This window comes from Zingiber officinale, chromosome 5B (genome assembly GCF_018446385.1).
Source record: "Zingiber officinale cultivar Zhangliang chromosome 5B, Zo_v1.1, whole genome shotgun sequence".
Lineage (NCBI taxonomy): Eukaryota > Viridiplantae > Streptophyta > Magnoliopsida > Zingiberales > Zingiberaceae > Zingiber > Zingiber officinale.
In genome coordinates, this window is record NC_055995.1 from 104,020,243 (window position 1) to 104,164,421 (window position 144,179).

At 40.2% G+C, this 144,179-nt stretch overlaps 2 protein-coding genes and 3 non-coding genes across 10 annotated transcripts; 2 read left to right on the top strand and 3 right to left on the bottom strand.

Moving 5' to 3' along the window:
• Positions 1–36,683: 36,683 nt before the first annotated feature.
• On the top strand, positions 36,684–46,114 carry LOC121985256 (gamma-tubulin complex component 3-like). Of its 5 annotated transcripts, none has more exons than XM_042538586.1 (5): positions 36,684–39,005; positions 39,089–39,435; positions 39,543–39,584; positions 39,692–39,798; positions 45,685–46,114. In XM_042538586.1, the coding sequence occupies exons 1-2, from the start codon at positions 36,757–36,759 to the stop codon at positions 39,342–39,344; spliced, it is 2,505 nt and encodes an 834-aa protein (XP_042394520.1). In that variant the 5' UTR covers positions 36,684–36,756; the 3' UTR covers positions 39,345–39,435; positions 39,543–39,584; positions 39,692–39,798; positions 45,685–46,114. The 5 variants fall into 5 exon arrangements, with proteins under 5 accessions (XP_042394520.1, XP_042394521.1, XP_042394519.1 ...); XM_042538587.1 differs by having other exon boundaries at positions 39,712–39,798; XM_042538585.1 differs by lacking the exon at positions 39,692–39,798.
• Positions 46,115–58,831: 12,717 nt separating this feature from the next.
• LOC121988078 lies at positions 58,832–58,937 on the bottom strand. The gene has a single exon (XR_006113840.1). It is a non-coding gene; the product is annotated as a small nucleolar RNA R71 (small nucleolar RNA).
• Positions 58,938–77,224: 18,287 nt separating this feature from the next.
• Positions 77,225–90,803, top strand: LOC121987706. 2 transcript variants are annotated; one of them, XM_042541443.1, is made up of 5 exons: positions 77,225–77,419; positions 77,513–77,676; positions 77,763–77,829; positions 77,926–78,027; positions 90,619–90,803. In XM_042541443.1, exons 1-5 carry the CDS (start codon positions 77,314–77,316, stop codon positions 90,786–90,788), a joined length of 609 nt encoding a protein of 202 aa, XP_042397377.1. In that variant the 5' UTR covers positions 77,225–77,313; the 3' UTR covers positions 90,789–90,803. The 2 variants fall into 2 exon arrangements, with proteins under 2 accessions (XP_042397377.1, XP_042397376.1); XM_042541442.1 differs by lacking the exon at positions 90,619–90,803 and adding an exon at positions 78,113–78,539.
• Positions 90,804–118,610: 27,807 nt separating this feature from the next.
• LOC121988212 lies at positions 118,611–118,716 on the bottom strand. Its single transcript, XR_006113947.1, has one exon. It is a non-coding gene; the product is annotated as a small nucleolar RNA R71 (small nucleolar RNA).
• Positions 118,717–126,199: 7,483 nt separating this feature from the next.
• LOC121988184 lies at positions 126,200–126,305 on the bottom strand. The gene has a single exon (XR_006113923.1). It is a non-coding gene; the product is annotated as a small nucleolar RNA R71 (small nucleolar RNA).
• Positions 126,306–144,179: the final 17,874 nt, after the last annotated feature.

The following is a 144,179-nucleotide window of genomic DNA, read 5'->3' on the forward strand; positions in this document are numbered from 1 at the left end:
AGAGACTGTATGAATATAAAAACGAGTAACTCAAAGGTTTTGAGTGGAAGTATCAAGCATAGGAAAAATTACGAGTGGAGTCAAGGTAAAGCAATTCTTATCCAAAATAGCTCATACACTAAGTTCGAAGAACTAAAGAATCAAAGTAAGAAGTACCCGCCTTTATTAAGAAGCTCGTGCCAAACCAACCCAATGTCAAATCACCCGTATCGAATCAAAATCCTGCAAACATATGATGCATATTATAGCTATGTCAAACATGAACTAGTTCACTAAACCCATCATGAATTAGGTGGCTAACCCATAACCGAATCTGATTAGGGAAAACCCTAATTTACTAAAAAAAATAGAATCGCGTATCACCATTTAGTTGTGGTGTCCTAGACATATCCTAGCTAGCATACCACAAAACCTCCAATTCACAGTCAACTACTTCAACTGAGAACACCAACAACAATCTTCGAACGACCATAAATCCATCAAAAATTCCAAATAAACACCCAATGGATCCAGCGAAGCAGGTAACGCCACCAAATCCTCTAAAACTGAGAGCAATCGGTAGAGCTCAGTAATGACAAAGGCATCAACATAAAACACATGAAACCTCCATCGATTAAGGAATCTGAACATATGAAAGATCCAGAAGCGAAAAAGGAGAGATCTCAAATTAGAAACTCGATTCAAGAGACATATCAGAACCGCCTTGCAATCAACCTTCAATTACCCAAAACCAAAACCATTTGTAATCCCTATAACACACTAAATCACTGAAATCCACAGTTATACGGAATAATAGATCAACCTCAACAAGAAATCCATGTATCCAAATTTATCTAGTGTCTTCGTAATAATAAGGAACAACATGGCATTACACTTCAACGCGTAAAGCACCTACAACATGTCCTAAAGCTTTCGGCAGCACCAAGAGAAACCAAACACCACCGCAATCTTCCGAAACCACCAAGAACATAATCCCTACCTCAAATCATCAAAAGGAACCGAATAAAGCAAGTTATTCATGTCCTAGACCCAAATCCATTGTGAAAATCTGAGAGAAGAACCCGCGATAAAACAAAAACAAGCAAGAACAACACCCAAAACCTAAATCAACCAAAATTAAGGATCTTACCTCAACTCACCCCGCACAAACTAGGGCTTTGCTGCCGAAAAGGGTTAGCTCTATCGATAGCTACCAAGAATGCTTCTGCTGCGGTGATGAATCTGAGTAGAGGGCAACGACGATGGAAGGCTGGCTGGCTGTCGGTGTTGGCCGTGGCCACCGAGGCGACGCGAGCAGAAAGAGGAAAAAGGAATCGATGTCAAGAACAACTAGGGCACCGGTGAGGGGTTGGTGCGAGAAGGCGTTCGGTGTGGTAGCGTCCCGCGGCAAAGAGGGGCGTCGTCTGCTCCTATCGCGTGAGAAGAAGAGGTAAAGGAGAGGGTCGGAAGTAGAGGAGAAGGAAAGGGGTTTCGGGTAGGGGTAGAGGGGCTCAACGGCGTTGTGAGGTGAGGCTCGGGGAAGAGGATTCGGCATGAGAAGAATTGGTCGTGTGAGGGGTTTTTGAGGAGGAAGGGTTCGGTCGGGGAAAATTTATAACTTAGGGATCTTCCATCAAACCCTAGACCAATTCCTCAATCAATTCCCATCTTCGGGTATTCCAAACAGGCTTTTCTTAAACCCATTAATGCGCCCTCTCTGATTAAATTCATACGAGCTCCAAATAAATCCCAGAAAATTTCTAAAAATTTCTAAAAATTCAAATAAGATTATTTGTCTATTAAACCTTATTTTTAAAATTATTATTTTGTTGTTGTATTTTACACTTGTGCTCTTCTGCAAGCCGCTCACGCTATGATTTACTACTATTGTCGGTATATATTTATTTTAATACTGCACTTAATCTCTGTAAGATAGTAGGAGTATTACTATCTTACATATTTGTACTTGTATTATTCACTTCTTTCCGAGGATTTTGAAAAGAAGGATTATAGTACTTTGCCCATCGGTGCGGTCAAGGACTGCGGGCCTTCGAGTAGGATTCGAGCTAGGCTCCGAACGAAGTAAACGCTTTTGTCTCTCTTTATTTTCCGCTGCTTAATTCTGACTTTAAAAGATAAAGAATAGTTTTAAAAAGACGCGATATTCACCCCCCCCCCTTCTATCGCACTACTCGATCTATCAATTACTTGTTGCCTAACAAGATTGAATGAGCTTGCAGAAAAGTCCTAAGTGTGCTTAGGCAAAAGTCCTAGTGGATTCTAGGCAGGTGGAAAATCCTAGGGGGGTGATAAGTAGCATTTTTATGTGATATTTTAGCTTTTATACTTAGCATTTTTATCCTTTCATTCATTTAAATTTTGCTTTATATCATGATTCATGAGTTAGGATATATTTGTGAGCTTATTATAATCTCTCCCTAATTTTGGTATTATTTCATGATTTTGTAGGGGATTAAAGAGACGCCATAGGCATGAGCTGAGCCAAATTAATTGGACCCAAAGCTAATGTTGAGCCTTGGTTCATTTCATTTCAAAGAGAAAAGCTCAATCCTCAAGCCCACTTCTAAAGCCCAATCTTGAAGCCCAATTTCATAACCCAATTTTCCTTTTCATATCGGATTCAGATCGGATCCCTTTCCTTACCCAAACCCGAACCCCATTAAGAAACTTACCTCTTCACTCACGCAGATGAACAGATCCAATCATCTTCTTCTCGTGACAAAGCTAGGGCTCACGAAGCTTCCCCCGCGCAGATGGAGCAGCGAAAGATCCAAAAGAAAGCTGGAGCTATTTATACGCTACAGGTGGAGGGCGCTCTCCATGAGGCATAGGAGGCACCCTCCATAAGGTATGGGAGGCGCCCTCCATGCTTTTGGAGGGCGCCCTCAACCCTGTCTTTGTAGTCGTTTGGTAGCAAATAATGCTTTATCCGCTGCCTCACTAGAGACGCCCTCCAAGCCCCTTGGAGGCGCCCTCAAGCAGTAGATAAGATTTTCCAGGGGCTATAGAAAGAGTCCTGGACCTAGGAAAGATACAACAACTTTAGAACAACTACTGTAATCATTTCCTAGAGATTTTTCTGAGCTTTTCAAAGAGTGTAAGAGGCTTCTCCGCCTATAGAGAAGGAGATTTTTCTAGTAGAGCTTTACAATTACCTTGGATTAACAACCACCTAAGTTGTAACCAAGTTAAATCTGTTTGCCTCCTTTCTTTTTAATTAGTTGTTCATTTCGGTTTATTTTAATTGTGATATTGCTACTAATCTTGGTTCGAAAGAACGGAAATGTTTTATTTTTGTTTTCAAACGTTGAGCCCTCTCACCGGCCCCGTCGTTGTGCCAACAGACGGGTCATGGAGTAGACGTTCAGCATGAAGTCCTAAAGTCTCGGACGCTGAGTAAAAGTCCAGACGGTCTGGAGGACCGATCTGGAAAAAGGTAATTTCTCCTGAGAGGAGTAGGTGAGGATGCATTCTCCGAAGAGGGAACAGTAGGCATCGGTTTAACCTAAAATTTTTGTGAAATCTGAAAGTCAAAACCGGATAGTTTGGAGACTGTCAAAGTTACATTTTATGCTATTTGCCTATTTCTCTAACTCTATTTTGCAGAAAACTAATACTTTGCAGGTTGAAGTTTGTGGCCTTGATCGGTCGACCGAACCTCCAGATCGGTCGACCGAACCCTAGAGATCATATCAGCTTGCGATTAAGGTTCCACCAAGGGATCAGTTGACCGAACCTTGGGTTCAGTCGACTAAACGGTGGATAAGTGCTGACTCAATTGGGCTGGGTTGATCGGACCAAATAAGCCAGCGAGGAAAGTGAGATCGGTTGATCGAAATACGGGATCGGTCGACTGAACAAAGATCCTATTCAAAGCAGCAGCATCTGGAGGAGAAGCTGGGCAGGTTCAAAGGTTCAGTCGATCGATCAAGGGGATCGATCAACTGATCAACATCGAGTCAAATAGTAATCTCGAGATCAGTGGATCTGAATCAAGTTCGACTCGATTATAAAAGGGGGCCTCGACCAGCACTTTGGGATAACTGAAACAGAACAACGAACTCAAACAATCATTAGCTTTCGTGCACTGCTCCGAGAACCTCTATGACGCCCGAACTCTGCTCCGATGATGGAAAGCTCAACCTTTCATATCCTTAGAAGTCGTCAGTGTTGGTGCGGGAAGCATCAGATGATCGAACCTGAGTTTTGATAATGGCAAAGGATTCAAAGTTAAGGTTATTTGTCGTCTAATGAGTTTGAATGAGATTGCAGGAAAGTCCTAAGTGTACTTAGGTAAAAGTCCTAGCTACGGTTAGGTAGGTGGAAAACCCTAGGAGGTGGTAACCCTATGTCCTAGGAGGTGGTAACCCTAGGCAGAAAGTCTTGGCGAGTCGAGAGCTTCGGGCAAAATCCTAGAGTCGGGGACTCTAGGTTGAAATTCTGGTGTCGTGAACCGGGTGGAAGTCTGGACAGGTCATGGAATGGACATCCAGTATGAAGACCAGAAGCTTCGAACGCTGAGTAAAAGTCCAGTTGATCTGGAGGATCAATCTGGCAATAAGTAAACTCTCATGAGAGGAATAGGTAAGGACGTGTTCCTCGTAGAGGAAACAGTATGCGTCGGTTTGACCTAGGGTTTTCGAGAAATTCGAAGTCAGAATCGGGTAGTCCGATGACTGTCAAATATTTATATTATTTGTATTTTATTGTGCTAACTTGGATTTATAGGGTATACTTTATTTGTAGACTAATATGCCTTATAGGAATGAAGTTACCAAGAGAAGCCTCGGATGAACAGTACCCGAGGCGCCCTCCATGGAGCTTAGAGGCGCCTCGAGTGCCTTAGATGAAAGCCTCACGCAGCAAGGAGCGAAGGCGCCTTCCAGGGAGATGGGAGGCGCGTTGGACGCTGGGCAGAGGGCGCCTTCCAAGGCTGCTGAAAGCGCCTTCAGTGCTGGATGGGAGGCTCCCTCCATGGAGCTTGGAGGCACCTTTGGGTGGATAAGCAGCGAACACCGCAGATCTTATTAACGCGGCTGACTCGGGGCTATAGGTGCCTCCTATGGAGGTTGGAGGCGCCCTCAATGGGCTATTTAAGCCTGGTTCAAGTCACAGCAGAGTATAACAACAATTCTACAAGCAATCTTCGAAGTTGCGCTCTACGCCGAAACAACTCAACGACGCTCAGCTTCTATTCCGACAATCGACGACTACTTTCATATTCTTTTATTGTCGGTATAATCTTTTTAAGTTCAGTACTTGTAATTAATCTTGTAAAGATTCTCGAGCTTATAGTGATTGCCTACCGAAAGCGATCAACAATCGCGGACCTTGGAATAGGAGTCGACACAGACTTGGAACCAAGTAACCAAAATTGTTAGTGATTGCTTTTAGTTTACTTCTATATTCCGCTGCGTATTTACGAAACTAACGAATTAGCCACGAGCGCTATTCACCCCCCTAATGCTTTTCGATCCTACAATTGGTATTAGAGTGGGGTCACTTCGAATCGGTGAAACCACCATTCAAGCAATTTTTTCGTGGTATTTTTTTCAGATTCAGTTGAAATTGGTACAATTGTCGTATTCCGATCTTTTTATCACAATCAAAATTTTCTCTAGAAGCTGGTACAACACCAGTCGAGTTTGTGTATTTAATTTCTTAATCTCGCACTACTAATCCAAGACCAAGTCTTGGAACAAGTTTTCTCATTTTTTGTGTGATAGATCTTTAATGGCCTACCAAGAGGGATATAGCACTGCTCGCCCACCCCTCTTCATAGGCGACGACTTTGGATACTGGAAGAGCCGAATGGAATACCACCTTAAGATGCAAGTCGAGATGTGGATAATTATCTAGACGAGCTTCTCTTATCCAACCGAAGATGGAGTCCTCACCCCATGCGACAAATGGGATGCACCAACAGGAAAAGAATCAAGCCTGATGCAAAAGCTACCCAGACTCTACAATACGGGCTGACAAAAGAAGAACTGAACTGAGTCGGCCCTTTCTCAAGCACGAAAGAACTATGGGAAAAGTTGATTAAGCTACACGAGGGAACTTCCGACACGAAGGTAAGCAAGCATGACTTGATTTTAAATAAATTATATAACATAAAAATATAGGAAGGTGAGTCGGCTAGCCAACTTCACGCGCGAATTCAGGACCTGCTGAACGGTCTTCATGTAATCGTTCAAAAGGTAGAAACTGTGATATAATCAGGTATGCACTCAATGCCATTCTGAGGAATACTTTGTGGGCATTCATGGTAGATGCTTACAAAGTATCCAAGGATCTTTCATTAATTAAATTAGATGAACTATTTTCAGAATTTGAGTTACATGACAGATTAATGCATGCTCGGTCGAGAAAAGTATTGTGTTGGTTGCAGGTACAAGAAAGACAAAGGAAACCAGAACGAAGTATCAAATCAAACCCAAGTCTAAAGATGAATCGGATTCAGAAGATAATGACGATGAGATCACAGCCGAGCTGATAAATCTAGTACAAAAACTCTACAAGAAGAAGAAAGGATTCATCAAGAAGGACATCAAGAAAGTGATTCAGTCCAAGACGGTGCAATCAAGTCTAAAAGTGAAGTCCGAAGTAACCTACTATGGCTGTAACGAGAAGGGGCACATCAAAGCTAACTGTCCGACCAAAAGGAAACAAAGAAGCAAAGGAAGAAGAAAGCACTACATGAGACATGAGATGAGTCTTCTTCAAAAGATTCTGATGAAGAGCTCGAATAGACAAGCTTCCTTGCGCTTACGGCTTGGGAGCAAGTCGATGAATCTGAAACCGAGAGAGAGTCAGAAACAGAATTCGAGAGAAGCCACGGATCCGTATCCATTTCCGAAGGGCCTAACGCCACTGTAAGAATCTCTCAATTAAATAAATTGCATAATTTAGTTAACTATCTCATGCGCAAGTTAGCTAAATCTAACATCCGGGTCAAGTCACTTCAAAACGAAATAACAACCCTTAAAGAAGTGACTAACCCAAGCTCCTTGACTGACTTCATTCAGACTGGCACTTCAACTCAAGTCCAAAAGCTTGAGGAAGAAGATTTCAGCCTTAAAAGTCAAGTCAAGAAACTAAAGAATACGTTCGAATGGTTCACCTCGGGTTCCAAGAGTCTTGATCTGATTCTTGGAAAACAAAGAGTCATATACAACAGATCTGAACTTGGATTTAAGGCTAAACGAAAATACAGATCTTACTTATCACTTGTAAATAGAGCAAATAGAAAAATAGTCCAAGAATGGGTCCCCAAGTCGAACTTGATTAATCAAGTTGGACTTGGTCAATATTGGATCCCCAAGGATCAAATCCACTACCTTGATAGACCCTATCGATGTTATGATCTAGGGGGAGATAATAGAAAAATCATCTTTATCGATAAATAAATTTATTTGATGCTTGCATTACTGTCCTTATTATGCATGCTTAGACTAGGCTAGATAAGGATCTAGGCTTGATTTACACTTGACTAGTTAGACCTAGGAATTACTGTAAGGAAATTAAATATTCAATTTCTTTGAAAGGCTTTGTTTAGAAGTGGTGGATGATTTCATACCCAAGAAGGCTTAGTGTCTCGCCACAGTCTGGAAGCTAATCATCGAAATAAATATTTAATTAACTAACTGTAAAACCTGAGTCTAACTTAAATGTAAACTAATCCTTAGATTATAATTTAAATTGAAGATGAAATTAACCATCTCACAAAAATAACTATAAGATTTCTTGATTGAAAATTTAGAAAAGGGTGACATGGACTTAAGAAAAATTTAGTCTTAAATCTTACTCAATTAATAATTACTTAATTAAATATTACTTAATTAAATTTTAATCAAATAAATTAATCAATTAATTAATTTAATCAAATAAATTGATCAATTAAAAATCTTAATCAAACAATAAATCTTAATCAAATAAATCAATTAATAAATCATAAGCAAATAAATTAAATCTAATCAATCTAATCAATTCATAACATAACTTAACTTAATAATTCTAATTAACTTCATAAGTCCTAAGCAATTCAATTAAACACAAAACTCAATCAACCATCTCACAGTCACCCATAGGAATAACATGATTGAAAACCTAGATTGGGTGAGATGAAAAATAGAGGGTTGAACCCAATCTAATCTATCATACAATCCTTTAAAATTGGATCCAAATCAATACTTTATGTATAGGAACATAATGATTTAAACCAATGGATGTTGGATAGTGGATGCGCCAGACACATGACTGGAGACTAATTGAAGTTCATCAAGATAAAATTCAAAAATCTAGGGTCAGTTGCATTCGGCAACGACGGAACACTTAAGGTAATTGGAACATGTAATATCAAACTGAGTTCTGATTTTTATATTCGAAAAGTTTTATTGGTTGATCAATTGAATTTTAACTTACTTAGCATTAGGCAGTTATGTGACTCTGGGTACGTAGTCACATTTTCAAACTCTGAGTGTTTAATTAAAAATGTTAAAAATCCTGAAATAACATTTAAGGGAATTAGGAAAAAGAACATCTATACAATTGACCTATCAACCTCCTCACTAAAGTGTCTCCTAACACAATAAGAGGAAACTAAGTTATGGCATAGAAGACTGGGTCACACTCATATCAGACTCATTTTAAAAAAGAGTCAAAATGGCCTAGTTAGAAGTTTACCCAAGTTAAAGAATCTAGAAAATACAATATGTAATGTTTGCCAACGGGATAAACAAACTAAGTTAACCCACAAGTTAACCAACCTAAATAGAACTAATTCAATACTTGAGCTCCTACACTTAGACCTATTTGATTCACATGGAGCTAAGTCACTAAGCAAAAATCAATATTGCTTAGTTATAATTGATGATTACTCAAGATTTACTTGAGTAAACTTTTTGAAAACAAAATATAAAACTTACAAAATCTTTAAATATTTTTGCAAATTAATAGAAAATGAAAAAGATACTAAAATTAAAAGAATTAGAAGTGACCATAGAGGAGAATTTGACAATCATAGATTTAATGAATTTTGCCGATCAAATGGCTACAATCATGAATTTTCATGTCATAGAACCCCCCCCCCCCCCCCCCCCCAACAAAATGGTCTAGTAGAATAAAAAAATAGAATACTTCAAGAAGCCGCTAGAACTATGTTAAATGAATACAACCTAAATAATCAATTCTGGGCAGAAGCAATAAATACTACATGTTACATTCAAAATAGAATATTAATCAATAAATTTTAAAATAAAACTCCATATGAAATATATTATAATAAAATCCCTAGCCTGAATTATTTAAAAGTGTTTGGATGTAAAGTCCACATTCTAAACACTATGGACTACTTAGGAAAATTTACATCAAAATCAATAACAGGAATCCTTTTAGGGTACTCCACAACCAATAGGACTTATAGAATTTATAACAAGAATACCCTAAAAGTTGAAGAAACAACTAATATGATTTTTGATGAAGAAAATAACTTACCTAATTCAATAAATGAAATTATTAATCAACATACAGAAAATATTAATCAAAATACAAGAAACACAAATCTAATAGAAGATGATGAAGATATTAAAATTAAACCTAAAGAATCACAAGAACCAATTGTTAATCCTGACGTAAGACCTTCAAGAGTAAGTTCCAACCATCCATCTAACCAAATTTTGGATGACCCAACCCTAGGAGTTCGAACTAGATCATCCTATAGAAACCTAAGTCAAATAACCCTTATTTCTAAAATTGAACCCAAGACTATAGAAGAAGCCTTACCTAACCCAAACTGGACACTAGCAATGCAAGATGAGTTAGCCCAATTTGAAAGAAACCAAGTCTAGGAACTTATACCTAAACCCAGAAGTAAAACCATAGTTGACACTAAATGGGTATTTAGAAATAAATTAGATGATAAGGGTGAAATAGTAAGAAATAAAGCTAGACTAGTAGCAAAAGGGTTCGGCCAAGTAGAAGGGTTAGACTATGATGAAACTTATGCACCCGTAGCCAGACTTGAATCCATAAGGATGCTGCTAGCCTATGCAGCACATAAAGGATTCAAGTTATACCAAATGGATGTAAAATCTGCATTCTTAAATGGGTTCATCAAGGAAGATGTGTATGTAAGTCAACCCTCAGGATTTGAGGATTTGGACCACCCAAACCATGTCTTTAGGTTAAAGAAAACTCTATATGGACTAAAGCAAGCACTTAGGGCTTGGTATGAACGCCTATCAACTTATCTAATATCTAAGGGGTTTAAATCAGGTCAAATAGATCAAATTTTATTTGTAAAAATCTTAGAAAAAGACATCTTTATAGCCCAAATTTACGTAGATGATATAATTTTTTGCTCAACCAACACTAAGTTTTTAAAAGATTTTACTAAATTAATGGAAAGTGAATTTAAAATGAGCTTAGTAGGAAAACTTAACTTTTTCTTAGGCTTACAAAATAAACAAACCAAAGATAAAATATATATTTTTCAAACAAACTATGCTAAGGAATTAATAAACAAGTTTGGCATGGAAAATTCTAAAATATAAATACCCCAATGGCAACTAATGTTAAAAATCAACTCTGATTTAGAAGAAAAACCAATAGACTTAAATATTATCGAAGTGCTATAGGGAGTCTACTATACCTAACTACAAGTCGGCCTGATATTGTATTTGCAGTAGGTATGTGTGCTAGGTACCAATCTTGTGCAAAAGAATCACACCTAACAAATGTTAAAAGAATATTTAGATATATTAAGGGAACCCTAAATGTAGGACTTTTGTACCCTAAGACTAGCACATTTGACCTAGTTGGCTATTCTGACTTAAACTATGCTCGGTGTAAATTAGATAGAAAAAGCACAAGTGGAAGCTGTCAATTTCTAGGTCAGTGCCTAGTAAGTTGGTCAAGCAGAAAGCAATACTATGTTGCTTTATCCGCTACTGAAACAGAGTATATAGTCATGGGGGAATGTGCATCTCAACTATTATGGATGATGCATACCTTAAAGGACTATCAATTAGAATATAAAAATACAAAAATTTCAATTGATAATATAAGTTCAATTAACTTAACTAAAAATCCAATCCAACACTCAAGGACTAAACACATAGAAGTGAAGCATCACTTTGTAAGGGATCATGTAGCTAAGGATGACATTGTACTTAACTATGTTGAGTCCATGTCAAACCTGACTGACATTTTCACAAAATCCTTACCTGAACTTGAGTTCAGTGCACTTAGAAGACAAATAGGGATGTGCTTAGTAGAATAGACTTTACTTTCAAAAATATTCCTATTTCAAAAGTTATAATTTTTTTCTTGTTTTCAAAATTCTAGGAAAAATATTTTTAAAATTCTAATTTTATTATATTTTCAAAAGATTGGACTTAGCCTAGGTATCTACCCCCTAGAAAACATATTCCCCTAGGTCTCAGCCAGTGCATCTCACAAGCACACTAGGTTTACCTTGCTTGTGTATAAAAAACACTTAGAATGGTGTGAGATGCATAGGGTACTGCCTAGACTTCAGAGTGCTTATGTTTGTGCATCAACGTAAGTCTATGCAATAAATATCAAAATCAAATTAATCAAGTTAAGTTATCCATGCTTAGTCAAGCTAATTGGAATACTTAATTTGACTAACAAAGTGAAAGTTACTACCTCATGGTAAACAACTAGTAGTTAAAGGTTAGACATTTATTTATAAGTAGATTTTTAAGTTTAAAAATATGTTGTTACTCATGCTTGGACTCTAGGACTCTAAAACTTTTAAAAAAAAAAATTTTTTTTTGACATTAATCAAGGAGGAGTGAAAGAAGTCAAGTTAAATATCTTTGAAAGTTAAAATATTCTTTTTCAAAATTTCAAAGCTAAAAAAATGGGGACAGTTTTTTTTTTATTTAGGCAAAATTATTTTTAAGCTAAGTGTTTAAGGAAAATTATTTTTAAGCTAAATATTTAAGCAAAATCATTTTTAAGCTAAGTGTTTAAATTATTTTTAAGCTAAATGTTTAAGCAAAATCATTTTTAAGCTAAGTGTTTAAATTATTTTTAAGCTAAGTGTTTAAGTAAAATTATTTTTAAGCTAAGTGTTTAAACAAAATTATCTTAAACCTAAGTGTTTATCAAAATCCTTTCAAAACTTAAATTTTAACTAAGTGTTTATTGAAAAAGCTAAGAATTTTCAAAAGCATTTAGCTAAGTGTTTTTCAAAACAATTATTTTTCAAAACTAAGTTTAATTGAATTGTTTGGTGAAAAAGATAAGTAATAAATTTAAATATGTTTAAAGGCTAACCTTTAATTACAATACTTTTTAAGCTAAGTACTTAAGCTACATTTGTTTAAAACTAAATTTTTATTAGGGATTAAAAAAAATTTTAACTATGAGTTTTCTCAAATTTTTAACTTAACATTTTTCAAAAATTCAATCTGTTCAATTTATTTCAACTATTTTTTGGTATATGGCAAAGGGGGAGAGAAAAGTGAAGTTAAGTAATTAAAGAAAAGTGAAAGTTAAGTGATTAAGGGGGAGTTATAACTTAAGTGATTAAGTGTAATCTAGATATTGCATCTTTTTATAGTATTGCATCTTTTTAACTTGTGTGCATTTATGTTCTACAAATTGCCTTTCTTTTTACAATCAAGTTATGTTTTACTTAACTTTAAATTTTGTTGCTATAATAAAAAGAGAGAGAGATTATTAGTGCGGAAAGTATCAGACGATCAAACCTGAGTTTTGATAATGGTAAAGGGTTCAAAGTTAAGGTTATTTGTGGTCTAACAAGTTTGAATGAGATTGCAGGAAAGTCCTAAGTGTACTTAGGCAAAAGTCCTAACTGCGGTTAGGCAGGTGACAAATCCTAGGGGGTGGTAACCCTAAGCAGAAAGTTTTGATGGGTCGAGAACTTCGGGCAAAATCCTAGAGTCGGGAACTCTAGGTTAAAATTCTAGTGTCGTGAACCGGGTGGAAGTCTGGATGGGTCATGAAGTGGACGTCCAGCATGAAGACCAGAAGCTTCGAACGCTAAGTAAAAGTCCAGTTGGTGTGGAGGATCAATATGGTAACAGGTAAACTCTCCTGAGAGGAGTAGGTGAGGGTGCGTTCCTCAAAGAAGGAACAGTAGGCGTCAGTTCGACGTAGGATTTCTGGGAAATCTGAAGTCAGAATCGGACAATCGGATGACTGTCAAATACTTATATTATTTGTATTTTATTGTGTTAACTTGGATTTGTAGAATATACTTTGTTTGTGGACTAATATGTCTTGCAATAATGAAGTTGCCCAAGAGAAGCCTCAGATGAACAGTACTCGAGGCGCCCTCCATGAAGCTTGGAGGCGCCTCGGGTGCCTTGGATGAAAGTCTCGCACAGCAAGGAGCGAAGGCGCCTTCCAAGGAGATGGAAGGTGCCTTGGACGTTGGGCAGAGGGCGCCCTCCAAGGCTACTGAAGGCGCCTTCAATGTTGGATGGGAGGCGCCCTCCATGGAACTTGGAGGCGCCTTCGGGTGGATAAGTAGCGAATGTCGCGGAGCTTATCAACGTGGCTGACTCAGGGCTGGAGGCGCCTTCTATGGAGGTTGGAGGCACCCTCAACAAGCTATTTAAGCCTGGTTCGAGTAGCAGCAGAGTATAACAACAATTCTACAAGCAATCTTCGAAGCTGTACTTTATGCCGAAACGACTCAACGACGCTCAGTTGATGTTCTGACAATCGACGACTACTTCCATAATCTTTTATTATCGGTATAATCTTTTTAAGTTCACTACTTGTAATTAATCTTGTAAAGATTCTCGAGCTTATAGTGTTGTCCACCGAAGCAATCAATGATCGCGGGCCTTGGAATAGGAGTCGACATAGGCTCTGAACCAAGTAACTAAAAGTGTTAGCGATTGCTTTTAGTTTACTTCTATATTTTGCTGCATATTTACGAAACGAACGAATTAGCCACGAGCGCTATTCAACCCCCCCCCTCCGCCGATCCTACAGTCAGTATAATTTTATTAAGAGTACTATAATTGTGTTATTCTTGTACTTTATATCTATATTTGTAATTTCTGAATTGATAATGAATTGCCCAACAAACGCGATCAACGATCGTGGGCCTTGGAGTAGGAGTCATCAAAGGCTCCGAACCAAGTAACCAAAAGTGTTAGTGCTTGTTTTATTCTATCTTCTTTTCCGCTGTGTTTTATTCTATGTTTTATGAAAACGTGAACAAACCACGAGTGTTATTCAACCCCCTAGCGTACTTCAATCCTACATTTCCGCTGCTATTATGTTCCAGATTAAATATGTTTTTTTATTAACAACAAAATTAAAGACGGAATTATAACAAAAATATCTAAAGTAAATGGATTATATTTTATTTTTCAGGAACTCAAGATAAATCATCTGTCTCTAGTTAAAGACGGAACTTCAAATATGTCTCAAATTAGAGATAGAATTGGCATTCTGTCTCTAATATAGAGATGAAAATATATTTCCGTCTCTAATTTCGTCACTAAAATCCGATTTTTTTTTTTTAGTGTTAAAAGATAACCTAAATGAACCAATCTGCATGATTTAGGGTTGCAGGGAGGGATGGGCTCGGGCTCGAGCTGGCTAGCGGATTGAGAAGGAAAAAAATTTATACAACTCAAAACAAGTAAGTCTTTAAGTCAGAGTTTATTTATGAAATGATCAAATTTAATCAATTGTAAGGTTTTTTCTATTTTTATTTTATTTTTTGATTGGTGGGCTCACCTATCCCAACTCAATTTATTTTAGATTGGACTAAATTGGAATTTTTCTAGCCCATCAAGATAGCGGACGAGACTGCTCTATCCAACCGTGCCAGATAACGGATTTTTGATAGACGGACCCTCTCCACCCTGGGTCAATTACAACTCTATTCGATTATCCCAAGTTAATGCGCACACATGCTCATTATTCACAGGATGCCTATTTGCTATATACATTCAATTAAAACTGACGGTTAGGATTTTTATTTGTCAAACGTCTGATAAATCTCACTTTAGTTGTTAAGTATTTGATGAATTTTGATATGTAAGAGCTTCTTTTATTACATCTGTCCGAGCTTCCTCTAATATCCCTACAGAAATTACCATCAAATGTTTTTTACTTGACACCTGACATAAATCATAAATACATGTCGTAAGTTGTCTTGGGACGATACAATGATTAAAATATAAAATATTATCATATTAAATTATGATGTTAAAATTTGACGCGTCTAAGTATATATTTTTTTTATATCTTGATCATTATATTAATAATTAATAATCATCTATAATTTAATTATTTTATATTTACCTAAAAACGAATTAACAAAGGTATTAAAATGAACAAATCAATTTTTGTTATATAAATACGTAGGTAAACCTTTATCAAAACATCAAAATTAATAGCACTTATATATATTTCCGATGTAAAAATATTAGCCTTTGATATAGATGAGATGATAGTCATGGTACACCGAATCCCAATAAAAATCATGAATATATCCTTTGCATGGGGATTTTGTATGACGCTCGGAATAAGGAAAATTTTTAAAATAGATCTAAATAGTAAAGTTATTATAAAAATAGGTAAAATTAAAATTTTTTACAAATCTAGATGAGATGAATTCATATCCGGAATTTAAATCTCGGTACTTATTATTTTTTATTTATTTCTTTATATTCCGGGATTTAAATCCTGGATATGAATTAATTACCGGGATTTAAATCCCGGCAACTTTTTTTAAAAATTTTTTTACAAATTATTTTATTTTTCATTTGCTTAAGTTTTATTTTTTTAAAAAAAATAATTATAATTATTGATTTTGTATTGAGCCGCTATGGTCCCATTAATTATTATTACAAAGATAAAGTTTTCTCGACGCGGCTCCATGCAAAATGAAATCAAATGGAATCTTAATTAATTTGCAGCGGAAATTTCGCTGACATGCAGCGAGCAGAAATCACGCTGACATACAGACATGTCACGGGAATCCTGCTGATATATAATGGGCAGGAATCCCGCTGACATGTCGAATTGATTAATTGAGCAACAGTCATTAATTAACATGTACAGCGCATCAATTCTCTATATAAATGTGTAATGAATTAATTGTGAGAAGTGAGGCTCTGAAGGGAAAGCGTTCAAAGCAATTGAGGCTGCGAACGAGCTAGGAAGAGCAAAATTGTGATAAAACAGGTATTTTTTTTATCTCAAGAGCATTTCTATGAGTAGATTAAAGATTTATTTATCTTCCGGTATCGTTACTTAAATTTCAAATAAATGAATTAAACAATTCAAATAGATATGATCAAGTTTCTTTCAAGTTAGTTTTATTTTTTAAAAAAATAAGTAATTATAATTATTGATTTTGTTACCGCTTGAAAACTTGTTAATTACATGAAATAATATGATCAGTCTATTTTTTCGTATTGTGATTAGAAAAATCACTCTGTATTATTTCTCTGACATGATTACAAACTAAATATTCAACTTACTTTTACCGTTTGAAATTAGAATTAACAATAATTAAAAAATAATAATTAGTAAGTAAATTTTTTAATTTTATTATTATGCAGGTATTATTAAGCATAATGTAATTAGTGAATTTAGTTTATTATTAAATAAAATTTTGATGTGTTTAAAATAACCTTATCTTGACAATAAATTTGAATTTTAAACTAATGAAAAATATTAATTTAAGAGATGTGAAAATAAAAAATAATTTATTTCATTAGTTTAATTAAAAAACGTGTTATGAAATTTTATTTGTTGAGAATTTCTTTTTTTTACAAATTATAGTTTATTTAAAATTTGGTGTACCATTACTTATTTATTGTAGAATGACTTCAAGAATAAAAGTCCTTGTTAGCTATGGAGGTAGGATCGTTGAGGGTGAGCACGGTGCAAATTATGAAGGAGGGTCGCATCGGGTAGTGTTTTTGCAAGAGAGCTTTGAGTATAGTGACCTTGTTGAATCCATAAGCCAGAAATTGGAGCTCCGATCAGATGATATTATATCTGATATAATATATAGATTGTCTTGTATGTCAAATGGAGTCATCCATTATTATTGTATGGAGGTCAAAGATGGTGATGATATACGTGCCCTTGTTGATAGTATTGCTATTGTTGAAAGTACAAGTTATCCTCAGCTATATGTGAAAACTAGAAAATATCGAGGAAAGGGTAGGAGAAGTGTATGTACTCAGGAGGCAGAGCTGGGTGGTAGACGAAGTTTTTGTGATCGTAGTTTGGGTCTTTTGCATGAACCTGTTATGCAAAGTGGTAGGCATAGTGTATATGCTCCTACTTCAGAGCTAATTGGTGATCCTTTTATACTGCCTAGTCGTCACAGTGTATGTGCTCCAAGTTCTCAACCGTTTGGTGATTCAACTCTACAATGTGATCGACGAAGTGTGTATGTTCCGAATCAGGCATTGTCTGAAGCTCCATTCGAACCAAGTCTCGGCGCAAGTATTTATGATGAGGCTGGTCCATCACATGAAGTTATGGAGTCTTTTCATGTATTGAGCCATTCAGATGTCCCACTACTTGAGAGCATTGACATACCGATAGCAACAAATGATTGTCAGTCCAACCCTTCAGAAGAGGAAGATAGTGATGGGTTACTCGGTCAAGACGATTGTGAGGAAGAGGCAATGATCGAAGTGCCTGAAGCATTTCAGTTTACTATAGGAGCCAACTACCCTGTTTCAGCAGATTGGATCGGATCAATGGGTAACATAGTTGGAATGGTAGTTGGTACAGAATTTGATACAATATTGGAGTTTCAAGAGAAGGAAAATGTAATTAATACAATTAAACAATATTCCTTGAATTACAGTCGAGAATATGAAGTTGCTAAGTCAAGTTCGCGTGTTTGGTCAGTCGTATGTAGGAACACTAAATATGGGTGTAGTTGGCAGTTACGTGCAGCAAGGCTAAAGAAACTTGGTGGAGGATGGGGCATAACACGATATAAAGGTCCACACACATGTATTGCGAGGGCTATATCACTTGATCACAGACAATTGGACTCAAACTTTATATGCAACTGCATATTGGAAGGGGTGAAGAAAGATCCATCCAAGTCAGTTGGAAGTATTATCGTTGAAATTCACAATTGGTTGCATTTCAAACCCTCCTATAGGAAAGAATGGGAGGCTAAACAGAAGGCTATTGCCAGAATTTGGGGTGATTGGGATGAATCATACCAACGTCTACCACATTTCTTTGCAGCTCTGCAACAGACAAATCCTGGAAGTGTTGTATGGTGGGCATTCGATGATCACACTCATGTCAGGCATCGTGCAGTTGAATTCAACAAAAAAATTTTACGTCGACTATTTTGGTCATTCAAACCAGCTATCGACAGTATCGAGTTCACAAAGCCAGTGATCCAAATTGATGAAACTTTCCTTTATGGTAAGTAAAAACATTCACTCCTAATTGCAACAACCATTGATGGAGAAAACTCTGTGATTCCACTGGCTTATGCGTTGGTAGAGTCCGAGAATGTGGACAGTTGGGGATGGTTCATGGCGCTCCTTCGAACGCATGTAGTAAGGTGTGATGGTATATGTGTCATTTCCGATAAACATATTGGAATTATGCAAACAATGAATAACCAATATCTTGGTTGCGATGAAACTCATGCAAAACATCGCTATTGCCTCCGTCATGTTGCCAGCAATTTTAACACACGCTTCAAAAATGTTGGACTCAAGAATTTACTCATAAAGGTCGGTACGGTTACAAAACTTCACAATGCTATTAATACTTATGCATACATGTTTTATATACAACATCTAACTGATGTCACATTATAGGGAGGACGTGTTAAGTAAGAAAGTGTGAGCGAGTTTTGGAGCGGGTAAAAGAGAGGAATGATGAGGCATGGAACTGGATTACATCGCTCACAATAGAAAAATGGTCAATGTTCCATGATGGGGGTCACAGATATGGGCATGCGAATACAAATTTAGCTGAGTGTGTCAATTCAGTTTTGAAAGATGCACGTCGTTTACCTGTTGCTGCCCTTATCGAACACACATTTTATAACATAGTCAAGTACTTTGATAACAGAAGAAATGTGTACTCTGATCAGATGGCCAATGACAAAGTGTACACTTCGCAGTGCCTCAATTGCTTGATAGACGTTTGAAAGTTGCGTACACCCATCAGGTAACCTCTTTCAATCATGAAGATGGAGTTTTTGAAGTGAAGACTGGATACTCCCGTGAAATGAGAAAAGGAGGTAATAAGCAAATGGTACATCTTCGTCTTCAACATTGTAGTTATGGAAAATTTCAGGGGATGAAGATACCTTGTTCGCATGCAATAGCAGCATGTATGGCAACTGGAAGAGATTATTTTATCTATATAGATTTTGTGTATTTATTATCAACTACGATCAAATGCTATAGAAGTAGTTTTCATCCCCTGGGTAATGAGGCCTATTGGCCAATTATGGAAGGTGATGATGGTCGATGCCTAATACCTGACCCAGACACGAAGAGAAAAAAGGGTAAGCCAACGGGAAGAAGGAGAAATGAGATGGACGTTGGACCATCCACAAGCGGAGTGCAACATTGTCGACGGTGTGGGCAACCTGGACATAATAGAAAAACTTGTCCACATGTTTAATTCTTTTTGTTCGTTTGTAACTTCAAATATTTTATAACTTTGTAAGACGTGTGTTTTTTAATTAACTTTGTAAGACATTATTGATATTATGTATGACGTACTTATATTGACAAAGATTATGTGCGTAAGTATGATATAATATTTGATATACATATATTCATTTGTATCTGTGTATAGATATGGACCGCAGGCCTGGACGTGCCGATTACCTTAGACATCCAAGTCCAGTTGATGGTGAGTTATTACATCTACAGACGTCGCATAGATCTAAAACAGTATGGGATAATGTGGTAATAAAATAAATTGTGTCGTTAATTTCTTTGTCATTGTATTTGTGCACATATGTTATGGTTATGATAAAATTAATTTGTTGTACAATGTTTCTTCAGGTTAGAGCAAGTCGCGGTGAGTCATATAACGCCAGTTACCTTGAACCTTTGCTTGTGAAGCGAATCAGTCTACATCAAAATGAGTATAATATTCAAAATGATCGTTTTATTTATTGGATGAGCGTAGCGGGATTCTTAGGGGTTTTCCAGGTTGGATATCGTCGTATTGATGGAGCACTTATTACTGCTCTTCTTGAGAGATGGAGGCCGGAAACACATTCATTTCACATTCCCGAAGGAGAGATGACAGTAACTTTGCAAGATGTTGCAGTTATGTTGGGTCTACCTATTCATGGGTCAGCGACATCTGGTAGAGCGAATGTTGACATATATGACTTTTGTTTAAGGTTCCTTGATCAAGTTCTACACCCCTCTAATATGAAGCCGAGACGTCTTTCAATTGGGTGGCTGGCTAAAACCTTTGATCTAACGAAACTTCCCACCAAAGCAACCGACGAAACTATACAATGTTATGTTCGTGCCACTATATTGCGAATAATAGGTGGTGATATGATGGGCTCTAAAACAGAGGGTTATGTACACGGCATGTTCTTTCAATTTGTTGAGGATTTACATCGCATGCAAGAGTATAGTTAGGGTAGTGCATGCCTTGCATACTTATACCGCAATTTGTGTAATGTCGTTGACCCATATATTAGTCAGATATCGGGTCCCTTATTACTTTTGCAACTATGGGCATGAGAGCGATTCACTCAATGTCGTCCTATTATTAAGGGTGGGATAGAACACACACCCATGCTTCCGCTCGGAACTAGGTGCAATAGTTATTTGTTCATATTATTTCAGATTAAAGTATTATATGCTCATTCACTTGATAAAATTATGATTTCAGGTGGGCAGGTAAGAAAGAAGCCCGACAATCACCGGGATTCACTTTGTAGGGATGGAGATATGAATTCGACGTTCAAACACACCACCAAGTAAGATCTTTGTTATTTTAACTTTTGTCGTTTACAATGTTAGCTATATTAATGTAAAGACTAATTGTTATGACCTTATGTAGATCTCTTGGGAGCCATATGCTCAATTTATTCACTAGTTAGATCCGATTTGTCTATCCGGGCAGGACATTTGGACGGCTCGAGTATCCTTGATATGCTTCAATGTCGTCGAATGGTATTATCCAAATAGGGTACAACGGTAATTCTGTTGGCTCCAGTTTATCCCTGTTCCTCCTTTTCGTCATTGTGGTTATCATTAAGCTAGTCAAAAGGGAAAGTATGAGGTTGATTGGAGAGTTGAATGGGCAAAAGAGATTAACATTTGGAATAACCGCCAACAATTTGTGGTTCACATTAATACCAGTTTATTGACCCAACACTATCATAGTCAATATGGAGACTGGTACAGGTGAGTAACGCGAAGATTTATGACAATCAAGGGGGCCACTCATGTAGGAAGTGTAAGATATCACCAATTTTCTAATTGTTTTATAAATTAATATTCAATTGCACTTTAATAACCATTATATTTATTTTTTTCTTCTTCTGCTAGATTGATACTCACGAGAGAGCATGGATCTCATCATGCTCAGATAATGCTCCGATCAGACGACAGTATAACCAGATGGCTGGGGCTATTCTTGGAGCTTTTAGAGAGCAGCGAAGATACATGGACTACCCAAGTGAATATATCATTCAGGATGATATGCATATTCCTGATTATGGGTTCACTCCTACCGCTAATGCACCATCAGGTAGAGGTCCGGGAACTCGTCAACCAAGGCAAAGGTATGTCGATCCTCCTCGTATGAGCTATGATACTATTTCTGAACCGCCAGTCTGGAGAGATCTATCAATGCAAGTTGGCTCATCTTCATTCACACAAGCCCGAACAAGTTTTGGTGGTTATCCCACATCAGGTGGGTTTGGCCAATATTCCGATCCCCAATCATCTTCACAGCCATTTCCAGGTCCATCATCGTTGCCAACCGATAGAGATTTTGGCCACCCGACCACTTTAGAATTTTCAATGTTTGAATCATGCTCTCATTTTCAGGGTAGTTTGGGACCTGATTATTTTACTCCTTCTACAAATATTTTTGCTCCATTTCAAATGGAACGCATGTCCACAATGTCTAACCTTCAATCAGTAGATATATCTAGTATGCGTTCCCATTTATCTGAAGCTAATGATGATGATCCACAAGAGGGAAATCATGGGGATGACGAAGAGGCTGGAAATGATGCACATAACGACGCTATAGTCCAACAATCACATAAGCGGAATACGGGTGGTAGAATTCCTTTTCTCAAACGATTCCTTCCACACCGAAATCGTCGACGTCCGAGATGTGGTACCGATTGAATATAATTTGTAGCATATTGGATAAATGTTTTTATATTTAGACGTGATAATCTTTCTACCAATAATATAAATATCGATTTTCCTTATATTTAGATGTGATAATCTTAAATATATTTACTAAATCTCAGAATATCTTTTATTTTCAGTTTATTGAAATTATTTTCTAATATAACTTATAATATATTTAATAAATATAATTATAATTTATTATTATTATTTAATAAAACAAATTAGCTTTGTAAAAGACATTATAAAAAATTATTACGAATTTAAATTATTTTTTAAAAAATAAAACTTATGTCATACAGAAAACAATTTGTGCGGATGTTCGCTGTCTCATTTGGCAAGAGAATACGTGAAGAAAATAATTTGTCATACAGAAAACAATTTGGCAAGAGAAAGCGGTGGCCGAACTTTGTTAAAAAATAAAACTTAAGCAAATGAAAATGAAAATGAAAATGAAACAATTGGTAACAAAAATTAAAAAAAAAAGTTACCGGGATTTAAATCCCTTAGAAGGTTCCGGGATTTAAATCCCGGAATATAAGAAAATAAATAAATAATAATAAGTATCGGGATTTAAATCCCGGATACGAATTCATCTCATCTAGATTTGTAAAAAGTTTTAATTTTACCTATTTTTGTAATAACTTTACTATTTAGACCTATTTTAAAAATTTTCCCCGGAATCAACCTATGATCTTTTGTTACATTGATATAAAAATATTAGTAATAGACAAAAATGATAACTCCCCGTAAAATTTGATATTATGGATCCCACTTTAATGGAACAACTTTATCTATCTTAATCATTTTCTCCCTCTGTCATACATAAAATAAATATTATATCATTGGTGTGTATACAAATGAATTGATACATTTATCTTTCCCTTCCCCTTGATTTAAGCTTTTATATGAATTTTAGAATGCACCAACAATTTTATATATTATTTTTTTTCTGTATATAATGTTTTAGAGATTGATCATGATTAAAGAAGTGAAACTTTTCAATGTCTATTAGTTGATTGACATATAGTTAACTGAGGTTCTAAAATCATTTTATACTCAAAATTTGAAAAAAAAAAAATAAAAATTTAAATATTAATGTGATTTCGTATACACATTTCTTTTATGATCATGTGCAAGGAAAAATTGATTTTTCGTATGAATTCATTATTTTTTATGTGATTTGGCATATTGATATACAAAAAGCAACAAATTCTTTAGTAAGTTGCCTGAGTTTTGTATCGGTTGAATAAGTAAATGGAGAATAAATAAAAAAGAAAAGAGGCTCCATTGTAAATAGGATTTTAGTCCCGCATTGAAAGTTTCAAAGTAATTTTATTGATTTATATTGATTCATATACATTGAGATTGTGAACAAATGTATGGGGAAAGACTCCTCAAGTATTAGATTATAGATCCTCTAGTGATTTGTCATTTTCATGATTAATATAAAAATTAATGATATTTGATTCAAATGTATATATGTATGTACTAAAGTGGTCATGTCTAACCAGATTGCTCTAGTGTGTTTAGCTGATGAAGGGTGACATTATATTATAAATTTTGATACGATATTATATTATACTGAATTTTTTAATATGAGAATTAGTATCGATATTCTGTATATACGATACTAAAATTTTAATATAAACTGTGTTAATTTATGTCATATCTAAAATTCAATATATTAAAATTTTAATATACCAAAATTTTAATATACCAAAGTTTTAATACAATATCGGTATAATTTTTTTTATATTGACTTGGTGTACCAAACCACCCCTATTTACAAGGGTATTAGTCTAGAGGAATCATCACTAACTTGATTCAGCCCACTAGGGATGAATCGCTACTAGTTGGATTAGTTGAATAGTGCTTGATGAACACAAATATTTTACATTATTGATAGTAGATTGAACTAGGTTCCTATTACAGTACACTTGACCAATTGTCCTTAAATAAAATATCTCCATAATTTATCTATTTATATCTAATTTGAGCTGACAAACGTGTGAGGTGAACATTACCTTTTGTTCTAATAATATATTATTCATAATATTTTTATTATTTTAAAAATACATAATATATTTATTAAAAATAAAAAAGTATATGATAAAATTAATAATAATTTTGTTTTTAAAGTAAAAAAGGCGCTCTTAATTGTCAAAAGAGCAATCATGTGTTTATTTTTTATAAAACAATTAAAATAATGCTTTATCATATTTTTTATTATACGAAATATATTTTTATTTCAACGTCTGTAACAGTAATTAATTAGTTACAGATGTAATATGTTAAAAGTATATAAGTTGATTTAATTTTATCAAAAATATTATGCATAAACTATTTTTTATAACTTAATCAAATTTATTTACAAATATTTAAACTTAATTAAAACCAATTATAATAATTTAGCATTTCGGATGCACTCCAAAGTTAATTTCCTCCATAAGACAGTCTTAGAATATTAGTTACTAAGCGATGACCTATTTCGTGCTTTTTGATTTAGTGATCGGTATTTCTATAAAATTTTGATACCTAGATTAAAAAAAATTTATAATAATTTAGTAATTATTAAATAACTACTACAATAATTTAGTACCTATGCTATTGCAATTTAGTAGTTTAGAGGTGTAATTGAACCGAACCTAGCTAAATAATAAGAGGTTCGAGCTTGGTTCAGTTAGTTTTTCCTTAAGCTCGAGCTCAGTTCGTAATAAAACTAAATAATTCACGAACAATTAAACTCCATTTGAAAATAACTTATTTAAAAGTTAAACAAGTTTAGTTCAAACTCTATTCACTAATATATCATTTTCAGATCATTAAACAAGCTCGAGTTCTAGCTCGTTAGACACATAATCAAGCTTGAGTTAACAATATTTTTTTATTTTTAAGTTTTAATTATTGAGATATTATTATATTTATAATTCATGATATGCATATACACACAATCCCCTAAATGAATATATTCGCGAGCTTATGAATCAAATACTGTTAAGCTCGAGCTCGGCATGATAATATTTTCAAGCTTGAAATCAAGTTTGAGCTCACTCATTAACTTAATTAAACTTTTTTACTAATTAAGACTCGAATAACTCGCGAGCAACTTGACTCATTTACATCCTAAATAGTTACAATAATTTGGGTTGCATTTGGTTAGGAGTAATGTAATCAGGTTTGTAATATAATTAAATTTGTAATGTAATGTAATCAGGATTACATTGTTATGTGTCGTGAAATAGTTATATGTATGTATGTAATAATAATGAGTGATTACATTCTTTTATTTGATATACAGCCCAACCACGAAAATAAGTGGCAAGGTATTGAATAATGACAATAACCAGAATATACAAAACAAATGACGATGAGCAACAACCTACAAACAAAATTGAATTACAGGCGAAGTAACAATAATCATTATATCTACAATCCAAATTATATCTAATCCGGCAGTAAGGACGGGGGACCCCCTGTGTGGGGAGCCAATGACACGTAGAGGTCAAAAGTCAAAAGGGTCAGCATGAGGTCCGGCTGATCGGAGAAGGGTTGGGTCGACCGGCCGAACGCATCCGAGCGGAATCAAAGACAACCCGACGGGGAGTCGGGTTTCCGACGCTCATGGTTAAAAGGGTCCCCGGGCCGAGCGGGTAGTCCGCTCGGCCGAGGCATAGAGCAACATGGGCAGGAACAATATCAGCCGAGCACGCGAACGGGAATCCCCCTGGTCGGGCCAACACCTACGCCAGGTCGGAAGTGATGTGCCTGTCGAGCGGCTGGACGCTCAGCGCGGGGAAAAAGGAGACAAGGACAAGGGGACATTTGGGAACATCATCTTCTGACAACAGGCATGTTCGACGACCAGGCCATACGCAGAATCCTACGACGGAATGTTCTGCTGTCCCATCAGAGAGGTGCTTGGACTGTAACAGTATGGTGTCAGACATGCTCCTCTGGTAAGCCCATACTGAGGTATGGTAAAGGACACGTGTACACCTCGACAGGTGTGCACAAGCCTCCCTAGAGCTCTATATAAGAGCCCACAAACTTCACCGGATGTATGCAATCTCTGATTCTCAACACCACTTTTTCGCTTGCCTCTTGCCTGACTTGAGCGTCGGAGGGTCGTCGCCGAGAAACTCCTCCCGGCCCGACTTCTTTGCAGGTAGCGGCGGAGATCCACATCACCAACCGGATACAGCGAAGAGAGCCACGTTCCCAGCGTCCATCCACTCATCACTCGGACAGGATCAATATCACATAATTATTTTGAGATCAAGCAATAATAATGATAAAATGAAGCAATATATGTTGGCTATTTATGACTGAAATGCAAACAAACTTAACTATTAATCCAGGATGAACTAGTTAATCATCAAATATGAGTTGCTTCCTTATCATTGGACGTTAAAACGAAAGTGTATTCCAAAAATGAATGCATATTATATATATATATATATATATATATATATATATATATATATATATATATATATATATATATATATATATTAAACAAGATTAAATTAAACGAAACTAAATTTAATCGAATGGAGTAAAACTAAACTAAACTAAATCAAATTAAATTTTACTAAATCGAACAAAATTAACCATCAAATTTACATAAAAAACAAAGTTTAACCTATCTAGAAAATTACAAGTTTAACTTGTCCAAAGAAATGACAGCAAAGCTTACAAGTCTACCCCTCAAATATCTCCACTCAATAATGTCTTCATCCAAACTTTTGTTTCATCATTTGGTAAGGTGAAAAAAATATTTATAGTCTCACGATCACAACCAACTTTTCTTGTCACTTTGCGTTGCTCCAACATGCTAAGTCCAGGTAACTTTGTTAAAACCTCATTGGCTTTCATTCTTTTTTCAGTGCTTTCGTTATATTCCAATGCTTTACTAATTAATCGGTTACTTGCATTGTTAAGTTCTTCCCGAAGAAGAGTTGTCGCCTCTCTAATAACTTGAGATAAATCTTTAGTGCTCTCGGTTTTTCTCCTTTTTGGCTTAGAACTTTCTTCATTTTATCCAAATATAAAATCTTGGGCATATGAAGCATACTCTCCATCAACACCTATACTTTTATGATTTTCAACTGCAACTGTGTCTAATTTTTCTACAATATTAGTAGGAACATGAGCATCTTTCACATATGCACGGTCTCTACCAAAGATAACATAAAGTTTTTCATAGTAAGCCAATGACTTGTATCTATATTGTTTTGCATTTCCACAAGTTTATAAAATAAATTTTATATTACTAATTAAACAAAAGAAAATAAAAATAAAACATTTGAATAACATTTAAAAAACCAATTCACTATATTTAAGATCTACAATTAATACATTAATACAACAACTAGTTTACTTTTTCTTATTATATTCCTGGCCTTTAAACTAAGATGAGTTATGACTGCAAAATAAATAAGACCAATAAATGAAAAGGTTGAGTGCTGATTTTGATAAAAACATATAACAAGTTTTGAAAGTAACATTACTTATAACTAAAAAAAACATGCATTTAAGGTGTTGGTGGTTGATCCGGTCCGGAAGCTGAGTCGGATGAACCGCGGGGTGAGGTGGATGGAATGTTGACGAAGTCGCGACGTCCCGGAGGGGGGGTGTGCTGAGATGGCTTCCGTGTTGACCAAGTCTTCAGAAATCCTCTGGTCAACGCTACCTGCAGCCAGTGACCGGGTTAACCCGGCCCTCGGTACCCCGATGCTCGAGGCAGATCCAACGAATATATGAGTACAAGACTAAGTCATGAAATAATGAAAATGCATATGGAATATGAACGAGGAACGTACCCTGGCCTAGGGGGCGCCCTAGGAGGGGACACGACTCGAGTTATCGTGACCCGGAAGAGTAGATGAATTTGATCAGGCTAGAGAGCTGGCTCTGACGACGCGAAACCGAACGCGACATGAAGTCGGAAGACGAGTTGCAGGTCAGGAGATAATAGCGGCACGCAGGCCTGGAACTAATATCGGCACACAAGTCTAGAAACGAGATCAGCACGTAGGCCGGGAAACGACATCGGCACGCAGGCCGGGATATCAGACTGGCACGCAGGCCGGGAAACGGGATCGGCACGCAGGCCGGGATATCAGACCGACACGCAGGCCGGGAAACGGGATCGACACGCAGGCCGGGATATCAGACCGGCACGTAGGCCGGGGCACAACATTAGCACACATGCTTGAATACAACATAAACATACAATTTGAAATATAACGACTGCACGACGAACGAAATACGATGATGGCTCGAAAACCAGATCAATGCCGAAAGCGCACAACGGCGTGGATTGGATGCCGGCTGGACGTCGGAACTGTACGGCAGCACGGATCGGAGCATGGCAATAGCTGGGCTGCCAGCGACGTCGTGGATCGGCCGACGGCTGCTGATGGTGTGCTATGGGAAATGGATAAAGGCGGCGACCCGAGCCCACTGCGGTTGCTCAGAGTCGATGGTCGCCGAGCGAAGACGCGGGAGAGGACAACGGAGGGAAGGCAACGCCGAGTCGGTTCCGACGAGGAGAGCGTGAGAGAGAGGGAGAACAAAAGGAAGAGGAGAGGTCGTCGTGATCGCTTGAGGACTCGTGAGTGCGGCATGGGTGGTCCAGCGAGCAGTGAAGCCAACGGCGGCAGCCTTCTGTGCGTGAGGTGGCGGAGAAGACCTCTATTGGTGTTGACGTCGATGACGCCGGTGACGGGGAAGAAGGAGGTGATGGTGACGACGTGAGGGAGCAAGGAGTTGGCGGCGGAGGAGAAGTAGAACGTCCTGCTGGAAGAAATGGAAGGAGCAGCCGATGACCGGCATCCTCGTCGATGGCAGCGGTGGAAAGGAAGAAGACAACCTCCCTCTTTGCGGCGGCGGCGACATGCGGTGAAGAGAAGGGCGAAGTGGCGACCAACGGCGCCTACCGGTGGGAGGAGGGGGAGAGTTGAGGAGAGGACAGGAGAAACCGGCGTCGGCGGGGAGAGGCCCGCTAGCCCCCTGGCGGCGGAAGCCACCTCACGAGCCCCCCTCCCCCTTCCATGCATGCTACAGTGTCTCCTTAAAGCCCTAGCCTGTCAAAAGACCAAAATGCCCTCCTATCTCCACATAATTACCCCTTTACCACATATCCATATCACAAGCCTCCCCCTCAAATCTAGTCGAAGGAGGCGCAAGTCCGACTGACTAGACCCCTCCGAATGAAACACATAACCGCTACCGAACGCGGAGTCATCGTGAGTCTGTCATGTGACGTAGAATGAGTAACTGTGGCGTGGCGATGCCGAGCTACACAAGGGCGGGAAAGCCGAGTAGGCGACCGAGCAAATGCCGACCGAGCGAGTGCCGACCGAGCGGCGAATGAAGCGATGAATGCCGACCGAGCAATAGAAGTGAGCGGAACGTGGGAGCTGAGTGCCGGGCAGAGCGGGGAGTAAAGCGATGAATGCCGACCGAGCGACAGAAGTGAGCGGAACGTGGGAGCTGAGTGCCGGGCAGAGCGGCGAGTAAAGCGATGAATGCCGACCGAGCAACAGAAGTGAGCGGAACGTGGGAGCTGAGTGCCGGGCAGAGCGGCGAGTAAAGCGAGCATGACGAGTGTCATGCAGAGCTGCGAGTGAGTGACGAGCGCCGACCGGGCAATAGAGAAACGCGAATGATAAGTGCCGAGCAGAACGACGAGTGAAGCGGTGAGCGCCGACCGGGCAACAGCGAAACGCGAATGATAAGTGCCGAGCAGAACGGCGAGTGAAGCGGTGAGCGCCGACCGGGCAACAGCAATGAGCGAAAACATGAGCTGAGAGTGCCGGGGCAAAGTGGCAAGTGAATCAAGTGGGATGCGTGTCGGGCAGAGCGGCGCATGAGCAGTGAGTGCCATCCGAGCAACAGTGGTGAGCGAAACGCGAAGGATGAGCGCCGAGCAGAGCGGCGAGTGAAGCAAGTGTGATGGGTGTTGGGCTGATCAGCAAGTGAGTAGAGTGATGAGTGCCGACCAGGAAGGTCGTTGGGTGTGAGAGCAGAACTCACTTATAACTCGCACTGGGGCGAGAGTCTGGAAGCGTGAGAGCATAGTTCACTTATAACTCGTACCGGGGCGAGAGTTAGGGACCCCGACCGGGAGGTGCTCTAGAGGCCTGACCAGTACTCGATCTAGAGACTTAACCCAGAAACAATCTGAGGGTCTGACAAGGAAGCAATTTGGAGGCCTGACCAGGAATTGATCTGAAGGTCTGACCAGAACTTGGTCTAGAAGACTGACTGGGAATTGGTCTGACCGCCTGACCGAGAGATCGTTAATGATACTCTGATCCGAGACTGGTGGTAATACTCTGGTCCGATACTGGTGGTAATAGCTCAACCCCGAACGGGTGAGGATAAGCCTTGAAGCCCATAGAAACGAAACCTGTAACAATATAAGGGGACAGAACCTTTATCGTACCTGATCACAAAGTGATGTCAACCGACTGAGGACCCGTCTCGATCCCTCAACTCCTAAATACCCGGGGAGCAAGGGGAGAAGAGAATAATCTGAGTCATGACCGTCATAAGTCTGGGACTACCGACCTGAGAGGTCGTTGGGCGTGAGAACAGAGCTCACTTTTAATTCTCACATGGGAGCCGACCTGAAATGTCGTTGGGCGTGAGAGCAGAGCTCACTTATAACTCGCACTGAGGCGAGAGTCTGGGACAACCGACCTGAAAGGTCGTTGGGCGTGGGCACAGGGCTCACTTTTGATTCTCACATGGGAGCCGACCTGAAAGGTCATTGTGCTTGAGAACAGAGCTCACTTATAACTCGCACTGAGGCGAGAGTCTGGGGCAACCGACCTGAAAGGTCGTTGGGCGTGAGAACAGAGCTCACTTTTAATTCTCGCATGGGAGCTGACCTGAAAGGTCGTTGGGCGTGAGAGCAGAGCTCACTTATAACTTGCACTGAGGCGAGAGTCTGGGGCAACCGACCTGAAAGGTCGTTGGGCGTGAGAATAGAGCTCACTTTTAATTCTCGCATGGGAGCCGACCTGAAAGGTCGTTGGGCGTGAGAGCAGAGCTCACTTATAACTCGCACTGAGGCGAGAGTCTGGGACAACCGACCTAAAAGGTCGTTGGGCGTGAGCACAGGGCTCACTTTTGATTCTCGCATGGGAGCCGACCTGAAAGGTCGTTGGGCGTGAGAACAGAGCTCACTTATAACTCGCACTGAGGCGAGAGTCTGGGGCAACCGACCTGAAAGGTCGTTGGGCGTGAGAACAGAGCTCACTTTTAACTCGCACTGAGGCGAAAGTCTGGGGCAACCGACCTAAAAAGTCGTTGGGCGTGAGAACAGAGCTCACTTTTAATTCTCGCATGGGAGCCGACCTGAAAGGTCGTTGGGCGTGAGAGCATAACTCACTTATAACTCGCACTGAGGCGAGAGTCTGGGGCAACCGACCTGAAAGGTTGTTGGGCGTGAGAACAGAGCTCACTTTTAATTCTCTCATGGGAACGACCTGAAAGGTTGTTGGGCGTGAGAGCAGAGCTCACTTATAACTCGCACTGAGGCGAGAGTCTGGGCGCTGGTCCGAGACCAGTAATGATACTCCGGTCCGAGACCGGTGGCGATGGCGCTGGTCCGAGACCAGTAATGATACTCCGGTCCGAGACCGGTGGCGATGGCGCTGGTCCGAGACCGGTGGCGATGGCGCTGGTCCGAGACCAGTAATGATACTCCGGTCCGAGACCGGTGGCGATGGCGCTGGTCCGAGACCAGTAATGATACTCCAGTCCGAGACCGGTGTCAAAAACTCGACCCCGAATGGGGGAGATAAGAAATCCAATAAGCTGGTCTGAGACCAATGACAATCGCTCGACCCCGAACGGGGGAGATATGAAATCCGATAAGCTGGTCTAAGACCAGCGAAGACCGCTCAACCCCGAACGGGGGAGGATAAGAAATCCAATAAGCTGATCTGAGACCAATGACAATCGCTCGATCCCGAACGGGGGAGATATGAAATCCAATAAGCTGGTCTGAGACCAATGACAATCGCTCGACCCCGAACGGGGGAGATATGAAATCCGATAAGCTGGTCCAAGACCAGCAAAGACCGCTCAACCTCGAACGAGGGAGGATAAGCCCTGAAGCCCATAGAAGCGAAGCCTGTAGCAATATAAGGGAATAAAGCATTTATCATACTTGATCACGGAGTGGTGTCACCTGACTGATGATCTATCTCGGTCCCTCAACTCCCGAATACCTATGGAGCGAGGGGAGAGGATGATAATATGAACCCTGACCGTCAGAGGGGGTGAAGTCCTTAGCCACACAAGGGAGCAGAGTCTGTAGCAATAGGAATAGAGCACCGTGAATGTGGGGAGCAAAACCTGTAGGCGGAAGATGCTACAAAAACAGGTGAAGGCAGAGCATATACTAATGATAGAGTAAAGTGCCTATGGCAGTAAGAGGGGATTGAGCCCCATGATGAAGGGTGCAAAGCCTGTAGTAGTAAGAGGATGCAGAGCCTTATGGTGAAGGGTGCAGAGCCTATAGCACACCTGATCGAGGAGCTGGGCCCTGGTCTCTGATCGGAGAGTAAGACTCCCAGCCTGTAATCAAAGAGCGAGGCCCGTAGATCCTGATCGGGAAGTGGTATTGCAAGTTTATGATCGGGGAGCTGTGTCCCAAGTGTATGAGTGGGGAGTTGTGCCCCTAGAGTATGAGCGGGGAGCTGGACCCCCAGTGTCCGATCAGAAATTGAAGGCTCTAGTCTTTGATCAAGGAACTAGGCTCTTACTCTTTTATCAGGGAAATATAACAGTTCCTATAATCGTAAAAAGAGAGCAGAGCTCGTAGCGTACCTGATCAGGAAGTCGTGCCAACCAGCTAAGGGTCTGTCTCGGTCCCTTAACTCCCAAATACCCATGGAGTCAGGGAAAAAACATAACCGAAAAACTAACCTGTCAGCCAGCTGAAGCTCCACTCGATCCCTCGACTCCCGAATACCGGTGGAGTGAGGATAAAATATAATATATGCGTCGAAATCCTCCGGAATTGTGATAATGGCAGAGAACCTCCCGACGTCGTCCATCTTCACATTCCGGAATAGGTTGTTGTGTTCCCACAGACGGCGCCAAATTGATCCGGTCCGGAAGCTGAGTCGGATGAACCGCCGGGTGAGGTGGATGGAATGTTGACGAAGTCGCGACGTCCCAGAGGGGGGGTGTGCTGAGATGGCTTCCGTGTTGACCAAGTCTTCAGAAATCCTCTGGTTAATGCTACCTGCAGCCAGTGACCGGGTTAACCCGGCCCCCGATACCCCAATGCTCGAGGCAGATCCAACGAATATATGAGTACAAGACTAAGCCATGAAATAATGAAAATGCATATGGAATATGAACGAGGAACGTACCCTGGCCCAGGGGGGCGCCCTCGGAGGGGACGCGGCTCGAGTTATCGCGACCCGTGAGAGTAGATGAATTTGATCAGGCTGGAGAGCTGGCTCTGACGACGCAAAACCGAACGCGGCATGAAGTCGGAAGACGAGTTGTAGGTCGGGAGATAATAGCGGCACGCAGGCCTGGAACTAATATCGGCACACAAGCCGGGAAATGAGATCAGCACGTAGACCGGGAAACGGGATCAGCACGCAGGCCGGGATATCAAACCGGCACATAGGCCGGGAAACGGGATCGACACGCAGGCCGAGATATCAGATCGGCACGCAGGCCGGGGCACAACATTAGCACACATGCTCGAATACAACATAAACATACAATTTGAAATATAACGACTGCACGACGAACGAAATACGATGATGGCTCGAAAACCAGATCAATGCCGAAAGCGCACAACGGCGTGGATTGGATGCCGGCTGGACGTCGGAACTGTACGGCAGCACGGATCGGAGCATGGCAATAGCTGGGCTGCCAGCGACGTCGTGGATCGGCCGACGGCTGCTGATGGTGTGCTATGGGAAATGGATGAAGGCGGTAACCCGAGCCCACTGCGGTTGCTCAGAGTCGATGGTCGCCGAGCGAAGACGCGGGAGAGGACAACGGAGGGAAGGCAACGCCGAGTCGGTTCCGACGAGGAGAGCGTGAGAGAGAGGGAGAACAGAAGGAAGAGGAGAGGTCGTCGTGCTCGCTTGAGGACTCGTGAGTGCGGCATGGGTGGTCCAGCGAGCAGTGAAGCCAACGGCGGCAGCCTTCTGTGCGTGAGGTGGTGGAGAAGACCTCTATTGGTGTTGACGTCGATGACGCCGGCGACGGGGAAGAAGGAGGTGATGGTGATGACGTGAGGGAGCAAGGAGTTGGCGGCGGAGGAGAAGTAGAACGTCCTGCTGGAAGAAATGGAAGGAGCAGCCGATGACCGGCATCCTCGTCGATGGCAGCGGTGGAAAGGAAGAAGACAACCTCCCTCTTTGCGGCGGCGGCGACATGCGGTGAAGAGAAGGGCGAAGTGGCGACCAACGGCGCCTACCGGTGGGAGGAGGGGGAGAGTTGAGGAGAGGACAGGAGAAACCGGCGTCGGCGGGGAGAGGCCCGCTAGCCCCCTGGCGGCGGAAGCCACCTCACGAGCCCCCCTCCCCCTTCCATGCATGCTACAGTGTCTCCTTAAAGCCCTAGCCTGCCAAAAGACTAAAATATCCTCCTATCTCCACATAATTACCCCTTTGCTACATATCCATATCAGTGGTATACACAGAATGATCATTGTAACTTTTTTTCCTCCCTTTTTGTGTTTGACATTGATAACCTCAAATCATGAGTTGTTTATACCTATTTAGTCAATCTCACATCTATATTAGTACCCACTGATTGTTGTATTCGTTTAATGATGTTGCATTGATTCTAATGTTTACTCACATGGATGTCAATACCCACACAACAAGTACTTTGCAGTATTTGTTTTAGCAATGATAATTTTCATTGCCACACTGCATTTCGCTTGCTACTTTTAACTTATCTCTAGTTTCAAGATTGCTATGGACTGGCTCGAAGTCATCCATTCTAATTTAATGAAAACTAAGAAAAAGACAGGATATTTTAGAGGGGAAATAAAATCATGTTTACTTTAGGAGGAAAAAAATACATGCCAAGTTGATGTTGAGCGCCAATGCTGATGGAGGCAGTGGATCAAAGTCTTGGCGAGGCTTTAATGGGAAGTAGAGGCGAGGGAGGTGCTGTCGGCGTTGTTGATGGAGGTAGCGGTGGATCAAAGCCTTAGCAAAACTTTAATAGGAAGCAAAGACAAGGGTGGTGTCGACGTCGATTTTGGTGTCAGCACCAATGTTGGTGTCAACACCAATGTTGGTGTCGGTGTCGATGATGATGGAGGGGTTGGATGGAGGTGGTGTCGGCGCTGATGCTGGTGTTGGCGCTGGATGGAGGTGGTGTCAGCATTGATGTCGATGGAGGCGTTGGATGAGTGCGCAAGGTGAGAGAGAGGTGGTGTCGGTGTAGTTGGTGATGGAGGCGTTGGGATGAGTATGCAAGGTGAGAGAGAGGTGGTGTCGGTGTCGTTGCTAATGGAAGTACTGGGATAAGCGAGTGAGGCGATAGAGAGGTGTGTTGGCGAATTTGTTGAGGAATTGATTTGATAAGATGAGATTAAGGTTAGATTTGGTATAAAATTTTTTTTGGCCGTAATATAATTAATTTATATGCTGTTAAGCTTTTAATGTGGATTAAAAAAATTATTACCTTTTATAATTCAGATTACATTAATTGTACCAAATAAAATAACCTTATTGTACCAAATAAAATAATTAACCTTAATATAATCATGATTACATTAAAATCTAATTACCTCTCATCAAACATAGCCTTAATAGTTATTATAATAGTACTTTTTATTAAATTTAAATATTTTTAATATAAAAATATTTTTTTTTCAAATTAAAAATTGTTAATATAAAAGTTATGTATGTATAGTATTTTTGATAACTTGAATTAAAAATTTATTTTGATAAGTTTAGTTGGAATAAGAATATTTTAATATGAAAAATCAGGTAGAATGTATTTTTTTTTTGTCTTTTTTTAATATGTTAATTATGACGCCCTTTTAATTTTTACTTATTTTATTCAGTATAGTATTTGATAAATCAATTAGGAAAAGACTATGACATAACGATGATCGCCCTTCTTAGAAACGTAAAACCGACAGTAGCTTCTCTAATCGATTCTAACTATTGGTGGTACGCGTAGGGGTATATTTCTACTGCTCGATCACTTCGCCCTTTTCGAAAAGATTCCTCTCCCCGCCCAAACGAATAAAATGAATGCGTTGAATTAGAAAACTCTAAATAAAAATACAAAACGACACTAATTAAAAAAAAACACATATAAACCCTAGGGCCTCCAGGTGCCTTCGCCGGCGGCCATGGACGATCCCCAAATCCTCGATCTTATCAAGGAGCTCGTCGTTCGCCTCCTCTCTCCTACAGGTTCCCCCTCTCGAATCGCTGCTGATGAGCTGCCCCGCGCTCTCCGTTTCGCCCATCGCTTGCTCTCCAGCTGCATGGCACCTTCCATCGCCCCTGACGAGCTCGCCATGGCCGAGTCTATCAAGCGCCAAATGGCTTCGTCCGGTCGCTCTTCGGAAGCTCTTGCCTTCGCGGACCTCCACACCAAGCTCTCCGCCCGATCCGCCGCCCCCGGCGCAATCCGCAACCGTTGGGCACTCCTATATCTCCTCAAATCTCTCTCTGACTCCCGCCGGCGCGAAACACTTCCTACTTCGCCGGCTAACATCGGCCTCCCTGCTCTCCCACTTGATCCGCAGCCCAGCCACCAATCGCCTACTGCTGCCAAGAAATTTCTACCTCCTTCTGGAGGTATTCTCCTTGTATCCAAAGATCCTGAGAACATTCGCGAGATCGCACTCAGAGAATATGCAGATCTGGTCATGGACGAATCTGAGGCGACTGAGTCTGCCATCGTGAGGGACATCCTCTTTGTTTGCCAGGGGATTGACGGCCGATACGTGAGATTTGACAAGATGGCAAACTGTTATGATTTACCTGAGTCGTTGAAGCTTCCAAGAGCCATGAAAACAATGGTCCGCAAGCTCTGTGAACTTGGATGGCTCTTCAGAAAGGTAAGGGGTTTCATTACTGAAAGTATGAGTTGCTTTCCTGCTGAGGAGATTGGCACTGTTGGTCAGGCTTTCTGCTCCGCTCTTCAGGATGAGCTTTCAGACTATTACAAACTCTTGGCTGTGCTTGAATCCCACTCTTCAAATCCAATTCCAACTCCAGGATCCATTTCTGGAGTGCCAGGTAACTACTTATCTATGCGGCGGCTTCAAGTCTGGCTTGCTGAACCAACTGTGAGGATGAGATTGATGGCAGTTCTGGTCGATGGCTGTCGAGCTCTGAGAGGTGGGGCAATGGCTGGAGCAATACATGAGCAGGCACACCATGGGGATCCTTTAGTGCAGGATTTCATGGGTCGTCTATTGCTGAGGGCATGCTCACCTCTGTTTGAGATGGTCCGGAGTTGGGTTTTGGAGGGTGAATTGGAGGACATGTTCTCTGAGTTCTTCATACAGAGCCAAGCGGTTAAGGCGGAGGCTTTATGGCAAGAAGGCTACCAAATCCAGGCAGCAATGCTGCCTTCTTTTATTTCTCCTTCTTTAGCACAGAGGATCTTGAGGACAGGGAAGTCCATTAACTTCCTCAAAGTTTGCTGTGAAGACACTGGTTGGGCTGCTGCTGCCTCAGAAGCAGCAGCTCATGTTGGGAAAACAACTAGAAGGGGTGGGATTGTATATGGGGAGACAGATGCTTTAGAAGCACTTGTTGTTGAGGCAGCTAAACGGATTGATAGCCACTTGCTGAATGTGATTCATAAGCATTATCGGTTCAAAGATCATTGTCTTGCAATCAAAAGGTATTTACTTCTTGGCCAGGGTGACTTTGTGCAGTACTTGATGGATATTGTTGGTCCAGAGCTCTCTGAGCCAGCCAACACTATAAGCTCATTCCAGTTGGCTGGTTTGCTAGAGACTGCAATCCGTGCATCCAATGCACAGTATGATGATCATGATATTTTAGACCGTCTGAAGGTAAAAATGATGGAGCATAGTGATGGTGATAGAGGATGGGATGTTTTCTCTTTGGAGTATGATGCAAGGGTGCCTCTAGACACAGTATTTACAGCAATTGTCATGAAGAAATACTTGAAAATTTTCAATTTTTTATGGAAACTCAGAAGGGTTGAGCATGCATTGCTTGGGGTATGGAAGATGATGAAGCCAAATTCCATAATTTCTTGTATATTCACCAAAGAAGGTGCATCTGTCAAGACTCAGTTTGTCTCCATTCTTCGAAGATGCCAAGTACTATGGAATGAGATGAATCATTTTGTGACAAACTTTCAATACTATATCATGTTTGAGGTTCTAGAGGTTTCATGGGCACACTTTTCAGAAGAAATGGATGCTGCAAGAGATTTGGATGATCTTCTTGCTGCTCACGATAAGTATCTCAATTCAATTGTTGAGAAGTCTCTTTTGGGGGAACGATCGCTAGGCGTTTTTAAGATCCTCTTTGATCTGTTTGATCTTATTTTGCGTTTTCGAAGCCATGCAGAGAGGTGGTTTGAAAGTATATTTGAACTGCAACAAAGGTAACATTTGAATGTTTTTTCTCATGAAATTGTGAAGAGTCATTATTTTTGTTATTATTAGTATTTGATTTAATATCTTTCAGAGGGAGAGGCAAATCAAGGACAAAAAATAAGGAACATGGTTCTTGGCTTGATGGTGGTAGGAAAGCCATCATGCAACAAGCTGGACAATTTCTTAAGTTAATGAGTGAAGATCTGGACAAAATAGCTAAAGAATATTCAGCGTCACTTGATGCTTTTATTTATCAGTTACCAATGCAACAACATGTTGATTTGAAGTTCCTTCTCTTTCGTTTAGACTTTACTGAATACTACACTCGGCTTTCACCTAGTAAGTAGAGTGCACTGTACCCTGGAAGAAGCAAGTTGTAGCAGAAGTTCGTTGGCATTTTGGAGTGTTGTTTGTTTCAATTTTTATAGGGACATAAAGGTGAATTACTATTGCTTTATACTATAGTACTTTGTTTAAGTTTTAGACTCTTATTAAAATTTTCATTTCAAATGGGATATTTATTATTATTTTTTCTTGGTATGCAGATATCTAGCGTTTTTGCTCCACGGGAATTTAGTGTGTTTAAGGTAAGTTTTTGTCAATGGAGTGTATTTCAATGTGTTCTTGTACATGTGACGTATTTGATGTTTTTTTTCTTGGGATTTATTGAATGATATGAACATTTCTTCTCAAGCTTGTACTTTCTGTTCAAAGGCATGATTCTTTAGTAAAAGATGGAATCTACCTCCTGCTTCACCCTTTACCATCATCTCGCATATTTTCTTTCCAATTGTGGCTCAGGTGTGGACTTCTTGATGCCATTACCTTTATTTGCTGCTTTCTCTGTTCTGTTTTTTTTTAATAAATATTTTATATTATATATTTGATATATTTATATTTATCATTTTTTTTTCTCACTTGAAGTATCATTTTCTGTAACATAGTGGATTGCATTGAAGTACAAACTCATGAAATATATTATTACTCATTTTGTTTTTTTTTTGTGTCAAATATTACCTCAATGATGTTCAAAGTTCGATAAAGCTTAATTTTACCAGTTGACCAATATTATTTCAGATGGGTTTGAGAGTGCTTTTCCAATTTTCAAACACTTGAGGTTCAAACTATGTAAGGTTTTAATAAGATGTTTGATCAACTTATGCTCGGAATCCTTTTACTCGAAGAACTACATCCGTAAAGCTACTTTTTCAATGCAGATAGGAGAGTGCTTTTGGAAAGGTGCTTTCCCAGTAGAGATATTCGGTTTATATGGTCATTGGTGTAGTAGTGTTAGTTCCACATTAATATTTTTAACTCTAAGATTTCTAAATTGAAGGTTTCTCTCTCTCTCTATATATTTATATAGCCTTTTACAACATATGTAATACTATTTTCTTTTCCCAAATTTAACATGCTATCATAGCTATCCTTTTAGTGTTAGAGTTTTCCAAAGAGGCATTCTGCAGAGGTCTCCTATTATCCACTTCTCTTTGTGCATGAGCCTGACTCGTTCCACTCACTTGTTACTTCTGTCCAACCAGACAATAGTCTCTCATTCTCAATCAAGTTCGTGATATCACTAGGAAATCAAATTTTTTGCCTCATGGCTTAGAGACCTTTGTGCGTATGCGGCTCCTAACAACATTAATTTGAGCCTCTTCTAGGCTATGCATCTCTACAAGAAATCTCTAGTTTGAAGAGCATCTATGGCCCATTGATTTTCTCTCCGTCACAAGTTGATCCCTCATGTTGCTTTTGTTGTTCATGAACCTTCACCATTTGCATCCACCAAGAGTTGTTGAACTTTGATTTTCTATGCTTGTAATCTGATTGTATGCTGCCACTCGCTATAATCCCTCTTGCACAAAATAAAATTCATGTGTGAGCCTTTCATGTGAATCTCCTATCTTGTTCTAGAGTCATGAGGCCATCTAGGTGAGCCATCATTATCACTAGCATAAATCCATCTTCCACTATTGGTACTATAGCCACTAACGACAACTAGAAGGCACTGCTCTACTGGGCCCAACTTCTAACTAGATTTGATGCTCTTGAAGCCACCAAATTAATCTATTGTGTTTTCGAGGTCACACTTGTTGGAATTGCTTGTAGAGAGATCTTCATCCGGGCAACTTATTCCACTACATTGATAGTTGTTGCAACTCTCGCTTGCCACTTGTGAGGATCATCACTATCCTTCTTGTAGGATTGCCTTTTCATTGCTGCTCTTTGTTTGACTCGTCTACTCTAGTCTCTCACATGACACAATGGGCTTTTTCACCTTACGCCCTCAGCATTTTCTCTGTTACCATTCACCACACAACTTACTACTTGTTTGTAAATATGCATCCTCTTTTTTCTTCCTCTTGGGTGCCCTGCATCTTATTTGTGAAATTTGCTAAATTTGCTTCAACTCTAGCCATATGAGTGGTCTCCCAAAATTTAGTGGTGACACTAGGATGATAAGATCCAAGTCCTTTTTCTTTTCTCTTATATTTTCTTTTTCTAGGTTTCTTCACAAACCAATAAGCTCTCTTCATCTATATTGTCTGGTAATTGGATTCATGTCCTTTGATGATTGTTCTATAGATTTCTTATTTTGGTTGCATTTTCTTTGTTTCCTCTATCCTTTTTTTGTTAATGTGCTAATTTAAAGTCAAAGACATCGTTTGTTGTGTGCTGATTCGAAGTTGAAGAGACGTTTAGGTGTGTGCTTTATATGAGCTGACTCATGTTTTTACACAATCATGATCTTGGTTTGTGTTATCCTTATATTTATATTAAAACCTTTTATAGTTTATGGACCAAGTTGGATATATAGTATCTATGCTCCAACATGAGAAAGTGCTAGAGATATTAGATTAATAGCGGTTTTGGTGTTCTTGGTTTATCTCACACTAATAATTTAATTTAGATTTTGAGAAAATTTTATTTTGCCCTCATAATTTTCCAACTTTTCAATTTACCCTTATAGTTTAGGATGGTACAATTTATCTTTCATAATTTGCAACATAAAAACTATTGGTGCAATCAAACTCGGATCAAGGTTGACCAAGTTGACTAAGTTTGGATTGACTCGAGCTTGAGTTTCGATGTTTGATTAGTTCAAGTGGGTTAAAGGTTGACTGAAAGTCCAACGAGAAGGTTGGTAAGAGGAAAGTCCAAGTGGGTCAAAGGTTGAATAAACACTTGGTGACTGAAAGTTCAACGGGAAAGTTGACTAGAGGAAAGTCCAATCGAAAGTTCAACGGGAAGGTTGACAAGAGGAAAGTTCAAGTGGGTCAAAGGTTGACAGACACTTGGTGATCGAAAGTCCAACGGGAAGGTTGGCAACAGAAAATCCAAGTGGGTCAAGGTGGATCGAACATTTGGTGAAGAAGCCTTGGCAAGTCAAGGTCTACCAGATGTTAGGCAACGAGAAGTCTCAACAAGTCACGGTGATTGGATGTTGGGCAAAGGAAGTCTTGGTGGGTTGAAATCAATCGGATACTAGGCAAGACACAAATTCAACCTTGAAAAGGTTGAATTTAGAGTTGCCAATTGATTGGTGAGAGGTAGCAATCGATTGGTGAATCCTAAACTCGAATTCAGAGTTAAGGGTTGGGCAATCGATTGTTGTAATCGATTGGCCTAAAGCAATCGATTGAGAGCTTATTTTGAGAGCACAATAAGGTTCGGAATTGATTGACGCAATCGATTGAGACAATCAATTGAAGTAATCGATTGAGACAATCAATTGAAGTAATCGATTGAGGCAATCAATTGGTAGAAGTTTTGCGAGGAAATAGAAGTCTGCCGAATCGATTGACCTAATCGATTGATAGTGCTTTCTCGAGAGAACAAAAAGCTTCAGAATTGATTGAGACAATTGATTGGAAGCCAATAATCGATTGGTATGACTCACTAATTGATTGGTTAAGCCAAAAAGAGCCGTTCTGCAGGTTTGAATGGTCGAATTTGACATGACAATTAATTGTGGTAAGGCCAATTGATTGGGAGACGTCTGTTAGCCTGAAAGCAATCCTAGAAAAGGGGGTTTCATGGAGATTTCAAGCTGCCATTTCTTGAGAGGTTAGAGGTGAAGTGCTGCTGTATTTCTAACCATCAAGAGGCCACCCAAAGCAACAAGCAAGCATTCAAAGCAAAGATCTCATATGTAAAATTTGTTTACTTTCATTTGCTTGTGTATTTTGTCCTTCTTGTTGTATTCTTGTGCTCAAGCTTGTAAGAGGTTTCTCCACCTCCAGAAAGTTTCCGTGAAAGAGGAAGTTCTTAGTGGAAGTGAGCGAGGAGTGGACTCTTTGATTAATCACTTTAAGGAGGTGGATACCAAGTAAAATCAAAATGTAGTGCATGTGGTATCCAAGTTGATTGAAGTTTCTTCTGCGCATTCAATGAGGAACACAAAGCGAAGCCGAGAAGCGATTGAAGCTATTCACCCTCCTATAGCTCGCACGAGTCCTAACAAAAACAAAATACCCTTGACCTTAATGTTGTGTATTCTCCCATGCAAATAATGATTCTCCATTGCATAAACGGCATCTGGGACAATAAGCTTGGGGTACTTTTAAAAAGTTAAAATTTAAATGGTTAAATTAATAGATACAATAAGATTAGAGTTTTGTTTAATAGAAATCTTGTTCCTTTATCTAGCGTCTTGCATTTTCATCCTATGATAAGTGAGGTGCTTACAACGTTTGCGATAGTCAATTGAATATGCAGCAAAAAGTACCAACAGTCAAATCATATGATAATAAGAAGAAAAATGAGAAAAAAGAAGAGATAAGACAATTCTTGTAGATATACCTTGGTGTGGGGAACAAAGCCTTTGTTAGATTAGCATGCTGAGCAATTCAATAAATGAATATAAGGTGAATCATAATTTTTTTCTTCCAAATTTGTGTTAAACTTGTGGATGAATACCGTCATCTTTGTTATGGTATTTTACTTTTGTTTTGCAAATTAAGGAGAATAAATTGTAATATTCTAAATTGTGAAGGACAATGATAAAGTAGACAAGCTATAGGTGGCAAAATGAAATTCTTAGGTTTTCTATATTGAGTTCTACATATACAGTTTATGTAGTTGATGCCTTACAACATATGCAACACATATTCTCTTAGGTTGTCATATGCATGTTTATCAATTTATTATTTAATATGTTAATAACATTTGATTCATATTTAAAAAGTAAAATAATAATTTATTGACTAATTTACATTGTAAAATGATAATAATAATTGTAAAATGACTATTTCACACACTGCACTTTACCACAAGGTGCATTTTCTAAATGCACTTGTGAAGTGCAAATGTATTGCCAAACTTAACCCCTCATCCTGCAGATTTTTGTTTACAAGACCTCCCATTATGTCTACAATGAATCAGGACTATTTATTCCAGTTACCAATGCTCCTATTTTTGTTTATCCTTTTGATTTCAATTTTGAAGAGCTTTCCTGTTCTTATTTATCCTTATAATGTGAAAGAGAGTCCTGCTATACATTTCAATTTGACATTTTCAGTTTCTCATTAGTTAAAAAACATACAATATTTCATAAATGATAATTGGATCACAATGGTTATGATATGCGTAGATAGTCTTACTAAAAGGAAGGCAAAAGCTTATTATTGTTAATTATATTTTTACATTTATGTGTGAATATACAAATAATAAATGCTGAGGTTCCAGGCAGTTGATAGATATGTTACCTGCACAATATGAACCTAGGTTTTCTAAAATTTGGAGTTTCAGAAATACTTGGTATCTTCATTGAGGTATTATGACTACTCTTCTTGCAAGATGGCTTTTGGACTTGTATGCTTTGCTCTGCTGTAATGAAAAATCTTCCTCCAATTCATGCCGTATTTTAGGGCTGAACCTTTTCTACAAAGGTATCATGCATTGGTTTTAAACTTCAATTTTTTTTTCTAGAATTGGCTGATAAATTGTTGGAAGTGTCATTTTGCTATAGATTGACGGAGTTCATTTGAAAATCTAACTTTTAGAGCGATCAGGTAGTTTTTTCTTAATCATTCTTAAGCTTAAAAGGTAAGAATTTTCATGATTGATTTGTTTGCTCGTGCAAAAATTGGACCAGGCAGCGGTACAAGCAAAGTCATTGGTGAGACCATCAGTCAGTGTTTGATGTTTCATCAGAATTTTCAATTAAATATTATATGAGAATTTTAAATGCATAAAAAAATGAAAAATTCAAGAATATTTTGACACTTGGATAAAGCAACTGAGGTGCTAATTAAAAGATCCAAAGGCCATTTATTATGTAATAGCTGATTGATTCTAAAGGATTGTAATATCTTAGCCTGTGAGCACTAAAATGGGAAAGGATATTTAGCTATGTTTTTAGATATTCAAAGATGCTCAAGGTGAGATTGGACAGGTATTGGTTTTGACTTGGATTCATTTCAGTATATGTTTCTGATAGTTTGATCTAATACCCAAAATTAACAGGCTAGGTCTTGAAGTCTGTCTTCCTTTCAGATTGTTTGGTATGAGTGAATAACTATTTTTGCTAGTTGGTTGATAAGCTTGTGCTCTTAGATTCACCATCGTTTAGTATGCTAATATGCTAAAAGCTTGCCAATATATGCTGTGCTTGCTTCCTTATTTAATGTTAGTGTTGTGTTGCACAAGATTTATTTAATCAGTATGGCTCGTGCAAACCAGGTGACACATGCAGAAATTATGCAAGTTCCTGAACTACTAGTGTAGAGAAGCTTTCTCTTGGACTTTTTAAAAATCAATTTCTTTCAATCATTTTTGATTCTCTGGCACTTGCATCTTGAGAGCCTCATTATGAGCCAAAAAGTGGCCATTGATATTGGAGTACCGAGAGGAATGAAAGAAAAGAAAAATAGCAGATTGGGGCGCCACACTTTGGATGAGCTTAATGAAAAAGAGTGGCCATGCCAAACAACTATGTATTGAGCCTCTCCGCTATCATTGGGAAGGTTACACTATCCACCAGAGGTTAGAATGGTGGCATTGTTAATGGGGATAAAATATATATCATGAAGCCATTTGGGAAAGACATGTTTTATGTAATTATTGTACTAAATTGATTAATTCATAATCTGATGATTATTGGAATTATTTATATTACCTACTATATGGATGGATCACTGTGTAGGTTGCCCATGATTTTGAGTACTATGTTGAACTGATCAAATTTTCTTGAAGTTCTGGTTCGACATCAGGTAACAAAGGATTCAAGGCTATTTGAAGCAAACGGATCTTATTTTCTGTGCATTGGCAGAGTTTCCCACACTTTGTTTACTATAACTTTTATTAAACAATGTTTCTGCATGTCTATCTTTGGCTATGTTGTGTCTCGGGTTGAAGCTATATCAAGTGGACTTGTTTATTCTTGTGCACATTGTTTTTTTCCAATGGCTAAATATTTTGATGTGCTTAGGTGCTAGGCTCCTTCTTTAGGAAAAATCATTATAATAGATTTGTTATCCGTTTGGGTTTTGCATCAATTTCTGCTAAGTGTTTGTATATTTAATTAGAGAAATAATTTTAGAAAAAAAACAATACTAAAGCAATCCTAATTCTTAAATTATCCTTACGCATTTCTTATTCTATTTTAAGGAATAATGGCTTCTCTCATATTTTTATTAATATATACTTTTATTTTATTCAATTTTTAAAGGAGGGATGCCCTGCTGGTTTAAATTGAATCATATCAAAGTTTTATGCTAAAGGTGATTAAAAAGAAGATGCCTGATAGAGCTGAAGTAGAGAGCAGAGGTGTAAGTGAAGATGCAGAGGTTTGTTGACAAGGTGGATACTGAAGTAGAGGTATAGTTTGACCTGCACAACATGATCTGTTCTATGTATGCTAGAGCAAATGTCAAAGAGCGTTAAAAGTTATCTTAAATTACAAAGGGTGTAATGAATAGTAAAGGGTGAAAAAGTGAGAGGTAGATGAGATTCCTCGATACTTGAATATTTATAGCTATAAGGTTGAGAGATATCGATGGAGACTTTAGCTATGATCTTTAAAAAAATAAGGAACCATTTAGTCATTTCCATTATTATTTTTGACTTGATAACCATTAATCTTGTTGCGATTAATGTTTTTCAAATGTTATTGCTCATTAATTTTGAAAATGAGGAATTATGGGTCACGTGGCCAATTATGGTACAAGTTGTATGGGTGACTTGAAGATGGGCCAAGGATACGACCTACCATGTTTGAAGCAGAGAGCTCAAGGAACTGAGCTCGGAGAGCTTAGAGAGATGAGCTCAGACGGGAGAGCTCATGGAATTGAGCTTGGAGATTTTGGAGAGCTAAGCTTGGAGGGGAGATCTTGGGGAGCTAAGTTGGGAGGGAAGAGCTCGAGGTACTAAGCTCATCCTCAGCTTGGACGATGTTGTCTACTCGTAAGACTCCAGAGAGGTGCCAACATACCAACTTGGTCCTAGAGGTTGATCCTCCAATGTGTCGACATGTCGACTTGGTCCGAGAAGTTGACCCTTAGAGGTGACAACGTTCCAACCTGATCCGAAAGGTCAACCTTTTAGCTCGAGATCTAAGTGATATGCTGATTTACAGTAGGTATGTATGGTCTGCTAATTTAGAGTAGGCAAGTATGGTCTGTTGACCTGAAGTGAGATTGTTATCATATGGTATTAAAAAGGTTAAAGTAGCAGGTGAATGAGATAATCTTGTGATAAAAGATGATTCGTTTGTCCCTAGCATTTTTATTAATCTGTCTTTAGGTTAATATGAAGGAAGTAAATCATGGATGGTTACTAACCATTAGTGCAGATGATAAGACATGGGAGGAGACATGATCAGACACGCTGAGTTTTGATCTCAAGACCTCATATGACAACACTCCATACTTTAACTACCATACTGCCTTGAGGAGACGGTGGGTCAAACATATGAGTTGAGTGGGGAGGCTAGAAGAGCCAATGGAAAAACTGATGGTGATGGAGCACCACATTGAATCTAAGTTTTGATGTAATGAGTAAGTTTAAAGTTAATTTAGTTGAGATCTAATAAAGTTATGTTAAGTGTGCAGGTATATGTTATTTGTCAGTTAGTAAAGTTTTAATTGGGAACCAAACATTAACTAAGGGCTAATGAGACTAGACAACTTAAGTCTTGATTGGGAATCTAAGTCCTAGCAGGGCTAGGTGGTACAAATTTTGGTCGGGAATCAAGCAAGCAAAACTTAGTTGGGAATTAGGTGGATCAAGTTCAAGTGGAGTCAGTTAAGATCTAAAGTCAAGTCCAAGTGAAGTTAGATAGGAATTGAATATGGGAAACTCACACTTGATGGGTAGCTGAACATCTAGTTAAGATAAGTACGAGTAACTTTAATTTACTATATCATACTCATTAAGTGTAACGAATGTAGGGAAGCATTTTTTTGACGGTACCGAATGATTGAAAGGAAGTTTGAGTGATTGACTGGGATAACCTTCGACTGACAGAGTCAGTTCTAGATGACTAGAGTGAGGAGGGGAGCGATCATAGATGACTTCTAGGCAACTGGTAGTGACGAGATTTTATGATCCGGGTGATTCGGTCAAGATGGGATTTGACCAAGCTCCAAGCGACCGAAGGATGTCTAGTCGACCAAAGATCGCGGATGATATTATCTATTAGATAGAATTGTTCATTCAATATCAAATGGTCAAGTTTGATGGAGTGGTCTTGATGTTTTTAACAAGGAGTTTAAGTTAGGTTAATATTGTGTTTACTAATTTATTTATCAAATTTATAAGTCTAAAAGACTTGAGAGATTACTGCTAATGTAGTGGTTGAAAAGTTAGACTAGATCAAGATGAATTAATACTTAGCTGATAAATAAATTTAACAAGTTTTGACATATCATGAAGTCTAATATGTATCAATAGAGGAACCATAATCAAAGTTGACAGACAGAGAAGTCTAAGAGCATCCACAATTGTTGTACCTTTTGGAGAACTCCTTCACTATCACATCCGCATCATATCAAAAATAAAAAACCTCACATATCTTTCCACTATCAAAAAATCTTTCAACAACTCTTTCACGGATCCCATACTTTTTAAACCTTCACACCATATATATCTCTTTCCTAAATAAAAAAACATCTCTAATATTATATTTAAATTAAAAAACTTATTTTAATTAAAAAATTTAAAAAAGGTGAAGGAGCGGTTTCATATGTATGAAGCCGCTCCTTGCCAAATGGGGACGAAATTCGGGATGGTTAACCCTAATTAGAGTTTTCAAATGCCCAAGTGATCTAGCGTGCTTGTACGAGGTTGTGGCAAGGTTTCTCCACCCATAAGGAGCTACGCGAGCTAGCCGAAAGTTCTCCGAAGAATCATCCACCGACGGATCGGGATCGTCTACCTTACGCATAGCCGTAGAGTAGGAGCTTTATCTCCGAACCACGTTAAATCAATGTGTTAGGTTTGTTTTCTATTGCTAGTATTTGTTTTTGTATTCCGCTGTGCGTACTAACCATTGTAGGAAGTGACGTTTTGGGTGACACGCTATTCACCCCCCTCTAGCGGGCGTCAAGGTCCCAATAGTTTGGTCCATCAATCGATTTTTCCTAAAATCGACTTTAAAAAAAAGGAAGCAAATCAGTCGACTGATTTAAAACATCAATCGACTGATTTGCTTAAAATTCAGCATTTTGGTACAGAACAAAATCGATTCGATTGATCAAAAATATTAGTCGACTGATAGGGGTAAAATGAAAAATAGGTACATAATTTAGTAATTTTGAAACTACCCTATGCTATTTAGTAATTTTGAAAACTTATCTACGTGGTTCGGTAAAAAGTCAAAAATTATAATCTTGAACACTATAACCTAAGAGGAAAGGCTGAATTCTAGAGAGAAAATCTTATTGACTCAAACTCATTATAACTCAACTCCTAAATCCTAAAATCTTGAACCTTAAATACATATAATATACCCCCAAACAATAAATAACAAAACCTTATGGGTCATCATAGTCGCACGCCGTATGGTCCACAACATAGCAAACTCGTGTGTGTGTGTATATATATATATATATATACACATGAGTTTGCTATGTATATATATACCCGACTTGAGGCACCTCCAATGCATTTGAGGTGCTTTGCCAATTTTTTTTTAAATAGGGTTGAGGCGCCTAGATCAAATCCAGGCGTCTTAATTCATTTTTTTTAAATCAAAATTTCCTTAAAGATGAACACTATACCCCATGAACATCTAAAATTTTTAATCTTGAACACTATAACCAAAGAGGGAAGTCTGAACCCTAGAGAGAAAATCTCATTAGCTTAAACGCATTATAACCCAACCCCTAAATCCTAAAATCTTAAATCCTAAATCCATAGAATATATCCTGTGAGCATTTAAAATTTTTAATCTTGAACACTATAACCAAAGAAGGAAGCTTAAACCCTAGAGGGAAAATCTTATTGGCTCAAACCCATTATAACCCAACTCCTAAAATCTTGAACCCTAAATACATATAATATACCTCAAAAATAAACAAAAAAAAAAAATTTAGGTGGCATATTTGATCGAGGTGCCTCAATGATATTTTTTTTAAAAAAATCTCAAGGCACCTCTAATGCATTGGAGGAGCCTAGGGCGCGCATGAATCCGTAAGTATGGTCCGCATCATATTCTTGGTGTAGTTGGCACCAATGGTAAAATATGAGTTTTGATGAATGACAAATGGATTAAAGTTAGGTGTTGTGTGATCTAACATTTCTACCAAGTATACAGGACTTAACTGGTCTAACACCATGCTGAAATTCAACTAGGTCTGAAGGACCTGATAGTTGGTGTGAAAACCTTGCCAAAACAATTGCCTTTGTCTGGACTTCAGATTCTTAAATTAGTGCATCAAAATAAGTTTGGAAGAAAAACATAAAAATACAGTGATCAAGTTAAGTTGTCTTTTTTCACTAAATATCTAACTGGACAATATTACTTAACTTGACTAACCAAGTAAAAGCTACTATCTTCTGGTAGTTAGTTAGTAACTAAAGGTTAGATATCTAAAAATAATTTTTAGATGAATATTATGTTTAAAGTAATATCAGGTTAAGGGGGAGGATATACTTAAAAATGTTTTGAAATTCACTTTGAAAAACCTTCTTTGAAAAGATTTTTAAAAATTCATGCAAAAGCTTTATGTTTTGAAAATAACTTATACATTTTTGAAAAATATCCTTGAAATTACTTGAAACTTTTATTCAAAACTTGCTTTAATCATTACTTTGAAAAACCCTTGCAAAATGTTGTGTCACGACTTTTAACTTTGTCAAACTTTGTTTGAAACATATTTTTGAAAATGCTTCACATAGCTATTTTGCTTAATTTCTTTGAACATGTGGTGTGATGTGTATAGAATATATTTATTTTTATGCATATTTTAAAACATATTCACTTGCTTATGTTCGATGCATTTTCACCCCTATTTGTCATATTTTCAGCATTATTACACTCTTTATTAGAGATCTACTTTTGTTTCATTTTCTGGCAATAGGACACATTTTTGGAGCAAAAACGGTGTGAAACGCGCTTTGGAGAGACAAAATAAGCAAAGCAGAGTTTTGGTTGTGTGAAACTACACTACCGTATCCCTTCTCTCGTGGTCAAACAACACACGACCATGCCATTGGTCCAGAGAAGAGGAAGCACACGACCATGCTAAAAGGCATGACTATGCAATTTATCTCGATAGGAGGAAGAACCTGGCCATGCTAAAAGGCATGGCCATGTCCAGTAACTAGAGAAGAAGAAGACCATGGCTGTGCCAAAAGCCACGGTCGTGCCTCTTCAAGCATAACGACAGCAGAGTCTAGACATGCCAATGAGGCACGACCATGGCACGGGTCATACCCAGGCCTGTGTCATGCTCTATTTAATGGGAGTTCTTCCCCTTCTTCAAGGGAGAAAGGTTCTCTTGGGAGACCATCTTGGTTCCGATCTACACCCTCTTCGCATTATGTTCGATGAGCCAAAGTTGTTTTCATCATTTCCTATACTTCAGAAGCAAAGGATTAGATCTGAAGATCACTCGACGTATCAGATAAACTTCTTCTCCCTTCTTCTTCTAGATTGGGTTTTGTGCTTTCAATTTCATTGTCTTTGGATTCTTTCTTTCTTGGTATGGAGTAGATCGCATTGTTCTAGAATTAAAGGAGTAATTGTGATGTGGGATTGATGTTAACTCTTGAATTTGCCAATTTCTTTCTATATGACATTTCTTATGCATTGTAATCATTCGATTAAATGTGTGTGTGATGTGTTTGTACTTAATTCTCATATTTAATTGAGTGATTGTGTTGATTTGTTCACCTCGTAGAGGGGATGCTTTAGATCTATGATTAGGGGCTCTAGTGACAAGGGTAACCCTTTAACCGAACATCTAGAGTATCGCCTTGAAAGGGGGAGCAATTCTCTACAAGGAGGTGTAGAATTAGGCTTATTGGGTTGCTTCTATGTTCATACTATCTAGTGTTTAGTGCATTCTTGTGGATGTATGACCAGGGGGCCTATAAGAAAAAAGCTGATAGACAATGCTTTAAAAGCGTTGGCTATGTGGCTGAAAAAACGTTGTTAAAAGCACTGTTGTTAAAAGTCTTTTCAAAGACAACGCTTTAAAAGCATTGTCATTTGTAGCAAAGACAATACTTTTGCAATGCTTTAAAAATAATACTTTTACAACACTTTGCGTTGTCTTTTTGAAATAAAAAAAAATAAAAAAATCATATTTGTTTTTCTATTTATAAAATCATTGTTTTTATATTTACAAAACCATTGTTTTTCTTTTACCTTGCTATAGAAATGAAATCAACCATAACTTAACAAAAAGGAAAGTAAGTTACAATCTTTCAACAAGACATAAAAATCATGACATTATATATATATATATATATATATATATATATATATATATATATATATATATATATAACAGAGATAGATACACAGTGTACATAAAAATCAAGTACATAGTTTCCAAAATAATGATATATTACTATCAAAATGATTCAAACAAGATTAGAAGATAATTGACATATCCAGATTCAAAGATAGTTTCCAAAATGATAGATACATTGATTAACACAAACATTAACCAGACATCATCCAAATTTGAAGATAATTGACATGTGAAACCAATCCATCTTCAGTTGAAACATCCACCTATCCATCTTCAGTTGATACCTCCATTCAACATTGACCTTCCAATTCTGGCAAAAAATAATTGAAATGAAAGGAATTGAGAGTATATATAGAACACTGACCTTTAGTTGGATACTTTCACTAACTTTTGAAAGTACAAATTTTACAGTAGGAATTGAGGCATCCTAAAACACTTGATTAAATTGACATAACAACCTGAAATAAACAAACAAAAAGCATAAGTCATGATTGGTAAATAACCATATATTTCTTATTTTGCAAGGATAATCTTATCAATCAAGATTCTTTGAAGATGCTAAACAATTGTGCATGTTTCTACCAACCATTATGATAAGATGATAAAGAAGTGATCATTAATATATGAACTATTAAGTTATAGTTAAAAAGAGTGGGTGATATGACTTTATTTATCCAAAAACTTTGCATAATAAAACTCTGTTGGATATTTCTTTAGTTCTCTAGCTTTGCTCTGAACTTGAAGAAGGCGTTCATCTAAATATGTTACATTGGAATCTCTATCTAGCATTATTTCATAGATTTCCAAATTTAAATAAAAAATAAGATAATTCATTCAATGTCCTTTTATTATAACAATTTAATTTAAGGTAAAATACGAATGTGAGTTGTGATAAGACACTTAAAAGATAGAGAGCAAGGTTTATTAAATTTGGTTGTCATAAATACCTTGCATGGCATTAACTAGTTGCTAGATATCATAAGATAAAAGTGAGAATGCCAATATGGAATGTAGAGTAGCATATCTCCACCAAATGCCAATAAGTTATAAAACATTGAAAACATTGTCATATTGTTAACATATAAATGCTTACTAAGAAATGAGTAATGAATCACCGCAAGAAAACACCATCCATACCTCACTAGGAGATGGCCTCGCAGCACGCAAAGCAAAAGTAAATGAAAGTGAGCTCAGTTGAAATCGAGAGAGAAAGAATGTGAGAGATTTTGTCAGTAAGCTTTGCAATTTAACTTACTTCCATAGAACCTCTTGAAAAATCTCGTCCTCTGGCTTGATATATATTATAGAGTCCCTAAAATCAACATCACAATTCATGTTTGCTTTGCTTTGTTTCATGGTTTTGCTTCGAGGTTGAGAACAAAAAAGGAATCTAAAAATCATGCTAGAACTAGCATGAATGAAAACATATGGCTATTGAGAAGATCCCTGACAAAAAATAGTGGCTTGTACACACTACTTGAGAGGCATCGCTTACAATGACCATAGCTATTACTATTTCATGAGAAAAAGAATACTAATCATTTGTTTCACTCAAAATTTATTTGAATTAAGATATGACAATAATGGAACTAAAAATAAAAAAAAATTCAGAAAAAAGCCATCACTTATAAAATTCAACATTCAAACGCTAAAACCTCATTTAACTTTAGTTCACTCAGTTTGAGAAAATGATTCTATGCCTATTTTTAATAATCCAAAAAAGTATACATCCATAATATGATGTAAGTGTTGGTGCAATTGACCTCTAGGGTTTCGATGTTTGACAATATGACCAAGGGTTGATCTAAATAAGACTTGATGTTTGGGAGATAGAAGTCTAGTCATGACTAGATGACTAGCAAAGGTAAGTTCTAACCAAATGTTAGGCAAGGTGGAAGTCCCGGTGAGTGAAGCCGGGCCCTAGTGAGTGAAGCTAGGTGGTGGAAGTCCCGGTGAGTGAAGCCAGGCCCTAGTGAGTGAAGCTAGGTGGGGGAAGTCCCGGTGAGTGAAGCCAGACCCTAGTGAGTGAAGCTAGGTAGTGAAAGTCCTGGTGAGTGAAGCCAGGCCCTAGTGAGTGAAGCTAGGTGGAGGAAGTCTTGGTGAGTGAAGCAAGACCCTAGTGAGTGAAGCTAGGTGGAGGAAGTCTTGGTGAGTGAAGCCAGGCAATGAAAATCCTAGTGAGTGAATCTAGGCAACCTTAGGGAGGTAACTCTAGGTTTACTGTACTATTTTTGTCTACTGTGCTAACTCAGTGTTGCTAGGTCGATGGGCTAACCGGGTAGCTGGCACGAAATCCAGACGGGTTGATGGACTGACCGAACGTCTGACAGGTAAGTTAAGGTAAGTCACTGTAGGGGGCTGATTGTGAGGACGTGCTCTCGGGAAGGGAACTTTGGCGCTGATCCAACTTAGAATCATTTCAGAACTCTAAGTTGAGATCTTGACTAGATTCCGGTCTCGGTGAGACGGAATCTAATTAATATTTGTTCCTTATATAAATCATGCTAACACTTTGTTTTGCAGTGTTGTATAATTTGCATTCAGCCTTAGACTAACGTTTTCTTGCAAGTAGCTGAAAAATGGAGGTTCGGGCACCCGGAAGGGATCCGGGCGCCCGGGATGCAAACTTTATCCCCATCGCACATCGCCACATGGAGCGCTCTAGCTGGTTGGACTACGTCACAGTCCATGCGCTCGGAAGGGATCCGGGCTCCCGGAGCCTCCTATATAAGGAGGGTGAGCCCTGGATCAAAGAACAACTCACGACTATGTCTTCTAACGCTTGCAATCCTGTGCTGTGCTCCTACGACGAAGCTTCTCTGGCAACGTGCTGATTTCTTTTTCCTTACTTGTTGTCGGTATTTCATTTATTTTAGCATTTTTGTACTTCAAATTTTGTAATCATCTTTTCGAACTGCTAGTGGATTGTCCAATGAAAGTACTCGATGAGTGCGAGCCTTGGAGTAGGAGTCGACCAAGACTCCGAACCAAGTAAAACGGTTCTTGTTAGCGTTGTAATTCTACTTTTCCGCTGCTTACTCTACGATTAATTTTTTTCGATCGATATTTATCTCCCCCCTCCCTCTATCGACTTTCACAATCCAACAGTAAGCACATCGTTGTCAATGAGTGTTATCTTGTGAAATCATCAACAAGATCAATGGTGACATTTAGTTTCCAATATGAAATCCATTTAACATAACTCATCATTGGTTTCAATTTGCTTGTCATCTTTTGCCTTAGATAACAATAAGAAAGTTCTGGTAAAAGCAAGAAGTATGAAAAGTAGTAGGTATGTATGGAATCTAATAAAATTTATGCCAGGAAGGCAAGAAAAGGAATAAGATTAGAATAAAATGAACCAAAGCATTTAACAAGACAAATTGGTAGCAGAAGAATCGCGATAACTTATAGGAAAGGGCATGAAGAGTAATGAAATAGATTAGTAGAACTTGAAATGTTGATTCTTCCTCTTCGAAACTCTTGGAACTTCCAACCAAACTCTTCTTTTTACCAGAAACATGCCATAAATTGAGCTTGTGATCAAGGAACAATTGCACAAGGTCCTCCAGCTATGTATATCTCTATGGCACTAACTAATTCCTTTAATCAAAAACCAATTTTCAAAAGCCTAATAGTATTCACTTCAATCATACCCTAAGCAACAAGAAACATGCCATAAACTGAGTTTAAGTTAACACAACAAAATCTAGCAAAGGCTTGAACTTCTTGTTTGAAACTAGGAAATGATTTCCTGTGAAGCAAGGCTTAATCAATCCCTTGTGAATGACAATGTCCCGGACAACATACCTGGGCATCAACCTCTTCTCCAAGATCAACGATAGAACATTTGGATTTGCCACTATGTGCTCCGATGTCCATGCCAGCTTCAAATTTGAGAACCAGAACTAGAAAAGATTCAAATTTTCTTGCCTATCAAATTCATCGAAGTCTAATGTTTCTCCCTAAAACCTGTAAAATTAAGTGCAAAGACAAATCTAAGCAAAAGTACTCACCTTGTAAGGTGATCTTGGCACCTTCCTCGGTGCCCCAGGGTGGAAATGCAAGAACCCTAGAAGCCCATCCTCAAACTACGTTGCAAGGGATCGTTGGGGCACGTCAACCTTGTACTGAAATATATTGCTACTGGGATTCAAAAACATCGACGAAGACGAAGAGGACATCGAGGTAGACGAGGAAACCCTCCCAACCACCCCCGGTAAGAGGTCGAGCATGGCGGCCTGATCTACTCCAAAGAGGACAATCCTTAGGGGAGAAGTGTAGGCTTGAGATCTGTCCCCCCTTTTGGTGTCAGACAAGGCGGCAGAAGGCGGAGATGAAATGCCAAGAGGGCGAAGTTGGATCCGACGTGGCTCTGATGAATCAACGCTATAGACGGTGAGGGAGGGGTGAGATTGGCAAGCGAAGAACTCATAGAAGGCTCCCAGACGAGGGGTGGCTTGGCCAGCGATGAGGATGACGGAGGCTTCGGTTTTGGCGGGCGAAGATGAGTGTTGGAAACTAGGTTTTCGTGGAGTTTTTTCAAATGAGAGTTTTGTGTGGAGTAGACTTGTTAAAAAAATAGTTGTTGCATATATTAAAAAAAGTTGATAGACAACGCTTTTTGAAAAGTGTTGTCTTTGGCCCCAAAAAAAACACCAATAGACAACATTAGGTGAAAAAATGTTGTCTTTAATAAAAAATATAAAATATAGACAACACTTTTCACTAAAAGTGTTGTAAAAGAAAAAAAGACAACATTTTTTTTTAAAAAAAAAACATTGTCTTTTAAGTATTGTGAAATCACAATTTTCTTGTAGTGAGGCTTAGGGGTAATTATTGGACCAAACTTCATAGAAATTATTTCTATTAGGTAGCATTGGATATCAATAGAAATGACACTTCGACATGACCACCGTGGGCAAGTATCGACAACGAAATGTTCCTCCTACATGTGCATAGGAATAGAGAATGGGTAATCGGTGATCCTTAGTCCATTGATTAGAATCACAATAAAACTGAACCCCTAGAACATTTCTCAAACCAAGTTCCTCAACCAACTCTCTCTTTCTCTCTCAACCTCTCTCTCTTTATTCCTCTTTCTCTCAATCTACTTCTTTAGTACAAGATTCTCAACCAATGTTCGTTTAGATAATTTGTCGTGAGTAATTACTAGTGCTTATAACCAGTTCTCGTGAGATCGATAATCTTTTATTACTTGACGACAAACGTGCACTTGCGGACTGTACCACGTCAAGTTTTTGGCGCCATTACTGGAAACTACATTTATAACATTAGTTGATAATCACTTGAGTTAGACTAGACATTATTTTCTATTTATGTAAATATTTTTGCACTTTTATTTTTCATATATCTTGCATTTTTTTACTTTATTTATGTCATTTTCTTCCTGTACGTTAATTCAACACTTTGATTTTTTGTTTTCTCATTTGAACATAATTTTGAATTCTACATTGTAAATTCTTGTTGCTAAGATTTACGATTTCAGTTAGCAAGTTAATTAATCAAATAAAAATGGTTCAAAGGCCTCTAAAAGACTGTGGCTCCCAAGTCAGCAAGAGAATTGAGTCCTATTGTGCTACAAGAAAGTCACGCTCCCAACTTCGTTCTTGATCCAACATTTATTTTAGAAATTCAAGAAGATCAATTTAGGGGGTTAGATACAGAAAGTCCTTCCTCACACTTGATGTAATTTTATAGGTATTGTAACACGATGAAGTACGAAGGGATCTCTTCAGATTTGATTATATTGATGGTTTTCCCTTTTAGTCTCAGAGATACTGCAAAAGTATGACTTAATACTTTGCAACCCAAAAGTATCAAAACTTGGAATGAACTCAAGAGTAAGTCTGTGAACAAATATTTTTCTTCAAAGAAGACAACTCAACTCAGGAATCAAATCCTGCATTTCAAACAACAAGAAGGGGAAATGTTATGCCAAGCATGGGACAGATTCTTAAATATTTTATACCAATGCCCACATCATGGGATTGAGGACTGGTTGGCAATCAGTACATTTTATATAGCGATATTCTTCTAGAAAAAATTTTTTGCTACACTGGGCTGCTGGAGGTTCTTTGCTTAATAAAAGTCTGAATGAAGCATGTGAAGTGATCGACCGGATAGTAGCAAATATCAATGAATGGTCAAGAGAAAACCAAATGACTCTCTCATTTAGAAGTCCAGAGGTAAAAAGGATGGAGATAAAGCTGCCAAGAAAGGGGGAACCAAGTCAAGAGAGTAGTGGAACCCAAAGCACTTCAGAAGAAGACATTCATCTTTATCGTAAGGATCTCACAATGATATTACCTTGGTGTAGTGGAACATTGACATAGATGTTGGGTCGTATGACGTCTTCAATGAATTTATCTACGGATATAGATAGTGGAAATTCTTTAAGAGAAGATAGAAGTAATAGTGATTGTTTGCCCCTATCAATGTTAGAGGATCCCTTAGAAGAAAGTTTGAGTTATGGAGAAGAAGAAGAGGATGAGAAAAAAGTTCTTGGACCAGTATCAGAGTATGAACAAATAAAGATAATTGAGCAGAATTCTATTGTACCTGAAATTTTAGCACCTCAAGTGGAACTGAAACCTTTATCATCTAACCTTAGATACGAATTTCTTAGGCCAAATTCCACATTTTCTATGATAATTAATGCAAATCTGACTGAGATGGAAACTGAGAAACTAATTAGAGAACTAAGCTTGCATAGGAAAGTAATTAGGTACAACATTGATGACAACAAAGGGATCAATTCTTCTTTATGCATGCATAAAATCTTATTAGAAAGCTCAGTTGAACATCAAAGGAGATTAAACCTCAACATGAAGGAGGTGGTTCAAAAAGAGGTATTGAAATTATTAGATGAAAGGATCATATATCAAATTTTTGACAGTGAATGAGTAAATCTAGTGCATGTAGTTCCAAAAAAGGGTGGAATGACGGTAATAAAAAATGAAAGCAATGAATTGATCCCAGCCAGAATAGTTACCGAATGGTATATGTGCATTGATTATTAAAGTTAAACAAGGAGACAAGAAAGAATCATTTTTCCCTTCCCTTAATTGACTAGCTGTTTGAGAGGCTTGCTAACATTCTTATTTCTACTATATGGATGGGTATTCCGGATTTTATCAGATTCTAATACATTCCCATGATCAGGAGAAGGCCACTTTTACATGCCCTTATGGAACTTTCGCTTATCGACGAATGCCTTTTGGATTGTGTAATGTGTTGGTTCCTTGGCGGCTGGCTAGAGGGGGATGAATAGCCATACAAATAAAAGTGAACCTTCCTCCAACTTTTACAGCTTAATTAAACTTAACACTTTCATAAACAAAAATAAGAGATTAAAAAAGAAGAGGTACGATGGATTTAGTTGGTTACAATCGGGGAGGTTGTTAATCCAAGGAGGTTGAAACCGCACAAACTCTCCTTTAGGTGAAGAAACCTCTTTACAACAATTAAAGCACTCAATTACAGAACCAGACTGAAATGAAATTAATCACAAGTGTTCTATTTTACTTTCTAGGACCAGGGCTATATTTATAGCCCTGGTCGGGGCGCCTGGAAGAGTTCCAAGTGCCTAGGAAAGGATAAACTTTTATCCCTTTCGTAATGAAATGCGTCATATCGCATTCCAGATAAAAGCTTGCTCCGAGCGCCTGGACTGAGTCCAGGCGCTCAGACCCAAGTTAACTTCATGTTAACTATTTGGTCTGGGTTCTTCCACTCCAGCTCCACTTGCTTAGGTCCGGATCTTCCGCTCTGACTCCATCTCCGCTTGGGTGATCTCGGCCATCCGGAATAGGGCTCACCCGAACTCAACTTCCGACCTTGGAGCAAACTTTTGCTCCGACTTCTCATCCCTCTAAAATGCATCACGCCTCCTTCTCGTCCACCCGCTTACTCTTCAGTGGCACCTCCTACCTCGGATGCACCGAGCCCATCGGTTCTCTCCTGTGCCATCCTTCTCACCAGCTGTATCTTTCGCTCGACTTCCTATGCTCCTAAGTTCCTGCACACTTAGACACGAGAGTTAAATACCAACAGGACCTAACTTGGTTGACCATATCAAAACTACCACGTGGTACTTACAATCTCCCCCTTTTTGACGTGAACAAACCCCAAGTTATGTTAGGGTAAACTACAAATTTAGCAGTTATAAAATAACAGTTCAAATTTTGAAAGTAAAAAAAATTTACAAGTACAAAATTGTACTACCCTTCCTCTAGACTTAATCTTTACTCCTCCTCCTTTTGATTACATAAAAAATAGGATACCTTTAAAGACATTACTTGGAAGGTCTAACACAAAAGTCTAAGAGAAAAATTAAAGTTTAAGTTTGGATTTATCAATGTAAATTAAAAAAAAATAACACATATAAGTCAGATAATATAAAGTTAAAATTATCATAAAAAAATTTAACATTCAGAAAAATTTAATATTTTTACAGATAAAGTTATTTTTCTCAGAAAAATTAACTTCTAAATAATTTCTAAAAAAATTTGAAAAATTATTTTTATAACAACTAATTGCTTGCTTACTAGTTAATCAATTAAATATTTATTTCAATAATTGACTTCTATACTGTAGCGATGCACTAGATCTTCTTAGATATTGGAGCAACAACCACTTTCTAGAAAAAATCTTTTAAAGAAATTAAATATTTAACTTTCTATCTTAAAGTCAAAAATTAATTAATCGAAGTATGATTTTGGAACCCAAAATAAGTTCCTTATTATAGGGTTAATCAAAAAAATTTTGGGAATGTATTTCTGGGATATTTTTCTAATTTGGCTCTTGTGGTATTTGAGATGTCAATTAAGTCCTGAATATTTTTAAAAATTAGATGGAATAAAAGTTGAGCATGTATGACTTTTCAAATTTTTATATTTTCTTTTTCAATTTTTCAATTTTTATTTCATTAAAATCTTCTAATCGACAAGATATAACTAAGATTGATTTTAGCTCTTTCTTTTCCTTTTCTAACTTACAACAGTTTTTCGATAATATTTTTACGAATTGAAATAACTTTTTAGAAGGAAGAGTCTGTAGGGGATCGGTGGTCGGCTTGAAGGGGGGTTGGATAGACGGCGTCCCCAAATCGATTGATCTTCCTACACTTGTTAGTATGCGCAGCGGAATATACAAATCAAACAAGCTAAAGGAAATTAAACTAAAGACAAGAAAGAATGCAAACCAAGCTACACGATCATTTACGTGGTTCGGAGATAAAGCTCCTACTCCACGGCGTGTCCTTGAGGTGGACGATCCCTATCCGTCGGTGGATTACTCCTCGGCAAACTCCGGCTATCTCAAGTCGCTCCTTGTGGGTGAAGAAACCTCACCACAATACCAACCAAGACTCTTGAGACTAGTAGAGTACTAATTAGGGTTTACCACCACTAATTTCGTCAACTATAACCAAGCTTCCAACCTTTGGTTATATAGGCCGTGGGTTGAAAACCCCGCCTACCAGTCGACTGCCAAAACATGCAGTCGACTGCCCTCTGTGAAAATTCGACCGTTACATCCCAACGGCTCGATACCAGTCGACTGCTAAAACTTGCAGTCGACTGCTAAAACATGCAGTCGACTGATCCACACTAATCGAACGAACAGAACCATTCTGTTCACACCCAGTCGACTGCGCGGTCGACTGCACCAGTCGACTGCTAAAACAAGCAGTCGATTGCTCAGTAGCGCTACAGTACTGCTACAGTAACGCTACAGTAAAATCCTAAAACTAAGATTTTACTTCGAGTACAATCTCTCGTGCACTCATACCCTCACCCTTATGACTCACTTGATGCTTCTTTGTAGCCTTGACCTCTTGCCTTCAAGCCTACTTCCTTTGTCTCTCGTCCCTCGGATGCATTCAAGCCCGAGGCTCGTCCCCAATGCCATCCTTCGCGTATGCCTCAAAGTCACTTCCCTCGGCCCTTATCCTTGCTGCCTTGTCCACGGCCCCTCGGATGCTTCATCCTTCACTGGACCCGAAGCCGTCAACCTGAGTTACATGTGTATCCTGCAGTCCTGCACAACTCAAGTACACATATCAAATAACAAGGGTGAATCTAACTTAAATCCTTTGTCCAAACACCAAAACACATGGTCGCACGGACCATTGGGATTGATCCAACAATCTCCCCCTTTTTGATGTTTGGCAATACGTTTAAGTTAGGGAAAACAATAGCAAATAAATATGCTAAAACAAATGGACTTACATTGCCAAGGCTACACACTTGGACTTACACCGCCGAAATATAAATGCAAACATGCATTGGAATCTATTCCAAGGCTCCCCCTGCACCTATGATCCCCATTGAGCTAGGAATTTTCCCACAGGGATTTTTAAGAACCTATCTCAAGGCTCCCCCTACGCAAAGACACTAAGGTTTTCCCAACTAAACCTTACTTCTCCCCTTTACCTAACATCCAAAAAGATTTCGAGCAATATCCCAATTGTTGAAAACTTATCATCCAACTGATCCTAAACTCATGTATTTATCCCCCATTGATCCCATACATCTATACGAGCTGACCCAGTCAAAATCCAGTGCTGAAAACACTTTCAGACTGGCATTAGTCGACTGCAAGAAGTACCAGTCGACTGCCCCCATGAAAACGAGCTTACAGAGACATTTTGTGCTCAAAAACATTGTTACCAGTCGACTGATAACTGTACCAGTTGACTGGTACACTATTTATGCAAAAATTAGCCTTTTCTGGATAACTTCAGAAATGCGCCAGAAATTCTACAGACCTCCAAAAATTCTCAAATTTTTTGGAGAGGTCTATTTTATCAATGTCTACTTGGAAAAAATATATATAAAAATATATTTATCATAAATCACAAGATTGAAACAAAACACAAAACTAGTTAAAAAGTTCAATTGGACCTTGACCTAAAGTCCTAGTTTTGGCTTCCTCTTGATGTATTTGCCCATACTAACCCACAATGCATCCCTAGCATTGGTTTATATAACATCTATACATCCAAAACCAATTATCATGCTATATGACCCCAATGTTATATTTTCAAGCATGAAACACAACTCAATTGTGCCAAAACCCTAGGTTTGAGACTCAAGTCCGTCTCCAAACCATTTGGCACATTTCATGACCCAATCTAGACTCCCAAGTAGTACCCATTTGAGATCCATTTTCCATGGGTCCCAACTTGACTCTTAGAGCTCCCCCTAGAGCTCTTAACCTTAGCAACCTCCATAGGTGACTCATCCACAATGGCTAGGCCACATTGGTGCACCTCCGGTGACACTTGGCCTACAAACCTAACTTTCTTAACCTTGGACAATTTGTCCTTGGTTAATTTTTCCTTACCTTTAAATGACTTTCCCTTGCCATTTATTGACTTCTCCTTGCTATAGTCATATGCAACCCTAGCATAAGACTTTCCCTTAGCTTTGGAGGACTCTCCCTTGCCATGATCATTTGCCACCCTAACATATGATCTCTTATTAGCCTTGGAGGGACTAGATCAGTATCCCAAGCCCGATCTATCATGGTTGGGTCTTTGGCTACCCAACATCATATTTAATTCCTTAGATCCAACATTGAATCTCTTAAGGAATTGTTCTAACTTATCAAGTTTTCCTCTTAAGGCTTGATTCTCCTTCTCTAGGTTCCTAACCCTAGAGTTAATTTGTCCAAATTGGACATTCCTAGACCTACCCTTTCTAGGCATATGTCTCCCCTTCTTGGAATTAATGCCTTGGGTCTCCTTAGGTTTAACATTTCTAGATTTTTTATGAATGAGTCTCCTAGGGTTTTGATCTACAATTACCCTACTCCTATCATAATATTTGAAACCAAAATTTTGCATGGGCATATAATGATTAACATTATTTTTCCTAACATGCATGGAGGAATTTAAATTTGACTTCAAATTTAAATTAGGGTTTACCTTACCCTTTACCTTTGGAGCTCCCCCTTGACATGAGCCTCCATTCTTCCTCCACTTCTTTTCTCACATCCTTAAATGCCCCAACTTTTTGAGCTCTCTCTTCCTTGGGCATTTGGTGTGTTAGTGCCCTATTTCACCATAAGTGAAGCATCTAATGTGCTTCTTCTCCTTCTTCTTCTTGGCACCATCATTCCTACAACCCAAATTAGTATCTAAAATAATTTGAGTGGGTTTAGGGGTTACCTTCTTACCCATTGGACATCTACTTTTGTAGTGTCCCCTTTCATTGCATCTGAAGCACACAATGTGATCTTTTGACTTTGCTTCGGTGGAGGTGCTCACTAGGTTGACTTCTTCCAAGATTTATTCTTCTTCTTCTTCACTTGTCTTGGATTCTTCTTCAACCTTTGAACATGTAGATGCTATATCTTCCTCATCCACACTTGTGGATGGCCTTTCTTCATCCTTTTCCTCAAATGCGACCAAGTTCACTTCCTCTTCTTCTTTTGATGTTGAGTTGGTCTCCACATCTGATTGATCCTTCTCTACTTGAGCTTCTTCATCCGTTTCTTCGGATTTTTCCTCCTCTTGTGTAGACAAAGGTTCTTCCCATGGAACCTTCTTTATCTTGCTCCACAAATCATGGGCGTTCTCATATTCACCTATACGACTCATCATGTCATTAGGTAAAATATCAATTAAAATCGATATTACCTTTGAATTTGCCTTTGACCATGAGGTTTGCTCCTCCGTCCAATGACGCGGTCAGAGTCGCTTTCCCTTCTTGTCCTTCGGAACTTCGAACGGCTTTTTGACCACCATCATGGTGTCCCAATCCGTATTGAAGAAGACCTCCATCTTCATCATCCAATATGTGAAGTCTCATAAGCCTCCGCCTTCAAACTTTAGCGGTTCTATCAAGCCAGTCATCTTTACTTCCTCGGCGGTTAGTCCAACAGAGAGCGGCCTCGCTCTGATACCACTTGTAGGACATCGGTGGTCGCCTTGAAGGGGGGTTGGATAGACGGCGTCCCCAAATCGATTGATCTTCCTACACTTGTTAGTATGCGCAGCGGAATATACAAAACAAACAAGCTAAAGGAAATTAAACTAAAGATAAGAAAGAATGCAAACCAAGCTACACGATCATTTACGTGGTTTGGAGATAAAGCTCCTACTCCATGGTGTGTCCTTGAGGTGGACGATCCCTATCCATCGGTGGATTACTCCTCGGCAAACTTCGGCTATCTCAAGTCGCTCCTTGTGGGTGGAGAAACCTCACCACAACACCAACTAAGACTCTTGAGACTAGTAGACTACTAATTAGGTTTTACCACCACTAATTTCGTCAACTATAACCAAGCTTCCAACCTTTGGTTATATAGGTCGCGGGTTGAAAACCCCGCCTACCAATCGACTGCCAAAACATGCAGTCGACTGCCCTCTGTGGAAATTCGACCGTTACATCCCAAAGGCTCGATACCAGTCGACTGCTAAAACTTGCAGTCGACTGGTGCAGTCGACTGCTAAAACATGCAGTCGACTGATCCACACTAATCGAACGAACAGAACCATTCTGTTCGCACCCAGTCGACTGCGCGGTCGACTGCACCAGTTGACTTCTAAAATATGCAGTCAATTGCTACATTAGCGCTATAGTACTGCTACAGTATTGCTACAATAACGCTACAGTAAAACCCTAAAACTAGGATTTTACTCCGAGTACAATCTCTCGTGCACTCGTACCCTCACCCTTATGACTCACTTGACGCTTCTTTGCAGCCTTGACCTCTTGCCTTCAAGCCTACTTCCTTTGACTCTCATCCCTCGGATGCATTCAAGCCTGCGACTCGTCCCCAATGCCATCCTTCGCGTATGCCTCGAAGTCGCTTCTATCGGCCCTTGTCCTTGCTGCCTTGTCTAGGGTACCCTCGGATCTCCATCCTTCACTGGACCCGAAGTCGTCAACCTGAGTTACATGTATATCCTGCAGTTCTGCACAACTCAAGTACACATATCAAATAACAAGGGTGAACCTAACTTAAATCCTTTGCCCAAACACCAAAACACATGGTCGCACGGACTATTGGGATTGCTCCAACAGAGTCCGTACTTAACTTACCTTGTTGATCCTGCAATCTCCCCCTGAAGCTTTCTTCCTATGTTGCTCCCCCTTCATCGATGCTCATTTTCGATGAGCTTGCTGTATCTTCGTCTTCTTGGTGACTTGCTACTAGCGCAAGTCTGGAGAGGGCTTCTATCTCTGATTCGGATGACGTATCATCCCACATCGTCTTTAGATTATACTTGGGTTGGGCTAACTTCTTGTTCTTTTCCTTATCCTTGTCTTTGCTATTCAATTTTGGGCAATTATTTTTGATATACCCTTCTTCATTGCAGTGGTAGCATCTTACTTTCTTTTTTCCTTTTTTACCCTGCACTTGATTAAATTTATTATATTTAAATAATTTTTTAAATTTTCTTACCATTAATGTTGTTTTTCCATCATCAAGTGATGTCTCAAAATTTGGTTCGTCCGTTTTAGCTTTTAAGGTAATGTTTTGCTTCGGTTCTTTCTTTAGACTTGCACATCTTGACTCATGAATTTTAAAGTTAAAAAAAAAATCTAAAGTTCTTACCTCTAAATCCTTAGAGATGAAATACACATCTACTAAGGCCGACCATTATGGAGTCCTAGAAAATGCGTTAAGTGCATACCTTAGCAATCTCGGTTGATTACCTTTTCTTTGAGATTCGTGAGTCCAGTGATGAGCTCCTTGATTCTTGAGTGGAGGTGTGCAACAGTTTCGCCTTCTTCTAATTGGAGGTTGTTGATATGGTTCCGGAGCAGGTCCCGTCTCGCTAGTTTTGCTTCTGAGGTCCCTTCGTGTAGTTCTAGGAATTTCTCCCAGAGCTCCTTGGCTGACTTATAGGCTCTGATCTGGTTGACTTCTTGAGGCGGTAAGACACTCAACAAATGGAACTCTGCTTTGCCGTTTGCCACGAAGTCGACTCACTCCTTCTTCGTCCATTGATATCTTCTTAGTCTTTCGAAGCTACAAAATCATATTTCATAATTATTAATAATTCAAAATCTATTTTAAAAAATACCTCCATTTTTTTCTTCCAGCTCACGAATTCTCCCTTGAACTTTGGTGGGTTGATGCTCGGTCCGACCATCTTGTGTACTTCGTTTGGCGGCTAGTTCTCTTGAAGTGAACCCGCTCTGATATCACTTATTGGTCCCTTGGCGGCCAGCTAGAAGGGGTGAATAGCTCTGCAAACAAAAACGAGCCTTAACTTAACACTTGCATAAACAAAAATAAAATATTAAAAAAGAAGAGGCACGACAGATTTACTTGGTTACAACCAGGGAGGTTGTTAATCTAAGGAGGTTGAAAGCACACTAAACTCTCCTTCAGGAGGAGAAGCCTCTTTACAGCAATTAAAGCAGTAAATTACAGAACCAGACTGAAAAGAAATTAATCACAAGTGTTCTGCTTTAACTTTTGGTACCAGGGCTGTATTTATAGCCCTGGTCGGGGAGACTGGAAGGGTTCCAGGTACCTGGGAGGGGATAAACTTTTATTCCCGTCGCAACGAAATGTGTCACGTCGCATTCCGGATAAAAACTTGCTCTAGGCGCCCAGACCCAAGTTAACTTCATGTTAACTATTTGGTCTAGGTTCTTCCACTCCAGCTTCGCTTGCTTGGGTCTGGGTCTTCTGCTTCGACTCTGCTTGGGTGATATCGACCATTCGGAATAGGTCTCACCCAAACACAACTTCTGGCCTTCGAGCAAACTTTCGTTCCGACTTCTTGTCCCTTGGAAACATCACGAACCTCCTTCTCGTCTGCCCGCGTAAGCCTGTCGGCTCTTCTTGTGCCATCCTTCTCACTAGCTGCGTCTTTTGCTCAACTTCCTGTGCTCCTAAGTTCCTGCACACTTAGACACGGGGGTTAAATACTAGCAGGATCTAACTTTACTTCGCTGACACATCAAAACTACCACGAGGTACTTACATAATGCTCTCGCCACTTTCCAACGTTGTATGATGGCTGTCTTCTTAGATATGGTAGAGAATATAGTGGAGGTATTTATGAATGATTTCTCAGTGTATGGAACTAGTTTCAACTGATGTTTAGTCAATCTATCCAAACCTCTAGAGATGTGAAAAAGTGAATTTGGTTCTTAATTGGGAGAAGTGACACTTTATGGTAAAAGAGGGAATAGTACTGGGACATAAAAGTTATGAACATGGAATAGAAGTTGATCATGTAAAAGTAGAAGCTATTGATAAACTTCCCCCACCAATGAATGTGAAGGGAGTACAGAGCTTCTTGGGTCACACAAGATTTTATCAAAGATTTATAAAGGATAGGGGGTGTAAATGAGCCGAGCCGAACTCTTAAATGTTTGAGTTTGGCTCGTTTGTAATCGAGTCGAGCTCGAGCTTTATTTAACGAATATATTCATGGCTCATGAGGTTATTCGAGTCTTTATCGAGCCTAAACGAGCTTAATAAATATAAATTATAAATTTAAATATTCATTAAAAACTAAATTATATATTTAGAGAAAATTATAATATTTTTATTAAAATTTATAATTTTATTCTAATAAATAAATTTAATATATTTTTCTATATGTTTCATAAATAGAGTGTAAAATCTATAAATTCAATATCAAAATTATTATTTTTTTTATTTAAAAGTTGATTCATGAGCTTAACAAACATGTTCATAAGCTAACGAGCCGAATATTGTGAAGCTTGAACTTAGTTTGTTTATCTTAACGAACCTCATTAAACGAGCTTTTATTGAATCAAACTTCGAATAGCTCATGAGCAGTTTGGTTCATTTACACCCCTAATAAAGGATTTCTAAAAAATTTCTAAGCCACCGACTAACATTTTAATTAAGGATGCAGAATTTTGTTTTGATAAGAATTGCTTGGAAGCTTTTGAGAAAATCAAACGAGCACTTACTACCGCCTTAGTGATTCAAGCACCAAATTGGAAACTTCCGTTTGTAATAATGTATGATGCTAACAATTTTGCAGTAGGAGCAGTATTGGGGTAGAGGAAGAATAATTTTTAAGAATTAAATCTAAGATTTGCCAAAAAAAATTTAAAAATTATTTTAAAGATTTTTAATTTTAAAAATTTGATTTTAGTTAAGAAATTCATAAAAAATTATTTAACAGTAAAAAAATCTTGAATTTTTTTTACCAATAGATAACATAAATTTTTAGCTCAGAAAAAATTTAAGCAAAAAATAACTAAATAGAAAGGCTATGAAAACTCATTTTGTAAATAATGTTAATATTAAACAAATTAATCTTTAGCAATAAAAAAAATCTAATGAGTCAAAATAGATTTTGGAATCCAAAATAAATTTTTACTTACTGAATTTGTCAAGTATTTTCATGAAATGTCATATTTTAATACTTTTGCAAGTTGACTCCTATAATTTCTCAAATAACAATTAAGTCTTCTAAAATATCTTGTAGAAGTATTCAAAAATCAATTTGAATTTCTAGAAAAATTTCTAACTCTAGTTTTTTTAGTTTCCACTAATTCTTTTAATTTAGCATTTCCATCGTTAACTTTTTCAAGTTCTAAGCATGGATTTTCTAATTTTGTTTCTAACATTAATTTTTCTTTTCTTTTTTCAAGAATCTTGTTTCTAGATTTGCATAATGATCCGGATAACATTTTTATTGTATCATACAATTTATCAAAAGGTAAGAATCATACCTCATTTACTATGTCGGACTCGTCAGTAGATGCTCCCCCTTCATTATAGCTCTTCTCCGAAGAGCTTTTGTCTTCAAATAGGTGGTTGGCCTTTAGCGCTAGTCCGTCGTATTCCTTGGTTTCGGATTCTTCTGATGATGATTCGCTCCATGTCGCTTTGAGGTTTCTTTATTTTGATCTTCTTGACCCTTTGCCCTTTTCTTTACTTTTCAATTTTGGACAGTTGTTTTTAATATGCCCTTCATCGTAGTTGTAGCACTTTAATTTTCTTCGACTCCATAGAAACTTCTTAGCCCATGTCTTATCAAAATTATTAGATTTAAAAAACTTTTTAAATTTTCTTACCATATAAGCCTCTTAATTTTCGTTGAGGGATGACTCTGAATCTGACTCGATCTTTTTGGCTTTTACTGCTACATTCTATTTCGGTTCCTTTTCTTTTCTGAGTTCTATACATTGAGATTCATGAAGTTCTAAAGTTGTAAACAAAATTTCTAAAGTACTCACCTTGAGATCCTTGGATATATAGTAGGAGTCTATAATTGATGTCCATTCTAGGGTTATTAGAAATGCGTTTAATGTGTACGTTAGTGAATCTTTGTTCATTATTGTTTCTCTAAGGTTGTTGAGCCCGGTGATTACCTTTTTAACTTTGTGTGTAGTTATACGATTGTTTCTCCTTCTTTTAGTCGTAAGTTGGTTAGTTGATTTTGGAATAGGTTCCGTCTTGCTAGTTTGACCTCCGAGGTTTTTTCATATAGCTCTAGGAACTTTTCCTAGAGTTCTTTTTACAGAGTTATATGCACCAATCGGATTGACTTCCTAAGGTGGTAGTATGATTATAAGATGGAATTTTGCTTTGTCATTGGCATGAAGTCAGTCTGCTGCTTTTTGTTCCAGAGTTGCTCTTCTTTTTCTTCACCATTCTCGTCCTTGGGTGCTTCAAAATCATATTTAATTGTTAAAAGAATATCAAAGTTGGTTTTAAAATATACTTCCATTCAGCGCTTCCAAAGTGCGAACTCCCCTTTGAACTTTGGTGGATGAATGCATGATCTAACTATTTTCTTATTACTCTCGAATTTCGGTGGATGAATGCTTGATCTAGACATTTTCTTATTGGTTTAGTTGGCGGTTAGTCATTTTAAGGTGTCTGGGCTTTGATACCACTTGTATGATCGGGTGGACCAACTAGAGAGAGGTGAATAGTTTGTAAACAAGAATTCAATCTCTTGCTTCTAGCTTAGCAAGGATACACACATTAATTAAACAAAAAATAATAACATAAAATAAAATAAGAGCCAAAAGTTTACTTGGTTACAATCTGGGTAGTTGTTAATCTAAGACAATTGAAAGTACTAAAGAAACTCCTTATTCGACAAAGGTCGGAGGTAGAGAAGCCCCTTACAGCAGTTGAATTCTTATAGTTAATTACTAAAGTTAAGAACATGTGTGTTATTTACAACTGACTCTAGGGTGTTATTTATAGCTCATATGTCAAATTGATTATTTTGCTGACGTGGCGATTCAGGGGGCCTCGGTTGACTAGGGACACCTCTAATTGGATGAAGTTTGCCAACATTCGACTGATCTAGCTGAATGGAGGCACCTCAGTTTATCGGAGGCGTCTCAGTTCCAATGAAGGCACCTTAGTTCAATTGGAGGTGCTTCAGTTCGGCTGACGTGGACTTGGTTACTTATCTCCGCAGTAACAACTCCAAGCTCACTCGAAGGTGGCTCGATTGATCTAAGGTTTCTCAGCTACTATTCATCTGAGGCACTTCCAATCAACTGAGGTGCCTCAAGTCTTTAAAGTAGCAGGGCACCTTAAGTCAATCGAAGGGGCCTCGAATGGTCAACTTTCAAGTTGACCATTTTCTGACCCTGTTCACTTGGGTGATGCTCCGATTGTCCAGAGTTGAGCTCACTCGAATTCAACTCTAGCCTTCTCCTCAAGCAAGCTTTCTCTAAGCTTCTCATCCCTCATATGTGCCATATGTATTTTTTTTTGCTCCACCGGTGTACTCTTCCGTGGCACATCGCCCCTCGGATGTACTCAGTCCATTGACTCCCTTTCCATGCTATCCTTCTAGTTTACTATATCTTTCACTCGACTATTTATATTCCTAAGTTTCTACATACTTAGATACAAGATATTAAATATACACAAGACCAACTTAACTCGATCGATCAATATCAAAGCTAATTCGGGGTACTTATTAAGTCTAGGCAAGGGAAGTTCTAATTGAGGCTAGGCAAGGAAGTTCTGGTCAGATGGACTAGGCAGAAATATTTGACAGATCAAGGACATCGGGCAGGAAGTCCTGGGGGTCGAGAATACTAGAAGGAAAATCTAGACGGGTCATGGAATGAAGTGGTAAGTCCCGAGGGTCAAGATTAGTTGTGCAAAAGTCCAAAATAGGTCAGGTGGACCAAGGTTTGACACCAGGTAAACTTTCCTAAGTGAAGTGGTGAGAACGCTCTCGGAAAGAGAGTAGTAGGTGTCAGTCCAACCTAAGGTTTCATGGGAGACCTAAAGTTGAGACTAGACAACTCGGAGAGTTGTCAATCATACTGATTACTATATATCCGTGCTAACATTGTGATGCAGGAGCTAAGTATAGAAACTGACCAGAAAAGGAACTCTGGGCGCACTTAGTGCATCCAGGTGTCCTGGTTGCCCGAAGTCCAGCTCCGTGTCCAGATGAGATGGCACTCCCTAGTTGGTCTCAGCATCTGGGCACCCTAAGCAGATCCAGACATATGGGAAGGGATAACATGACACGGGTAAAGCTTCGACCAGCTGCTGCCTCATCAACCGATCAGGCGCTCTGAAGGGATCCTAGCGCTTGGAGTGGCCAAGTTAGCAACCAAGTTGGATCAGATTGGAGTTGCTGGAGGCACCCTATACCGATCCAAGAGCTTAGATCACTCTGTAAAAGAAGCCTAGAAAAACACCTTCAACATCATCTGTTTAACTCTTCAAGTGCTCCATGACGCTCTCGGAACTCCGACACTTTGCTGCGCTCAAGCCTCAAAGACAAGACAACGACACGACACCGCTACGAGCTCAACCAAGCCTAGACTTGGGTAAAATCTAGTTGGTTTTTTTTTCTATTACTCTTGCTTCTTCTTGTGTTAAATACTCTAAGGGTCGGTAGGTTTGTTACCAAACCTTTCACTTGTAAAAGAAGCGAGCCTTCTTCTCTTTAGGGAAGAAGGCTGATAGTGATTGCCCACCGAAACAATCAAACTAATTTCGGGCCTTGGAGTAGTAGCCACTGGGCTGCGACCTAATTAACCAAACCTTTCACTTGTAAAAGAAGCGAGCCTTCTTCTCTTTAGGGAAGAAGGTTGATAGTGATTGCCCACCGAAATAGTCAAACTAATTTCGGGCCTTGGAGTAGTAGCCACTGGGTTGCGACCTAATTAAAAACTGCCATGTCTCTATCTTTTGTGTTTTAGTTTCCCGCTTCCACAACTTTATTTTTGAACGATTTCTGAACGAGTATGAAGCGCGCTATTCACCCACCCTAGCACTTTCTTGATCCAACATGAGTAACTTTAAATTCTATATCATACTGATTACATGTAACAAATGTAGGGAAGTATTTTTTTGACGGTTCTATGCAATCGGAAGGGAGTTTGGGCGATTGGGTGGGAATAACTCTCGACTGACGAAGTATGGAGGTTCCAAGTGATCGAAGTGAGGAGCGGGGCGACCGTAGCTTTTGGGCGACCAAAGATGACTTCCAAGCAACTAGAGACGACTTCCAGGCGACCGATAGTGATGAGATCCAGTGATCAAGGCAAGTCAGTCTAGATGGGATTTGACCAAGCTCCAGCGACGGGAGGTTATCCAGTCGATCAAAGACCATGGACGATGTTATCCATCAGATATAATTTGTAGCAATGCCAGTAACTTCCAAGCGACCGGAGGGGTTCCAGTAGACTGAATACTAGCTACATCATTGTTGACCAGAGCTCTATAAATAGGAGCCCAAGCCAGAGGTTTCGATATTAATCTATTTTCATCTCGCTACTCTACTCATGCTGTGCTCCTGGGTCCGCTCTCACGACACATTGTGACTTTGCATCTTACTTTGATCGACAACTCTATGTAAAAGTTTCTAATTTATTTTGTTGTCATACATTCTTGTGTATACTTTGAAATCAATTGTTTTTAGATTCTTTTTGAAGTTTCTCCACCGCTGAGGCTTTCCGAAAAGGACAGATTAGAAATAAGAATCGACATTTTTGTTGTTGTGCGTGTCTATATTTGCTTAGTTCGTGCTTAATCTCTTCATGTTTCTTGTGATCAAAATCTAAGTCGTGCATACTTAAGTCTACTTAGGTATTAGAGTTAATTGTTGATGCAATATCAAATGGTCAAGTTTGATGAAGTGGTCTTGATGTGTTTAAAAAGAGTTTGAGTTAGGTTAATATTGTGTTTACTAATTTATTTGTCAAATGTACAGGTGTAAAAGACTTGAGAGGTTACTATCAATGTGGTGGTTGAAAAGTCCAAGTAGAACGAGATTGGTCAATGACTTAGTTATAAAGAAATTTAACAAGTTTTGACAGATCGTGAAGTCTAATAGGTACTAACAAATAGAGAATTTCAATTAAATCAAGGGTGATTAAATATTTAGTAGATGGAGAAATACAATATGCGTTAACAGATATAGAAGTTTAATAAAAGTTGTCAGGTGGAAAAGTTCAAATAGGTTAATATTAATCGGACACTCGACAAATTGATAGAAATTAATAGATGAGAAGTTTTGGAAGTCAAAGTTGATAAAAAAAAAATTCAAAAGATGGAAAAAGTCTGAAAAAGTTAATTGTTGATGCAATATCAAATGGTTATGTTTGATGAAGTGATCTTGATGTATTTAACAAAGAGTTTAAATTTGGTTAATGTTGTGTTTACTAATTTATTTATTAAATGTATAGGTGTAAAAGACTTAAGAGGTTACTGCTAATGTAGTGGTTGAAAAATTTAAGTAGATCAAGATTAATCAAATACTTAGTAGATAATGAAGTTTAAGTAGATCATGAAGTCTAATAGGTAATGACAGATGGAGAATTCCAATTATGTCAAGATGATCAAATACTTTATAAATGGAGAAGTCTACATACAATAACAAATATGGAAGTTTAATAAAAGTTGATAGATGGAGAAGTCCAAGTATGTTAATATTAATTAGATACATGGAAAAATGATATAAATTAATAGAAGAGAAGTTTTGGAAGATCAAAGTTGATAAGAAAAATCAAAAGATAGAAGAAGTCTCAAAAAGACAAGACTCCTGACAATAAAAAAAAAATGAAGACTTGAAGGTAAGGACTATGACATGTGAGATGAGCCAACAAACTAATCCTTTTGCATGAGCCATCAAACTCATCCTCTTTGAACCTATCTCTAAGACCAGCAATTAGGATTCTCAATCTAGATAGCTCCAACTTTTTTTTTGTCTCCTCTTTTTCCATGTTTTATTTCCTAATTGGATCCTAGGCATGGAGCCATCACGTTCATTTTCTTCTTCATGGTTTTCCAAGTTTCCTTTCTGACTTAGATAACCACTCTCTTCCTTTTGCATTTCTACTAGAGATTAGGCCTTAATTAAACCTTGCTTCTTTATCTGGGAGTCTGTGCATTGTAAACTCACCTTAATTAGAGACTCATAGTAGCAGCTTGATTACTCCGGTGCTGTTTAGTTTAAAGTAACCCTGAGGATTTTATCTGTCTTTGGTGGAAGTAATGCAGAGTCCGAAGGTACCATTCCATCTTTAATGATGCTGCTCTTCGACTAAAGTCATGAATCCTACTCATGCCATATCACAATAAGCTTGAGCAAAACTCCATAATGAGCAAAAACATGATATCGAGTTGTCTTTTCCTTCACGCGGAGAAGATAACTCCCTGACTGCTTTAATTTATTATGTTCTGAGGAAAAAGTTCTTCAGGTAGCGTAAAGGGTGCCTCCTGCTTCATGTCTCAAGCTCAAGTCTTCACAACTACGCCCCCTTCTCTTTAAAGCCTTACTCGGGGAAAAAAATTGCCTTTCTCTTGTTAAATGTTATTTTTAAAGGATTAATTACAATGATTGGATCTAATTGTTATTTTTGGTTCAGATCCTACCAAATTCAAGTGCTTCTAGATGGCGGCATAATCTAATATTTACACGATCTCAAGTTCCAATAGGCTATCTGATATTGACGGCTGCTCTCTAATGATTGCTCAAGGCTATAAATGTGAGAAAAGTTTGTTTGTAACACAAAATTAGCCAAACAATTCTAAAGTTATAGTTGTATAATAGAGCTGAAATCGCAGACTTGAGAAGAATGTGGTGGAAACAAGAGAAAAACAAAATAAAAAAAAAGGGGAAGAACATAACGAATCACGAGAAAGAGCCAAAACCTCCACCTTTGCTTTAGTTTTGATTGGCCTCTTTAATATATATATATATATTTTTCAACTTCTTTTTCACTTTCCCTCTTCCTTGACCGAATGCTCCCTCGTAAGCCGTAACTAATTAACAAGAGTCGGCGGTTTTTCCCCAAAAGCCTCCTCCTATTTAACCTGGCGGTGAACCCGTTAAAGCTTCAGACGAGCAGAGAGCAGAGAGCAGAGAGCAGAGAGCAGAGGGCAGGCTTGTGTTGTATGTTCTTGAAACATGATGGCCATGGACAACTATTTTCTATTCCCTCCATGGGATTGTGATTGGGATCCACACACCTTTGGCTCCGCAGGTGATCTCCATCAGCAGCTCATGCCTTTGGGTTAGTGATACAGTGCTCATTTTGGAGCCAAATCGGCCAGTGCGTAGTTTGATTATCTGTTAATTCAGTAATCATAGTGATGAGTGCATGCAGCGACGGGGTCCCCGGCGTCGTCCTCGCAGGCCTCGACGGGCTACCTGCAGGACGCCGTCGCCGGGTGGAGCAGCCGGAGCAAGCGGCGACGCCTGGCTTCATCGCCCTCCCATGTTCACTGCCCTGCTCCGTTGACCACTGGCGACCTCCAAGATATTCTCCAAGTAGCTAGCTAGTACTTTTTCGATTGCATAACAACTGAACTAAATTATTCTATATATGTTTTGAGATTTTAATTTTGATATCTAAGGGATTCTTGAATTCGAGTTATTTTGGAGATCCATTGCTCGACCAGAGTCGCAGGCCTATCGAACCAGGTAATTAATTAGTTTAATTAATCTGTGTTGAGTGCGCTTAAATAACTTTCTTTTTTCTGGAAGTTTATTAATTCTTTTTGGTTAATTTGTCTCAAGGTTCTACTTCGCCCTGCGGAAAGTCACTGCGGTGCTTCAAAGAGCTGCAGCCAAAAGCCATCCAAGACCCAAATTCTAATGCAAAAGTACTCACTCTGAAAGGTAATCCATGAAAGCTATAACACTAATTTCGACTACTAATTGGTGTAGAAAATCCAAGATTTGCCTTGTAATCAATTACATACAGCGTGCGAGAGGAGGGGATGCAGCAAGAAGAAGAGCATCGCGTACCCGTTCGCGGTGGTGAAGCCGGGTGGAGTGGACGGAGGCGTGACGCTGGACGACATCAACGCGCAGCTCTTGAAGCGGCCGAGGTGGCCGGTCCGACACCCGGTGGGGGAGTTTGCGGGTGGGCCGCGCGTTGTATCGCCGGCGGGGCCGGGGCTCTCCGGCAAGGCCGTGGTCAGCATGACGAGGATTCAAACACGGGGCAGGGGGACGATAACGATCATAAGGACCAAAGGCTGACGTGTCATGTACGTGTTCCGTACATATATACGGACTGCGCACTAAGCATGAATACGATTAGGGTAAATTTACCTGCATTCCCCATTGACAAACATAATTTTACATGTAGTCCTCCATCCATAAAAAACTTTCTTTTCACTCCCCAACCAAACATATTTATCTAATTGTCCATGATATTTTTAGGTACAAAAAGTCCAAAAATCAGTATAAATCCTCTTAAATTCAGTATATTAAATTAGAATCTAGTATATTTTCTATTAAATTGAGTACGATTCTTTTTTCACCTCAAAATATACTCGATTTTAGTTTAATGTGCTGAATTTAATAGAAAATATACTCGATTTTTAATATAAAGTACTGACTTTAAGAAGAATTATACTCATTTTCGGACTTTTTGTACTCAATTTTTGACTTTTTGTACCTAAAAAATATGGGTTAATTTCAATAGAAAATATACTCGATCCTAGTATAAAGTACTGGATTATAGTGTAAAGTGCTGAATTTAACAGGAATTATATTTATTTTTAGACTTTTTATACCTAAAAAATAAGAGGGACAATTTTGATAGAAAATATACTCGATTTTTAATATGAAGTACTGACTTTAAGAAGAATTATACTCGTTTTCAGACTTTTTGTACTCAATTTTGGACTTTTTTATCTAAAAATCTGAGGGACAATTTAGGTATCAATATTTGCATGAAGGAGTTGAAACAAGTAATACTTTACATGCAGGGAGTGAAAACAAAGTTTTGTAGGCATGAGAATTGCATGCAAAGTTATGATTACCATTAGGGATTTTTCTCTAATTTACCGATACAATTACAGTTATTTAATTTCTTCTGCTAAAGCATTGTTAATTATTATTCTTAATATGCAGAGTTAATTATATATTAACTTCACAACAAAAAAAAACTAATATATATATATATATATATATATATATATATATATATATATATATATATATATATATATAATGATGCGGTGATAAGGAGGAGCTCCTAGGGGATAGTTATCATGGTAGAAGCTAAAGTTAAGGTGGTTAATGCTCAAATATCATCGGTCGGTAGGGTGATCGGGTCCATGCTCAGATATCATCGGTCGGTCGGGCGATCAGACCAACGCTCAGATATCATCGGTCGGTCGGACGATCAGGTCAACGCTTAGATATCATCGGTCGGTCGAACGATCAGGTCAATGCTCAGATATCATCGGTCGGTCGGGCGATCATGCCCCGACCGGAGGGAGAAGGTTCCGGTCCAATCCCACATTTGACACAGGGAGGTGTCAAATGACCGACGCTCAATGGAGTAGTGGACACCGGACGGAAGAGGAGACGATATGCAAAAGCTGGGCCTAGTAGCTACCCCGCTCGGCCAGACAGCAGGACTCGACATTGGCAGAGTGGAACTTAGGCCGAGCTGACGTGACACAAGCACAGGGGAGTTTCGGCCGAGCGGACACGACACATGTAACGAAGTCCTGGCCGAGCGAGTGGTACACAGAAACAGCGAAGTCCCAACCGAGCGACTATTCCACTCAGCCTAGCAACAGACCCCCCGTGTCATCCATTGACATCCTTTTGGGAGTTAGTGCCGCTGATATCGGGCATAGTCAACCAGAAGATCGTACGGCGGAAGCTTCCACTGTCACTTCAGAGATATGCTCGGCATGTTTAGGTATTGTGTCAGAGACACTTTACTGACAAGTCTTTTCAGGGGAAACTTTGGGAAGTGTGTTCGCCTTGGTGAGCATGCACGCGCGCTACATGAGCTCTATATAAAGGGGGATCCAAGCATTAGCGGAGGTATGCAATAGACACTACTCGTGCTACTGTTCATTCTTGTTGTTGCTTCACCTTCTACATCATCGCCGGTGACTGACTTAAGCGTCAGAGGACCAACTCCGGGAACCCCTCCCTTGCTTGGCGCTGACGTAATCTGTGTTGCAGGTCGAGGCGGAGTCTACAGGCGGTCAGCAGGAGTGCCACATCCCCAACTTTTCATCTCATCGACTTTCGGGCAGGATCATATTTGGCGCCGTCTGTGGGAGCTTAACCTGCATCCGAGTTGAGAACATGCTCGTGCAAGCCTGATCGACGAAGATGTTTGAACAACAGCAACAGTAGGCACTAGCCGATCGACTAGTACAACAACCGGCGACGTCAGCAGCAGGAGGACGAGCGGGATTAGAAGACCGACCAGAACCAGTTTCCATATGGGGGTAGAATAGAGGACCGACCGACACGCAGGGGGAAGCGCCGCTCGTGCCCATCCCCTTTCATCACACCTTATTCTAAACCCCCTCAGAAATAGCTCAGGAAAACCAGGAAAGGAGGTCATCTTCGGACAACGCTCCTGTTTGGGATGCGCGAAAAGGAAAGGTGCCTAGAAGTCACACTTCGCCCGAACGGATCAATCTACAGTTCTCTTAGGAGATCTTGTGTGACCCTCTACCTAGGCACTATACCCCACCGGCGATCGGAGAATACAATGGAACGATTGATCCAGATGATCATCAGGATAAGTTTGATAACGCAGTCACGCTGCACCAGTATACAGATGGGGTGAAGTGCCAAGTCTTTCTTACTACTCTCTCCGGCTCAGCGTAACACTGGTTCCGAAGGTTGTCAGATGGATCAATACGTAGCTTCAAGGACTTTCAAGTTCTGTTCCAGCACCATTTTGCCAGCAGCCGACGCTATCAGAAGACGAGCGTTAGCCTCTTTGCCCTAAAGCAAGGGCCTAAGGAAGCACTCCGAGCGTATATCAGGCGTTTCAATTAAGTAGTCATGCATATCCCCTCAGTCTCATCCGAGATGATGATGAACGCCTTTACTTAAGGGTTGGTTAAAAGGAGAGTTCTTTCGATTGCTCATTAGGAAGCCGTTCAGGGACTTTGACCACCTGCTCAGGAAGGCCAATGAATACATAAATGTGGAAGAAGCCCAGGCAGCGAGGAAGAAGGAGACGCCGGCCAAGCCCGCGCCGGCGCCCAAGCGGCGACCGTCGAGCAACCACCAACCGCCCAGAGGGCCAAGAGCAGAGGGAGCACGACCACACCAGGAGGTCAGGACACATGTCGTGCAGAATGTGACCTCCAGTCGACAGAAGATGACAAGAGGCAAGACATGGACGCCAATGTTCTGCTCCTTTCACTGGTAGACGACGCACAACACGCATGATTGCTACGATCTGACACCGATCGATAATCGACCGACACCGAGGGGATACCGCCGCCGATCTCCAACTCCCGATTGGTGACATAGACAACGATCTACCGAGTGATGAGAGGACGAAAGAAGGGCGCCCGAGCGGCACCATCAGCACCAGCGGAGGGATAACGTTGATCCCTCCCGAGTCCCAGCCGAGCAAAATAGACCCTCCGCTCGGGAAGAAGAAAATAGGAACAATGTCGCCCGAGGAGAAATAGGCATGATTGCCGGTGGGCCGATCGACGGCGACTCCAACAAAGCCAGGAAGTCGTACGCTCAGCGACTAGAGATCCACGCCGTGGGATGCAGCAGGGAGAAGGCCGAAGGGCCCGAGATCAGCTTCGGCCCCAGCGATTTGGAGGGAGTGGAGATCCCTCACGATGACGTGGTGATCATTCAGGCGGTAATTGCTAATTATACTATTCACCAAACTTTTGTTGATACAGGGAGTTTGGTGAACATTATTTTTAAGAAGGCGTTCGATCAATTACAAATCGATTGAAATGAGTTGCTGGCCATGACGACTCCTCTCTACGGTTTTATGGGCAACGAAGTACTACCGCTCGGACAGGCCCGACTGGTCATCTCGCTCGGGGAAGAGCCACTGAGGAGAACCAGGACCACAAACTTCATCGTGGTGGATGCACCGTCAGCCTACAACGTTATCTTGGGCCGACCGGCTCTCAACGAATTCTGGGCAGTGGTGTTTACATATTGCCAAAAGATCAAGTTCCCGGTGGACGACTGGGTGGGAGAAGTCAAAGGCGATCAGCTGGCCACTCGACGATGCTATGTCGAGATGGTCAAGTCTGAAGTGAGAAGCGTTAGGAAGAATCCGCGCTTGGAGGTGAACCCAATAACCGAAAAACCTCCTATATTGGTGTACGAAGAAAAGGAGGAGGTTCAGATCCACCTAAGCCGAACGGAAGCAACCACCTTTATCGTCGCCGACCTGAAGGTGGAGAAGAAGGCAGAGTTGGTCGCCTTCTTTAGACAAAATCATGATGTGTTCGCATGGTCAACACACGAGCTTCCCGGTATCTCCCCGAGTGTGGCTCAGCATGAGCTTCATGTCTGACCGGACGCTCGGCCGGTGAAGCAAAGAAAGAGGGACTTCAGCGCGGAGCAAAATTTTATCATCCGGCCGGAGATAGAGAAGTTGCTGGAGGTTGGCCATATTAGGAAAGTTTAATTCCCGAGCTAACTAGCTAATGTCATGTTAGTCTCAAAGTCGGGCAATAAATGGCGGGTCTGCATAGACTTCGGCAATTTAAATAAGGCGTGCCCAAAAGACTTCTATCTGTTACCCAGGATAGATCAGATGGTAGACTCAATGGTGGGTTGCGAGCTGATCTGCATGCTCGACGCATACCAAGGGTATCACCAAGTGCCGCTTGCCTGAGAAGACCAGGAGAAGGTCAGCTTCATTACGACCGACGGAACGTACAGCTACAACGTCATGCCGTTCAGACTCAAGAATGCTGGAGCCACTTACCAGAGGCTGATGAACAAGGTGTTCCAACGGTAGATCGGCCGTAACATGGAGGTATATGTCGACGAAATATTAATAAAATCCTTCTGAGCTGCTGACCTGTGCGCAGATAACGAGAAAACCTATTGAAAGCTAAGGGCTTATGGAATAAAACTGAATCTGAGTAAGTTTCTATTTGGCGTGAAGAGTGGTCGCTTCCTGGGTTATATCGCCACCGAGCGGGGCATTGAAGCCAATCCAAGCAAAGTCAAAGCGTTACAAGACATGCCACTACCTTGGAACTTGAAGGAAGCTCAACGGCTGACCGGTCAGATCATGGCACTGTCCAGATTCATATCCAAGTCATCCGACCGGAGCCTGCCATTCTTTAAAGTGCTCTGTCGAGCTACAAAATTCCAGTGGGACGCCGAGTGTGATCGGGCATTGGAAGAGCTTAAGGAATATCTAAACTCCTTACCTGTATTGGCCAAGCCGATTGTTGGTGAGCCACTTTGAATTTATTTATCATCCAATGAACATGCCGAATGAACATGCCGTTTGATCGGCTCTAGTTAGGCATAATGGCCAAGAGCAATAACATGTATACATTTTAAGCCATATATTGAAAGATGCAAAGTCTCGCTACACCGGTCTGGAAAAATTAGCTTATGCTTTGATCCTCACAGCTCGGAGGCTTCGTCCATATTTGCTTGCACACTCAATCATCATGCTGACTAACAGCTCATTGGGAACAGTTCTTATCAACCTCGAGGCATCAGGAAGACTGATCAAATGGACGACCGAGCTAAGCAAATTCGACATACAATATCAACCCCGAGCGGCAATCAAGAATCGACATATTGTCGAGCCGGAGGCAACGTGGAAAATATATGTTGACGGCTCGTCCACTCGGCAAGGTAGTAGAATCAGCATATTGCTCATCTCACCACGGGAAGACCGGATGTAGCTTTCCGTTATGCTTGACTACTGCGCCACCAATAATGAAGTTGAGTATGAAGCATTGATAGCCGGCTTACAGGCAGCTCAGCATATGGGAGCCATTAAAGTCCTCATCCAATCAAACTCTCAATTGGCCGCTCAGCAGCTATTCGGGATGTTCGAGATAAGCAATGCCCGACTTAGGCTCTATGCAGAATCCTTCGAGAAGCTGAAGACCAACTGTCAGGAAGTCATTATACAAAAGATCCCCCGATCAGATAATCAGGCAGCAGATGAGTTGGCAAAATTATCTAGTTCGTTATCACCAATCGTCATAGGGCAGCCGATCGAACAGGTCTCGCTCGTGGCACATATTGACCAAATGGAAGGAATGACTTTCCCGAATGATTGGAGAACGACTCTGGTAGAGTTCTTGCGGTCGGGAGTTACACATGCCGATTAGGAAGAAGCTCACTTGCTGAAGAAGAGGATCGGATGGTTCACTTTGGTCGGGGACCAACTTTATAAGACAGCCTTCTCCAGGCCCCTACTCAAATGCATCGGATCGGAAGATGTTGAATACATTCTGCGGGAGGTGCACCAAGGTTCCTAGGGAGGCCATATGGGCGGCCCTGAGTTAGCTCGGAAGATACTCCTAGCCGGATATTTTTGGCCGACCCTCCAAGAAGACGTCACTCGGACGGTAGCCACCTGCTTGTTCTGCCAAAAGTATCATAACCTTCCGCACTGACCAGCCGAGGAAATAAAGGCGCCCACAGTATCTTGCCCGTTCGACCAATGGGGCATGGATATCGTTGGACCATTCCCCATAGCGACAGGTTAGCGGAGATTTTTGCTCGTCGCGGTGGACTACTTCTCGAAGTGGGTGGAAGCTGAGCCGCTTGCAAGAATAACTGAGCATATGCTCATTGAGTTTGTTTGGCAAAACATCATATGTCAGTTCGGCATCCCACGCCGGCTCATATAAGACAATGGGAGACAATTTACTAGTAGGGGCTTAGAGAGTGGTGCGAGAGCTATGACATCCAACAAGCTTTCACCTCTGTAGCCTACCCCCAGGGCAACGGACAAGCCAAAGTCGTCAATCGGGAAATCCTCAGAGTTCTACGCGCTCGGTTGGACCACGCCGGAGGCAGCTGGGTCGACGAGCTCCCAGGTGTGTTGTGGGCCCTTCGCACTTGGTATACGTGGGTGAAACAGTCATCCCCATGGAGGTCGGGGTAGAATCCGATCGGGTGCATTATTACAATGAAGTAAACGCCGAACGGAGGCTCATAGAGCTCGACTTGGTGGACGAAACGCGGGCTAAAGCAGCTGTTCGGCTAATGACGTACCGACAATGGATGAAGCAAAATTATAATTGTAGGGTGATCCCGAGGTCCTTCCGGGGCAGCGATCTCATGTGGAAGAAGGTGAAGTCGGTCGACGACGTCCCCAAGCTCGAATCCCCATGGGCGGGACCTTTCAAGGTTGTGTAAAAGCTCCGCTCAAGTGCATACTACTTGGAGGATGAGGGGGGAAGGCAGTTCGAGAGGCCGTGGAGCGCAAATCATCTCCAACCTTACATGGCCAGATGAGAGGTGCGCGAGTGAATACATATATTTTGTATGTTTCCTGAACGCAGGGAAAATATGAATAAAAGACCAGAATGCCACTCTTGAGATGTGTCTTCCCCAACGGTCGAGCAACGACTTTAATGTTAGTTGCTATGCGGAATATCATACCAGTTGCCCTGTATAAAAATTTTGTACAAGTCCTGAACCTTTACTAACAACCTATTGTGTTCTTTAGAAATTAAATTAGGAATCGCAAACGGAACTTAACATTATTGATTCCAAATTTAACTTATCTGATCTTAGTGGTTTAGACTTGGATCACAAACGATGCTTAACATTATTGATCTAAATCCACCCATGTTATAAATTTAATTAAATATTAATTTCAGAAATTGGCTTCCAGGTTAAACATGGTGATGCAATAGGCCTTCTTGGGTATGGGAGCATCCACCACTTCCTAAACAAAGCCTTTCAATGAAATCTAATATTTAATTTCCTTATATAACCATAGGTTTAACCAAAAGGAACAATTGAATCACAAATTCGAAAAAACAAAGAAAACACAAATTCGAAACAAATCCGAAACCTAGAATCACATGCCTCTTGCGTTTGGTATTTCAAAAACTATACAAAGAAAACTAGTATGATGCGGAAAATAATTACTAGTTATACCTTTCTTTGTATGCAACAACCTCTTGATCTTCTACCGTATTCCTCTTCTTATCTCGGATGTCGTGTGGGCGACGATCTTCCAAGACGAGAACCACCCAAGCCCTTCTTCTTCCTTCTTCAAAGTTTTGGCCAAGCAACTTCTCCAAGAAATTGTAAGTCTCGACCACCAACCAAGCTCCAAGGGATGCAGGAGCAAAGCCTCCTTTATCTTCTTCTCCAAGCAAAATCCGGCCACCACAAAAGCTCCAAGAGATGTTGAGGTTCGGCCACAAGAAGAAGAAAAGAGAAAAGAATAGGGCCGGCCACACCAAGGAAGAAAAGAGAGAGGAACCAATAGAATATGTGCTATGAGGTGAGACACCTCTACCCTCTCTTTTATAATACTTGATCTTGGCAAATAAGGAAATTTAAATTCCCTTATGTTCCTTGCCATTGGCAAATAAGGAAAAAATTTAATTAAAAATTCCTTTTAACCCTTATCATGGCCGGCCACCTCATGTGCTCCAAATAAGGCAAGTTTTAAACACAAAATTAAAAATTCCTTATTTGTTTCCTAAAATTTTAAAATACAAATTTCTCTAATAATTTTTTCCTTCATGGTTGGTTATAAAAGGATATTTTATAAATTAAAATCTCTCTATTAAAATATGTGGATTATTTTCAAATAGGAAAATTATCTTTAAAATTAAAATCTTCCACTCAAACTACAAATAAGGAAAGATATCAAATCTTTTCTTAATCTTTTGTAGAAACTATAATAGGAAAGATTTAATTTTAAAACTCTCTTTTAAATCATGAACATGGTTACAAAAAAGGAAAGTTTTATCAAAAATTAAATCTTCCTTTTAACTACAAAAAGGAAAGATTTCAAACCTTTCTCTTAATCGTTTATAGCAAGCTATAAAAGGAAAGATTTAAATTTTAAACTCTCTTTTAAAACCATGGCTTCCACATAAGAAAATTTTAAAAAATAAAATCCTTTTATTATGATGTGGCCGGCCACCTAAGCTTGGGCTCCAAGCTAGGGCCGACCACTACTTGAACCATCTAATGCTTAATGTGGCCGACCCTTGCTTGAGCTTCAAGCTAAGCTTAGTCGGCCACCATAAGATGGGTAAGAAGGTGTGTATGAGTGAATATAATACTTTATAAATAAGAGGCTACGATAGGGACCGAGAGGATGAATTGGTTTTGGTCTCCTGATGAAATTAAGCTTTCCATGTTCGCCCTGAACACCCAACTTAATTTCATCAATAATAATTCATACCACTAAAGAATTATTATTGAACTACCGCACCAATCCCAAATTATATTTTGGGCTCCTTCTTATCATGAGTGTGTTAGTCTCCCTGTGTTTAAGATATAGATTGCCCACTAATTAAATGAGTTACTGACAACTCACTTAATTAATATCTAGATCCAAGAGTAGTACCACTCAACCTTATCGTCATGTCAGACTAAGTCCACCTGCAGGGTTTACATGACAATTCTTATGAGCTCCTCTTGGGGACATCATCAATCTAGATTACTATGACACAGTTTCCTTCTATAATTAACAATACACACTATAAATAATATCATTTTCTAACTTATCGGGCCTGTTGATTTATCGAACTAAATCACACCCTTTGATAAGTTAAAGAAATAAATACTAGATATATGTGCTTATTATTATATCAGGATTAAAATCACACTTTCATAATAACAAAGGTCTTGTTCTTTTATTAAGTCAGTATAAAAAGAACTTACCTTAAATGGTCCTACTCAATACACTCATAGTGTACTAGTGTAATATATTAGTCAAGATAAACTAATACCAAATTACACTACGACTATTCCAATGGTTTGTTCCTTTCCATCTTAGTCATGAGTAACTGTTTATAATTTATAAGAAATTGATAACATGATCTTCTGTGTGTGATATCACACACCATGTTATCTACAATATAAATTAATTGAACAACTACACTTTGTATTTAAATGTAGACATTTGACCAATGTAATTCTTTATTTCAAAATAAAATATTTACAAAAAGCTAGACTTTCAGTATACACTCTAACAATCTTCCACTTATACTAAAGACTATGCTGTCATCAATGCTGCCATACATCTGATTCCCATTTGTAAAATACCGAAAAATGGAGAATAATAATATGGGAATTTTCCGAAAATTTCTGGAAATTTTTGGGAGACTGTATGACTTCGGTTACGGGGATAAAAATTGGGTCCCGGGGAAAGCCTGTTTAGGCTACCCAATTAAGCGAGAAAATGTTTATTTTCTTAATTCCTTTTCTTTTTCTATTCCTTTTATTTTTTTCTTTATTTTCCTCTTCTCAAGTCGTTTCCTTCTTCCTCCCCGCGCGCTCGACGCCGAAGCCCTAACCGGCGACGGTTTCTTTCCCCTTCATCGCGATTTAAGCCATGCCGACCCTTCTTCCACTTCTCTTCCTCCTTCCTTCGGTCGAAGTCCATCGGCTCCTCCACCCGAACCTTTCCCTCTGCCGCACGGAGCAGCGCCTACTCTCTGTGCCCTAGATTTTTACCGCCGACCGCCTCCTCTATGCTCGTGCCCTAGCTAGTCACTGGCGCCCGTCCCCCTCGCCGTAGAGATCCCAGTGCCACCGCCCTTCCCCTCTTCGGATCTGCGCGCTGACACTGAATGGGCCACAAGAACATAGAACCGATCGTCTTCTCTCAGGTCGCCGGTTCACTGCATCGCCGACCTTCCACTGTGCCCTAGTCCCGAATCACTGTTGTACCCTAGCAGTGATCCTTAAGGTAGGCGATTTAACTAGCTGTGGAATTAGGGATCGCGTGTGATTGATTGTCCTTGTTGAGATCTTCTTCTTGTTCTGGACTAGGAGGAAGATCTCAGATTAGTTCTTATTGTATTTCCAGATCAGAACTTGGATCTTCTCCTCTGTTCTTGATCATCCCTTCCTTGCGGTGGATTTAGGTCACAGTTGAGGTAAGTTAAGGTTGTTGGTTTTGGATCTTTTGTTCTTGGTCCGAACAGTGTAATTTGTTCCCAGCTATGAGTTGTTTCATTCTGTGATCTGGAATTTGTGCTTACTTGTTTTCTAGCAGCACAACTTTGAACTCCAGCAGCAAGCATTCTTCTCTGTGAGGTTTTCTTGGTCCAGCAATTTAATCCAGTAGCTACTCACATTAGGTTCAGCAGCAACGATCCTTGCTGTTGAGCAACAACAACGGTGGTTGAGGACCTTGACGCGAGACGAGCATCTCGACGTTAGATTTGACTGGATTGGATCTGCTATTTGAGGCGGGTACCTTGACTTATCTTTGATAATGTCATGTTGATATGCTTAGTAGGTTATAACCTTTAGTAATGATTATGTTCTTCTTTGCTTCGGTTGGTCACTACCCGATACCTGTTACATGCTTATTTTGTTTACTTATTATGCACTTCATGTTAATACCTACCTGATTATACATGCTTATAGGGGTAGTGACACAACCTTGTGTTTATTATGTTCAGGATCTAGGTTTTTATACCTTATCTGAACTGTGTACCTTTGGTTTGGTTCATTGTCCTATGGTACACATTATATATATATATATATATATGGATATTTCTATGTTGTTCAGGATTTTGCTATGCTTAGTGTCATGCACCATTCGCATGATTGCATGCTGCGCGTTAGTCTACTCCATTATTGTTGAGCATATCGCTAGTTTCATCTCTGTCGGTGCTCCGCTGGTCCGCTCATGGGTAGTGTGATGCAGCGTGGTAGCACGTCAGTTTTGCTTTGTCGATGCTCCGTTGGTCCGCTCATGGGTAGTGTGATGCAGCGTTGTAGCACGTCAGGGATCCCTTTCCGTCATTGTGTACCAGGAGATGAGAGCATTGTGCTCCCCCACTTACGATATGGGGTAGGAGGATAGGTGTACTCCGACAGCATCCCGTCCACTCGGTCACTCATCGGAGCAGTGATGGCAGATTGCACGGTTGTCACAGCCCTACCCACTCGGTCTCACCATTGTGTGTGAGATGGCTGACTGGCGTCAGGGGTGACCATGTTATTGGCATCATATGCATTGATGCATTTACTGATTGTGTTTGTTGCACTTATATGCTGCATTTGGATGGATGCATATGTTTGACATACTTATAGGATTTATGATACTCTCGGTCTGACAACCTGACTATTTTGATAGGAGGCCCTGGTGAGTACAGTTTTCTTCAGCCTTGTTCTATTGTGCATTTCCAGCTTTTGTCCAGGAGACTGTACTCCATAGTTTTTACTATTTGTTATACTTTATTATACATGTCAACTAGGTATCTGCCGAGTTGTTGAACTCATCCCCGTGGACACTATCTTTTTCAGGTACCAGGTTATTTATGGAGTCGCTTGGAGTATCCTGCTTGCCGGTCCCCACGTCACATCAGAAGACCCGTCTCCGCTTTTGTTTATTTTTATTTTGGTATATGAATTTTGTGTATTTAGCTATGTGCTTCGGTTTTGTTTCTGGAGTGTTGTTTTGTTGTGTGGTGTAAGCCTAGCCGGCTAGCAGTCTTCGTTTTTAGTTGTATGTGTTGTCCATTGTATTTTTCGTTGTATTTGGTTTTGGTACAGCCGAGTGGGATGTTAGATTTACATATAACTGTGTGGTTGTGTTTTTATTGTATCAGCCGAGTAGGCTGTATATAAACTGCATGGTTGTGTGTATATTCCAGCCGCCTGTGGCTGAGGTATATTGTATCTGTAGAAATGACTCAGATTGTCAGTCGTACAGGCGAGATGCTGTCGAAATTTCTTCGGATAGGAACTCCCCCAGGGCATGACAATTTATTGGTATCAGAGCAATGTTTACGAGTCTTATATCCCATGTTTCAGATTTCGTGTTTTAGTTTTCTGGATATGACTTTTCGGGTTTTGGGACCTGGCAGCGACAGGACATCTCCAAGCTATAAGAGGTATGTTGGTATATTGTTATCCTACCTTTTTGTTAGTATGCATTGTTGACTATGATAGTTATGACATGTATTAACACTTTTTATTTAGTACCTGTCTGGTTGTTGTAGCTCATATTACATGTGATGGGTTAGCCACTGATGATGATCGACCCTAATAGAGATCAAGGACTACAGTCTCTAGTGATTTTTCATATTATACCACCAGTAGTTTTAGCTTCTGTTACTACTAGTTGGTTAGGAGATAGAGGCACATACCTGCCTCTGCTATTATTAGCTGTGTAGTGGATAGTATCTACATATTCATGTTGACTTAGCCAGTAGTATACCATTTTATCTTTGTTAATTTCATCAGTAGATAATTGATTTACTCTTGTTAGATCTATCAGTAGAAGTCTGATTTACACTTGTTGATTTGGGTAGTCGTGGATCGATATACCTTAGTTGCTTATGGAGGATTAATGTATTATTGATTAGTTAGTAGATGACTGATTTAGTTTTCTTGGTCCGATCAGTAGGGGATTGTCATACTCTATTTTTAAGGGTACAAATCTTTGGGTTATTTGTGCTTAGTTAGGTATCTAGAGTACATTTGAGTACATGGCTTGTACTAATGTGGAAAAGACTGAATTAGCTGTATACCATTGTCAGTTTGATCAGTTTATAGAGGATCGATGTATCCTATTCCATGGGTACTTTAATTTTAGATTGTATGTAAGTGGGATAACTTAGAAGGTAGCATAGGGAATGTCAGGTTGATTTAGTTAAATATACTGATTATTCATATCTATGTTATGTGTACATATGTTTGGTGTATTTTGGAAGGTATCTTGTTGATTATATTTATTCTTTGTGTACACTTGTGACTATTATGATTCGTTGGAAGTATTACGTTGATTATACTCTTGGCATAGGTGTATATATGTTAGGTGAGTGTTATTTGAGGTGTATTGACGATTATACCTATGTTGATTTATGCACACGGGTTCGGTATGTATTGTTGGAGGTATCACGCTGATTTATACCTGTGATATGAGTGTGTTGGGTGTGTACTAATTGGAGGATTATGTCGATTATACCTATGTGGTGTGTGCACGTGTGCCAGGTGTATTGTTGGTAGCATCATGATGATTCTACCTATGTTGAATGCATGATGTGGAGTGTCTATATTATGTCATTTGTTGTATTACCCTGTCAACTAATTCTCCTATTGGTGGGTGACCCACTAGGATGTTGATAGAGTTGACAATGGATTTGATTTGCTTACTAGGTGGTTACACCTTTGGTTGCCCACAATGATTATGGTTGAGTGATCTTGTGCAGTCTCTAGTTGGATAGTTAGATGTCTTGGTCATATATTATGGATTGTTGTGGTGGGGTGTTGCTCCCACCTATTTTAGATTGTTTGTGGTGGAGCGTTGCTCCCATATGTTTTGGATTATTGTGGTGGAGTGTTGCTCCCACATATTGTGGATTAATTGTGGTAGAGTGTTACTCCCATATATTTTAGATGGTTGTGGTGGAGCGTTGCTCCCACATGTTATGGATGGTTTGTGGTGGAGCGTTGCTCCCACATATTATGGATTGTTTGTGGTGGAGCGTTGCTCCCACATATGTAGTATTTCTTGTGATGGAGCGTTGCTCTCACATGAGATGATCTATTCTTTGGTGATTTGTAGTTAGTGATCAGATTTTAGACTTGTTATTGGGGATTTCTGGTTGAGAATGTTTGTTGTACAGGCATTATGAGTTTTTGGTAATGCCATTTGGGCTTACCGATGCTCCAGCGGTATTTATGGATTTGATTAATCGCATCTTTATGGAGTATCTAGATCAGTTCGTTGTAGTTTTCATCGACGACATATTGATCTACTCGCGTTCCGAGGAGGAACATGCACAACATCTTCGCATAGTCTTGGAGACTCTTCGACGACATCAGCTATACGCGAAGTTCAGCACGTGTGCATTCTGGCTATCTTCAGTCGATTTTTTGGGTCATGTGGTCTCTAGCCGAGGTATTTCAGTAGACCCTCAGAAGATCGAGGCTGTCACCAGTTGGGAGCAGTCGAAATTAGTGCAGGAGATCCGCAATTCTTGGGACTGGCAGGATATTACAGACCTTTCGTCGAGAGTTTCTTCCGTCTAGCTACGCCACTGACACACCTGACCAGAAAAGGCGTGAAGTTCACTTGGTCAGAAGCCTGTGAGACCAGCTTTCAAAAGCTGAAGCGGAGATTAGTGTTGGCTCCAATTTTGGTTTTGCCCGCTGGAGAGGACAGATTCGTACTCTACTCTAATGCTTCTCTACAGGGTTTGGGCGTTGTTCTGATGCAGCACGGTAGGGTAGTCTCCTATGCTTCTCGACAGTTGAAGGAGCATGAGAAGAACTACCCAGTACATGATTTGGAGCTAGCCGCCATCATCTTTGCTTTGAAGATTTGGCGACATCATCTGTACGGTATTTTCTTTGAGATTCTTACAGATAATAAGAGTCTCAAATATATTTTCACCGAGAAGGAGCTTAATCTCCGACAGAGGAGATGTATGGAGTTCCTGAAGGATTATGATTGTACCATTAGCTACCATCCGGGAAAAGCTAATGTGGTTGCCGATGCGCTCAGCTAGAAGTCCAGAGGGACTTTGGCTTGCCACCGAGTTTCAGTCACAGACTTGGTTCAGGGTTTCTCCGAGTTGGGTCTTCAAGAGCAGGGACAGATAGAGCAGGGTATTCTGATTACCATGGTTGCTCAGTCGTCGATCAGGACGAGGATCCGAGAGGCCCAGGCCGGTGAACAACATTTGCAGTTTATTGCCAGCCAGATAACTTCCGGGCAGCAGACCGAGTTCACACGAGATGAGGAGGGTATTATATACTCCCGAGGCAGATTATGCTTACCTCAGTCTCACCCGGGCTTACAGGAGCTACTTCAGGAGGCTCATCGCTCTCGATTTACGATCCACCCAGGCGGTATCCGTGTGTATCGAGATTTGAGGTGTTCTTATTGGTGGAACGGTATGAAGGAAGACATCACGGAATTCGTAGCTAGATGTCTTGTTTGTCAGAAGATGAAGGTTGAGCACCAAAGACCTGCCAGATTACTTCAGCGGATTCCTATTCCTGAGTGGAAATGGGAATACATCACCATGTACTTTGTGGTGGGTTTGCCGAGGACACGACGAGGACATGACGTGATTTGGGTAATCGTTGATCGATTAACCAAATTGGCGCACTTCTTAGCGATCCGGATTAAGACTGATTCCCTGGATCGATTGGTAGATCTGTATTGCCGGGAGATTATCAGATTACATGGTGTCCCTTTGACTATCATTTCGGATAGAGACCCCCGGTTCACATCTCGTTTCTGGCAGAGTCTGCAGCACGCCTTGGGCACTCAGCTCCGTTTCAATACAGCTTTCCATTCGCAGACAGATGGACAGTCAGAGCGGATCATTCAGACTCTAGAGGACTTGTTGAGGTCTTGTGTATTGGATTTTGGAGGCAGTTGGGAGGACCATTTGCCATTGGTAGAGTTGTCTACAACAACAGCTTTCATTCGGCTATCCAGATGGCTCTGTTTGAAGCGTTGTATGGTATGCCTTGTCGGACACCCAACCTCTGGGATGAGGTTGGGAAGACCCAGCTATTGGGGCCTCATAGAGCTCAGCATGAGGCAGAGTTGGTCCGTACTATCAGACAGAAGATGTCATAGGCGCAGGACCGCCAGAAGAGTTATGCAGATCGGAGACGCAGACCCCTGGAGTTCTCTACAGGCGACCATGTATTTCCGCGAGTTTCACCCACGAAAGAGGTGAAGAGATTTAGCCTCAGAGGTAAGCTAGCTCCGTGGTACATTGGCCTTTTCCAAATCCTTGAGAGGATTGGAGCAGTAGCTTATCGGCTGGCACTACCACCGTCCCTGGCAGGCGTTCACGACGTATTCCACGTATCTATGCTGAGGAGATACGTACCCGACCCGACACATGTGCTGTCAGATATCTCAATTTTCGTTCAGCCTGACGTCACTTATAAGGAGGTTCCGGTACGGATTCTGGACCGGAAAGAGCGTCAGTTGCGGAACTAGATAATCTGACTGGTTAGAGTCAGATGGCAACATCATTCGGGCGAGAAGGCTACTTGGGAGCTCGAGGATACTATCCGAGCTCGATACCCCCATCTTTTCACTTGAGGTATATAAGTTATGGTTCCATTCAGCATTTATACTGTTTAGCTTTTGCTAGTACTTGCTGATGGTAGATAACGAAATTTGGGGACCAAATTTTATTGGTGGGGGAGAATGTAAAATACCGAAAAATGGCGAATAACGATAAGGAAATTTTTTAAAATTTTTGGGAGACCGTATGACTTCGGTTATGGGAATAAAAATTGGGTCCCGGGGAAAGCCTTTTTAGGCTACCCAATTAAGAGTTGTTTATTTTCTTAATTCCTTTTCGTTATTCTTTATTTTCCTCTTCTCAAGTCATTTCCTTCTTCCTCCCCGCGCGCTCGACGCTGAAGCCCTAACCGACAACGGTTTCTTTCCCCTTCATCGCGATTTAAGCTATGCCGACCCTTCTTCCACTTCTCTTCCTCCTTCCTTCGGTCGAAGTCCATCGGCTCCTCCACCCGAACCTTTCCCTCTGCTGCACGGAGCAGCGCCTACTCTCCGTGCCCTAGATTTTTGTCGACGACCGCCTGCTCTGCGCTCGTGCCTTAGCTAGTCATTGGCGCCCGTCGCCCTCATCGTAGAGATCCCAGTGCCACCGTCCTTCCCCTCTTCGGATCTGCGCGCCGACGCTGAATGGGCCACAAGAACACAGAGCCGATCGTCTTCTCTCAGGTCGCCGCTTCACTGCATCACCGACCTTCCACTGTGCCCTAGTCCCGAATCACCACCGTGCCCTAGCAGTGATCCTTAAGGTAGGCGATTTAACTAGCTATGGAATTAGGGATTGTGTGTGATTGATTGTTCTTGTTGTGATCTTCTTATTGTTCAGGACTAGGTGGAAGATCTCGGATCAGTTCTTACTGTATTTCCAGATCAAAACTTGGATCTTCTCCTCTGTTCTTGATCATCCCTTCCTTGCGGTGGATTTAGGTCACGGTTGAGGTAAGTTTGGGTTGTTGGTTTTGGATCTTCTGTTCTTGGTTTGAATAGTGTAATTTATTCCTAACTATGAGTTGTTTCGTTCTGTGATCTAGAATTTGTGCTTACTTGTTTTCTAGCAGGAGAGCTTTGAACTCTAGCAGGAAGCATTCTTCTCTGTGGGGTTTTCTTGGTCCAGCAATTTAATCCAGTAGCTGCTCACATTAGGTTCAGCAGCAACGATCCTTGCTGTTGAGCAACAACAACGGTGGTTGAGGACCTTGACGCGAGACGAGCATCTCGACGTTGGATTTGACTGGATTGGACCTGCTATTTGAGGTGGGTACCTTGACTTATCTTTGATAATGTCATGTTGATATGTTTAGTAGGTTATAACCTTTAGTAATGATTATGTTCGTCTTTGCTTCGGTTGGTCACTACCCGATACCTGTTACAGGCTTGTTTTGTTTACTTATTATACACTTCATGTTAATACCTATCTTATTATACTTATAGGGGTAGTGACACAACCATATGTTTATAATGTTCAGGATCTAGGATTTTATACCTTATTTGATCTGTGTACTATATATATATATATATATATATATATATATTTATATATATATATGGATATTGCTATGCTGTTCAGGATTTTGCCATGCTTAGTGTCATGCACCATTCGCATGATTGCATGCTGCGCGATAGCCTGCTCCATTATTATTGAGCATATCGCTAGTTTCATCTCTATCAGTGCTCCGCTGGTCCGCTCATGGGTAGCGTGGCTGTAAAATACCGGAAAATAGGCGAATATTAATAAGGGATTTTTCCGGAATTTTTGGAAATTTTTCGGGAATTTTTCGGAACTTGTACGAACAAGTTAACGGGGATGGAAACGGGGCCGGGAAAAAGCCTGTTTAGGCTACCCCATTTAAATGAGGAAAAGTTGAATGTCTAAATTTCCTTTTTCTTTATTTATTTTTCTTTTCATTTCTTTGTGTCGCCGTTCACTCCTTTCCCCTCGCGAACCCTAGCCCTAACCGCCTCTCTTCTCCCTCATTCCCGACCCCGACGCCGAAAAGCTCTGCTGCGGTTTCCTTCTCTTCTCCTTCCTCTCGGCGCCGACCACCTATTCCTCTTCTTCCCGAGGCCGATCGATTTCCTCTCCTCTGCCCGACGCCAACTCGAGCCATTCTTCATCGAGCGACCGCCGACCGAGCCTGCTTCCATCTCTTTGCGGACACCAGGGGCCGCCGGAAATCGAGCATCTGAACCCTAGGTCTGGTTCCTGGGCGCCGGTCGAAGATTTCCTTCCTCCTCCGGCCGTGCGAGCACAAGGGATGCAGATCCCTTGCCGACAGCCGATTTCCCTTTATCTTCCGGCCACTGCTTTGCACTCCTCAACCCTAGTGCCGGTCACCGTGTTGTTCCTCTGTGCTGTGCCCTAGATTTTCTTGTTCTGCCGGATTCAAGCCAGACAGCGGTGAGGTGAGCAGCTTATCTTTGTTGTTCCTATGTATTAGATCACTGATTGTAGTACTCTTCCGAGTTGAGGTTGGGTTACAGATTCAATCAGTAGCACTTGAACCTCTTGGATTACGGCAGATGCTGATTTTTGGGTATTTTGATTTAGGGATCAGTTATCAGCGGCTGAGGGAAAACGATTGGCACTATTGTAGGTACGGCAGATTTGGGTATGTACTGTTCGTATCATATATCATGCTAGTTTGATCATTTTAGCTTCGGACAACATTGATTTTTAGTGATCCACAGTTCCGATGATCCTGCTTCGGCGGTGACGCCCTCGGGCCGTATCCCACCAGCGGTCACTTGATTGTGAATTGAGGTAAGGAGTATGTAATTGGTTTTGGATGTAGATCAAAATGAATTTGGATTATTTGATTAGTTGATATATGTGTCGAATTAGGACTAAATCGGGTAAGATGCTATGATTAACCATGTTTATTACAAGTCCTAATTCGAATGGATTAGAAACGATTGAGGAGTTAAATGATTCAATTAGGGTTTATAATTGGATTTGAGTTTATATTAGCTTCTTGAGGATTTGATTTAGCTAATTTATTTATATGTATTTAGCTAAATTTGGATACCATGTGTTACAGGACTTTGATTCGAGACGGTGTCTCGACGAGGATTTATTCGGATACGATTTTTCTTATTGGAGGCGGGTACTTTGACTTATGTCTTTTGATATGCATAATAAAGTGTTTAACATATAGCAAGAATTGTGTTTTCCATTTTATTCGGTTGGTCACTACATGATCTGTTACATGTTGTTTGTTTATTTATTATACACTGCATGTTGTTATTTATTTGACCTTACATGCTTCCGGTAGTGACCCAACCTTGTGATACATCATGTTCAGTACCTAGGGTTTTATATGATACCCTATCTGTTTGTGTACCTTCCATTTGATACATTGACTTGTGGTACACCTTGTATTTATGTATGGATCTTGCTATGCTATTCATGAGATTGCCATGTTTTTAGTGTCATGCATCATGATTGCATGCTGTGCGATTTTCGGCTCCACTTTGGTTGAGCCCATTGCCAGTTACATGTACTGCACACACCACCCATGGATTAGTTGTATATCTGGTTGGAGTGTGGCGGTTCTACTGTTTGGCTCCGTTGGTCAGGTGACTCAGCGTGGTAGCCGGCAGTCAGTTCCGCTCTGTTTGGCTCCGTTGGCATTTAGGGTAGCAGCGTGGTAGCCGGCAGATGGTGGACTCTGTTTGGCTCCGTTGGTCAGGAGACTCAGCGTGGTAGCCGGCAGAGATATCCTCCCCGTCATTGTGTACCGGGAGATGAGAGCATTGAGCTCCCCCATTTATGATTTGGGGACAGAGGACAGGAGTACTCCGACAGCATTCCGTCCACTCAGTCACTGTCAGGAGCAGTGATGTCCGAGTGCACGGTCACCATATGCATTTATTGCATTTTATTGTTGTGATTGCTGCACTTATATGCTGCATTTGTATGGATGCATTTGATTGACATGCATACAGGATTATGATTTCTTCGGTCTGACGACCTGTTACCTTTGTACCTTGATTCCGGTTAGTACAGTTATCTTCTGATTTCGTTTCAGTTGCATTTATTCCTTCTCGTATTCAGGAGACTGTACATGTTATTTGTTTTATTATGCATATCAGTTGTACCTGCTGAGTGTTGGACTCACCCCGCCTCCATTGTTGATATTTTCAGGTTGAAGCTGTCCGGAGCAGTTCCAGTCGCTGGCCCCCCATCTGCACGTAGAGCCAGTTCTCTACTAGTTCGTTATTTGTTTTTATTTGGCCTTTTTCTATATCAGACTTTGTTTTAGTATTGTCTTTGGATTTTTCCTATGGATATTGTATGGAGTGATATCTTTTGATGGATTTTTGATATGATATTGGATTTGATTCTACTACGTGCCTGCCTGGACGGCAGAAGAGGTGAGTTCGTTGGATTTGAGCTTTACGAGTGTAGTGGAATAGGGTGGATTTCGAGTCAGAGTCCTATTGTTATTGATTACTATTATTAACTGCGTGGTTGTGACAGCCAGAGGCTGAATATCTTTATAAACTGCGTGGTGTTTGTTTTAATTTGTGTTATTATTCCAGCCGCATGTGGCTGAGGTATATAGTGCTTGTAGAAAAGTTTCAGATTGTCCGTCGTACAGGGGAGATGCTGCCGAAATTTATTCGGACAGAGACTCCTCCGGGGCGTGACAATTTAGTGGTATCAGAGCAGGTATACGATACTTGCTGCGTGTTCTGGATTTATACGATCTTTGTTTTCGTATTATGGATACTTTGAATAATCTGATATCAGTTTATTGGGTATCAGCGCGCCAAAGTTTGGCGATATTTATTTGATTTCCGTGTGTTGGATTTTCGGCATTTATCTGATACCAATTCATTGGTATCAGAGCAGGGTGTGATATTTGCGTTTGGTATTTTGGACATTTTTATACTAGCCCTAGTTGCGAGACAGATTAGTCTGGGCAGTTATTTTGGGTTGCACGGATTTTCCGTTTCGATTTTGTTATGGAATTTCGTTATGGATTTATATGGATTTCCAGTATTGTTTTTCTCGTACGGAACAACGATGGAACATCTCCAGACGGCATATAGGTATGATGTTTAATTTTATAGTTTATGATAGGTATTAGCATTCTTTATGTAGTACCTGTTTGGTTGTAGTAGCACATATTACATGTGATGGATTAGCCATTGAGCATGGTTGACCTTAATAGAGATAAAGGATTATAATCTCTGGTGATTTTTCTTATCATACCATCAGTAGTGTTAGCTTCTGTTACTACTCGTAGGAGATGGAGGCATATACTAGCCTCTGCTATTGTTAGTTGGGTAGTGGATGATACCTACATATTCCTGTTGACTTAGCCAGGAGAGTTTTATACTCATATCTTTTGGATATTAGGGTACCAGGTACGATGGAAATTGGTCATTGGGGGTTACCATGTTTGATCATTGTTGAGAATGGTTTGAGGTTGAGGGATATTGTGATATAAGATATTATGATATGTTGATTTCTAATGATTTATGAGAGTAAATGTTATGTGGTTTTCTGATGATCAATTACTAGATATTTGTTTTGATGATCTATTAGTGGATAACTATTTTGATGATTTATATTTGGGTTGTCATTGATGGTGACATAGTGAGTGTCATTTATGATATTCACAGATTTGATGATTATGGTTGGTGATCAGATTATAAATTGGGTGCTGGAGAGTTTTACGGTTGAATGTGCCTATGAGATTTTAATAAACCTAGTTGGTTATGGATAGTTAACAGGATGATGATAAAAAAAAAAAATGATATATGCTTCCTCTGATATGGGACTATGTGGATAAATAGTGATTGATGTTTTGAATGCTAATTTGCCCTCAAGGGGAGTAGAGATTTATTCATCTGATATAGTGTGGGCTGATGTTTTTGAGGATGAAGATGAGAGTGTCTTGATGTTCTTAAATTCTGACTTTTTCTTTTGGGTCGTACACATTTATACATATGATATTATGTGGTTGGATATACCTTAGTTGCTTGTGGAGGATTAAGGTATTCTTGATTAGTTAGTAGATGAATGATTTGGTTTTGTTGGTTGATCAGTAGAGGATTGCCATACTCTATTTTTAGAGGTTCAAACCTTTAGGTTATTTGTGCTTAGTTATGTATCTAGAGCACATTTGAGTACATGTTTTGTACTGACGTGAAAATGACTGATTTAGCCATATATCATTATCGGCTTGGATAGGTTATAAAGGATCGATGTATCCTATTCCATGAAGATTTTGACCGTGGATTGTATATACCTGGTGGGATAACTTAGAGGGTGCATTGGGATATGTGACCCTGCTGATGTAAGGAAGTGTAGAGCTAATTGCTTAACACTTATGGGATACAATCGTTACTAGTGTATACTGGGAGAGTACATTTGGATTTATGATGATAAAATTTTCCCCATTAGATATGGTCTTGGTAAGGTATGACATTGACTTGCAATGTTATACCATGGTGTGTATATCTTTCTTGTCCGATATTAGTTCCTTGAACCTGGAGCAGGGTTGTTACTGGATGATTAGGCTGCTTTATTTTGGGTTGCTTTTGATTGATGTATTCATGCTTGATACATATGCATGAATTTTGTTTAGATATACCGTAACCCATGAGTGTTGGTAGCATAAGGTTGGTCTCTTTAATTGAGCTGGTATGCTGATTTTGCATGTCTATGTTGGATGTATATTATGATTGTTATGTGTTGTAGGAGTCCTGTGATAGACTGTCCATTTGCAAGTAGTATATGTATCCATGTTCTGATATGGTTTGGAAGTTCCTTGTGGATCATAGATATGTAGTTCGGTGTATGTATCTGGAGGTATTATTGAAGATATCTTGTTGATTAAATCCGAGATGTAGTATAAGTACATCGGTGGTGTTTTGATAGAGGCATTTTGTCGATTTAATCTGAGTTGTGATATGTACATATGTGTTTGGTGTGGTATCTGAGGTATCTTTTTGATTATGTTTGATTTGTGAGTGCACCTGAGTTTAGTATGCTATATTGGAAGTATATGTTGGTTATACTCTTGGCATAGGTGAAGATATGTCATGTGAGTGTTGTTTGAGGTGTATTGTTGATTTTACTTACATTGATTTTGCACACATGTTCGGTATGTATTGTTGGAAGTATCATATTGAATATACCTGAGTAGTGAGTATGTTTGGTGTGTACTAATTGGAGGATTATGTCGATCATACATATGTTGTGTGAGCACGTGTGCCAAGTATATATTGGTAGCAGCATGATGATTCTACTTATGCTGAATGCAGAATGTGGAGTAACTGCATTATGCCATTTGTTGAATTAACCCATCAACTAATTTTCCTATCAGTGGATGACCCACTAGGATGCTGATAGAGTTGATGATGGATTTGATTAGTTACTAGGTTGTTATATCCTAGGCTAACCACAGCGAATTGTGGTAGAGAGATCTTGTACAGTCTCTAGCTGGATAGTTAGGTGCCTTGGGGTACTTGGGTATTGTTTTGTGGTGGAGCGTTGCTCCCACATATCACGGATTGCTGGTAGTGGAGCATTTCTCCATATATTATTATTTGTAGGGAGCATTGCTCCTATATTTATTGCGATACATATTTCAGATTATTTGTGGTAGGCGTTGCTCCCACATATGTGGTGTTTCCTGTGATGGAGCGTTGCTCTCACTCTGGAGGATTTATTCTTTGGTGATTTATGTTATTGATGATCAGATTTTTCGATTTATTATCGGAGATCTTATGGATAGGAATGTCTGTGATACGGACATTATGTGTCTTGGTTTTTGCCATATAGGCTTACAGTGCCTTAGATGTTTTCAGGGACTCGATGATCCTGGTATGTCGAGGATGTTTGGATAGGTTTCCATTATCTTTGTGGACGATGATGTGATCTATTACGGATCCGAGGTAAGTCACGTACACTACCTTTGCATAGATCTAGAGATGATTCGACGAGAACATCTATATGTGATTATCAGTAGTGCAGGTTTGGATTGTTTTATGTGAGATGTTTGAGCCACACGGTCACCAATAGAAGTATACCGTGGTTCCACATGAGATCGAGATTGTTACCGTCGGGAGTAGACGGAGTCAATAGAAGAGGCTTGCAACCTCCTTTGTTTGACCGATATTTTCGGAGATACGTTGAGGGTTTCTCACGGATTGCTATGCCACTTACACGCCTGACCATGAAAGGCGTGAAGTTTATTTAGACTGAGGATTTCAAGATCAGCTTCTAGGAGCTGAAGCGGAGACTAGTGTCGGCTTTGATTTTTGGTTTTTACCTTCGGGAGAGGACGAATTTGTTCTCTACACCGACGCGTCTCTACAGGGTATGGGTGCTGTTCTGGTGCAGCACGGTAGAGTATTCTTATATGCTTCTCGATAGTTGAGGGAGCCTGAGAAGAAAATACTCAGTTCATGATCTGGAGTTGGCCGCTGTTATTTTTGCCCTGAAGATTTGGCGGCAGTACCTGTATGATATTACATTGAGATTTTCACTGACCATCAGAGTCTCAAATATCTGTTCACTCAGAAGGAACTTAATCTTCGACCGAGGAGATAGATGGAGTTCCTGAAGTATTATGATTGTACCATTAGCTATCACCTGGGAAAAGCTAATGTGGTTACCGATGCACTTAGCTAGAGGTCCAGAGGGACTTTAGCTTGCCACCGAGTTGTGGTCACACATTTGATTCAGGATTTCTCTGAGTTAGACATTGAGGAGCAGGGACAGACAGAGCAGGGTATTCTTGTTACCATAGTTGCTCAGTCGTCGATCAGGACGAGAATCCGAGAGACCCAGTTGTTGAGACCTCATAGAGCTCAACGTGAGGCAAAGTGGTCCATATTATCAGATAGAGGATGTCATAGGCATAAGACTGCTAGAAGTGTTATGCTTGTTGGTGCAACCTTAGGTCAAGGTTGACCTGGTTGACCCGACTCGAGGTGACGTGACTCGAGTTGTATTTTGATGTTTGACTTGGGAAGATTGTCGGTGCAACCTTAGGTCAAGGTTGACCTAGTTGAGTTGCATGTTGATGTTTGACACTCGTGAGAGAGTTCTATTCTTGAGGTGAGACAAGAATAGATGGTTGGGAGATTATTGGTGCAACCCTAGGTCAAGGTTGACCTGAAAAGTCCAAGTATGGAGACTTGGCACTGGAAAAGTCCAAGCAGGGAGCTTGGCACGCGAAAAGTCCAAGTATGGAGACTTGGCACTGGAAAAGTCCAAGCAGGAAGCTTGGCACGTGAAAAGTCCAAGTATGGAGACTTGGCACTGGAGAAGTCCAAGCAGGGAGCTTGGCACGGGAAAAGTCCAAGCAGGGAGCTTGGCACGAGGGAAAGTCCTAACTGGGATGTTAGGCAGTTGGAAAGTCCTGGTGAGTGAAGCCAGACAGTGGGAAAGTCCTAACTGGGATGTTAGGCAATTGGAAAGTCCTGGTGAGTGAAGCCAGGCAGTGGGAAAGTCCTAACTGGGATGTTAGGCAGTTGGAAAGTCCTGGTGAGTGAAGCCAGGCAGTGAGGAAGTCCTAACTGGGATGTTAGGCAGTGTGGAAATCCTGGCGAGTGAAGCCAGGTGGAAAGTCCTGGTGAGTGAAGCCAGGCAAGGGAAAATCCAGATGGATCAGGGATGATCGAACATCTGGTGTTGAGGAAAGTCCAAGTAGGTCAAAGGGATTGACCGGACACTTGGCGGGGAATTCTAGCAGGTCAAGGGAGTGACCAGATGCTAGGAATGAAGTACCAACAGGTCGAGGTTGACCGAATGTTGGTTTGGAAGGCTTGGGACTTGGTTTGGGCAAAAACCAAGTCACTAGTTATCTGATCGGTCTGGTGACCGATCAGTAACCGATCAGTGTGCTACTGATCGGTATCTGATCGGTCTGCAGACCGATCAGAAGGTGATCAATAGCCGCGAGAAAGACGCCTGATCGGTCTGTGGACCGATCAGGAGCTTCCCTGATCGGTCGTGGCGACCGATCCAGCTGTGGCCTGATCGGTCACCAGACCGATCAGAGTACGCACAGAATGGTTCTGTGCACTGACTGATCGGTCTGGAGACCGATCAGGCAAGCCCCAGACCGATCAGGTTGAAGCCTGATCGGTCCAGGTTCTAGCCGTTGCGTAGCAACGGCTAGTTTCTGCTGTGTCTTCTTCGCAGGTTATAAAAGGAGTTCAAGGGTTTCTACAGTGTACACTTCTCTCTCTTAGTTCCTGGTTGCTGCTACTATTTCTCTAGAGCTTTGCTGAGCTCTCATTATTCTGAAGCTTCGGGTGAGCTTTTGTGCTGGTTTTCTAGCGATTCTAGGAGCCGTGAAGCTGCTGCTTCATCAACAAACTCCGACAAGAAGGCAAGCAAGTGTTGTTCACATTTCTGTTAGTCTTGTTCTTCTTGTTCTATTTTGTTGTACTCCTTATTGCTGTTGCAAAGGATTTGTGGTGAGGTTTCTCCACCCACAAGGAGTATATATTAGCCGGTTCTCCGGGGACTCATCCACCGACGGATTGATAGGCTTCGTCCACCTTACGGACACGCCGAGGAGTAGGAGTATCATCTCCGAACCTCGTTACATCGCTGCGTCTAAGGTTTGATCATCTTCGTTTCGTTTCTATTTAGTTATTTCCGCTGCGCTAACCCTAATTGTAGAAAGAAACGGAAGATTTGGGGTCGGCTATTCACACCCCCCTCTCTAGCCGAGTACGAACGATCCTAACAAGTGGTATCAGAGCAAGGCCGCTCTTCGACGGATCAACACCCGGGGGAGCACGGGCTAGAGATGGATCTCTATGGAGAAGATGTCACGATTCAACCTTTCTACGAGTCTCACGACAACTTCACATATTGGAAGGTAAGGATGATGTATTTTCTTAGGACTAATATGTTAAATTGGTTTTGTGTACAAGAAGGGTTTTCCCCTCCGATGGATGAGGAAGGAAAACCTATCAAGAAGAAGGAGTGGACGAAAGAGCAAATCCGACAATCCGAAATCAATGACGAGGTAACAAAAATTATTGAATTTGCTTTACCTAATAATGTTTTGTGCAAGATAGATAGGTACAACAACGCCAAGGAATTGTGGAACAATTTGGCAAAATTTCATGAAAAGGAGCCTAGTGAGCCAAGTAGCTCACATCGTGGAGGTGAGGAATTAGAAGTTGAGGGCTACTCAACATCTAAAGAAGAAGAGGAGGTGAGTTCTTCTTCAAGATCGAAGCACGAAGAAGAAGCTTCTACCTCCGGGAGGGATGAAGAAGAGAGCATCCATCCATCCTCAACCCTAGGTAACTCAAACACTTTAAGTTCAAGTAAATTGCATATAATGTGTTTTGAGTGTAGGGAATTTGGACATTACAAGAGTAAATGTCCAAAGAAAATTAAGAAGACTCCACCGGCGCCAAAGATCAAGGAAGTCGGAGTCCCAAAACGCAAGGGCAAGGAGCACGTGGTGTGCTTCCAATGCAAGCAACGGGGACACTATAGGAGTCAATGTCCAAGGGGGAGGCAATCTCACAAGGACAAAAGACCAAGCACGTGTAGAGGGGGAGCGAAGGCAAACCCTAAGGTATCCTCTAAGGTTCATTCTTGCACTTCTAATAAGATACATGCTAGTAGTCTTATTGCAATTGTCAAGAATGATAAGCATGTTAACTTTAGGAACCAATATATGTGCTTAGGTGCTAAACATGTTAGCCCAGATAAGGATAACACTAGGAAAGCCAACCCTAGGATCAACTCATCTAAGGCTAAGGAAAATCTAGGTAGAAATCCCAAAACTACTCGACATATGCCTAGGAGTACCTCAAGGAACAATGACAAATTAAAACTTGAGGTATTAGAAAAGGAGAATCAAGTCTTGAGGTCAAGACTTGATACTTTGGAAAAGGCTCTTAAGAACTTGGAGAAGTCATCTCTAGGGTTTAAGGGTCAAAAGTCTCAGGACAAGAAAGGTTTGGGTCACAAATCTAAGTCCCAAGTGGTCAAGCCCACTTACCACAATGTTCCATTCGATTATGGAACAAAACCTAGGGCTAGGAAGACCATTACCAAGGTTACAAGGGGAGTCACCCCTATAGTTGACCTTGATGAGACCCAAATGACCAAGGCTTCAAAGCCTAAGAGGGTCATTAGGAGGGTTGCTAGGGAAGTCATCCCTAGTGAATATTTAGTGAACCCAATGAGCTCAAATAGGTATTGGGTTCCTAGGAGCATCTTCTCTACCCCATAAATGGGTTAGAGAGTGTCAACTCCAATAAGAAGGGTAGTTAACCCAACTTTGAGGAAATTGACACTCAAGGAGCATTTTCAAGGTTTTGTGAACCTTTGAAAATGAAATGGAATTATCATTTACTCCTTGGAAGAGTAAAATGTGCCATTATGGAAAAGAATGATTTTAATTGGCACAATTTGGGAAAATCTAGAGAACTCTCGAGGAAAAATGAAACATGCCAAGTTTTGAGGATAAATTTGATCTTTAAGTGGCATGAATTAATCTAGAGTTCAAGAAGTGTCAAAATTAGGATTTTGGCATTTTGGGGCAATCTAGGATTAAAATTTTAGGTTAGCAAAGTGGTTAAGGATACTTAGATAGGTAATCTAGGTATATTTATTTATGTTAAATCTTGCCATGATTGTTTGCTCTCACATGTCATGACATCATGTTTAGTTTTATTATCATTTGAAATGTCATGATAATGCTTAGGCTAGTTTATATGTCATGTTTTTTTTAAGTTTTCAAACTTTATGCCATGACATCATGACATTGGCACATGTTTTTACTTATGATATCATTATATGCCATGTCATCATCTCTTGCATTATAATCAATGAAATTGATTTAAGGACAAACATATAATTTGATATTGAGATCAAATTGGTGTTTAGAAAATGCATGAGAACTTAGCCTAAGTTGACCTTAATCCATATCTCACATCAAATTGACTTGAATGTGGTTTGATACACCTTAGATGTGTGTGAGATATTAGGATCATGAGTTAGGATCAAGGTGCATAGTCCTTGTACCTAGATGACCCTAATTCAAGAAATTAAGGATCATAGGGAAAGCTTGTGTACAAGTCATGTACATCTAGCCCTAAGATTATGGTCCTAAATTCAAATGGTTTTAAAAGCATTTTAAAATTGATTTGAAAAACCTTGATGAAGCTTTCCTAGTGATAGCATTCATCATTGAACATTGTGATACAAAGTTGAGTTAAACTTGAACTATTTCAAAGTTTTTGAACTTTGTATCAAGATTGAAAAATGGAAACTATTTTCATAGAAAACTATTTTTCCTTGATAGTGTATGATATGAGGAATGTATCCTCAAAATTTTACAATTTTTGAAATTTTCTGTGATTTTCTAGAGGTTTCTGAATTTCGGGAGAAGAAATCAGAAATCTGATATCAGACTTGTGGACCGATCAGGAGGTTGCCTGATCGGTCCAGAGGATGCTGGATCGGTCACTGTGACCGATCCAGGGAATCCTTGATCGGTCTGGTGACCGATCAGGGCGTGCCAAATGCTGATTTTTCGACTGTTTTGTCTGAAATTTCAGCTGGGAGTTGGTGTTTTGGATTTCTAAAGGTTTGAAACTCACCAAGACATTGTTGGTGCAATGGTCAAGGGGGAGTTAACCTTTAGGGGGAGTTTTACCTATTAGTCAAGGGGGAGTTGACTTTTAGGGGGAGTTTTTACTCCTTAAGACTTTTGAGGATTAGTGATATGGGATTATCACTAAGTTGATTGTTGAGTTTAGTATCAAGGGGGAAATTAAGAGTTCCTATGAAAGGTATGGGACTTTCATTAGGAAGAAACTCTTGACCTTGATACCCTCCTATTTCTTTTTGATGTGTGTCAAAAAGGGGAGAGTGTTCATTGGAGAATTATTGGAGAACCCAAGTTAGGTTATCGGGTTAACCTAAGCTAGGGGAAGAATGTCAAGGAATGTTCGAGGAAGAACATTGGAATTCTTTTTGATGTGTGTCAAAAAGGGGGAGAATTATTGGAGAACCCAAGTTAGGTTATCGGGTTAACCTAAGGGGAGGATGTCCAGAAAATGTTCAAGGAAAGAACATTGGACATTGGAAGATGGTTGGAAAACCTAAGTTAGGTTATCGGGTTAACCTAACTTGATTATGTGTTTTGTCAAACATCAAAAAGGGGGAGATTGTTGGTGCAACCTTAGGTCAAGGTTGACCTGGTTGACCCGACTCGAGGTGACGTGACTCGAGTTGTATTTTGATGTTTGACTTGGGAAGATTGTCGGTGCAACCTTAGGTCAAGGTTGACCTAGTTGAGTTGCATGTTGATGTTTGACACTCGTGAGAGAGTTCTATTCTTGAGGTGAGACAAGAATAGATGGTTGGGAGATTATTGGTGCAACCCTAGGTCAAGGTTGACCTGGTTGACCTGAAAAGTCCAAGTATGGAGACTTGGCACTGGAAAAGTCCAAGCAGGGAGCTTGGCATGCGAAAAGTCCAAGTATGGAGACTTGGCAACCAAGCAGGAAGCTTGACACGTGAAAAGTCCAAGTATGGAGACTTTGGAGAAGTCAAGCAGGAGCTTGGCAGGAAAAGTCAAGCAGGAGCTTGGCACGAGGGAAAGTCCTAAGCGAGATGTTAGGCGGTTGGAAAGTCCTGGTGAGTGAAGCAGTGGGAAAGTCCTAACTGGATGTTAGGCAATTGGAAAGTCACGGTGAGTGAAGCAGGGAAAGTCCTAACTGGGATGTTAGGCGGTTGGAAAGTCTGGTGAGTGAAGCCGAGGTGGAGAAGTCCTAACTGGGATGTTAGGCGGTGTGGAAATCTGGTGAGTGGCGTGGAAAGTCCGGTGAGTGAAGCGAGGGGAAAATGCAGATGGATCGGGGATGATCGGACATCCGTGTTGAGGAAAGTCCAAGTAGGTCAAAGGATTGACCGGACACTTGGCGGAAATCTAGGTGAGGAGTGACCGATGCTAGGAATGAAGTACCAACAGTCGAGGTTGACCGAATGTTGGTTTGGAAGGCTTGGGACTTGGTTTGGGCAAAACCAAGTACTAGTTATCTGATCGGTCCGGTGACCGATCGAGCGTGCTAAATTATGTCTGATTCGATTGTCGGACCGATCGGAAGGTGATCAATAGTCGCGAGAAAGACGCCTGATCGGTCCGTGGACCGATCAGAGCTTCGATCGGTCGTGGCGACCGATCCGGTGTCTTGATCGGTCACCGCATCGACGAGAATGGTTACGTCAGATCGACCGATCGGGAGACCGATCAGGTTGAAGCCTGATCGGTCCAGGTTCTAGCCGTTGCGTAGCAACGGCTAGTTTCTGCTGTGTCTTCTTCGCAGGTTATAAAAGGAGTTCAAGGGTTTCTACAGTGTACACTTCTCTCTCTTAGTTCCTGGTTGCTGCTACTATTTCTCTAGAGCTTTGCTGAGCTCTCATTATTCTGAAGCTTCGGGTGAGCTTTCGTGCTGGTTTTCTAGCGATTCTAGGAGCCGTGAAGCTGCTGCTTCATCAACAAACTCTGACAAGAAGGCAAGCAAGTGTTGTTCACATTTCTGTTAGTCTTGTTCTTCTTGTTCTATTTTGTTGTACTCCTTATTGCTGTTGCAAAGGATTGTGGTGAGGTTTCTCCACCCACAAGGAGTATATATTAGCCGGTTCTCCGGGGACTCATCCACCGACGGATTGATAGGCTTCGTCCACCTTACGGACACGCCGAGGAGTAGGAGTATCATCTCCGAACCTCGTTACATCGCTGCGTCTAAGGTTTGATCATCTTCGTTTCGTTTCTATTTAGTTATTTCCGCTGCGCTAACCCTAATTGTAGAAAGAAACGGAAGATTTGGGGTCGGCTATTCACACCCCCCTCTCTAGCCGAGTACGAACGATCCTAACAATGCTGACCGGAGTCGGAGACCCTTAGAGTTCTCCATTTGCGACCAGGTATTTCTACGAGTTTCACCCACGAAAGGGGTGAAGAGATTGGTCTCAGAGGTAAGCTAGCTCCGTGATACATTGGACCTTTCCAGATCTCGGAAAGAATTGGAGCAGTAGCTTATCGGTTGGCACTATTGCCGTCCTTGGCAGGCGTTCACGCCGTATTCCACGTAACTACGCTGAGGAGATACGTACCGGACCCGACACATGTGCTGACAGATGTCTCAGTTCCTATTCAGCCTGACGTCACTTATGAGGAGATTCCGGTACGGATTCTCGACCGGAAAGAGCGTCAGTTGCGGAACAAGACTATCCGGCTGGTTAAGTCGGATGGCAGCATCATTCAGATGAGGAGGATACTTGGGAGCTCGAGGATACGATCCGAGTTCGATATCCCCACCTTTTCACTTGAGGTATGTGATTTATTTACCGTTCAGCATTTATACTCTATACCTATTGTTAGTGTTTGCTGATGGTAGATAACGAAATTTGGGGACCAAATTTTTATTAGTGGGGGAGAATGTAAAATACCGGAAAATAGGCGAATATTAATAAGGGATTTTTCTGGAATTTTTGGAAATTTTTCGGGAATTTTTCGGAGCTTGTACGAACGAGTTAACGGGGATGGAAACGGGGCCGGGAAAAAAGCCTGTTTAGGCTACCCCATTTAAATGAGGAAAAGTTGAATTTCTAAATTTCCTTTTTCTTTATTTATTTTTCTTTTCATTTCTTTGTGTCGCCGTTCACTCCTTTCCCCTCGCGAACCCGAGCCCTAACCACCTCTCTTCTCCCTCATTCCCGACCCCGACGCCGAAAAGCTCTGCTGCGGTTTCCTTCTCTTCTCCTTCCTCTCGGCGCCGACCACCTATTCCTCTTCTTCCCGAGGCCGATCGATTTCCTCTCCTTTGCCCGACGCCAACTCGAGCCATTCTTCATCGAGCGACCGCCGACCGAGCATGCTTCCATCTCTTTGCGGACACCAGGGGCCGCCGGAAATCGAGCATCTGAACCCTAGGTCTGGTTCCTGGGCGCCGGTCGAAGATTTCCTTCCTCCTCCGGCCGTGCGAGCACAAGGGATGCAGATCCCTTGCCGACAGCCGATTTCCCTTTATCTTTCTGCCACTGCTTTGCACTCCTCAACCCTAGTGCCGGTCACCGTGTTGTTCCTCTGTGCTGTGCCCTAGATTTTCTTGTTCTGCCGGATTCAAGACAGACAGCGGTGAGGTGAGCAGCTTATCTTTGTTGTTCCTATGTATTAGATCACTGATTGTAGTACTCTTCCGAGTTGAGGTTGGGTTACAGATTCAATCAGTAGCACTTGAACCTCTTGGATTACGGCAAGTGCTGATTTTTGGGTATTTTGATTTAGGGATCAGTTATCAGCGGCTGAGGGAAAACGATTGGCACTATTGTAGGTACGGCAGATTTGGGTATGTACTGTTCGTATCATATATCATGCTAGTTTGATCATTTTAGCTTCGGACAACATTGATTTTTAGTGATCCACAGTTCCGATGATCCTGCTTCGGCGGTGACGCCCTCGGGCCGTATCCCACCAGCGGTCACTTGATTGTGAATTGAGGTAAGGAGTATGTAATTGGTTTTGGATGTAGATCAAAATGAATTTGGATTATTTGATTAGTTGATATATGTGTCGAATTAGGACTAAATCGGGTAAGATGCTATGATTAACCATGTTTATTACAAGTCCTAATTCGAATGGATTAGAAACGATTGAGGAGTTAAATGATTCAATTAGGGTTTATAATTGGATCTGAGTTTATATTAGCTTCTTGAGGATTTGATTTAGCTAATTTATTTATATGTATTTAGCTAAATTTGGATACCATGTGTTACAGGACTTTGATTCGAGACGGTGTCTCGACGAGGATTTATTCGGATACGATTTTTCTTATTGGAGGCGGGTACTTTGACTTATGTCTTTTGATATGCATAATAAAGTGTTTAACATATAGCAAGAATTGTGTTTTCCATTTTATTCGGTTGGTCACTACATGATCTGTTACATGTTGTTTGTTTATTTATTATACACTGCATGTTGTTATTTATTTGACCTTACATGCTTCCGGTAGTGACCCAACCTTGTGATACATCATGTTCAGTACCTAGGGTTTTATATGATACCCTATCTGTTTGTGTACCTTCCATTTGATACATTGACTTGTGGTACACCTTGTATTTATGTATGGATCTTGCTATGCTATTCATGAGATTGCCATGTTTTTAGTGTCATGCATCATGATTGCATGCTGTGCGATTGTCGGCTCCACTTTGGTTGAGCCCATTGCCAGTTACATGTACTGCACACACCACCCATGGATTAGTTGTATATCTGGCTGGAGTGTGGCGGTTCTGCTGTTTGGCTCCGTTGGTCAGGTGACTCAGCGTGGTAGCCGGCAGTCAGTTCCGCTCTGTTTGGCTCCGTTGGCATTTAGGGTAGCAGCGTGGTAGCCGGCAGATGGTGGACTCTGTTTGGCTCCGTTGGTCAGGAGACTCAGCGTGGTAGCCGGCAGAGATTTTTCCTCCCCGTCGTTGTGTACCGGGAGATGAGAGCATTGAGCTCCCCCATTTATGATTTGGGGCCAGAGGACAGGAGTACTCCGACAGCATTCCGTCCACTCAGTCACTGTCAGGAGCAGTGATGTCCGAGTGCACGGTCACCATATGCATTTATTGCATTTTATTGTTGTGATTGCTGCACTTATATGCTGCATTTGTATGGATGCATTTGATTGACATGCATACAGGATTATGATTTCTTCGGTCTGACGACCTGTTACCTTTGTACCTTGATTCCGGTTAGTACAGTTATCTCCTGATTTCATTTCAGTTGCATTTATTCCTTCTCGTATTCAGGAGACTGTACGCATGATTAGTGTTGTCTGTTATTTGTTTTATTATGCATATCCGTTGTACCTGTTGGACTCACCCCGCCTCCATTGTTAATATTTTCAGGTTGAGGCTGTCCGGAGCAGTTCCAGTCGCTGGCCCCCCATCTGCACGTAGAGCCAGTTCTCTACTAGTTCGTTATTTGTTTTTATTTGGCCTTTTTCTATAACAGACTTTGTTTTAGTATTGTCTTTGGATTTTTCCTATGGATATTGTATGGAGTGATATCTTTTGATGGATTTTTGATATGATATTGGATTTGATTCTACTACGTGCCTGCCTGGACGGCAGAAGAGGTGAGTTCGTTGGATTTGAGCTTTACGAGTGTAGTGGAATAGGGTGGATTTCGAGTCAGAGTCCTATTGTTATTGATTACTATTATTAACTGCGTGGTTGTGACAGCCAGAGGCTGAATATCTTTATAACTGCGTGGTGTTTGTTTTAATTTGTGTTATTATTCCAGCCGCATGTGGCTGAGGTATATAGTGCTTGTAGAAAAGTTTCAGATTGTCCGCCGTACAGGGGAGATGCTGCCGAAATTTCTTCGGACAGAGACTCCTCCGGGGCGTGACAGTGGCGCAGCGTGGTAGCACGTCAGTTTTGCTCTGTCGGTGCTCCGTTGTTCCTCTCATGTTTAGTGTGACGCAGCGTGGTAGCACATCAGGGATCCCTCCCTGTCATCGTGTACCAGGAGATGAGAGCATTGTGCTCCCCCACTTATGTTTTGGGGTAGGAGGATAGGTGTACTCCGACAGCATCCCGTCCACTAGTTCATTCATCAGGAGCAGTGATGGCAGAGTGCACGGTTGTCACAGCCCTACCCACTCGGTCTCACCATCGTGTGTGAGATGGTTGACTAGCGTCAGGGGTGGCCATGTAATTGGCATCATATGCATTGATGCATTTACTGATTGTGTTTGTTGCACTTATATACTGCATTTGAATGGATGAATATGTTTGACATGCATACAGGATTTATGATACTCTCGGTCTGACGACCTGACTATTCTGATAGGAGGCCCTGGTGAGTACAGTTTTCTTCAGCCTCCTTCTATTGTGCATTTTCATCTTTTGTCCAGGAGACTGTACTCCATAGTTATTACTATTTGTTATAGTTTTCTATACAAGTCAACTAGGTATCTGCTGAGTTGTTGAACTCACCCCCGTGGACACTATCTTTTTCAGGTACCAGGTTGTTTATGGAGTCGCTTGGAGTATCCTGTCTGCCGGTCCCCACGTCACATCAGAAGACCTGTCTCCGCTTTTGTTTATTTTTATTTTGGTATATGAATTTTGTGTATTTAGCTATGTGCTCCGGTTTTGTTTTTGGAGTGTTGTTTTGTTGTGTGGTGTAAGCCTAGTCGGCTAGCAGTTTTCATTTTTAGTTGTATGTGTTGTCCATTGTATTTTCCATTGTGTTTGGTTTTGGTACAGCCGAGTGGGATGTTAGATTTACATATAACTACGTGGTTGTATTTTTATTGTATCAGCCGAGTAGGCTGCATATAAACTGCATGGTTTTGTGTATATTCCAGCCGCCTGTGGCTGAGCTATATTGTGTATGTTGAAATGACTCAAATTGTCAGTCGTACAGGGGAGATGCGCCGAAATTTTTTCGGACAGGGACTCCCCCGGGGCATGACAATTTATTGGTATCAGAGCAATGTTTATGAGTCTAATATCCCGTATTTCGGATTTCGTGTTTTAGTTTTTTCGATGTGACTTTTCGGGTTTTAGGACCTGACAGCGGCAGGACATCTCCAAGCTATAGGAGGTATGTTGGTATATTGTTATCCTACCATTTTGTTAGTATGCATTATTGACTATGATAGTTATGACATGTATTAACACTTTTTATTTAGTACTTGTCTGGTTGTTGTAGCTCTGATGTGCGTTGATTTTATATATACTTTTATGCATGTTTTGACGCACATTTACATACTTTGAGCTTGCTTGATCTATGCAATTTTATACTTCCAGCTTTTTCTTTTAGCATATTTACTCTTTTTGTTCGGATATCTGCTTTTTGTGCATTTTTTGTACACAGGAGTCGAATTTGGTGAAGATTCTACATTCTTGGACAAACTTATGAGCTAAGCATTGGAGAAAGCACTTGGTCGTGTGCCACTCACGGCCCTGCCTGGGTGGAGTGTTCTGGCCGTGTGGTCAACCAGGAGAAACAGACAAGGAACTTGGCCTGGCCGTGTGAACCTCACACGGCCATGCCAAGTTTTGAAGCAAATCAGAGTTCAATCCTTATATGGCCGTGTGGATCTACATGGCCGTGTAAGGTTTCCAGAGACCAAGAAGGCCCTAGTCGTGTGCATCACACGGGCGTGCTGGGTTCCCAGTGCTTAAAAGTGTTCAGGCCGTGTGACCGACATGGCCGTGCCAGGTTTCCAGAAGCCGGGGCAGTCCAGGCCGTGTGGATCTACACGGCCGTGCTTGGAGGTCTTGATGGGAGTTGTCCACGGCCGTGTACACCACATGGCCGTGTATGGATGACAGAGAGGGGAAAGGCTCTGGCCGTGTGAACCTCACACGGCCATGTCTCGGGGCCGTGTGGCGCCCGAAAGCCCCCTCTATTTAAAGCCTATTTGAAGATTTGAAAGGGGATCTTCTCCCCTTTGGGAGAAAGCAAGATTTGGTGGATTCCTCCAATTCTTGGGAGGATTTTTGGGCGATCTAAAGGGAGATCTTGGCGAATTCGACTCCGGGAGCGAGGATTGGATCCGAAGATGGAGCTATATTGTAAATAAGTTTTCTTTCTCTCCTCTTCTTGGATTGGGATTGAAGAAATGTTTGAAATCTTCCTATCTTTGGTTTTCTTTCTTCGTTTTATGGAGTAGATCTTTGTGTTCTAGGATGGAGGGAGTATTTGTGAGATAAATTGATGTAAACTCTTGTGGATTTGCCATTTCTTTGCTTCAATGATGTTGCCTAGTTTGTATCGATTGGATCTTGAATGATTAATTGTGATTATGGCTTAATTCTCATTCTTGATTGATTGTTTGGATATCTTATAGACTTTGTAGAGATTAACTCTCACTCGATTTTCTGAGGGATCCACGTGACAGGTGCAAGCCCGTGTAAGGACGTTTGAGGGATAACCTTGAAGGGGAAATGAGAATATTCAAGAGGGTAGGATAGATTTTATGATTCAATCCGTGCATCTTTATGGGTTAAGAAACTATGAACTTCTATGTTGATATCCGAGGGAAGCATAGTAATAGGTGCAATCCTGTGTAAGGACAACGTAGGTTCATATCTAATTGATCACATTTAGGTACATGTTTCAGTCCTAAGCCAGTTATCTATTGCAAGAGAGAACCGGCAACCTTCTACAAATATTAGACAATTGAGAAATAAGAATTGGTAAACCATATACATTCAAGAGATCTTACAAAGAAACCAAAACTCCTAGAACCTCCCTTTATCATAACTCAAACCCCAAACTCTTGTTTGTTAATCTTTCATTTTAGATTTGTTTTTCATCCTAGCATTTGAAACCAATTGATTAGTTGTTTAGCTAATTCACTTTGAGATATTTCTAGTGCTTATTCCAGTCTCTGTGATTACAATAATCTTTTATATTACTTGCGACATTTCCGTACACTTGCGGAACGTGACAAGTTTTTGGCGCTGTTGCCAGGGACTGCGCTATAACATTGGAGATTATCAATTGAGTTAGACTAAACATAACATTTCTACTTCTTTTCATTTGCATATTTGTAACTAATCTCTAGTTTTCTATTTTCATTTTCCTGTTTACTTTCTAACTTCTTGGAAATTCTTTTGTAGTAATTTTAATTCTGCATTTTTTTAGTTTTCTAACATTCCAATCTCACCTTTCTCTGTTTTTAATTTCTTTGTTTGATTTAGTTTCTTTTGCAATCTTGTTCTTGTGTATGCGAAGATCTAACTTTGCAGGAGAATTTTTTCCTCTTGACCCTGAAATTGATAGAACATTTCATAGAAGAAGAATTCTACAGAGACAAATTGAAGAACAAGAGCATTTGAACATGGCTAATAGACCACTAAAGGATTATGCAGCACCTTATGCTAGGGGTTTTCGATCTAGTATTTCAAGACCCTCAGTGGTGGCAAATAATTTTGAGATCAAACCTGCAATTATTTCCATGGTGCAGCAAAATCAATTTGGTGGAGGACCACATGAAGACCCTAATCAACACTTAGAGGTCTTTTATGAAATATGTGGGACAATGAAAATGAATGGTGTTCCTTCAGAGGCAGTGCGGTTATTATTATTTGGGTTTTCTTTGAGAGATAGGGCCAAGCAATGGTTGAATTCTTTGGCTCCCAACAGTATCACCACTTGGGAACAATGTGAGCAACAATTCCTTGATAAATTCTATCCCCCAAGTAAAACTGCTCATATGAGGAATTTGATTGCAAGTTTCAAACAAGCTGACTCAGAATCTCTATTTGAAGCTTGGGATAGATACAATAGTATGCTCAGACAATGCCCTCACCACGGTTTGGAAAGATGGTTAGTGTTGCATACTTTCTATAATGGTATTAATTATCATACCAAAGTGTCCCTTGATTCAGCTGCTGGAGGGACACTCATGAATAAAAATTTGGATGAAGCTGAGGAAATCATAGAGAGTGTAGCACAAAATCATCATCAATGGGCAAATGAAAGAAGTGGTGGTCATCCTTCAACAAACCCAATAACAAAAGCATCAGGAAAATTTGATGTTGATGCGGTGACTTTATTGGCTGCAAAACTTGATGCTCTTACAAAAAAATTTGAGAATATGGGGACTAGTTCAAATATGGTAAATGCCATTGCTATATCTTGTGAAGTATGTAGGAGTTCAGAACATTCAAATGACTCATGTCCATTGGGAGCTATCACTGCATAAATTAATCAATTGGAGCAATGCGATGCAATCATGGGTTTCAATCAAAGACAGAACAACCCATACTCAAATACTTACAACCCTGGATGGAAAAATCATCCAAATTTCTCTTACAGAAATAATCAGGATCAAGGACCATCTATGGGGGCAAGACCAAATTTTCAATCTGGGCAACAAAATTTTCAGCAACAATCTTTTCAAGGCTTTCCTACATCAAAAATTGAAAAGATGCTTGAAGAAATTATCTCCAATCAAAATGAAATGAAGCAGGATCTATTGAAGCTTACTCAGAGAATGGATAATTATGAAAAGCATCAAAAGATTCAGGATAGCCAAATTGCCCAGCTAGCTTCCTCATCTTCTAGAGCACCAGGACAACTTCCTGGAAAACCGGATGTAAATCCTATGGAGCATTGCAACATAATTGAGCTTAGGAGCGGACGGACCTTGGGAAATTTCCCAAGTGACTGCTCAAAAAGGGATGCAAAATAAAGAAGAGCTCTCTCCTCCTACACCTAGTCAGATTTTTGATAATGAGGAGAATACCATTGAGGTTGAAGAGACTCTTCCACTGAACCATCAGAGCAAAGTTATCCCTTTTCTCCAAAGACTCAATATGCTTAAAAAGGATGAAGAATTTGGAAAATTTTTGGAGAAGGTTAAAGAGATATGCGTTGAAGTTCCTCTTATAGATGCTATTCTTCAAATGCCAAAGTTTGCCAAATTCCTGAAGGATATCATGTCAAATAAAAGAAAGAGAGGAGATGTAGAGACCATTGCACTAACTGAGGAATGTAGTGCTCTTTTGGTGAAGAACACTTCCCCGAAATTGAAGGATCCAGGGAGTTTTTATATTCCTTGCAATATAGGAATAGAATTCATTGAAAAAGCTTTTTGTGATTTGGGGGCAAGTGTTAGCCTCATTCCCTATTCAATTTGTAATAAGTTAGGTCTCAAAAATATTAAACTTACTACTATGACACTACAACTTGCTGATCATTCCTGCAGGTACCCTATGGGTATTATTAAAGATGTGCCAGTAGAAGTTGGTGGGAGTATTATTCCCACAGATTTTTTTATGTTGAACATGGAAGAGGACCCTAAAATTCCTATCATATTAGGAAGACCATTCCTTGCTACAGCTGGAGCAATTATTGATGTTAAAAATCATAAGTTATCATTGGTAATTGGTAAGGAACGGTTGGAGTATGATTTCTAATGTCTCTAACCATGTTTCTTATCTTTTAAATGCTTGTAGCAGGGCAAGCATTTACAAACTTGAGGAATGGAATTTCCATCCTCATGGAAGGCCACCTAATGAAAAGAACAATTTGGTGGAGGATGTTGGGAGGAGACCTCCCAACAAAAATGAAAAATATGTCTGCCCTCCAAGGGCAAGGAAAAGAGAAGAATAAGTTGGATTGGTCGAGCTAAAGACCCTAAACAAGCGCTTCTTGGGAGGCAACCCAAGGGTTCTTTTAGTTAGTTGAATTTTGTATTTTCATCTTTATTTTGTTTTCACTATGTTTTAGTTTTGTTTTCAGGTTAAAATCTACTTCCATGAGCTGGCTATGACTTCTTCATGGGCATGGAAGTATTGGAGAAGTGGATTAGGAGAATAAACATCAAATGGAATAAAACAGGGCATGACCGTGTGCTGTACACAGCCAAGCAAATGAAGCAGTGAAGGAAAAGGATCAGGCCGTGTCTACCAGACACGGCCGTGTGGAGTCTGCAGAGAAGGAAGGGAGCATGGCCGTGTTCTAGACACGGCCGTGTGAAGAATCCAGAGAAGGAGAGTTCTTCGGCCATGTTCCAGACACGGCCGTGTGAGGAAAGCCGAGAAGAAGGAAGTTGTGGCCGTGTCCCAGACATGGTCGTGTGAAGAATTCCAGAAAAGAAGATGGGTATGGCCGTGTCTTAGACACGACCGTGTGATGGGGCGTGAATAAGGCCGTGTAATGAAACACGGCCCAGTCTATACCCTCTAAAAGGGTTAGGGCAAAGGGTGTGGGCGGTACACGGCCGTGTACCGCCGCACATCCTCTTCTTTATCCTCTTTTCTCATTTTTCTATTTCTAAGGTTTCAAACTACTTCTTCTAACTTTTCTTTCTCATTCTTCCTGAGAAGATTGAATCGTTTCTTCATGGCAAATGTGATTAAGGAGACTTCATCCACGGGAAAAGGAAAAGAGAAGATGGTTGCAATAAAAGGGAGGAACTCTTGTTTTAAAGGTATCTCTAATAACTTTGATATCATTTTCTCTAGTGAAGAGCAACAACTTAGATATACTTCTTTATGTAAACGTCCTCTTGTGAGCACTAAGTTTATTGATGAAGTAACTTTGGAAACTCTAGGGTTTAGGGATGATTTGAATTGATTATTTGAAAGAATAGGTTGGAATGGTTTGATGAATATGAAATACCCTACCTACCCTAGAATTGTTTTTGAATTTTCAAGTTTTATAGTAGTTGATAATGTTCAAGGTGGGGGTAAACTTAGTTTTCAGCTGTTTAATGATGATTATGCATGGACATTAAGTGATTTTAACACTTGTTATGAGTTGCCTCAGAATGATTTGTGTACAATTTTACCTCAGTTTGGAAATTCACGTTTTTGGCAACACATTTCTGAACAATCACATTTTAACCCTCATAATTCCAGAGCTCTTCACATTATTAACCCGATTTTTAAATATGCTTATTTAGTCATGAAGAATACCATATTTGGAAGAGAAGATAAAGAGGGATCAGTAAGACTTATGGATTTGTATTGCTTATGGGCAATGGTTGAAAATGTACCAATTAATTCTGGTTACTTCTTTCTTAAGCATTTGGTGAAATTAGGAAAATCAGATTCTACTACACCTATTGTTCTAGGAGGATTACTTACTCAATTGGCTTTAGTATTAGGGTATGATTTAAGTGAATTGGAAATGGTTGAAAATTCTTGTGGATTGGATTTAGATTCATGTTTAGCAATTAAAATGATTAAGTGTAAAGAACATGGATTCAGTATAATTATTAAAAATGGTTTTCCTTTGAAATTGCCAAATCATGATCTTACTACCATCCATGATAAAGAAAATTGGTGTTTGAAATTAGCTAGGCAACAATCTAGAACATTGTCATCTTTTACTCCAAGGAATGTTCCCAAGGCTAGTCAAGATGTCCATAGTTTTATTTTCCAAGAACTTCACTCTGTTTTGAATAATATTCATAATGATCTAGACTCGACTAATGAATTCCTTACAAGTAAGGAACACATGGAAGAGGAACAATTTAAAAAGTTACAAGATTGTTTTAGGAGTGAGAGGGAATTGTGTGAAAAGATTTCTCAATTTATGAATTCCTATAGGACCCATTTTGAGTTTAATGAAGATTTTCGGGGGTATATGAGGTTTTTCCAAGATGATGTCGACAAACTTTTCGAGTATCATATGTTTGTTAGAAATGAAGTAAGGTGGTTTATGGATTATTTCCCTTTTATTCTGCCTGAATTTCTTGATCTACCTCCACCTCCACCATATTGATTTCCTCGGGACGATGAAAAGTTTGAGTCTGGGGGGGTGTCAAACCTGATTTCTTTTTGTTTCAGTTTTTTTATTGTTTTCTTATTTTCTGCATATGTAGTTTTTGTTTTGCATTCTATTTTGATTGTCTTGCTTGAGTGTTTGTTTTGATAGTCATTTGATTATCTTTTGAAATAATTTTGGCAAACATCTTGAGAACATCAATATTCACTTTTATGCTTTCTTGTCTTCAAGATAAAATGTTAGCACGTTCATTATCTAGATTCATGATGTTGTAAATGATGCTAGTAGTAAGCTTTATGTACTTCTTTTCTCTATCTTGGGTAGCATGAAACAAGCTAAGAATCATATGGAGATGAGTTTTAGTCTTGGCTTGACCTTAAGAATCTTACTTTCACTACACTTTGACTTAATGCTTGAATGGTTGATATCATTGAAATAGTCACGATTCATCTTGTTTGCTTAGTACTTGGTTTCCATGGTGATTTTTCAAACTTCATTTTAGTTACTGGATGAGGCTCAACTCATGAAAGCTCATTTGGAAAAATCAAAATATCCCAACATTTGTGCTAAAAGTACACTTGTGAAATAAGATTTGCCCAATGCAAATACTTGAAAAAAAATGAAAAAGAAAAGCAATGAAAAAAAAATAAGGGATATAAAAAACAGTTGTCGTGAGTGGAATCTAGCAAGTCACCCCTTTGAGACCGAGTTAGGTTACTGGGGAAATGACTGCTTAGCTTCTCTTGAGATTGAGCACGCCTTTGAGACCTTGGGTTGGTTGAGAAATATGAACCAAGTGAGTGACAACTAAGTGCCTATCACTGGTTACTTGTCTCTCACTGGAAACATTAGGAATTCAAATTTGATGACGACTTGACTAGGACATAGATTGAAACTTGAAGGGTTTCTGAGTTACTTTTACACTGTGCACAGGATATTTAAGCTTGAGCCATACTTGATTTGTTTCCATGATTATGCTTGTTATTGGAACTCTTTGATAGAGTTAGGAAAGTACATTAGGGTTTATGAATGCGTTGTAGAACATATGAATTTAGATTGCAGCAATTTGCTTGAGGACAAGCAAAGGTTTAAGTCTGGGGGTGTGATGTGCGTAGATTTTATATACTTTTATGCATGTTTTGACACACATTTACATACTTTGAGCTTGCTTGATCTATGCATTTTTATACTTCCAGCTTTTCTTTTAGCATATTTACTCTTTTTGTTCGGAGATATGCTTTTTGTGCATTTTTTTGTACACAGGAGTCGAATTTGGTGAAGATTCTACATTCTTGGACAAACTTATGAGCTAAGCATTGGAGAAAGCACTTGGCCGTGTGCCACACACGACCCTGCCTGGGTGGAGTGCTCTGGCCGTGTGGTCAACCAGGAGAAACAGACAAGGAACTTGGCCTGCCGTGTGCCACACACGACCCTGCCTGGGTGGAGTGCTCTGGCCGTGTGGTCAACCAGGAGAAACAGACAAGGAACTTGGCCTGGCCGTGTGAACCTCACACGACCGTGCCAAGTTTTGTAGCAAATCAGAGTTTAATCCTTACATGGTCGTGTGGATCTACATGACCGTGTAAGGTTTCCAGAGACCAAGAAGGCCCTGGCCGCGTGCATCACACGGTCGTGCAAGGTTCCCAACGCTTAAAAGTGTTCTAGTCGTGTGCACCACACGGCCGTGCCAGGTTTCCAGAAGCTGGGGCAGTCCAGGCCGTGTGGATCTACACGGCTGTGCATGGAGGTCTTGATGGGAGTTGTCCACGGTCGTGTACACCACACGGTCGTGTATGGATGGCAGAGAGGGGAAAGGCTCTGGCCGTGTGAACCTCACACGACCATGCCTCGGGGTCGTGTGGCGCCCAAAAGCCCCCTCTATTTAAAGCCTCTTTGAAGATTTGAAAGGGGATCTTCTCCCATTTGGGAGAAAGCAAGATTTGGTGGATTCCTCCCATTCTTGGGAGGATTTTTGGGCGATCTAAAGGGAGATCTTGGCGAATTCAACTCCGGGAGCGAGGATGGGATCCGAAGATGGAGCTATATTGTAGATAAGTTTTCTTTCTCTCCTCTTCTTGGATTGGGATTGAAGAAATGCTTGTAATCTTCCTATCTTTGGTTTTCTTTCTTCGTTTTATGGAGTAGATCTTTGTGTTCTAGGATGGAGGGAGTATTTATGAGATAAATTGATGTAAACTCTTGTGGGTTTGCCATTTCTTTGCTTCAATGATGTTGCCTAGTTTGTATCGATTGGATCTTGAATGATTAATTGTGATTATGGCTTAATTCTCATTCTTGATTGATTGTTTGGATATCTTATAGACTTTGTAGAGATTAACACTCACTCGATTTTCCGAGGGATCCACGTGACAGGTGTATGCCCGTGTAAGGACGTTTGAGGGATAACCTTGAAGGGGAAATGAGAATATTCAAGAGGGTAGGATAGATTTTATGATTCAATCCGTATATCTTTATGGGTTAAGAAGTTATGAACTTCTATGTTGATATCCGAGGGAAGCATAGTAATAGGTGCAATCCTGTGTAAGGACAACGTAGGTTCATATCTAATTGATCACATTAGGTACATGTTTCAGTCCTAAGTCGGTTATCTATTGCAAGAGAGAACTGGCAACCTTCTACAAATATTAGACAATTGAGAAATAAGAATTTGTAAACCATATACATTCAAGAGATCTTACAAAGAAACCAAAACTCCTAGAACCTCCCTTTATCATAACTCAAACCCCAAACTCTTGTTTGTTAATCTTTCATTTTAAATTTGTTTTTCATCCTAGCATTTGAAACCAATTGATTAGTTGTTTAGCTAATTCGTTTTGAGATATTTCTAGTGCTAATTACAGTCCTTGTGGTAATTTTAATTCTGCATTTTTTTAGTTTTCTAATCTCTAGTTTTCTGTTTTCATTTTCCTGTATACTTTCTAACTTCTTGGAAATTCTTTTGTAGTAATTTTAATTCTGCATTTTTTTAGTTTTCTAACATTCCAATCTCACCTTTCTATGTTTTTAATTTCTTTGTTTGATTTAGTTTCTTTTGCAATCTTGTTCTTGTGTATGCGAAGATCTAACTTTGCAGGAGAATTTTTTCCTCTTGACCCTGAAATTGATAGAACATTTCATAGAAGAAGAATTCTGCTGAGACAAATTGAAGAACAAGAGCATTTGAACATGGCTAATAGACCACTAAAGGATTATGCAACACCTTATGCTAAGGGTTTTCGATCTAGTATTTCAAGACCCTCAGTGGTGGCAAATAATTTTGAGATCAAACCTGCAATTATTTCCATGGTGTAGCAAAATCAATTTGGTGGAGGACCACATGAAGACCCTAATCAACACTTAGAGGTCTTTTATGAAATATGTGGGACAATGAAAATGAATGGTGTTCCTTCAAAGACAGTGCGGTTATTATTATTTGGGTTTTCTTTGAGAGATAGGGCCAAGTAATGGTTGAATTCTTTGGCTCCCAACAGTATCACCACTTGGGAACAATGTGAGCAACAATTCCTTGATAAATTCTATCCCCCAAGTAAAACTGCTCATATGAGAAATTTGATTGCAAGTTTCAAACAAGCTGACTCAGAATCTCTATTTGAAGCTTGGGATAGATACAATAGTATGCTCAGACAATGCCCTCACCACGGTTTGGAAAGATGGTTAGTGTTGCATACTTTCTATAATGGTATTAATTATCATACCAAAGTGTCCCTTGATTCAGCTGCTGGAGGGGCACTCATGAATAAAAATTTAGATGAAGCTGAGGAAATCATAGAGAGTGTAGCACAAAATCATCATCAATGGGCAAATGAAAGAAGTGGTGGTCATCCTTCAACAAACCTAATAACAAAAGCATCAGGAAAGTTTGATGTTGATGCGGTGACTTTATTGGCTGCAAAACTTGATGCTCTTACAAAAAATTTGAGAATATGGGGGCTAGTTCAAATATGGTAAATGCCATTGCTATATCTTGTGAAGTATGTGGAAGTTCAGAACATTCAAATGACTCATGTCCATTGGGAGCTATCACTGCACAAATTAATCAATTGGAGCAATGCGATGCAATCATGGGTTTTAATCAAAGACAGAACAACTCATACTCAAATACTTACAACCTTGGATGGAAAAATCATCCAAATTTCTCTTACAGAAATAATCAGGATCAAGGACCATCTATGGAGGCATGACCAAATTTTCAATCTGGGCATCAAAATTTTCAGCAACAATCTTTTCAAGGCTTTCCTACATCAAAAATTGAAAAGATGCTTAAAGAAATTATCTCCAATCAAAATGAAATGAAACAGGATCTATTGAAGCTTACTCAGAGAATGGATAATTATGAAAAGCATCAAAAGATTCAGGATAGCCAAATTGCCCAGCTAGCTTCCTCATCTTCTAGAGCACCAGGACAACTTTCTGGAAAACTTGATGTAAATCCTATGGAGCATTACATGTGACATTTCCGTACACTTGCGAACGTGACAAGCTAATATTACATGTGATGGGTTAGCCACTGATGATGATCGACCCTAATAAAGATCAAGGACTACAGTCTCTAGTGATTGTTTATATCATACCACCAGTAGTTTTATCTTCTGTTACTACCAGTTGGTTAGGAGATGGAGGCACATACCAGCCTCTGCTATTATTAGTTGTGTAGTGGATAGTATCTACATATTCATGTTGATTTAGCCAGTAGTATACCATTTTATCTTTGTTAATTTCATCAGTAGATAATTGATTTACTCTTGTTAGATCGGTCAGTAGAAGTTTGATTTACACTTGTTGATTTGGGTAGTCATGGATCGATATACCTTAGTTGCTTACGGATGATTAATGTATTCTTGATTAGTTAGTAGATGACCGATTAGTTTTGTTGGTCCAATCAGTAGGGGATTGTCGTACTCTATTTTTAGAGGTACGAATCTTTGGGTTATTTGTGCTTAATTAGGTATCTAGAGCACATTTGAGTACATGGCTTGTACTAATGTGGAAAAGACTGAATTAGCTGTATACCATTGTCGGTTTGATCAGTTTATAGAGGATCGATGTATCATATTCCATAGGTACTTTAATTTTAGACTGTATGTAAGTGGGATAACTTAGAAGGTAGCATAGGGAATGTCAGGTTGATTTAGTTAAATATCCTGATTATTCATATCTATGTTATGTGTACATATGTTTGGTGTATTTTGGAAGGTATCTTGTTGATTATATTTGTTCTTTGTGTACACTTGTGACTATTATGATTCATTGGAAGTATTACGTTGATTATACTCTTGGCATATGCGTTTATATGTTAGGTGAGTGTTGTTTGAGGTGTATTGACGATTATACCTATGTTGATTTATGCACACGGGTTCAGTATGTATTGTTGGAGGTATCACGCTGATTTATACTGTGATATGAGTGTGTTGGGTGTGTACTAATTGGAGGATTATGTCGATTATACCTATGTGGTGTGTGCACGTGTGCCAGGTGTATTGTTGGTAGCATCATGATGATTCTACCTATGTTGAATGCAGGATGTGGAGTGTCTATATTATGTCATTTGTTGTATTACCCTGTCAACTAATTCTCCTATTGGTGGGTGACTCACTAGGATGTTGATAGAGTTGACGATGGATTTGATTTGCTTACTAGGTGGTTACACCTTTGGCTGCCCACAGTGATTGTGGTAGAGTGATCTTGTGCAGTCTCCTTGTGCAGTCTCTAGTTGGATAGTTAGATGTCTTGGTCACATATTATGGATTGTTGTGGGGGGCGTTGCTCCCACCTATTTTAGATTGTTTGTGGTGGAGCGTTACTCCCATATGTTTTGGATTATTGTGGTGGAGTGTTGCTTCCACATATTGTGGATTGATTGTGGTAGAGTGTTACTCCCACATATTTTAGATGGTTGTGGTGGAGCGTTGCTCCCACATGTTATGGATGGTTTGTGGTGGAGTATGGATGGTTTGTGGTGGAGCGTTGCTCCCACATATTATGGATTGTTTGTGGTGGAGTGTTGCTCCCACATATTTTGGATTTTTAGTGGTAGAGCGTTGCTCCCACATATGTAGTATTTCTTGTGATGGAGCGTTGCTCTCACATGAGATGATCTATTCTTTGGTGATTTGTAGTTAGTGATCAGATTTCAGACTTGTTATTGGGGATCTCTGGTTGAGAATGTTTGTTGTACAGACATTATGAGTTTTTGGTAATGCCATTTGGGCATACCGATGCTCCAGCGGTATTTATGGATTTGATTAACAGCATCTTTATGGAGTATCTAGATTAGTTCGTTGTCGATTTCATCGACGACATATTGATCTACTCGCATTTCGAGGAGGAACATGCACAACATCTTCGCATAGTCTTGGAGACTCTTCGACGACATCAGCTATACGCGAAGTTCAGCAAGTGTGCATTCTGGCTATCTTCAGTCGATTTTCTGGGTCATGTGGTCTCTAGCCGAGGTATTTCAGTATACCCTCAGAAGATCGAGGCTGTCACCAGTTGGGAGCAGCCGAAATCAGTGCAGGAGATCCGCAATTCTTCGGACTGGCAGGATATTACAGACCTTTCGTCGAGAGTTTCTTCCGTCTACTACGCCACTGACACACCTAACCAGAAAAGGCGTGAAGTTCACTTGGTCAGAAGCCTGTGAGACCAGCTTTCAGAAGCTGAAACGGAGATTAGTGTCGGCTCCAATTTTGGTTTTGCCTGCTGGAGAAGACGGATTCGTACTCTACTCCGATGCTTCTCTACAGGGTTTGGATGCTGTTCTGATGCAGCACGGTAGGGTAGTCTCCTATGCTTCTCGACTGTTGAAAGAGCATGAGAAGAACTACCCAGTACATGATTTGGAGCTAGCCGCCATCATCTTTGCTTTGAAGATTTGGCGACATCATCTGTACGACATTATCTTTGAGATTCTTACATATCATAAAAGTCTCAAATATATTTTCACCCAGAAGGAACTTAATCTCCGACAGAGGAGATGGATGGAGTTCCTGAAGGATTATGATTGTACCATTAGCTACCATCCGGGAAAAGCTAATGTGGTTGCCGATACACTCAGCTGGAAGTTCAGAGGGACTTTGGCTTGCCACCGAGTTTCAGTCACAGACTTGGTTCTGGGTTTCCCCGAGTTGGGCCTTCAGGAGAAGGGACAGACAGAGCAGGGTATTCTGGTTACCATGGTTGCTCAGTCGTCGATCTAGACGAGGATCCGAGAGGCCCAGGCCAGTGAACAACATTTGCAGTTTATCGCCAGCCAGATAACTTCCGGGCAGCAGACCGAGTTCACACGAGATGAGGAGGGTATTATATACTCCCGAGGCAGATTATGCTTACCTCAGTCTCACCCGGTCTTACAGGAGCTACTTCAGGAGTCTTATTGCTCCCGATTTGCGATCCACCTAGGCAGTATCCGTGTGTATCGAGATTTGAGGTGTTCTTATTGGTGGAACGGTATGAAGGAAGAAATCATGGAATTCGTAGCTAGATGTCTTGTTTGTCAGAAGATGAAGGTTGAGCACCAAAGACCTGCCGAATTACTTCAGTGGATTCCTATTCTTGAGTGGAAATGGGAACACATCACCATGGACTTTGTAGTGGGTTTGCCGAGGACACGACGAGGACATGACGCGATTTGGGTAATCGTTGATCGATTAATCAAATTGGCGCACTTCTTAGCGATCCGGAAGACTAATTCCCTGGATCGATTGGTAGATCTGTATTGCCGGGAGATCATCAGATTACATGGTGTCCCTTTGACTATCATTTCGGATAGAGACCCCTGGTTCACGTCTCGTTTCTAGCAGAGTCTGCAGCAGGCCTTTGGCACTCAGCTCCGTTTCAGTACAACTTTCCATCCGAAGATAGATGGACAGTCAGAGCGGATCATTTAGACTCTAGAGGACTTGTTAAGGTCTTGTGTATTGGATTTTGGAGGCAGTTGGGAGGACCATTTGCCATTGGTAGAGTTGCCTACAACAACAACTTTCATTCGGCTATCCAGATGGCACCGTTTGAAGCGTTGTATGGTATGCCTTGTCGGACACCCACCTTCTGGGATGAGGTTGGGAAGGCCCAGCTATTGGGGCCTCATAGAGCTCAGCATGAGGCAGAGTTGGTCCATACTATCAGACGGAGGATGTCAGAGGCGCAGGACCGCCAGAAGAGTTATGCAGATCGGAGACGCAGACCCCTGGAGTTCTCTGCAGGAGACCATGTATTTCCGTGAGTTTCACCCACGAAAGGGGTGAAGAGATTTAGCCTCAGAGGTAAGCTAGCTTCGTGGTACATTGGCCTTTTCCAGATCCTGGAGAGGATTGGAGCAGTAGCTTATCGGCTGACACTACCACCGTCCCTGGCAGGCGCTCACGACGTATTCCACGTATCTATGCTGAGGAAATACGTACCCAACCCGACACATGTGCTGATAGATATCTCAGTTTCCGTTCAGCCTGACGTCACTTATGAGGAGGTTCCGGTACGGATTCTGGACCGAAAAGAGCGTCAGTTGTGGAACTAAACTATCCGGCTGGTTAGAGTCGGATGGCAGCATCTTTTGGACGAGGAGGCTACCTAGGAGCTAAAGGATACTATCCGAGCTCGATACCACCATCTTTTCACTTGAGGTATGTAAGTTATGGTTCCGTTCAGCATTTATACTGTTTAGCTTTTGCTAGTACTTGCTGATGGTAGATAACGAAATTTGGGGACAAACTTTTTATTAGTGGGGGAGAATGTAAAATACCAGAAAATGGCGAATAACGATAAGGGAATTTTCCAAAATTTTTAGAAATTTTCTGGAAATTTTTGGGAGACCGTATGACTTCGGTTACGGGGATAAAAATTCGGTCCTAGGGAAAGCCCGTTTTGGCTACCCAATTAAGCGAGAAAAGTTTTATTTTCTTAATTCCTTTTCTTTTTTTTTCTTTATTTTCCTCTTCTCAAGCCATTTCCTTCTTCCTCCCCGCGTGCCTGACGCTGAAGCCCTAACCGGCGACGGTTTCTTTCCCCTTCATCACGATTTAAGCCGTGCCGACCCTTCTTCCACTTCTCTTCCTCCTTCCTTCGGTTGAAGTCCATCGGCTCCTCCACCCGAACCTTTCCCTCTGCTGCACGGAGCAGCGCCTACCCTCTATGCCCTAGATTTTTGCTGTCGACCGCCTCCTCTGTGCTTGTGCCCTAGCTAGTCATTGGCGCTCGTCACCCTCGCCTTATAGATCCCAGCGCCGCCGCCCTTCCCCTCTTCGGATCTGCGCACCGACGTTGAATGGGCCACAGGAACACAGAGCCGATCATCTTCTCTCAGCTCGCCGCTTCACTGCATCGCCGACCTTCCGCTGTGCCCTACTCCCGAATCACCGCCGTGCCCTAGCAGTGATCCTTAAGGTAGGCGATTTAACTAGCTGTGGAATTAGGGATCGCGTGTGATTGATTGTCCTTGTTGTGATCTTCTTCTTGTTCTGGACAAGGAGGAAGATCTCAGATCAGTTCTTACTATATTTCCATATCAGAACTTGGATCTTATCCTTTGTTCTTGATCATCCCTTGCTTGCGGTGGATTTAGGTCACAGTTGAGGTAAGTTTGGGTTGTTGGTTTTGGATCTTCTGTTCTTGGTCCGAACAGTGTAATTTGTTCCCAGCTATGAGTTGTTTCGTTCTGTGATCTAGAATTTGTGCTTACTTGTTTTCTAGCAGCAGAGCTTTGAACTCCAGCAGGAAGCATTCTTCTCTGTGGGGTTTTCTTGGTCCAACAATTTAATCCAGTAGCTGCTCACATTAGGTTCAGCAGCAACGATCCTTGCTGTTGAGCAACAACAACGGTGGTTGAGGACCTTGACGCGAGATGAGCATCTCGACGTTAGATTTGACTGGATTGGACCTGCTATTTGAGGCGGGTACCTTGACTTATCTTTGATAATGTCATGTTGATATGTTTAGTAGGTTATAACCTTAGTAATGATTATGTTCGTCTTTGCTTCGATTGGTCACTATCCGATACCTGTTACATGCTTATTTTGTTTACTTATTATGCACTTCTTGTTAATACCTACCTGATTATACATGCTTATAGGGGTAGCGACACAACCATGTGTTTATTATGTTCAGGATCTAGGTTTTTATACCTTATCTAATCTGTGTACCTTTGGTTTGGTTCATTGTCCTATGGTACACATTATTTATATATATATATATATATATATATATATATATATATATATATATATATATATATATATATATATATATATATATAAATATATGGATATTTCTATGTTGTTCAGGATTTTGCCATGCTTAGTGCCATGCACCATTCGCATGATTACATGTTGCGCGATAGTCTGCTCCATTATTGTTGAGCATATCGCTAGTTTCATCTCTATCGGTGCTCCGCTCATGGGTAGCGTGATGCATCATGGTAGCACATCAGTTTTGCTCTGTTGGTGCTCCGTTGGTCTCTCATGGGTAGTGTGACGCAGCGTGGTAGCATGTCAGGGATCCCTCCCCGTCATCGTGTACCAGGAGATGAGAGCATTGTGCTCCCCCACTTATGATTTGGGGTAGGAGGATAAGTGTACTCCGACAGCATCCTGTCCACTCGGTCACTAATCAGGAGCAGTGATGGCAGAGTGTACGGTTGTCACAGCCCTACCCACTCGGTCTCACCATCGTGTGTGAGATGGCTGACTGGCGTCAGGGGTGACCATGTCATTGGCATCATATGCATTGATGCATTTACTGATTATGTTTGTTGCACTTATATGCTGCATTTGGATGGATGCATATGCTTGACATGCATACAGGATTTATGATACTCTCGGTCTGACGACCTGACTATTCTGATAGGAGGCCCTTGTGAGTACAGTTTTCTTCAGCCTTGTTCTATTGTGCATTTTCAGCTTTTGTCTAGGAGATTGTACTCCATAGTTATTACTATTTGTTATAGTTTACTATACATGTCAACTAGGTATTTGCTGAGTTGTTGAACTCACCCCCATGAACACTATCTTTTTCAGGTACCAGGTTGTTTATGGAGTCGCTTGGAGTATCCTGTCTGCCGATCCCCACGTCACATCAGAAGACCTGTCTCCGCTTTTGTTTATTTTTATTTTGGTATATGAATTTTGTGTATTTAGCTATGTGCTCCGGTTTTGTTTCTAGAGTGTTGTTTTGTTGTGTGGTGTAAGCCTAGCCGGCTAGCAGTCTTCGTTTTTAGTTGTATGTGTTGTCCATTGTATTTTCCATTGTGTTTGGTTTTGGTACAGCCGAGTGGGCTGTTAGATTTACATATAACTGCGTGGTTGTGTTTTTATTGTATCAGCCAAGTAGGCTGCATATAAACTGCATGGTTGTGTGTATATTCCAGCCGCCTGTGGCTGAGGTATATTGTGTATGTAGAAATGGCTCAAATTATAAGTCATACAGGGGAGATGCTGTTGAAATTTTTTCGGACAGGGACTCCCCCGGGGCGTGACAATTTATTTGAGCTCGAGACCTCTTAGTTGAGATTAGTTTAAGTTACCATTAGGGCACTCACTTGGCTACCAGGATTCATAAACTCTAGTACTTATCCTGGAGGTATAGAGTTCGAATCCTGGGGAAGACAAAAATCCACTGGCCAGGGGTGGAAAGACCTAGTGAGTAATGGCACGGCCGAGAGTCGTCGGTCGATGACATAAGGGGTCGCCAATTGGGCCGCCAGTTGGGTCGTCCAAGGGAACGCCAAATGGGCCGCCAGTTGGGCCGCCCAAGGGGCCAAGGGGCCGGGTCGTTACAATAAAAAGACACCTTTTTATTGTAACGAGCCGACCCCTCGGCCCCTTGGGCGGCCACACTGGAGGCCCATCTGGCGGCCCATAGCCTAAATGCAATTATCGTAGTAAAATCTTTTAGCAAGAAACGTAGACATAAGATTTTTATTGTAATGACCCGACCCCTTGGGCGGCCCAACTGGCGGCCCATTTGGCGGTCCCTTGGGCGGCCCAACTGGCGACTCCTATGTCGTCGACCGACGACCCTCGGCCATGCCGTTACTCACTAGGTCTTCCCACCCCTGGCCAGTGGATTTTTGCCTTCCCCAGGATTCGAACTCTAGACCTCCAGGATAAGTACTAGTGTTTATGAATCCTGGTAGCCAAGTGAGTGGCGCTCACTTGGCTACCAGGATTCATAAACTCTAGTACTTATCCTGGAGGTGTAGAGTTCGAATCCTTGGGAAGGCAAAAATCCACTGGCCAGGGGTGGGAAGTCCTAGTTAGTAACGACACGGCCGAGGGTCGTCGATCGACGACATAAGGGTCGCCAGTTGGTCCACTAGTTGGGCCGCCCAAGGGACCGCCAAGGGGCCGCCAAATGGGCCGCCAGTTGGGACGTCCAAGGGGACAAGGGGCCGGGTCGTTACAATAAAAATGTGCCTTTTTATTGTAACGACCCGACCCCTCGACCCCTTGGGCGGCCACAACCCTCGACCGTGTCATTACTCACTAGGTCTTCCCACCCCTGGCCAGTGGATTTTTCGAACTCTAGACCTCCAGGTTAAGTACTAGAGTTTATGAATCCTGGTAGCCAAGTGAGTGACGCTCACTTGGCTACCAGGATTCATAAACTCTAGTACTTAGCCTGGAGGTTTATAGTTTGAATCCTGGGGAAGGCAAAAATCCACTGGCCAGGGGTGGGAAGACCTAGTGAGTAACAGCACGGTCGAGGGTCGTCGGTCAACGACATAAGGGGTCGCCAGTTGGGCCGCTAGTTGGGCCGCCCGTTGGGCCGCCAGATGGGCCGCCCAAGGGACCGCCAAGGGGTTGCCTAATGTGCCGCCATTGTGGCCTCCCAAGGGGCCGAGGGGTCGGGTCGTTACACCATTCCTTCAACATGCCGATCGAAAACTTTCGCCGGAAGGGCCTTAGTGAAAGGATCTGCCAGGTTATCCGCTGATGCAATCTTGGCAACAACAACTTCTCCTCGCTTCACGATGTCTCGTATCAGGTGGTACTTGCGCTCTATGTGTTTACTCGCCTTATGGGCTCATGGTTCCTTCGAGTTTGCTACTGCACCGCTATTATCACAATAAATTGTGATGATTTTGGGCAAACCAAGAATCACATTTAGGTCCATTAGGAAGTTCCTGAGCCACACTGCTTCTTTTGCTGCCTCAGAGGCTGCCACATACTCAGCTTCCATGGTTGAGTCGAAAATACATTTCTGCTTAACACTCCTCTATGCAATGGCTCCACCTCCTAAAGTAAACACATAGCCTGATTTAGACTTACTATTATCCCTATCTGATTAGAAGTCGGAATCCGTGTAACCCATAGGGAGCAAATCATCTGCTTGGTAAACTAGCATATAATCTCTAGTCCTTCTCAGGTACTTTAATATATGCTTTACAGCAGTCCAATGTCCTTGTCCAGGGTTACTTTGATATCTTCTAACCATACCCACGGTAAAACAGATATCTGGTCTCGTACACAGCATAGCATACATTAGGCTTCCGACAGCCGAAGCATACGGAACTGCCTTCATGTCCTCTATCTCTTTTGATGTCTTCGGAGACATCTCTTTAGATAAAACTACTACATGTCTAAAAGGTAGAAAACCTTTCTTGGAGTCTTGCATGCTAAAATGAGCTAGGATTGTATCGATATATGAAGTTTGGGATAAGCACAACAATTTTTTCTTACGATCCCTTATTACTTTGATCTCAAGAATATGTGCGCATTTTCCCAAGTCCTTCATATCGAATTGCTTGGACAACCATACCCTTACTTCAAACAACACTTTGATATTGTTTCCAACTAACAAAATGTCATCTACGTATAGTATAAGAAATACCACCACGTTTCCATCACACTTCTTGTATACACAAGACTCATCCGGACACTGAATAAATCCATACGACTGGATTACTTCATTAAACCAGATGTTCCAAGACCTTGAAGCTTGCTTCAGTCTATAAATAGACCGATTTAGCTTACATACTAGATGCTCTTTGCCTTTTTCAATGAACCCCTCTGGTTGCTTCATATGAATGTTTTTCTTCAAGACTTCCGTTAAGGAAAGCTATCTTGACTTCCATTTGCCAAATCTCATAATCCATATGAGCAGCAATAGATAAGAGTATTCGGATAGACTTGAGCATAGCTACTAGCGAAAATGTTTCCTTATAATCGATTCCCTCTTTCTGAGTGTACCCTTTCGCAACAAGTCTTGATTTGAAGGTTTCCACCTTCCTATCTGTCCCTCTTTTCCTTTTGTAGATCCACTTGTTGGTTAGTCCTAGGAAAACGTACTGGTTCCACTGTACAAAATTTTTTTGTACAAGTATCGAACCTTTCCTTAAATAACCTATTGTGTTCTTTAGAAGTTAAATTAGGAATCGCAGACGGAACTTAACATCATTGATTCCAAATTTAACTTATCTGTTCTTAATGGTTTATATTTGAATCGCAAGCGGAACTTAACACTATTGATTCAAATCCACCTATGTTATTAATTCCATTAAATATTAATTTCCAAAATTGGCTTCCAGGACTGCATGGCGAGGCACATGACCTTCTTAGATATGGGAGCAACCACCACCGCCTAGACAAAGCCTTTTAAGGAAAGCTAATATTTAATTTCCTTAAATAACTCTAGGTTAACCAAAAAGAACAATCGAATCACAAATTCGAAAAATAAAAGAAAAGAAACACAACTTCAAAACAAATCTGAAAACTCTAGAATCATATGCCTCTTGTGTTTGGTATTTCCAAAAATAACTATACAAAGAAAACTAGTATGATGCGGAAAATAATTACTAGTTGTACCTTTCTTTGTAAGCAAATAACCTCTTGATCTTCTACCGTATTCCTCTTCTTATCCCAGACATTGTGTGGGCAACGATCTACCGAGATGAGAATCCACCTAAGCCACCTTCTTCTCCAAGCAAGATTCGGCCACCACAATTCTCCAAGAGAAGTAGAGGTCCGGCCACCACCACCAAGCTCCAAGGGATGTAAGACACAAAACCTCCTTTCTCTCCTTCTTCTCCTAGCTAGAACCAGCCACCATCAAGAGCTCCAAGAGGGGATAAAACCGGCCACTAAAGAAGAAGAGAAGAGGAGAGGGAGAACCTCTAGGGCCGGCCACACCAAGGAGAAAAAGAGAGGAAGAAAATAATAGAGTTAGCACCCATGAAGGCACCTCTACCCTCTCTTTTATAATCCTCGGCCTTGGCAAATAAGGAAAATTAAATAAAAACTTCCTTAATTCTTTTGCCATGAAAAGGAAAATTTATTTTAATTAAAAAACAATTTTCTTCTCATTATTATAATGGTCGGCCACAATCAAATCTCCAAGCAAATAAAATTTTAAACACAAATTAAAACTTCCTTATTTGCTTCTGGAAATTTTATAAAAAAATTCTCCAATAATTTTTCCCTTCATGGTGGATTATAAAAAAGAAATTTTATAAATTAAAATCATTCTTTTAAACATGTGGATAATTTCAAAAAGGAAAGTTATCTTTAAAAAATTAAAATCTCCTTTCAATCTACAAATAAGGAAAGATATCAAATCTTTTCTTAATCTCTTGTAGAAACTTTTAAAAGAGATATTTAATTTTTAAACTCTCTTTTAAATCATGAATATGGTTAAAAAATGAAAGTTTTCTTAAAATTAAAATCCACCTTTCAATCTACAAATAAGGAAAGATTTCAAATCTTTTCTTAATCTTTTGTAGAAAGCTATAAAAGGAAAGATTTAAATTTCAAACTCTCTTTTAAAACCATGATATCCACATAAAAAATAATTTTAATAAAAATCTCTTTTTATTTTCTAGTGGTCGGCCACCTAAGCTTGGGATCCAAGCTTTGGCCGGCCACCTAAATTTAGCTTCACCATTAGCTTTGGTCGGCCCTAGCTTGGGCTCCAAGCTAGCTTGGCCGACCACCTTAAGGTGGGTAGAAAGGTGGGTATAAATCTCTATATACAAGAGGCTACGATAGAGACCGAGAGGAGGAATTGGTTTTGGTCTCCCGATGAAATTAAGCTTCCCGTGTTCGCCCCGAACACACAACTTAACTTCATCAATAATAATTCATACCATTAAAGAATTATTATTGAACTACCGCACCAATCCCAAATTACATTTTGGGCTCCTTCTTATTATGAGTGTGTTAATCTCCCTGTGTTTATGATGTCGAATGTCCACTAATTAAATGAGTTACTGACAACTCACTTAATTAATATCTTAGTTCCAAGAGTAGTACCACTCAACCTTATCGTCATGTCGGACTAAGTCCACCTGCAGGGTTTAACATGACAATCCTTATGAGCTCCTCTTGGGGACATTATCAACCTAGATCACTAGGACACAATTTCCTTCTATAATCAACAACACACACTATAAGTGATATCATTTCCCAACTTATCGGACTTATTGATTTATCGAACTAAATCTCACCCATTGATAAATTAAAGAAATAAATATCAAATATATGTGCTTGTTATTATATTAGGATTAAGAGCACACACTTCCATAATAACTGAGGTCTTTGTTTCTTTATAAAGTCAGTATAAAAAGAAACGACCTCTAATGGTCCTACTCAATACACTCTAAGTGTACTAGTGTAATTATATAGTTAAGATAAACTAATACCTAATTACACTACGACCTTCCAATGGTTTGTTCCTTTCCATCTTGGTCGTGAGTACTGTTTATAATTTATAAAAAATCGATAACACGATCTTCTGTGTGTGACACCACACACTATGTTATCTACAATATAAATTAATTGAACATCTACATTTGGTATACACTTGACCAATGTGATTCTTATAAATGTTTATACAAAAGCTAGGCTTTTAGTATACACTCCAACACCACTTGTATCCAACGACTTTTACACCATTTGGTGGTTCCACAAGCTCCCAGACTTTATTAGAATACATAGATTCTATTTCAGAGTTCATCGCTTTTTGCAAAGATACTGCATCTTTATCTTGGAGTGCTTCATCATATGTCCGGGGATCAGGTTCATGTTTACCTCGGACCAAATCCGACCACTCTCCTAAAAACATGAATCTCTCAGGTTGCCTCACAACCCTCCCACTACGACGAGACACTGTCTGTTGTTGTGTATCATTTGTGATACGTGTTGCAGTTTCTTGTGATATTTCATCTTGTACTGTTGGTACTAAAGTAGGTGTGTCCTCTTGCATTTCTTCTAGAACAATTTTACTCATGGATTTATGATTTATTACATAATCTTCCTCTAAAAATTGAGCATTGGTGCTAACAATGATCTTCTGATTTTTAGGATTATAAAACAAACCACCTTTTATTCCCTTAGGATATCCTACAAACAGACAAACTTCTGTACGTAATTCCAACTTGTCAGTATCTCCTTTCAGCACATGTGCTGGACTACCCCATATCCGATTATGACTCAGACTAGGCTTACACCCATTCCACAATTCTATGAGAGTAAAGGGTACTCATTTAGAAGGTACCATATTCAGAATGTACACTGTTATTTCCAGAGCATATCCCCAAAATGAATTTGGTAATTCAGAATAACTCATCATCGATCTAACCATTTTCATAAGAGTTCTATTCCTTCATTCTGCCACACCATTCTGTTGGGGTGTACTAGGTGCAGACAATTGGGATTGAATCCCAGCCTCTAATAAGTAATTCCTAAACTCTCCAAAGAGGTATTCGCCACCACGATCAGACTATAGTGTCTTGATACTTTTACCATGACGTTTCTCCACAACAGCCTTGTACTCTTTGAACTTATCAAAGCATTCAGACTTGCGGCGCATCAAGTAAATGTATCCGTATCTCGAATAATCATCTATAAAAGAGATAAAATATTCGTAACCACCTCTTGCCTGGATAGATATAGGATCACACAAATCAGAATGAACTAGTTCTAACGCATCTTTGGCTCTATACCCCTTAGCCTTAAAAGGTCTCTTGGTCATTTTACCTTCCAAGTAAGATTCACAAGTTGGAAAGTTTTTCAACACTAATGAACCCAAGAGTTCATCGGCTATTAGCCTTTGAATCTTACTTAAATTAATATGACCAAGTCTTAGATGTCAAAGATATGTTTGGTTCATCATCGAAGGTTCCTTTCTCTTATTATAATTAGAAGATGTGTTATTAATTTCCATTTGTTGCTTTATGGGAGTTACTGGATTTAGAGTATACACATTGCCTACTAATGTACCAGAACAGATAATAACTCTATTCTTCTTGATAACTACTTTGTCATCAAAAGAAACAGAAATCCATCCACAAACAATTTAGAAACTGAAATTAAATTCTTTCTAAAAGTTGGTACATAAAGACAATTTCTCAAAACCAAATTTCTATTCCTATCAAATGATAAGTAGACGTCTCCCACTACAACAACCGCCACCTTTGTAGCATTACCCATGTAGACAGTTATCTCTCCTTCATATAGTCGACGGGTTTCGTGGAACTCCTGCAATGTATTGCAGACATGATCAGTGGCTCCTGTATCTACACACCAGGTGCTGGTAGATAACACCGCTAAACATGTTTCAACTACTAGAGAATAAGATATACCTTTACTGTTCTGATTCCTACGAGGACAATCTGCCTTCCAATGTCCAGTCTGCTTATAGATGAAGCACTTGCCCTTTGGCTTCTTCACTCCAACTTTAGGTCTAGTACCTAGAGATCTCTTCTTTGCTGAGCCAGCCTGTTTCTTCTTCTTCTTGCCTTTCGACTTAGAAGTAGAAACATTTTCAGCAAAGTGAATCTGAGAACTATGACGAAATATACCTTCTACTGCCTGTAGTTCTGTCAGAAGTTTTGCCAACGTATACTCCCTTTAGTTCATGTTATAGTTCAGGTGGAACTGCTCAAAACTTCTGGGTAGCGTTTGGAGAATAATATCGACCTGGGTTTCCCCATCGATTTTGGCTCCATGGATCTGTATTTCGTTCAGATAATCCATCATCTTGAGGATATGATCCCTTACGGGTGTCCCCTCTGACATGGTGGCTGTCATTAACTTTCTCATTGCCTCTTGCCTAGCAGCCTAATTCTAGTGTCCGAAGAGTTCTTTGAGATTGTTCATCATGTCATAAGCAGTTGGTAAATCCTGATGCTGATGTTGCAGTACATTTGACATTGAAGCCAAAATGTAACCGCGCCATCTCATCTGCCTTTACCCATTTCTTATGAGTCTCAATCTCCTCTTCACTAGAATCACTATTAGGCACATTAGGGCAGACCTCCAACAGTACAAACTTATAGCCTTCAGCAGTTAGGATAATGTCCAGGTTTCTTTTCCAATCTATGTAATTTGGACCAGTAAGTTTGTTCTCTTTTAGTATAATGGCTAGTGGGTTGAAAGTCATCCTAAAAATTACAAAATGAACTTTGGTCAAGACTCTAAATTTAGAATAATATTGATTCCTCAAACAATACTATTTAAATTTACCAACACCTTAAAACACCGTGAATTTTACATGCCACGTTAGTGTGGACGTATACAAATTCAACATTTGTAAGAGGAGGGTCTTATCCATTAATTTTATTATCTTGTCATCTTAACTTTATGATAAAAAAATTAATAGTTGGTATTTCTTTGGTCACACAAATAATAGCAGTGACTCCGTTGGAGAGGATACTATTTAATGTGCCTAAGTGTATACCATTACTTGATACTTAGTCCATTAAATAGAATTGTGCCCCTTCAGTTGGAGAAGATCACACACATCCTAAATAATTTCCTATAACCATCCATAAAGGAAGTTTGATCTAGTGATCTGTAAACAAACTCATCCGTTGTGGAGGGAGGCACTCAGAGCCAACACACAAGTTTGTTGCATCACTTACAAACTAGTAATGGAGATCGTGGAAATTATTTACTAATCCCTCTCCCACTTAGTTATTTAAGGTGAGGAATTTTAACTATGCAAGCACACATCACAGCAAATAAAGCAACAAATATGGAAAAATAATTTTCCAACTATTATGGCCTTTTCCACCACTATCTTCCGTGTGTTGCCTACCCTAGCTGCTGCCATCTTTAGCCACCGCAATCGGGTCTAGTCGTCGCATCTGTCTTGCTTCTTTTTCCGCTGTGCCTCTGGTCCACAAATAGAACCACGTCTTGTAAGGATACGATCCGTGACAAAAATAGAATTTTACATATATCGATCCTATATTCCACAAAGGAATGTACATGTAATCTAGATCGAAACAAAAATGTAAAATCCTAATAACTACTACATCTCCTGCTGTATTTAATATTACAATCATGTACACACAATAAAATGCCCTTGACATGTCCAAGGGTCCAATCACACACAATATCTATAAGTTATAATAGTTGGAGCATGTAACCACAAAGTTAGCACATCCTGCTATTATCCTGCCTAAATTATGTATGGCATGTACATAATTAAACTGAAAACCAAACACACAGAGGCAAACCCTAGCTCTGATACCAATTGTTGGTTGCTATGCGGAATATCATACTGGTTCCCCTATACAAAAATTTTGTACAAGTCCTGAACCTTTACTAACAACCTATTGTGTTCTTTAGAAATTAAATTAGGAATCGCAAACGGAACTTAACATTATTGATTCCAAATATAACTTATCTGTTCTTAATGGTTTAGACTTGGATCGCAAACGATGCTTAACAATATTGATCCAAATCTACCCATGTTAAATATTCAATTAAATATTAATTTCAGAAATCGGCTTCAAGGTTAAACATAGCGAGACACTAGGCCTTCTTGGGTATGGGAGCATCCACCAATTTCTAGACAAAAACTTTCAATGAAATCTAATATTTAATTTTCTTATATAACCCTAAGTTTAACCAAAAGGAACAATCGAATCACAAATTCGAAAAAACAAAGAAAACACAAATTCGAGCGGCAACCTTAAACCCTAGTCTTCGCCCAGTTTCATTAACGATCGAACGATGACCTTAAACCCTGGTCTTCACCAAAGATCGAGCGGCGACCTTAAACTCTTGGCTTGGTGAGCCGGCAAGCGTCGATCTTATAATTCAAGAACGATGAACGACTACCCCTGAATACGAGCTACTCAAAATCTCCAAGTCTTTAAAATATGGTGATCGTTCGGGATTATTCTCCTACTAATAGTGTTGGAACCCCAAGGTGTTTTGATGTGATCAAACAAGCTAAGTTAGGTCCTGCGTTTGTTTAACCCTTGTGTCTAAGTGTGTAGGAGCTTAGGAACACAGGAAGTCGAGTGGAAGACACGGCTAGCGAGAAGGACGGTACGGGAGAGAGCCGACGGGCTCGGTGCGTCCGAGGGACGAGGTGACCGCGGAAGAGTACACCGGTGGACGAGAAGAACGTGCGCGGTGTTCGAGGGACGAGAAACCGGGAAGGAAGGCTGCTCGAGGAGAAGGCCGGAACATGGGTTCGGGTGAGCCCTATTCCGGATGGTCGAGATCACCCAAGCTAGTGGAGTCGGAACAGAAGACCTGAACCGAGACGAGCTGAACCGAAGCGGAGCGACC

Coding starts and splice junctions, on each gene's coding strand:
- LOC121985256 (XM_042538586.1), top strand. CDS start 36,757: ATGGACGATCCCCAAATCCTCGATCTTATCAAGGAGCTCGTCGTTCGC. Junction 39,006..39,088: donor ATATTTGAACTGCAACAAAG/GTAACATTTGAA, acceptor AATATCTTTCAG/AGGGAGAGGCAAATCAAGGA.
- LOC121987706 (XM_042541442.1), top strand. CDS start 77,314: ATGATGGCCATGGACAACTATTTTCTATTCCCTCCATGGGATTGTGAT. Junction 77,420..77,512: donor TCAGCAGCTCATGCCTTTGG/GTTAGTGATACA, acceptor GAGTGCATGCAG/CGACGGGGTCCCCGGCGTCG. Junction 77,677..77,762: donor ACCTCCAAGATATTCTCCAA/GTAGCTAGCTAG, acceptor TTGATATCTAAG/GGATTCTTGAATTCGAGTTA.